Here is a 134,614-nt window from a genome sequence, read left to right as displayed (position 1 = left end):
ACTATGATAAACTGAATTTTTGGCAATGTCAATGGCTGATTTGTTGTCACATAACATCATCGTAACTTGCTTTTGCTTCTCACCAATGTCTTCAAGAATTCTCCTAAGCCAAATGACTTGAGATGTTGCCAAACTTGTTGAGACATATTCAACTTCAACGTATGATTGTGCTATACTTTGTTGCTTCTTTGATGCCCAAGAAAACACTCCTCAACCAAATGAAAAACAATAGCCTGAGGTGTTCTTCATATCATCATGACATCCACCCCAATCACTATCACAATAACCATGCAAGTTTATAGGAACTCCTTTGCTGAATTTGATGCCATAGTTGAGTGTCTCTTTGATGTATCTTAACACTCTCTTAGCTGCTCTAAGATGCATTTGACTAGGATTGTGCATAAACCTTGATAATAAGCTTGAAGCAAACATAATATTCAACCTTGTAGCTGCGAGATAAAGCAAATTTCTCACCAAACTTCTATACAAAGTAGAATCAACTTTATTTTCTACATCTTCTTTAACAAGTTTTTCACTTACAACAAGTGGTGTAGCCATAGGATTGCAATCAGCCATGCCAAACTTTACAAGAACATTTTCAGCATATTTCTTTTGACAAATAAAAACTCCATTATTATATTGATAAATCTCCATGCCAAGAAAATGATGTAACAGTCCCATGTCATCCATTTCATATATTTTCATCATGTCTTTCTTAAAATCAGCAATCAACTTCTCATAGTTACCGGTATAAAGTAAATCATCAACATATAAAGCAACAATGGGAATGTTTGAGCTACCTTGAGTCTTCACATACAAGGTTGGTTCACTCTTGCTTTTCTTGAATCCTTGCTCCATGAAGTAAGAATCAATTTGGCTATACCAAGCCCTTGGAGCTTGCTTCAACCCGTACAATGCCTTTCTTAACTTGTACACTTTGTTTTCTTCTCCTTCTTTGACAAAGCCTTGAGGTTGTTGAACATACACCTCCTCCTTTAATTCTCCATTCAAAAAATGCAGATTTGACATCAAGTTGGTAGAGATTTCAACCTTTTTGGGCTGCCATGGCAATAAGGGCTCTAATTGTGTCAAATCTTGCAACCGGTGCAAAAGTTTCATTGTAGTCAATTTTGGGCTGTTGTGAATAACCCTTAGCAACAAGTCTTGCCTTCTTCTTTTAAATCGAGCCATCAGAATTCAGCTTGACTTTATAAATCCACTTGACACCAATGATTTCCTTGTCTTGAGGCTTCTCAACTAGCTTCCAAGTCTTGTTCTTCTCAATTGCATTTATCTCCTCTTCCATTGCCTTTCTTCAATCCTTTTCTTCGTATGCTTCTTCAAAATTTTCTGGTTCAAGAATGCAAAAGTTGCATCTTGCATAGACATCACTCAAACTCCTCATTTTTTTTGGAGTTGAGCTTGAACTTGGAGATGAAGTTGGGTTGGTTGTTGGAGTTGAATGATCATCACTTCCTTCTTCATTTGCTGAATTTTCTTCTTCATCATGATGCCAAGCATCCTGCTTTTCAATTTTTTTCTCATCCCAATTCTAAGCAACATTTTCATTAAATAAAACATCTTGACTAATAATGATTTTGTTAGTCTTCAAATTAAACAATCTATAACCTTTAGACTTAGAATTATAACCAACAAAAATACATTTTTCACTTACTTCATTAAGCTTGTACCTCTTTTCTTATGGAATTTGAGCATAATAAATGCTTCTAAAAACTTTCAAGTGTTTCACCGAAGGTTTCCTTCCACTTCATGCTTCAATTGGAGTTTGATTCTACACAACCTTTGTGAGACTTTGGTTGAGCAAATATACAACTGTATAAATAGCTTTAGCCCAAAATTCTTTTGGCAAACCTTTATCATGCAACATAGATTTCGCCATCTCCATCACCGTTTGATTCTTTCTTTTGGAAACTTTGTTTTGTTGTGGTGTGTAGCCAACAATCAACTGCCTTTCCATGCCTTTATCTTCACAAAATTCTTGGAATTTGTTTGAAGTATACTCCTTGCCACGATCACTTCTTAACGTCTTAATGTAGTGGTCACTTTGCTTTTCAACAAGGCTTTTGAACTTCTTGAAAATTGAAAACACTTCAGATTTTTCTTTCATGAAATAAACCCAAGTCATTCTTAAAAAAGCATCAATGAAAATGATGAAATACTTGTTACCTCTATGAGAAGTGGTTCTCATAGGTCCACAAACATCTGTGTGCACTAGCCCCAAAATTTTCTTGGCTCTCCATGCAACTCCTTTAGAAAATGGTTGTTGGTGTTGTTTTCCAAGTGCACAACCTTCACACACTTCATGTTTCTCATCAATCCTTGGTAAGCCATACGCTATCTCATTTTGTTGAAGTATTTTGAGGCTGTGAAAATTCAAATGGTCATACCTCTTGTGCCACAACCATGAATCTTCAATGACATGTGCTTTCAATGCTTGAGTTCCACTATATTTGAAGTTGATTGGAAAACTTTGATTGGTTTGCATTTTGATTTTCATTACAAGCTGTCTACCATCCTTTTTGTCATAGATACAACATTCATAATCATCAAAGTTAAGTGCATATTTATGCTCAAAAAGTTGTCCAAGACTCAATAAATTTTGGTCCAAATCAGGAACAAATAAAACATCATGAATGAACTTTGTACCTTGCTTGGATTGGACTCCAATGGTTCCCAATCCTTGTGCTTGAGCTATGACTCCATTTCCCATCTTCACTTCTATTTTTACAGATTCATCCAAGTCCACAAAAATGGTTTTATCTCTTGTCATGTGATTGCTACAATCGCTATCAAGGTACCACACATCATTCTTAATTTCGGTGGCTATGTGACAGGCATAGAACAAGCTTTCTTCTCCTTGTTTTTCTTCTAAAAATTATGCTTGTTGGTTGGTCTTGAATCTGCAATCTTTCTCTAAATAGCCAAGTCTCTTGCAATAATAGCACTTTGGTTTGCCTTTGTGCCAAAATCTTTCTGAAGATGATTGCTCTTGCCACAATGGCTGCAATACTGCAAGTTTTCTGCATTAGAGGTTCTTTGAAAGTTGTTTCTTTCTCTTTCTCTTGAATTTCTACCTCTACCTCTTCCACGGCCATATCTTCCACCTCTTTGTGAGTCTCCTCCTCTTTGATAGCAAGTAGAGGTCTCTCTTTCATTGGTCTTGGGGTTGAAATTCAGATTTGATTGAAAAGCACTTTCAATGGATTTTTCAGCATGTCTAGCCACCCTTCTCTCTTGAACCTTTAAGAATCCCAACAACTCTTGAACACTCATTAAGGAGATATCTTTTGTCTCTTCAATTATGGATGTCATTGGATCAAATTTTGAGAGTAAACTAACAAGAATCTTCTCTATAATTCTACTTTCATTAATTTCTTCACCAAAGGTTTTCATTTCATTTACAATTTTGGTGATCTTTGTGCGGTAATCTTAAATATTTTCAACATCACTCATCTTTAAATTTTCAAGCTCTCTTCTAAGAGTTTGAAGGGTGGCATTCTTTACCTTGATGTTCCCTTGGAACTCCTTTTGTAGAATCTCCCATGCTTCCTTGGCTTTTTCGGCTCCCATGATTCTTGAGAAGATATCCGGAGTCACACCTTGCTGGATATATGAAAGAGCTTTTGCATCCTTCTTCCTATTCTCCTTAAGGGTTTTTTGCTCTTGATTGGTGAGACTTTATTTACCTTCTGGTTCATCATAGCCATTCTCTACATATTCCCACAAGTCTTGTGATCTGAAAATTGTTCTCATTTTTACAAACCAATGGTCATAGTGCTCACTAGAGAATATGGGAATTGGAGGACCATCACTAGTATGATTGGTCATCTTGTGTAGATGAAAAATTACTCAAATTTTCTGGTTTTAGGGGATGAACAAGTTTGTGTAACCGGGCTCTGATACCAAATTTGTTGGGTGTTCGGCCAAGAAATGAAAAGAATTGATTGGAGCCAAGATTAATTCTTGATTCATTCATCTCAAACTAATTTATAGTTGAGTACAACATTCTAGGTTCATTGGAATACTCAGAGATAATTCTAAACTAGTCACAACATTCTAGGTTCATTGGAATACTCAGAGATAATTCTAAACTAGTCACAACATTCTGGGTTCATTGGAATACTCAGAGATAATTTTAGACTAATCACTTGCCAACTAACTCATTAACATCACTTTCCAACTACCTAAGTTAGCACATTAGTCAACAGTTTCTCCCATGTACAGTATTCCAAACACAAAGCTGCCAAGATAATTCATTAGAAGTTTTCAACCAAGAGGATGTTCTGACTTCAATGAAGTATTCGTCATGGTGGAAGCCCCATCTTCCTTTCTCTCTCTTCCTACGTTACAAAAATACACCAAACCAAACAAAAAAATCACTAGAAGGGTAAAAAAAGCTCCATCATGACAATAATAATAATGGTATAGAGATAGAAGTAGAAGGAATCATCCCCATCCCACCAAAAGAGGAACCAAGCAATAAAAAAGAGAGAAAAGGCAGTCTCGACCAACGTTTCTTGAGAAATCAAGAACAGAAAAATGGTTCCTTGATAGAGTAGTCCTAAGTATTGCCAAAACATTAACCTAAAATAGTCACAAAGTGATAGAAAATTATAAATTTATAACTACTCTAATCATCACTAGCAAGTACAACAAAATGCTGACAAAATGTAACTAGAAATCTAGAATATGCAATGTAGCCAAGACCTGCAGATATATGATTTAAAGATGCCTCTGATATAACAAATTGCGTAGAATCTCTGTTGTCGTGATTAAAATCGGTGTGTCTTTGTTGATTGCAGAATCACCAGTAAAAAGCCCCACATTGGTTTCACCAAATGCATCACTGAAATCACGTTCCAAAGTCTTCGTTACCTTGTCATCCAAAATACATGTACTAATGAATGCATCACCTATGTCTCTATATATCATCCAAATAAGCATATCAAGAAATGAATCAAGATCTACATGCTCTCTAAAAGGAAAAAAAATCCACTTGAGCATTGAATGTCAAAAAGACAGTCCACTTCAACAGCATATCTGAAGATAAATGTCATCTAAGCAAATAAATTTAGCAATCAAGAAAGAATTATGTATTCAATAGTCCCCAATTCACATTTTTAATTATTATTTCTCAGTCAGTCCACATCAACATTGAGAAAGCACAACCTCACAATTCAGAAACTCAATCTGGGAAGGTCAAGTTAACCTCACAATTCAGAAACTCAATATGGGAAAGTCAAATTCACCACACAATTCAGAAACTCAATCATAATACACTCTTGTAGTACATGAAAGAATTAAAAAATAAGGAATATGTTTGATATTGAAGCTCTACAAATGAGAGAGATTTCATCATCCCTGAAGAAGAAGAAGAATCTCAAAAGCCATGACTCAAAGCAATCAATTGCAGAGGATGTGTGTTGCATGGGAAACTTTGAATCTCTTATTCTTAGAGTTTCAAACTAAACACTGCTATAACTGTAATGACCCAAACTGGGGCCTCTCGAGTTCAGGTTCGTGGATGTCAGTTCTTAGAAAAAAAATTACCAAAATAACCTCAAAACTATGCCAATTTTTTTATATAATAATTGAAGGTCCATACATCCATTAATAATAACTAATACCATCCAAATACAAGTGTTCAATTACATAAGCAGAATAAATAGAAATATAAAAGTGAACAATCCTTCAAATGTGATGAAGTCTGGTGGCAGCAGAGTCAAAGTCCTCGACTAGTTTCTTCTATTGACAGCAGTCCCTGAACCTACAATTACAACAAAGAGATTACAAATGGATATGACTGTTACAACTATAGTGAGCTCTAAGCTCCTAGTCTTAGTTTAGTTTGCTAACTAAGCATACATGTCATTTATTAATTTTACCTCCTTTTACCATATCTCTATCATCATATGCAAACTCATAATCTACTATAATCTGCTATTCTGGATATAGCCTCCTCAGGTGTAACAACCCATGTAAACAACTCAGAATCTACGGCATTGGTCAGACATATGAACCACTCACAATAACATAATCCAAGTTGGTCCAAACTATGGACACAAGTGTTGCAGCTACTCGCCGGTTACAAGATGAGAGTTATAAAGTGTTCATCGATAGCTAGCCTAAGAGCTCAGACGGCTATACCTACCCCCAAGGTACTCAAGAAACTCTACCTACCCCGAAGGTGTCTCAAGGAGCTATACCTGCCCTCAAGGTGTCAAAAAGCTATACCTGCTCCAAAGGTTTGTGGTTCATGCTATATCCTAGATGTGTCTAGTGGGCAATGTTTTAACCCCTAAAGGTCACCTAAATTTTTTTGAGTAAATCCCAAGGTACAAGCGAGGTACACACCTCCATAAAGCCCTAGACAATGCCTCACCTAGTAGAGTTTCTTATCATGCTCTCTGTTGTTATCCTATGCACATTATTCTTTCAACTTTTATTTCTTAAAGTTAGTGTCTTATACAATCATCAATGTATGTCCGCTAACTACTTTTAACATGTATATACATGTCGTATATTTAAAGATAACATTCCACTACAGAGTTCACTTGCTAAGTCACGACACTTATAATGCCCACCCAAGGCATAAGCGTGTCATTCTCATGACAAATCCTATCCCAAAACTCTGAAACTCTACACTAATTTCTCAAGATCATACATCGATTTTTTACATGCAATAATGTCATGATTTTCTCCACACAGGATAATTCATAATTTAAATTATGTTATAAAGCAAGAAACATGTAGCATGTATCATCTCATTTAAGCATCATACACAATATCATGATTATAGATTCCTAAGCATACTAAATAATTATTCTATTCATAATAAAATAAAACTCGCATACTTAAAACACATGAAATCATATCGCAGGATGCCTAAACTAATCAACATGTATTTCATTTAACTAAAAAGGAATTTGCAAATGTTCACTTATCTGAAATGCTTAAATTCTAATTATAAGGAATAACCTTAGCCTTCTCACAAGTTTTGATCTGAAATAGATGAATATTTTGTATCATCATTTAAAGTCTTGTTTTCTGAAAATTACAAAAATACTCCTAAGTTTTAATGCCGGACTCTGACTCTGTTTCTTCAGAGATTGTCATCGCATCCCTTGCTAATGGCTCCTACTCAGAGAGAAGAATACAAGGATCCAAAAATTACTTGAATCTGGCATTAGAATGCAAAGTTATGCTTTGTTTACTAATCAAGCATACTAAAGGCAAAATGATCTTTTTACTCTTCGACCACCCCTGGTTTCATTTTATGTCTCTGATTTGTTTTGTCTTTACACATCATTACACCATATCTAATTCGCATTAAATTTCGAATCCAGATCCACTCTGGTTTAAAAGCAAATCGCTTAGGGTTTTTAACTGCAACTTTGACTGGATCTTGGATTCGGTACTCCCAATCTAAACTTTTCGTGTGGTTTGGCACGAGTACGGCATCCATGCTGAAAAGTCTTGGATTTGGATTAAACCCAACTAAATCCAATTAGTTTTGGATCCACTTTAGGTACACGTGATCCGATTTGAGTTTGGATCCAAACCTGGATTCGGCTTGTATTGGAAAATTAGGATCTTCACCATCTTGATTTTCACTCCGCTCTATGAACCTGTCCAATTCCACTTACGCATATATATATATATATATATATATATATATATATATATATATATATATATATACGTGTGTGTGTGTTCTCGCATATATGCATATATAGATTTTTCTAAAAAATTGGTTGTATCGGTCTAGACCGAGTCAGTCTAACCCAAATCACGGACCCGACTAGGTATGAACCTAGTCAGTCTGCCTTGAATATGGATCAGGCTCGGTCTATTCAGACCAAGCCGGTTTGCCAAGAAAACAGACCCGACTCGATCTGTCTATATCGAGACTGTAAAACACAAGAATTTTTAATGAATTTTCAGTGAAATAAAAATGTGAAATATTGTGAGATAATATGACTTTGTCAAATTCAATGCAATTCCACTGAATCCGGGGTGGTTCACACGAATTCAATAAAGAAAGCTCGGATTTGGACTCAGATTCGGACTCCAGGGAGATCCTAAGATCTGACCCGATTCGCGAAGGTATCGTGAGAAACTCGAATATTTTAAGACTCTTGTGTGAGATCCGAAGTTCATTAAATGGAAGTTAATGCGAAGACAAGAAGAATCGAGAAAGCCCACGTGAAAATGAAAAAATCTGCCGAATTATGAAACATACAACAAAAGTTTATATATATTAATTATGCACTCTTTGCAACAAAATAAAATATAGTGCAGTGGTGGGGTTCGTTGCCCCTTTAGGAGTAGTCCACGGTTCGAAACCCCCTGTGCACAAGGCCTTTTTGCACAAACCACAAGCATTTTACTTTTTGAAAAAAAAAAAGTAAAAACGTGGGGGCTAAAAGAATCCCTACCTTTTAGCCCTCCCTCCACCAAAAACGTGTCACTTAAAAAAATAGGGAAAATTCCATGAATCGTGGGATGAGGGGTACCACAAAAGAAGAAGGTAGAGGAAGTTAGACAAAAATATAGTAAAGGGGAGAGGGGCGTTATAGGAAGAAGGTTGTAACTACCAAAAATTTAAGGGATTGAGGGAGACGTCCCTTGATTTTGATTTTTGAAATCTCCACCTAAGTAGGTGGAGATAAAATAGGGAAAAAGAGGTTGAGGGAAATGATGAATCACGATTGGACTTCCCTATTCTCTCTCTCTCTCTCTCTCTCTCTCTCTATCATTTTCGCTCGACCTCCATTGCTCATCATGAGGGCATACTCTTTTTCGTGGTGACGTGTTGCTCCAACAAAAGAAGAAGCATAATCAATGCCGGCTCAAAACTCCGAAAAATGTAGGGAGTATTATTTTTATATAAGTGTTTGATGCCCTGTAGCACAAATAAGCCACAACACCATCGATTTGATCTTGGATGGCACCATCTACACTAGTTGGTAGTCAGGGTCATGAGGCATACTCAGATAGGTTCTAAACCATCCATTCGCCTAAACCAAGATGCATGGAGGTTCAGCCAACAACCTCATCGTGGTTGATGCAGGGATCGTGTGTTGCTACTACAAGTATGCACGTGATCTGGTGCGAAGCTATATATATATATATATATATATATATATATATATATATATATATATATATATATATATAATTTAAACTGTGTAACCATGAGACTGTGTTTTACTAATATCAGATGTTTCTTTTTTCAAGCATATGCATCATTGCTATGTTTTGAAATGTTCAAGTATTTGATCTGAAAAAAAAATCTATATATCACCTGTATGACTAAGTTGTAGTTGAAATAACAGTTTGAAAGATTGTTCTAGACTTCATACACATTCATATGAAGAAAAATATCAATGTTATATATATCCAGTGTGTGTTTTCATAAAGGGATAGGTACTGCTTTCATGTGACATTCTGTACCAGATCATTGAATTATGTATGCATCTAAATCAACCATGATGTAGTAAGTGGGATGTAGGGTTGGAAACATATCTAGAATGGCTGTTACGTTGCTTCTTTCTTTTATTTGCACTTTTGATCATTGTCACCATCCATAACATGATTCAGTCCTCATTTTCTTATATGCTTCATTCAAACATAGACCGGTGAAAAATCTTGTTTAAACTGGTTTCAAAAGGGCATGTTCAAATCCCATTGTGAAATAAATGAAGAAATATTTTTATCACCTGATTATAAAACTGCTATACTTGTTGACCATCATTTTTTTTATTTGACAGATATTTTCAGAAGTTAGCAACATATTTGTTGTAGTTTCAATCATACTAAATAATGAATCAAAACATATCAGAGTTATATTTTCTTGACATAACAAAATGGAAAATCAAAACATATCATAGATACATGTATGAACATATCATATTTAACCTACCGTGAATCAATGTGTTTTACCATTATTTCAATTTTTGATAGATCTGAACAGTAAGTCCATATGTATGAGCACTGCATTTGTTCTGGACAGATCTATACATTGAACCATATCACATCATTAGTATGGTCTCGGAGGAAGCATTGGTAAGGTTAGCTAGAGATAGTTGGATGTTTGATTACTCTCTTCAACGTGTAGCTGATTTCAATACGTTAGTGCGTTTCATTTGAGAACTGAATAGGTAGGTCCGAATAAGCTTAATAAAGTAAGGGTGCAACAAAGAGAAGCTGCTAAGAATACTAATGGCAGGGTCGTGACCCACCTCGCAAGGCAGCACCCACTGCTCCTGTTGATGCTGTCGGCACCAACGCTAGCGTGCAAGTTGTGCACGCTGGGCCTGCACTTAGTATGGGTTGAGGCATGCTGGCCAGACCGACATCTAAATAACATTGCTGGACACCACTGGTCCGACATGAGCTACGGTCCCTGCTGGCATCGCGGGGTTGCATCTTAGAAGACACATTTTTGGGTGATAGTTCATGGGTCTACTGTGAACTGGTTGAGCCGGTAGACTCGCTCTTGACGAAAGGTAGTAGGTGCTGCCTTTGCGCAAGACTAGTTGGCTGGATTGAGAGGTTCAGTCCCTCTCTAGCCATGGGATTTAGGGATGTTGTGGTGGTGGCGCTAGCCACTATTCATGATGGTCGGTCGGTCATAGGGGTGTTGTAGTGACCTGTTGGATTAGACGGTAGCGTCACACCACTAATATGAGTGCAACAGAGAATGGGTAATCTCATTTGGGTGCTCGTTGGACCTTGCACGCCTAGGTGGAAAATGGGCTCCTCATCGAGCACAAGTAACAGTTAGTATCCATTGTTGATGGTGCCACCATGAGGCGGTGGCCACACGGGCATGCTTAGGCAGCTCAATGCGGTGTGTGAAGTTCATGTGACTTCAATCCAAGTACACATAAAGAAAGAGATGTGCATATAAAAGCTAAACAAAGCTTTCCGCGAATATGGCATTGATCATGGGTATGAAAGCGTACGCCATAGCTCAAAAAGTAAATGTTTGAATGTGGGCGCTGGGTTGAGCCGAATTCTGAGAAAAATTATACTCCTTGGTGGTGCTTATGGCACCCAAACTATAAAATGCATACAATGTGTGTGAACCCAGTGACGGGTTCGGGAATTTAGAAATCCCTCATGGTGCGATGACTCACACAAAAACATAAATGAAAAATATAAATATATGCATAAATATATGATCTTCAAGATTTTTGGTATACCTGAAAAATTATATATGTTACTGGATTCTCTGGATACACTTGAAAGACGGTGTATCAGACCCGTGATCTACCTTGGAGAGGGTAGGTGGTACAAGCTCCGTGGGACAGTTGAGTTTTTTGTGAGAGCTAGGCATCTCACCCGGTCCCCAGTCTACGGAGTTAGGGGGGCAGGACTACCAATGCGTCATTGGTGGTAGATCCAAGTCTTCTACAGAAGTGTCTATGGTGCATTCTAATTCTTATTCTAGCCACTGAGGAGTTCTCTCTCGGTCACAGACCGTCTCATTTGGATATCTGTATGGCTAGTTCTACGGGTTATTAAATAATAGACCCTCGTATGGTCGGTCCGATACAATATCGAATGCCTGTGCATACCCACAGGGTAATTGAAAGATACACATAAAAAGCTTGCATTGTTCTCGTAGTTGTTTATGAGTAAATGTTATAATCCTTGTATTGGATCTTATAAATGATAGAAATATATAGTGCCTGTAAGAATGAACACATATCTTGTACCTTTCTTGTTTTATAGCAAAGTAGAAAGCATGGTTGTTTTAGCAGAAATTTCCTTCTTAGCAAGTTATATTGCCCGAAACTTTACAATTGTAATATCTGCAAATGTTGTACATATTTATACACAGGACACTGAGCACAATATATAAATATAATGCTTCTTATGCAGATAGAGGAGTCTGACCCTTTCTGCATTAAATTTTTTTTCAGGTAGCGAATGAATGGAGTGATCACGGGTGTTGCAATGGAAGTAGCCATCAGATCTCAGTTTTCAGTATTCATGCTTAGACTCTGATTAGTAGATTTATGTTTCAGTTATGAGATGTAATTAATGATATTAATGCTTTTTAGTACTTCTCTGTTTTACCCTGTAGTTCACCCAACTATTGGACTTATCACTTTCGCTATTTCAAAAAAAAAATCTAAAATTTTCCGTCCAATTTGTTGGGGTGTTACAACTTTGGTATCAGAGCAGGACTAAAAATATGAGATCATGGCTCTTCCAGTGACCGCGATGGCTCTGTAAGTATGTAGAACTCTTAAAAGTATAATAGAGTGGAATAACAATATAATCGTGTGTTGTACTATTACGAAATAATAATTAAGATTGTAACGATCTTTCTTTTTGTCCCAAGTAGATGGCGTGGGCAAACAGGTGCAATGATATCATGGATACTCTGCACAACTTAGCAGAGGTCGTGGGTCAACAAGCGACGACAATGCAACAGATGGGCAATAACCTTCATCAAGTGGCCCACGAGAAAGCAACAAATGGTGGAGGCATGTCTTATAAGAAATTTATGGACATGAATCCTCCCGCTTTCTCTGGAAAGACAGATATGGAGGTAGCAGAGAACTGGATCCGAAAGATTGAACGTATCTTTCGGGTATTGGAGGTTCCTGAGGAGCAACGGGTGGACTTTGAGACTTATCATCTCAAGGAACACGCCGAGAAATGATGGGAGACCACCAGGGAGGTCAGGTTCCATGATGGCCCCATGTCTTGGGCGGAGTTTGTGGAGGCTTTCAATGCCACTTACTTCTCCAAGTACAAACGAACGAAGAAGATGCAGGAATTTCTGAACCTGCAGCAGGGCGAGCTGACACTGGCAGACTATATTACCAAGTTCCACAACTTGGAGTGATATTGGTTGAATGTGTACACTTCGGTTGAGGACTGGGCTATGAAGTTCGCCCGAGGCTTAAAGACGGGTTTTAGGAACTCTCTGTACACTCGAGGGCCCAAGACCCTTGACGAGGCTATCCAGGTAAAATCATTATATTCATTATGATACAAGTTTTATTTAAGTTATCGAAGTGAATACTTAATATATCGAGGAATGTTGACTTGTTATCAACTATCCTTGCTATCCAGGTTGCGACTCTCATTGATGATGACTGAAAGGAGAGGCAAAGGTCACAAAAGAATAGAACTGGGGTTCAGAAACCCGAGTTTAAGAAGAGGTTCGGTGGAAAGTACTTTAACAATCAGGCAAAGAAATAGAGGCACGATGGAGGCACCAGACCCAGGCCAGTGCAAAACCAGAGGTGCCAGAAGTGCAACCGCTTCCACTCTGATCAGTTGTGTCCCCGTGAGACATGAGGATGTCTCTACTATGGAAAGATGGGACACTACATCAAGGAGTGTCAGAAGAAGCAGGTCGATGATTCAAGGCGTGAGACTGGGGGACAACAACCACAACAACACTGAGCACCGCCACCACAGCCGCAAGCGGCTCAATAGCGAGTAGCAGGTCGAGTCTATGCTACCTTGGTTGATCAATTACAAAAAGGGAACTTGGTGCAAGGTACATTATTTATTTCTGACCAAGCTGCTCTACTATTGTTTGACTGTGGAGCTTCTCATTCCTTCATTTCTTTATATTTTGTAAAACAACTTAGAATCTCCACAGAATCATTGAATCATGAACTAGTAGTATATAACTCTATAGGATTCAATGAAATTTGTGTGAACTATATACTAGAAGTATATGTTATTTTAGGAGAACACAATTTACCAGCCAATTTAATACTACTTGATATGACCGAGTACGATGTCATATTGGGTATGGATTGACTTTATGAACACTATGCAAGAGTTCTCTGTAGAAAAGGGAAAGTCATTCTGTTTCAATCAGATATGCCAGAGGTAAAATTTTGATTGGCAAGGCCTGGAATAAAGAAAAGGGTTATTTCGACCCTCATGACCCAAAAGTATCTCCTCTGGGGAGTTATGGCTTTTCTGGTCAGTGTGATCGGAGGAGAAATGAAACCAACACCGATTGAAGATCTGAAAATCATCTGCGACTTTGCTGACGTATTTTTGGAGGAACTTTCTGGATTACCTCCACATCGGGAAGTAGAATTCAGAATTGGACTAATGCCAGGTACAAAGCCTATATTGAGAGCACCTTATCGGATGACACCAGCAGAGTTGGAGAAATTGAAGAAACAACTGCACGAGTTGATGAAACACAGTTTTGTTCATGAAGAAGAAAGATGGGGAGCACCGGTCTTGTTCGTGAAGAAGAAAGATGGGTCTATGAGGTTGTGCATAGACTGTCGAATGTTGAACTAGGCGATCATGAAAAACAAGTATCCACTATCGCGTATCGAGGACCTGTTTAACCATCTAGAAAGAGCGAAGGTCTTCTCGAAGATTGATTTAAGATCTGGATATCATTAGCTGAGGATAAAGGATAAAGATATCCCTAAGTCAGCCTTCAGAACCAGATATGGGCATTACGAGTTCGTGGTATTGTCATTCGGACTCACAAATGCCCCAGCTGCATTAATGGACCTGATGAATCGGGTATTCATGCCATATTTGGACACCTTTGTCATCATTTTCATCGATGACATTCTAATGTATTCCAAGAATACGATGGAACACCGGGAACACTTAAAGATTGTTTTGGAGACCCTTCGGACACATCAGTTGTACGCCAAATTCTCGAAATATGAATTTTGGCTTGAAGAAGTCATGTTCCTTGGACATGTGATCTCGAAGGATGGAGTCTCAGTAGATCCAGTCAATGTTGATGCTGTGATGAATTGGGCACAACCAAAGAATGCCAGTGAAATTTGAAGTTTTCTGGGATTTGTCGGGTATTACAGACGATTCATCCAAGATTTCTCTTGAATCGCTATGCCCATGACGAAACTCCTAAGGAAGGGGGTGAAATTTGAGTGGAATGAGAAGAGTGAAGAAAGTTTTCAGATCCTTAAAGCAAAACTTACCACCGCTCCGATGTTAGCCTTACCATCGAGAAGCGGAGGATTCGTGGTATACACGGATGTTTTTGGTACTAAGTTGGGTTGTGTGTTGATACAACATAGCAAAGTCATTGACTATGCATCATGACAATTGAAGACTCTTGAGAAAAACTATCTCACACATGATCTGGAGCTAACGGTCGTGGTCTTCGCCTTAAAGGTTTGGAGGCACTATCTCTATGGAGAACAGTTTGAAGTCTTCACTGATCACAAAAGTCTGAAGTACCTATTCTCTCAAAAGGAGCTCAATATGCTATAGAGGAGATGACTTGAATTCATAAAATATTATGAGTTCACGATCTCTTACCATCACGGGAAAGCAAATATGGTCGCATATGCCCTTAATCACAGGGCTGGAGGAAATCTGGCCAATTTGGTAAACATTGGATGGAAGATGATTTCTGGTTTCATAGAGTGGAAGCCCTTCTTCGACGATTGAGGTATACTCAGGATGTCAAGCCTGACGGCATGATCAGAACTGCGAGAGAGAATCATTGTTAAACAAAAGAAAGACTCGCAGTACAGAAAGATGGAGGCACTGGCACTAAAGGAGGACACAACATTTCAGTGCAAGGAGGATGAAAGCATATGGTTTAAGGATTGACTATGGGTGCCGAGCGATCCAGAATTAAGAGAGGAGTTAATGACCACGGCACACAAGAGCAAGTATACCATTCACCTGGGCAGTACCAAGATGTTCAAAGATCTACAACACGGGTACTGGTAGAATGGCATGAAGCACGATGTTGCAAGAAACGTCGCAAAATACTTAATGTGCCAATAAATCAAAATTGAACACCAGAGATCAGGAGGAACAATGTAATTGATGGAAATTCCTCAATGGAAATGGGAGCATATCACCATAGATTTCATAATGGGACTGCCGCAAACCTGCAAGAATCACGATGCTATTTGGGTAGTGGTAGATCGACTCACTAAATCGACACACTTTCTATAAATGAGGAAGGGTCAATTATTGGAAAGCTTGACCGAATTATACATTTAGAAGATAATACGACTACATGGAGTACCAATCTCAATCATTTCAGACAGAGACCCTCGATTCACCTCACGATTATGGGGGTAGTTACAGACGACTTTGGGTACCAAGTTGAAGTTTAGTACTGCCTTTCACCCTCAGACCGACGGTCAGTTAGAAAGAACCATAGAGACACTAGAAAACATGTTATGTGCTTGTATGTTAGATTGGAAAGAAGAATGGGATGCCCACGTGGTACTAACAGAATTCGCCTACTACAATAGCTACCATGCAAGCATCGGTATGGCACCTTTCGAAGCATTATATGAGTGACCTTCGAGATCACCAGTACACTGGGATAAAGTTGGCGAAAGAGCGATCGAGTCGCCAATAGTACTTCAGCATTACACGAAGTAGATACAGAGGATTTGAGACCGGCTTTGAGTTGCACAGAGCCGATAGAAAAGTTATGCGGAGCAGCGACGCAGAAAACTTAGTTTTGAAGTGGGAGATGCAGTGTTTGTCAAGGTATCGCCGACCAAGAGTGTCTTCAGGTTTGACAAAAAGAGAAAGCTAAGTCCCAGATATGTCGGACCTTTCCCAATATTGGAGCGGATCAGTGAGACAGCATACCGAGTAGTGCTACCTTCTCAACTTGCCAAGATTCACAGTGTATTTCATGTATCAATGTTGAGAAAATACATTCAGGATCCTTCACATATGATTCAGTTCAAGGATATAAGTGTGAAAGAGGACCTGATAGTAGAAGAGAGACCGATCGAGATCGTGGATCGTCAGGAGCGAGTAATGCGGAGCAAGATCGTCCCGTTAGTCAAGGTGAGATAGAGACATCATGGCTTAGAAGAATGCACATGGGAACCAGAGGCAGCAATAAAGGACAAGTACCCTCAGTTATTCGAATGATATGTATCATGAATTTTGAGGACAAAATTCTATTTTTAAGGGGAAAGGATGTAAAACCCAAGAATTTTTAATAAATTTTTAGTGAAAAAAATGCAAAATATTGTGAGATAATATGACTTTGTCAAATTCAATGCAATTCCAGTTAATCTGAGGTGGTTCACACGAATCCAATAAAGAAAGCTCGAATTTGGACTCAAATTCGGACTCGAGGGAGATCTAGAGATCCAAAGATCCGACCGGATTCATGAAGGTATCATGAGAAACTCGAATACTTCAAGACTCTGGTGTGAGATCCAAAGTTCATTAAATGGAAGTTAATGCGAAGACAAGAAGAATTAACGAAAATGATAAATCTTAATTAACGAAAATAAATACTAAGTCACTAATATTATCAGTTAGACATCAATTTAATTTGCCACACAAAAATTTTCTTTTCTATTGATTTAAAATTTAAAAATTTTGAGGATCTTAAAGAGCTTCTCTCTTATGAGCCTCCCTGCGAGCCTCTGTGAGTGTCCCTCTAGCATTCTCTCTGAGTTTCCCTCCTCTGCCCTAGGCTGCATGTACCTTGATCCAAAACTATCAACAGACAAAAAGTGTGTAATGTCTATTTTGTTCATTCATTCCGTCGGCCATCAAACAAAGCTGTCAAGCACGTGCTAAAGTTTATTTTTTTATTTTTTAGGGAATAGCATTAGCTAAAGTTTTAACCGTACTACTTGGGGTTGTGTGAGGGAGCCTTTAGCCAATGACTTGGTGTAGTTTTTTAGTTGAGTCAACCGGCTGAGTTGCAGCCATGTGTCAACTTGAGTCATACACAACAACAGGCAAGGGCTCGGAAGCAAGCCGAGACGCCGTGGTTTGGGTCATGTTCAGCTTGTAAAATGTTCGATTTAAACCCGTAAAATAAGTTCAGCAAACTGAATATGAATAATAAATACTCAGCCGAACTCAATTCATTGTAAGAAATGTATTTTACATGTATTTTTTGTAATCTTATTTCTTTCAACTCTAAACCAATAGATCTTTTCTATCAACAAGTCGGCTGAATTCGTCTCATTTAACTCAGACTGATTCTGAAATCGAACTCACTCGATCTAGCTGGTCACAAGAATGAACTAAGCTTAAACACTTCAAGCCCGATTGAATTCAGCTGGTTTACCAGCCCTAGCAACAACATGCCTTGGCAGTGGGACTGTGGTGGGGCAACTGCTCAGTCAGCAGTGCAATCTCTCTCTCTCTCTCTCAAGCTGGACCGCATAAGACTAAACCAGAGTCACCCAAAATTGGGCTCTTATCCATAGACAGATCACTTGCTTTTGTTCTTTCATATCAGGATCTGAATCTAATCCAATATAGTAAAGAAATCATTATCTAGGCGTACAAACAAAACAAATAGACATAGGACAGACTTACGTTAAGCTTAACCTGAGTTTGAATGTAAGTCTGGACGCTTGCGTGTTTAAATAGACATATGACTAAGAACCTGACCCAGGTCTCACCTGCTTTGAGATGAGGACGGATTAGGTGCAATCACATTGCACACTTTGAATATGACGCTGCACCTGACCACCGTCAATCTCTCAGGTACATCCTGTCAACTGTGAAGCTACAATAGAAAATGAATGGTGGAACAGGTGCAGCCGTAAATTAAAGTGTGTGATATGATTCCACCTTATGCTCCGTCCTTTGAGTGTGAGTGAGGTACCTTACATGAAAACTAAGACCTTGTCCCCCGGTTCACTGCCATCCCTAATGAAAACGTAAAGCTAGCTGGTCAAATAATTGTTGTCCATGAATATAAACAAATAGATACAAGAGAGACGATAGTGACAAAAGTTAAAACCGGCAAAAAATAATGGCAGCCAAAAACTCATGAGAAATTATTTTTTTTTGACATAAATTTTCTCAGATTTGTCACTATGCAGAAGAAACATTAAGAAGGCTTTCACCAAATACAAATGTTTTTTAATCGCAAAATACCATGAGTTGGCATTGTGGCGTGATTAGTTTTTTTTTTTATTATTATTTTTTTTACGCCGAGGTTGCCCGTTTGGTGAGAATCCTACATGGATAATAAACAATGCGTGGGGACCCTACTCAAGGTGGAACTTTTGGTGAGCATCCTACATGGATAATAAACCATCAGTGGGACCCTGGCCCACAAAGGATCCCCTTAGGATTCGAGAGACATCCATGAGATAAGATGATCATGCTGGCTCTAGTTACGTGGGAAATCCAAAATCTATGATTCTTCACTTTCCTAGGATATTTTTTTCTTTCGCATATATGGTATGACATTTTTGCAAATCATTTTTGTGGATGACTTCAAAATGTGTGAAACTTCTTTAACTAAACACTCATGATGTACGGAAATATGGTAAGATCTTTACATATCATTTTTTAGAATATCCTCAAGACGTACAAACCTCATTTAACCAAATACTTTCGACGTACGTTCGCACATATGGTACGACCTTCACATATCATTTTTTATGAATATCTTCAAATTTTGTAACATTTCTTTAATTAAACACTCCTAACGTACGTCTACAAATATGGTGCAACCTTTACATATCATTTTTTAGAATGTTCTCAAGGCTTGCAAACCTCCTTTAACTAAATACTCCCAACGTATGTTCGCACATATGGTATTACCTTCACATATTATTTTTGTACATGTCCCCAAAGTGTGTGAACCTCCTCTAACTAAACACTCACAATGTACGTTTGCCAATATAGTACAACTTTTGCATATCATTTTTGCAAATGTCTTCAAAATGTGTGGACCTCCTTTAAATAAATACTTCTATAAATATTGTATGACATTCACAAATCATGTTTGTGAATGTCCTCAAAATGTGCAGTCCTCCTTTAACTAAATATTTAAGTCTGAAAATACAATATGACCTTTACAAATCATTTTTTGCAAATATCAAAAAAATGTGTGAACCTCTTTTAACTAAATACTTATGTCTGCAAATATTGTACGACCTTCGCAAATCATTTTTACAAATATTCCAAAAATGTGTGAACCTCCTTTAACTAAACATGTACACTGACAAATATTACACTATCTTCATAAATCATTTTTGCGAATGTCTCCAAAATGTGTGAACCTTCGTAGGTGCATTAAATGCTTCACATCATATGTATTGACGTTTTGTTTCATATTTAAGAACTATGTCATCATAAAATATTAGGTTTTCGTGGTTCCCAAACTGTCTTCTTCAGCAATATTTTTTGATGGGTTTTTTAAATGTAAGTATTTAGTTAAAAAAAATTCACACATCTTTGAAACATTAGCAAAAATGATATGCAAATGTTGTACCATATTTGTAAACGTACCTCAAGAGTGTTAAGTTAAACAAGGTTTGCATATTTTGGAGACATTTACAAATTTGATTTGTAAAGGTCGTATCATATTTGTGGAAGGAAAAAAAATATCTTAAAAAAGTCGAGAATCGAAGATTTTGGATATGAAGAAGATTTTAATAATTTGGTAGGCATTTCACAGATCGTGCCAGTTTAGAAGGACAATTCGATCATTTTCCATTTTAAAATTCTTTGCAAACTTGACTCTATATATGTAATTTAATTATCTAATTTTGTAGACACCAACCCTTGGATTATGTTTATCCAAAGTGTATGTTAGTTTTTTTGACGGTTGAAAAATCAACAACCACAATGTATTGAACCCTCATTCTTAAAATAAAACATATTTTTACAAAAAAAAAAAATTTAAAGGTTGATTTCACATATTTTGACCGTGTTGAATATGTCCTTTAAGTCAAATTTAGTCAAAACTACTTCTCCCTATGAGTCCCAACTAAGGGATTTCTTAGAAACAATATGAGGTGCAGATTTCAAATGTGTTATTCTACCTGAGGACCCATCATCAGATATTAGGGCTCTATAGCTGATAGGCTGAATAAAAAAGATGAAAGGTGATCAGGTGGAGCGCCACATAAAAAAATGTGTTATGGCATGATCCTTACTCATGAGGGTAGCAACATATTTTCCTTGTGGTATTATAGGTCAGGCTTTATTATTAATCTTTTATTCATATGCTAGAAGGAACAAACTTGCACTGCAAAAATCTATCGATGAGGGCTGCCTCAATCCCTACACCTATCTAGCTAGTTTGAAGATCGAACATGGATTTTGTGCCAATCAAATGTTGGGTGTGGTGATAAAAAGAAAATGGTCTTACCCGACCATGAGCTTGAACATAGTGTCTCGCAACTGTTCACTGGTTGTTTCCACTTAAGGCTCTGATCGGAAACTAGCAGTCGAAGGTAGGTGGAGATGGAAGTATGAAATCCAAAAATACTGTAGATTTGATACTTCCCGCTAGCTTGTTTCGGAGCACCATCAATATTCCGGTCAGGATTTGGCAAATACATTTTGAAGTTGTTTGGAAGTTATGGATTTCATGGTTGCCTCTTCAGTTGCCAGTTTCCAAACAGATACAGGAAATGTTGTTATTGTTGTTTTTTATTGAGTTTAGGATTGCAAATGAATGGGATATCTACATTGTTGTTGGATTCAGAACCAAATTTTTTTTAGTAGTATTCATGGTAATGTTCTTACGGTGGATCTGATATCAGCTCGCAGAACTAATTATTCTTCTTTAAACCGTTTGAGATTACTTGGATGCTTGCTTTCTCGGATTTCTTCCATTTAATAAGTATCTTTCTAACAAGTTACATGTTTGTGCGACATGCCTCAACGCATACGGGAAAACTACAGCATCAAACCTATTATTTGGTTTGAGAAAACAAAGTGGCACCTGTGATCATCTCAGGCATATCCTCATCAGATCTACTCAATATATGAATTTGCAGGAGACAAATCAATTAAAATGTCAAATGAAAAGAAGGGGAAATATCAAATTGTTGTAGTTTCCATAAGCAGAGGAATTAGAAAACACCAAAGGATATCAATAAAGAAAGGAAGAGATTTGTTGCTCAATATCAATCTTGGATCTTAAACTTGTAATAGGAAACACCTGCTCAATCACTTGTACAGTAACAAAAACAGAAAATGACATTTTAAACTAAATAAAAAGAAGTATTTATAAACACCCAGACAGAATCAAGAAAATGATGCTCACAACCAAAAAGCCAACTCCATCTTCAAAAATAAGGACAGTCTACGCTGGAGAATTTGTCAGACATGTAGTAACCACCATCATAATATGACTTCAACCTCTTAAACTATAAGTAGTAAGCAGACACAAGTACGACAACCCAAAAAACAATAATCAAACAATATACCATATAATTGAAAAATGCACAAAAAACATGGAAATATGAAGTAAAAAAATAATCGGACAGATTTTTGGTTTGAACTCTTTCTCTTGAGCCTTTTAACTGTTGGTATGCAATCACCAGCAAACTAAATAGGTGCAGCGGCCAGTCACTAAAAACATCAACTCCAAAGAAAATAAATCAAAGAGACCGGATTGCTTATTGTGAAGGATACCCCTGACACAATCCGTTCTGATAAGCTCCCAAGATGTCATGATATCATCATAATATCCTTAATATATGACAATCTGTTGTTGTACTTCGAGTACTACCTACCTCAATCAGAGTCAATTTTAGCATATCTCTCTCTCACACTCTTTGTTGTGTTACTGGGATCTTGGTGTGCGCAGTGAGGGAGGAGCACCTAAGATACGAAGGAGATGAAAATGAAGATTGTGATTAACCGTCTGCTTTATTGGAGATTTTCTCAATACAGATATTGATGTTCTCCTGCAGTGGTAAGGGCTGAATATATATCAGCCTCCCTTGGGTAGTCATTTCTGAGCATAACAGTTTCCTAATGTGTTGGGAATCCAATGAGATATGGGGGCAACCACTAAGGTTGTGACTCTTGAATTCCCAACCTATGAGATATGGGGTCCTTCACAATGTTTGTGGTCCCTTAGGTTTCATACATAAGAGACCCTATAGCCACACTGAATTTGGGTCTTACACTGGATTCAGTTTTTCAATCCAACATCTCCCACTTGATCATATGGGGCGAACACTCATATTATATCACAGCTGGTGTATCCTATATCATATATAGCACTTCATGATAAAACAAATACCAAATAAACTTGCACTATATTACCCATAACATTTTAAGTAATTATTAAATCAATAAAGATTAATTTTATGTCTCAATTGTGGACTTAATTTTTATTTGAACTACATCTGAATTAGAATTGAGTATGAATGTTAATTTAAATTTAAATCGCAATGTATGTTAATTAAGATTTAATTAAAATTTAAAGAGAATTTGAATTTTATTTAGAATTAAATTTTATTTAGAATTAAATTTAATTTAGATCTAATTTAATGTGAATTTGAACTTGAATTTAATCTAAACATGAATTCAAATTTGGATTTAATTAGGGGTAAATTTGGATTTGGCCAATAAGGTCTATAAAAGATCCCATTCTCGCCCCTCCCCCTTCTATTCTTTCTTTCTTTTTCCCAAATCTTTCTGTCTTTATCCTCTTCTCTCACTTTTTTTTTATTCTTCTCCATTATCCACGCACCCCCATTGGTGGTCTGGAGTTGGTGTGGACTTATTCTGATTGCTGAGAATAAGGTGGTGCAGCCTAGAAAAGGAGGAGGATCGCCCTATAGTTTTAGTTTTCAGATTTAGGAGATAGGTACACTCTAACTATGGTTGTATATATGATGCTAAGGAGTATGTAGTGCTATGAGAAGATGTATAGATGCATTTAAATAAGTATATCAATTATGGTTCAAGCATGAACTGATATCATATTGAGGTTGGAGGTTTTAGAACTCTAAAACTGTTTTTGTCGAAATCATTTTTGAGATTATTGTATGAATCATGAGATGCTTTTATAAAAATAATTTTATGAGATTTTTTATGCATGGATTGTATTAGATTATGCAAGTACAACATGTGTTAAATTAGATTATTGGTGATCTAATATTAGATATGCATGGTTGGTTTAAAAATCCAAAGGTAAAATTCAATTTTTTTGTAAAAAACTATTCTTGGTTTGTAAAAACCTTTTTTTAGAAAATCGACTATATGAAATCTTTGATTTTTGAGTTGGATCTTATGTTGACTTTTATTATAAATGTGATCTCTAAGATTGATCTGTTCATACTCATATATGATGTGTTATATTGAATTAAAATCAATATGATGCATAATTATGTTGTTTATTTATGAAAACATGCATTTAATGATGTGTTAGTTGACAAACATATTTTATCTTGTGATTTTATTTTGACCAGTCTAAAAGAATTTACTAGTTCTCTTAAATGGTGAATCCAAAAATACTCAAATTTTAGAGAGATGTTTCAAACATATAGAGGAAGTCCTGAAAAAAAATTGGCAATTATTGTTAACATGTGTTATAAGATATGACATGCATGCATGCATAATTGAATGCTCATGAGTGAGATTATAATTCAAGAAATTGATTAGTGCTTTAAGAGCACAAATTGTTATGTTGCATATGCTGAAGTGTGTTGTGTTGTAAGACATGGAGAGACATGCATGCAAATGATAATGAATGCATTCATAGTTCATGAAACCAATGTAGTGTCATGGGTGCACATGTGTGTGTGGCATGTGGTAATGTTGTGGTGTCAGGCATGAAAATCATGCATGTATATGCAATCGCTCCAGGGTGAGCAAGGGGTTGATGAGAACTCATAGGATAATAAAAGTGTACCATGATTATAAATGAACACATGCACACACAAATTTGCTAGCTATTGCCTTCACTAGCAAGATGCTCGAATGGTTTAAAGGACATGAGCATAATGAATGAGTTATGAAATTGTTGAGCTAATGAACTGTATAACTACCAAGAGGTGCAGTATGATACGCATGCCTAAAAAGCAATGCCTAAAGTTACTCTGGAGGGGTACTTGGGCTTTTATGCATTTCAGTGCTATGTGGGCACTTGCTATGAAAAAGTATGGAACTTTATTTTAATAAAAGAATCTAATAACTCATTTAGACTTGGTTTATTTTATAGAGGGTAGGTGGTACAAAAGTGTGTTTGACCATCTTATGTTACTTGAAAGCAATGGCGTCTCACTTGATCCCCAATCCTCAAAGTTAGAGGGACGAACTACCAATGAGTCCTAGGTGGTAGGTCTATGTTTTCTGCATAAATGTTGTGGTGCATCCGAATGATGTCACCACTAGAGGGTTACTCTCTCGGTAAAGAACCTCCTCAGTGAAACTGATTCAGTTAGATACTCAAAGAATTAGAACACATAACATAATAAACAACCAGGTCATTTATCTGACTTGAGAACTTAACCTGTGCATGCTGCAGGATTGTTAAGAAAGAGAAACAAATTTCATAAACTTGATCACATTTATATTTGAGAATTTATATGAAAATATGTCCTAATAATTTAGATGCATGTTGATGATATTATGTTGTTTTGTGACATGTTGCATGAGGTTATTGGTTATGTATGTTTTAAATGGTGTTTGATTTTATGTTGTTGACTTTTCATATATGCATGCATGTTTAGTGTCTTGCTTACTCAGACCTGATGAGTCTAACACCTATTTAACAATTTTCAGGAAATGAGTAGAAAGTTGGGTAATGATATAATGTTGCGATTGATGCCATTACCATTGACAATCTTAAACTCTAAGATCTTGGGATAATAATTTTTGAAAACATTTATTGTTTAAGGACTTGTAATTAAATTGCCTATGCTTCCCATTTAAATTATTTGAATGCATGAATGTTTTTCCAAAATGGATATCAAATTTCTGAGTTAGCACTGAACTTAAGTCTAATATGAAAATTGGATCCAGATCCCTTATAGGGGCCAATTCCCTACTAATCTTTCATGGGAAAAAGGAAATTACAAAATGAACAACTAGCTAATACCTTAGTTCCAACCTTGGCACCTATTTTTTTTACCTATTATTTCTTAAACCAAGTCAACTTGTCTTAACTCCAAAGTTAATTCTATAAACATTACACCTATCATTACTAACATCAACTGCTACAATTGTTACTAAAACTAAAGCACATGCATCAACTAATTTTCAACATGAACCCGTCAATAGCTATAGTTTCTATTTACTTACTCCCATATGATCATCAACTCCTCATACCTCATCTCAACCAAAATTTATACTAATATCCTCTTCTCATCTTATAAGCACCTGTTAAAAGAATGAAATAAACAAACCAAATCTAATGATAATTGAAACCATACCAAGTCAACTCAAAACTCTTAAGGCCTTGTTTGGATGACACTCAAAACTAGGTTAAAAACCTGGTTTTAGATGACAAACCAGGTTTACTTATAAAACCTTGTTTGGTGGTTGTTTGGGTGCCACCAAACAAGGTTTTGTAAAACCTAGTTTTGAGAAAACCATCCTCACCCTATTTTTTCACTAGAAAACTTGGTTTATTGGGTGTGGGTGGTGAGAGGGGAGGACAGACCACCATCTCTCCTCAACCCTACTCCTTGTAAAACGACCACTTGTGGCCATATTCTGGCCAGCTAGTGGTTGAAAAAAATTTGGAGGATGGTACCATGCTCCTTGGACAGTACTATTCTGGCGAACCTCCTCTACCTCGTTGCACCAGATCGTGCCACTTGCCGATCTGCCTGCCTTCACCATGCCTAGCCTAGCTCAGCATAGGCTCAGTCCTCTCCTTAAAAATTGAACCGAGTCGACCCTCCTTAAAACTAGGGTCAACCCTCATTAATCGGTTCACTCTCTCACCAGCACAGTTCGGTCCCATTGCATGCACTCATCGCGCCACAGTGGTTTAACTCGATTCAACCCTTTGAGGATAGCCAAGAATTTGTATTATGGAGGAAAGTTCCCCTGAGTACATTTGGAAAATTTTCATCTCTGTGAACACACTCTACGAGGTAGGTTCCTATACCAAATGCTCGTAGTTCGATGTTAAAATTCATATTCTTTTACACTTGTACTTGCGTATGATTTATTTATGTTTAGATAACCTCACATGTATTCGATATGCAGTATAAAATAATATATATTTTTCATATACAATATATAGAAAATATATATATATATTCTATATATATATATTAGAAAAATACAAAAATATATATTTATGAGAATATATATATATATATATATATGGATTTGATTGGAAAATACCTCGTATGTTCGTATTTCCCAAGAAAATATACTATCATTCATTTTTTAAGAAATATATTGGATGTGTGCTTGCGTTCTTTCACTATACATAAAATAATAAGTTTATTTTCATGCCTTGGTTTACGTGTACACATATTATGAGCTTCTGACCTGTATTATGAGCTTTCAAATTATAGTACAGGCTTTCAACCTGTATTATGGGCTTTCAACCTATATTATGAGCTTTCAACCTATATTACGAGCTTTCAAATTGTCTTACAGGCTTTTTAACGGTATTACAGTCTTTTAACATGTATTATAAGCTTTTAATCGATATTACAAACTTTCAACTTATATTATGGGTTTTTAACTTGTATTACAGACTTTTAACTTGTATTATAAACTTTCAACCTATATTATGAGCTTTCGACCTGTATTATGAACTTTCAACTTGTATTATAAGCTTTCAAAATTATATTATAAGCTTTCAACCTGTATTATAGGCTTTCAACTTGTATTATAAGTTTTCAACAAATATTACAAACTTTTGATTTATATTATGAGCTTTCAAACTGTATTGCAAGCTCTCAACTTGTATTACGAGCTTTCAAAATGTATTATGAGTTTTTGACATGTATTACAAACTTTTACCTGTGTGTACAAGCTTTTACATATGCTCATGAACTTTCTGATAATACATATATGAATTACTCCAAATAAGTAGGAATTATGAATGCTCAAGGTTTAGATGCTTTATATTTTGGAATACGTATTCTTTGAATTATGTGATAATTCTATTTTTCTGTTAAAATGTCACATCATACAACTGATATATTCAATGAATGATTTCGCTCAATAGAGCGATGGGTCACAACACCCTACTGATTGTGTTAGCATGTTGAAGTGCCATAACATGTATGCATGAATTGGTATGGCTCATATAGGAGTTTGGGGTTCAAGGAACCTTGATGGTATCATTGGGCCCATTTGTATGTATAACATATGAATGATTGATATTGTATGGTAAGACATTGAGACATGTTGATATAATGAGTATGGGTTCGATGGGAACCCATGAGGTGCGAATATGCACTAGGCTATGAAAAACACATACACACATAATAAATGAATCGTTATTCGCCTTCACAAACAAGTTGCTCGAATGGGCTAAAGGCACTAGAGTAATACTGAATGAGTTGGGTACATATGAGTGGAATAAAATAGAGTGGTCACCCTGAACGAGCACTTGGATTCTTGAACCCTAATATTTGCTTGTTGTTTTGAGTCACATGAAATGATTATTTTCATTAAAAAGACAACCCTTACACCCATACAGAGTAGGCATACCTTGGAGATGGTAGATAGTACACGCCTCGAGTGATTTTGATATGTTTGTAGGAGCAAGGTGTCCCAATGTTCTCCATTAACTCGTAGGTTCTAGAGGTCGGGGCTATCAACGTATCATAGGTGATAGATCCACAACTACTGTAATAGTTTGAGATGCATGCATATTGAGTGGGAGTGACCTTTGGGAAATTCTCTCTCAGTTACAAATCATTCCTTTTAAGACTTTTTCAACTAGTGATTTGGGATAATTGAAAATACATGACATAATAAACCCTCTGAATGGTCTCGGATGATACGACGATCAGAGACTATGTGAGTACTCGTAGGGAGTATAAATATCGAAACAAAGACCTTTTGAATCACACATTTTGAGATAAAAATATGCCCTGATAATAAAATGGTTGAGTGAACATTTGCATTATATTAAATACATGAGTGGTCATTTGTATCATATGCTTGAGTGGACATTTGTATTATATTAAATACTTAAGTAGTCATTAAAATGCTTGAGTGGACATTCATATTATGTTGAATATATGAGTAAAAACTTAGAATAATAGTTGCATAACTCAATAGTAGAACTTAGGGTTGCAGAACCCTGCAAGCAAAGAGTTACTACCCAAAGAATAATATTATGCATAAAATGAAAATATGTTTGATAATGCAATCGGTTAAATATGTTCTTTTCTGTATTTATCAACATAATTATTATAAAGGATACACTTTTCTGTGAAATAAATCTATGCAAAATTGTTGATCAACTGTGACATCTGAGTTGCACAAATAAATATAAATTTTAGCACTTGAATATGATTTTAATATCCTAAGTTACTTGAAATTGGTATATACTTACTAGACTGTCACAAGTCTGAACCTTTTTATGGGCAAATAATTGCAGGTAAAGACTACGACGGAGAGCGGATGCAAGATATTGTTGTGCGGTTGACTGCGCCATTCATTTTTCTTTCTTGGGTACTAAATTCAGACACTTGACATCGTATTGGTTTTATAATATTTTAAATGATATACCATTCTTTTTAATAAAAATATTTTATTTGTGTCATGTTATCACCTTTTCAATTCAGTATAATTGTTTTTATGTGCAACGTAACCCACTGAGGTTTTGAACCCCTATTCTAAAATGTTTCTGGTGATGATTTAATAAAGTAGGATTTTTTTTTTACAGGTTTCTCAAGGGTTGAAAATCTTTGGGGCATTACAGATCCACCTGCATTTAAGGGAAAAATATACCCTGAAGCTGCTGAGAATTGGATTCAAGAAATCAAGCAAATCTTCTGCGTTCTTGAGGTTTTCAAGGACTGTAAGGTCAATATTGGGACTTATAGACTGAAGGACCATGCAAAAAAGTGGTGAGACATGAACTATATGTCAGGTTCTAAAATTAGTATGTATCTTGGGAAGAGTTTGTAGAGGTCTTTAATGTTGCCTACTTCTTGAGGCATGAGAGGGCTAAGAAGATGCAAAAGTTTTTGGACCTGCAGTAGGGAGGATATGCTATTGTTGAGTACATCACCAAGTTTCATGGTTTGGAATGCTACTGCCTCAACGTCTACACGACAGAGGAGAAGCGAGCTATGAAGTTCAGTCGTGGACTGGGACCAACCTTGAGGACCAAGGTGTACACCTGAGGTCTTAAGTCCCTTAATAAGACCCTGCTTGATGCTGACTCATAAGGCCCAACATTATCGATCCATACAACGGGTCGGTAACCAAGGAAGTGTGCTCATTAAGAACTTCGATGAAAAGAAGTTCACACCTCCTGCGAAGTGGCAGAAGCAAAACAAAGGAGCCATGCCATATCAAAAGCAAAATAAGGTGTGCTTGAAATGTCAACATGATCACAATGGACAATCGTGCTCTCATGATGTTGGTACCTGTTATTACTGTGAGAAGACATGTCACTACATTCAAAAGTGTCACAAGAAGGCGATAGATGAGCAGAAGCAGACAACTGAAGGAGCTCAACCTCAACAACAACCATGACAGTAGCATGCTGAGTGATCATGCATGCATTTTGCATTATTATTCATCTTATTTTATGAATGATCCAAGTTAAAATTGCTTTAAAAACCAATTTGTATCATTAGTTTCGAGAAATCACATTGAAATTGAATTTATCAAAAAATCATGTATTTCGAAGCTTTTTCTGCATTTTTAGTGTTTATTATTAGTTTAGGTTTTTTCTTAGTTATGTTTTAATTAGATTAAGTTTTAATTACTTACTTTTAATTAGTTTAGGAAGTCTGAATTTTGAGAAACACATTTTTCTAAAACAAGGCCTTTTTGGAAATTATCAAAAATTTACGGACTTGTTTTAAAAAAATGGGTTTAACCTAATTTTACTATTATAAATAGTCATGTTGAAGAAAGAGATGACACTTTTTCAGATTAGAATTCACGCCCCCTCCTTCTTGCCCCTCTCTTCTCTCTCTCCCTTTCTCTCTCTCTCTTTTGCCGTTTTCTTTCTCTCCTTGTTCTCCCCTTCTTCTTCTTCTTCCCATTTTCCTTCAAGCTTCGAACTCTTTCGTCATTGGCAACTTCTTTCTCTTCATCGGGACAACGTGGATGCAGATGGATCATCCATCTTCTCTCCTTAACCCTTCCATCAGAGGCGATCTGTGACAGGTCGTTTCTTTCTCCCTCTTTTTCACCGTAAATTTAGATTTTACATTGCATAAAGCATTGCATAGTATATAGTTTTAGTTGTCCAGTGCATCATCTAAATACTAATATAGCTTTGTTTAGGTTTATTGCATTTGAAAATAAATAAAAAGAAAAAAATATATTTTGTTTAGCCATTTTCTTGATTTAAATAGTGGAAAATCATGATTTAGGTAGATCGTTATTTTTAGTATAGGATTTAGGTTTTGTCTTCTTGAATCTTGATTAGCTTAGGATTAGATTTAGTTTAGGATAATTTGTGGCATGTATTTTTTTTCCATCATCGTTTTTAGATTATATAAAATTTTTTTTTTTATTAGTTGATTATTGTTTCTATCATTTTTTTTTAAATCTGATTTTGACGCCCAATACTTTGCTATTTGTTTCAATGTCAGGTTAGTAGTTAGTGTAAATCAGATTCTTGATTTTTAATTGAGTCAATATTGGCTGTATTAGCGTATTTAATTAGTTGTTTATTGTTTTGGTTATTTATTTCGTTGGCTTTATTATTTACATAAGTTAGCAGGTGGTAATAAATTTGCTTTTCTTGTTAGACGTTCATCTATTTCATTAGCTAGGTATTACATTGACGTTTTGTTTTAGAATTAGTTATTATTGCATTAGGTTTGATAGCATAATACATTATTTGCTTAGGCTGTTTATTTTAATAGTGTGTTAAACATTAGCCAATTTCCAGTTTTTTCTAATTTTTGGTTTGTTTAGTAGTCAACGTTATTGTTACATATTGCATGTGGTTGTATCTTAGGATAGTTGTTATTTAGTTAGTTTAAATTAGATTGAGTGCATGTTAGTTGTTTTAGCATTATTAATTGTTATTCATCATGCATGTGTAGTTGAAATTAGGATAACCGATTCTCCTTTTTATCATTGCACTTGATTTTTTTTAGCATAGTTTACATCAGTTGATTCTTAAGTTATTTCTTTTAAGCATTTAATTAAGTACCTTAGAGTTTGTTATTCAGTTAGATTCAATTCAAATATGGCAATTAGATTAGTGAGTATGTGAGTATTAACCGATTTCTGGTTCCCTTTTTAATTCATAGTATAGGTTGATTTAATCAATTAGTAGGTTAGCCTTTGTTTATTTTTAGATTCTGTTAGTTTATATTAAACTTCCGTACAACATCTTTCATGGTGTCATTTCTTAGTTAGTTAATAATAAATTGTTTTTTATCTTGCACATAGTTAATAAATAGTTTTAATTAATTCGAATTAGCTGATTAGTGTAGCTTCCTTTAGCCGATAATTTTTAGTTCTGGTTATATGCTTGATTTTTTTATTATCTTGTTAATATTAGATTAATTTCTTAGTTCATCTGATTACATTCTTGATCCACAACTTTCTTTTGTTCCTTGAATTCTTGCTTTTTTTATCATTAGTTAGTTGTTAGAAGCTAGTTCTTGAATTCTTGTTAGTTAGGTGGTTTTGCTATTTTGTCTTGTAGTGATAGTTTGTTAGTAGTTAGTTCATAGTTTAGTTAGTTAATTCAAATCTTGTTTTTGCTGAATTTGTTAGTCATTAGTTAGTTAATTTCTTGTTAGTTTTCCTCATGCTGCTGTGTTTTATTTTTTTATGTTTTGCAGAGAAGCGATGAAACATGCGATAGAGCCTTTTTATGCCCTCAAAGTACCCTCTGAGGTCCTCTCAAACCCTTAGAAGTGCCCTCAGGGAGCCCTCAAAGGGCTCTTAATCAAACCATACAAAAGTGTTCAACCTAAGTACCTAAAGGGTACACAGAAAGAAGGATAAAAGAAAGCAAATCAATCAAGAAGGGACAATAAGACTCAAAGCACTGAAGCCTTTTCTTTTTAGATAGGGTTTTATTTCTGCTATTTATTTATTAATTGGGTCTATAATAAGCCATTTAATTATTTGTTAAGCCCTTTGCAAGGGGCAACACTCTTTTGTTTATTTAGTTAATTAATATTTTCTTTTTCAAGGCAATTAAGAGTAGTTAGATTGTGTGTTTAAATACGAAGTATTTCTCGTTCCTTGAGATCAACCCGGACTCCACCACTCATGCGAGTCGGTTTTTATATTTTTGGTGTCTGACTTTCACTTGATTTTTATTAAAAATATTATTTTAAAAAAGTTTTCTAAAACTCACACAACTGAGCAAAACAGGGTGGTAGGCTGTCTATGCCACCACATCTGACCAGTTGCAGTGGGGTGATTTGGTGCAAGATATGGTGTTAGTAGCTAGTCAAGATGCTTTTGTCTTATTTGATTATGGTGCTACATTCATTTATATTTGTAGTGTTTGCTAAACAATTGGGGTTAAACATTGGGCCCCTAAACCATGCTTTAGATGTATATAATCTAGTGGGTTATAATTCTTTGTGTGTTACCTACATACTTGACGTGAACATAGTATTGGATGGGCAGAACTTGCTTACTAACCTTGTTCTATTTGATAAGACCAAGTATGACATCATATTAGGCACGAACTGATTATATGAACACTATGCTAGTGTTTTGTGTCGAGAAAGAAAAATACTGTGGTCTTGACCAGACTCCTCGGAGATAGAGTTCTGAATCTCTAGACTAATCCTAAAAGATAGAGTTATCATCACATTAAAGGCTCAGAAGTACTTGCAGAAATTTGACACTATGTTTCTAGTCAGTATAATCCTAGCAGAGCCTACCACTCAGTCGATGGAAGAGTTGGAGATAGTCTATGAGTTTCTGAACGTATTTTCAGAGGAGCTACCAAGACTCCCTCCACACAGTGAAGTGGATTTTAGTATTGACTTGTTGCCTAGAACCACACTGATTTCCAAGGTACCCTGCCATATGGCATCGACAGAGCTCGAGGAGTTAAAGAAGTAGGAGGAGCTGATGGAATAGAAATTTATTCGACTTAGTATTTCACACTAGGGAGCACTGGTGTTATTCGTGAAGAAGAAGAATGGTTTGATGATATTGTACATAGGCTATAAGATGCTTAACCAAGCAACCATAAAAAACAAATATCTCCTACCCCATATTGAGTACCTATTTGATCAATTGCAGAAGGCTAAGGTGTTCCTTAAGATCGATCTCTGATATGGGTACCATCAACCCAAAATCAAGGATAATGATATCCCGAGGATGGTGTTCAGGACGAGGTATGAGCATTATGAGTTCGTAGTGATGCCTTTCGAAATCACTAATGCACTAGTGACATTCATGGACTTGATGAATGAGGTATTTCTATCTTACTTAGACTCTTTCGTGATAGTATTTATTGATGATGTCCAGGTATATTTTGAAAGAACAAAGCAACATTAGGATCACCTGAGGACGATTTTAAATATTATTTGAGTACATCAGAAGTTCTCTAAGTATGAGTTTTGAGTCGAGAAGGTTATATTTTTGGGTCACATGATCTCGAATGATCAAGTATTTGTGGACCCTGCTAAGGTGAATAATTTTTTCAATAGACTTTCTGAGTATAACGTATTTAATTTGTAAATGCCAACCTGAGTGCATCGACTAGCAACATTTTCTCATAAAGAGAAAAAACTACACTTCCTAGACACATTTTACATTAGTCAATCCACTACTTCTTATCAAGCTAAATCAAATTTGTATTAATGTTTGTCTGATATCCACCTAGGTGAATCTCATCAACATCCATGAATAACTCAAGTGATTTGATACGCTTGTCTAACACCTCACAATGGCCCTCATAGCATAGAAGCATAAATTCATATGCATAATACATTTTCTGAAGCCTGGCAGAAATTTGTTGAAGAATCTCCAAAGCAACAAAGTACAGAGTAATCTTACCATAATAAAATTATAATCCTCTATCTTTCGAAAACCAAGAAACCTACATCTTTGCTCGAATTCGTTGGAGAGGTACTCTCCATACCACAATGCATAACTGACATCTAAGGGGCTATGCATCATGAATAACATCTTTCACACCTCTATGTTCCTCTTGTCAACACTATACAAAAGCTAATAAATATTACCCAACAGAATCATGCATAAAACACCCAATGCATAACCCACCTTACTAAAAAACTCATAAAACTTCACAAATAAAACATTCAGTTCAGTAATGAATGAATATAACACTCACACAGGTACTATGCAGAAAAACCATAACTAAATTCCTAAAAGAAACAAAAGAAAACATCCAATCTAATCACACACACCGCAAATGGACACATACACACAAAGGCACAAACATATACATAGAAATATATAGAGCATACAATAATTTGCAATGGAAAAAAATATAGAAATTATATGACTTTCTTATGGTTCTTCTCCTCTTCTCCTATTATTTTTGTTTAGCTTTGTATATGCAGACCAGACCACACACAATATCAAAGAAAATAAAAACTCTTTTCTTCTCTTCTTCTATCTGTATTCTTCAACACGTGGGCACACTCACGCACACCAAGGACTGGACTTTCGAGGAGGATCTGTGTTTGTTCGTGGGTTATGTCGTGTTTGGCTGTGAGATTTTTTGGGGTCGAGTTTGGATTTAACCCGCATCTGGCCTGCAAGTCCTTTTGCATTGGTTGGCTGTAAGACATGTGTGGTCGACAACTTGGAACATTCATGGTTGGTCATCCCAAACCAAGTTTGAACAAGTATTGATTCTTAATGCAGATCTGAACTAGATTTGATGAAGTATATATAGTTGAATGTAGATCCCAATTATATATATGGTAATGTTGTTACTGGATCTGAGAGAAAAGAAAAAAAAACAAACAAAAAGAAAAGCAGGAAAAAAGATTTTTCTTACGTATTAAAAAGCACAAACAGATCAGATCTGATTCAGATTCAATATATATTTCACAGAAATCATTGATCCAACCCGAATAAAAACTATTGTACCCGATTTTAGTGAACATTTCAAAATGAATATCATAGAGTGAGGTACGGATTCGGATTGGAGGTCCGAACCAAACCCTTTTGCACCGCTAGTAGAAATCCAGCCTAAATACGTCTTTTGATTTAGGATCCGGTTCGTCGGATCCAACCCGGCCCGGTCTAAAATCCCTAAATTTCCGGCAAAGCGAATATAGCGATGGAAGATTATTGGAGTCCAACTGCTAGTGGGTCCCATCTCCACATGCTCGCTATTGGGATGAGACAGCTCATCCACCGCGTGGTTCTTTATTTTTGGCAAAACCGGATGCCTTCAAAAGCAGTTAAACCTCAAACCATGTCCAAATTAGCCGTTGACTTTATAATACCAAAAATACCCCCCCTACGCTTGCTCAAAGCACCCCCGCCGACCAACCTAGAGTTCTTCTGTCCAAGGCTTCAAATGGGCTCAAGCGACCAGGCCAAGATGTCTCATAGTGACAAATCGAGAGAACCGGTCCAATCAAATTCACGTTTTCTGAGTTCGCCCGAGCCATATCTAACCGAACCGAGCAAGGAAGGTTAGCAGCAAGTCGAGGGACTGATGCTCAGGCCGGTTTCTGTTCAGAGTTTGATGTTGACTCTCCTGGGTTTATCTGGGTCGAAGATAATCAGGACGACTTTGACTCCGATCGGACTCAGTTCCTACAGGACTCGCTACGAGCCTGGCTGTCGAATTATACATACTTCTTCGTCATTGACTAGAATCAAAAGGTTATTTTTGTAAGCTCCGGTCTTTAGTTCCGTTCCCAGAACCAAAGCCAGGAAGGCTGGGAAGAAACGAAGGAGGGTCATCGTTTGCCGTCCCGGCGACCAACGCTGAAGTCTCAAGAAAAGAAGCCCTTTCAGTTTGTTGTCCTTCTTCGTTGGGGTTTCTCAGGGGGTCCTCGTTTTTCTTCTTCTCCGATCTCCGATGGAAGTTCCTCCGGGGAGGAGTTAGGTTTCCGGAATCCGGCGGAGACTTGCCGGAACCCGCCCGCTTGCGAGCCGCGATGGCGTCCGAGTTGAAGATGAGTGCTGAACTCGAGCAGATCGACGGCGAGCTCAGAGATCTGTTCCGTGCTATCGCGTGCGTGGACTCTCTTTTTTCTCCGAATTTTCGTCTTTCTGTTTCGGATGATCCTTTTTTTGTGATCTACAATCGGTTTTTCGTACCACGATCGCCGATGTCATATAATTGACGGAATGCAAGGTTTTGTAAGGTTTTCTGTGTTTCGGGTGTGTGTATTTGGGTATCAATTGTGAAAGAATTGCAATAGTAGTTTTTCTTCCTTGTTAAGCTCTTTGCATTGGTGTAGTTTGGGCGTTTACTTGGAGTCTGGAAGATAGTAAGTAGAGATGAAGCAGAAGGGACGTCGGGTACGATATTTGTTGAGTATCATAGATTGCATAGATCTAGTCCGGTGCTTTTGAGAGATGTGGAGAATTGGTGGTTGCATGATGAAGAGATGAATCTTTCCACTAATGTTCTCTGAATTGTGGAGTTTTGTGACATTTGTGCTATTCTTCTAAGTGAGGATTTTTGCATCCATGCCGCCCTTGACATAGTGAAAGTGGAGCATTTGTGTATGGTGTTGATGACCCTTCGGCCGCAGGATATAGTTGCATACACGTTTATTGTTACACAAGCATGCATTTGAGTTGGTAAGGACTGTTGTCTAATGTACACCCAATTTTTTCACGTCGTGATTGTTGTGCAATTAATGCTACTATTTTTTGGATTCACAATTGGGAAAGTACAAGATGTGGAATGCAGCTTGTGTATGAGCATTAATGGGGACTTTGAATGTGGAGACATAAGAGAGAAAAGCAACTTTGCAAAAGTTTAAAGCATCTCTTGAACATGGCTACCTCTATCTTCGGAGCTAATTATATCCTAGGGCTGATATTTATATCTTAAGATGTAATAAACGTGAAGGTCCTCCCTGGATATATGCTGAAACAAACTAATTGGATTTCGTTTATACTCGATAAATGTCCCCATATTCATCCTAATATAAATATGTAACAAAAGATCAAAACTATATTCATAGAAAATTCAAAGTTCGTCACTGCTTCTGGCAATATTGATGGGGTTGCACTTTGGAGCCTAAAGCATCAAAGTTTTGGAAAGAAACAAACGTAGGGTGAACTAGAAATGTCTCTAACCACCCCAACGGGAGATACAAGTGAGAAGTTATTTGTTTCAAATGAGAACTGGATCATTCTGTCTGTTTCAGGTTTATTTCACTTGCAAGTCCATTAAAATTTTTGCACTTCTTTCATTTAGCCATTTCTTTATGGAAATCATTTAGTCATGCTTGGTTGCTCTTCGGAAATCTGTTTGCTTCATCTTTAAAATCCATTGTATCATCTTAATTTTATGTCTAGAATTCCCTTTCTATTCAAAATCTTCACTAGGTGATCATTATCTCTATTGTTTGATAATATTCTGACCACTAAATATATAAACATAATCATTTGAATTGTCTTCACCTTTCATTTCGTTAATTTTTTTTTCTTTTATATTATTTTATTTGTGATTTCTCACTCTTTTTGCATTTATCATTTATTACTCAACAAAGACGTTCTACATAATTTAGATTTTTTAGATACTTCTTGGTAGGAAAATATCTTAATAACCCCAAAAGAAGTCTCATTGATCTCAATTTCCTATTTCTGCTATTATCCTGCATTTTGAGACCAAAATAGCACAATACTGGAAGTTGATATATACTTTTTTATACAAAGTGTCGAAAAGTATATCAAGTTATATACCAGTTATAGATCGAGAGATCTTTGAAATGAGTTACACATCATTAGAAGGAAGCTACAAATGTAAAGTCAACTGCATCATTTTGAACAGGCTTCAATGCTATCAAATTTTCTTTGATTGGTTTCAAATTTCAATGCTATCAATTAAGTGCACATTGAGCGACTTTTGAAGGGCTTGTATGATACCTTAAGATACAACACCTTTTCAGGCAAGCACCAACATGATACACTTGAAACTAGTTTTAACCAAGGTTGTAAGTATCATATCGTTACATGTATCGGTTGGGCCCAAAATAAGATACGTATCGTATCGTAAAATATCATAGTTTTTTTAATAAAATAAAAAAACAATCAAAAAATCAGAAAAATTAGCAAAATTTTTAAAAAAATCATAACACATGAAACAATGATGATTTGCACAAAATACAACCTTAAAATCAGATATGAAGCATTTATGTCTCTATGAGTTGTATAAGACATCATCAAATTCACAAGAACAATGCAAAATATTAAATATCTTGCAATTAAGAACATGCCACAAGACTCATACTTTCATATTACATAAACAAAAACAAAACAACCAAGTTTATGAACACTTAATTGTTAAATAACCAAGTTTTCTTAAAATATAAGTTCAATCATCATCATTATCTTCTTCTTCTTCTCCTCCTTCTTCGACATTCATATCGTCTCCAATATACGTGGGTTCTTCATCATCTATCTCCTGTGCTCCTTCAATGTTGATCCACTAAATGTCCTTTTCATCCAAAATGTTTGTCTCTTCTTTAATCCATGCATTCAAAATGCCTGCTTCTTTGTCCTCCGAGGGCTGCACATACTCTATTTCTGCCTCACTCATCTCTTTTTTTTTGTTTTTTTCTCTCAGACCAGTGAGTAATTGTTGACATTACCATTTCATGGCATTCGGTAAATTCCTTGACATACAGAAGGCAACAATGAGACGTGTTCTGGCTAAATGATGCTTCAACCAATATATACCACCCAAAAAAATATTATGACAATAGTTGCACTCGATTTTTAATCGGTTTTCACTCATTACTTAAGCGCCCCATTGTAATGCTGGATCATTTGATGTCATCTTTTCAAAAAAGCTCAATAAGAAGCAAAAAATAAAGATTTTTTACCTTAACCCACTTTCTTGAGTGAAAAAATGGTGAAAATGCACTCTTGAGCAAACCACAAAAGCCTTCTCCTTTGCGCACAGATCAACCCCCAAATCGCTCTCACGACTCCTAGGGTGCGTGGATATCCCTCTAATGACCTCTACACAAATGACAAAGTTGGCCCTCAAGAAGTCTTTAAACCCCCCCAAAAATTATGATTTAGCCCTTTTCAAAGTGCACCGTAGGTGTACGATCTAGGGTTGGATCATACAATATATACGATACACACTTGTGTCACGATACAATTGTGTATCATATCATTTTTTTCCATAGTAACGATACATATCGTACAATACCATACGATACTTACAACATTGGTTTTAAGAGTGTGTGGCATGCATATCCTACCTATCATATGGTACATATGCATATCTTATGATACATCCTGACACGAGATGTATTTTATGATACAGGTTCTATTGGAACTTAACATTTTCAGAGAGTTACTTTTTACCACTTTTAAGTGGTCCTTCCAATTTTAAGTAGACATTTTTCACTTGTAAGGCCGTTTTTCACAGGGCTGTCATTTTTCTCATCTAATATAATATTTGCAAGAAGACCATTGTTGTGGGAGTGTCTTAGCTAAAATATCATTTAAAACTTTGACTTCGTTGTATTGTATTTGAGCTTTCTTTATTTTGTTTCGATACAAAATTTTTATTTTTATTTTTAATCATAAACGACACAAATAACTTGTTATCTTAATTTTTGAGTATTCAATGTTTTATGTGTCATTATTCTTTGTTATGCAAGATTTTGGCTTTATTTTGTACTTAGCAGCCTTATTTCTTGCATTGTGAAATTATTGGAATTTTTTCTTGGTTTTTTATCTTTTTGGATTTTTAAGTATTCACACAAGGAGCACCATGAAATTGCGAAGAAGAAGCAAGAAGAAAGGAGAAGAACTTGAAGTTTCATTAGAGAGAAAAACCAAGAGATACAACCCCTATAAGGGACGATAGCCCTAGCTGCACTAAAAGACAAACTTCTTTGACTTTGCCTCTATGCTATGTTACTGAAATGCTCCTAAGAATAAATACATTTACAAGAGAAGGGGAAGCATCAATAAGTGTACAACACACATATTATACAATATGACTCTCAACATTAAGTACAATTTTGCAATTTTTAGATATGTCGCGATACTATTTATGGGCAGTTACAATAGGAGTTACAATGCACATCTTAAAACACATATATATGTATGTATATACGTAGCCGTGTCCACCATATCAAACTTTTCAAGGCCAATGTGTTGGACGTTTTGTGCCCTTGTCTAACATTGATGCTTGTATCAGGATCCAAGTAACATATGTTGTCTCAATTGTTGTTAAGCAGCTACTGAAGTTGTCATCTTTGTGTAGAAGCATTTGCTAAATGCTTCTTGAAGCAGTTAGATTTGTTTCTTTTATTGCTGGATTTTGAATGTTCTAGGTGGATTGGTTTTTTTTTTTTTGGCAGAAATGGCTTCCAGAAACTGGACAAGATTAAAGACCCTAACCGTCAGAGCAATGAATTGGAAGGGTTGACTGCAAAAATGAGGGAATGTAAGCGGTATGTCCATCACTCTCTCTCTCTATTGTCTGCATTGCATGCTTCCTCTTTTTGTCAGGGTATTTGCATTTCCTACTTCCTCTTTTTGTCAGGTTGTTGTTATTGCAATTAACAGTTCCGTGCATTATGCATTCTCTTTTTGGATTTATTCTCACTATCTTTATTTTTCATTTTTGTGTTTTATGTACACTTTGTCAGACGTTCCTCCCATACTGCGTAATAGGGTTCTTGGTTATCAAAGTATTTTCTGCATTATACTTTCTGAAAAGAAAAAAAGAAGACGTGCACTGATGTGTTAGTTTGAAGTTTGGGGGACAGTTTAAGTTATTTTTCTGTACAATTAGTAACCCTGTCTGGTTGCCTTACCGGTCCTATTTTAATCAGGGTTTTGAAACATTTAAACCAGCATAGCACTCTATTAGCGAGAAGTGGCCATCTTGTTTGTATTAATTATCATTTGAAAAAGCAACTGGGACACTGCAGTTGTTTCCTTTTCTTCTCCTCCCCCCCCTTCCTTTTTGTCCTTTTATCCTTTTGTCTTATCATAACATGTTGATTGAGAAATTATCATTCTTGCTGACTGCTTTTGGCCTTTATTCTTGCCCAGTCTGATCAAGGAATTTGATCGTGAACTCAAAGAGGAAGAGAGTGGGAATCCTCCTGAAGTGAATAAGCAACTCAATGAGAAGAAACAATCTATGGTCATCCATTCTTTTTGTGAATATTTTGGGAGTATTCACTAGCTTTTCTTGCTGAGCTTAACATAATGCACTATTTTTTGCAGATTAAAGAGCTGAATTCCTATGTGGCTTTGAGAAAAACGTACGTTCTCTTTCCTTCTGCATTGCAGATGGATCTACAATGTCGGATTTGTGATATCTGCAGTTAATTATTTTTCAGATCAAGTTTAGCTGTCAAGATGCAGAAGTCATTCTTGTTGGGATAAATTGGTCATGTTTCAATCCCATGTCACCTCTACCCTAAGCTTTTAAAATAGGTTATGTGCCTCTGCATGTTGAGGTGACAGCAATCATGTTCTAGAAACACTGGTGCATGCTGTGAGGCCTACAGCCCTTATTTAATAGGTCTACCAAATAAAGATAAGTTCACAGATGATAATCCTCTATATTTGTGATTTTAGCACCTCAATCAACTTCTCGTTTTATCAGACCTTCGTCTTTCCTTGAGGTACATTCCTCAAGCCTCTAGGATCAACTAGATTCAATGGCATTGCCTCTTATTATTTTATATATTAACTTTAAACTTACATTTTAAAACCCAAGTTTGACTACAATACTCTTGATATTTTTTTGATGCAGTTCTATGGCAAGTCTATGTTTATGAATGTCTGTCAATGTGGTGCTATGTCACAGTGACATGCTAAAATGGTCGTGTGTGACAGATGACACATTATGACACAAAATCTGATACCTTTTGGCACGCGACACATCTATGACACGCTCCAAAACATGTCAGATGCATATCAAGTCCTTTAAGGTATAAGTGACTTCGTTTGTATAGGGTCTTGCCCTGTCCATGTATAGAAAAAGAGTGGGGGAGAGGGGAGAGAGTCAGGGAATAATGACATGCTGTCAGATATGGCATGCCAAATTTTTTTCTTTTGTTTTATCACCCATCACATCCCTAAAAAGAGAAGGGCACTCAAGAGAGAGAAGGAGAGCACCTCTCATCCACTTAATGAATGTTACAAAAATACCATTGTAATTTGTTAGTGGTAATATGAAATATTTGTATTAAGTATATTACATTGATAATAAAATGTTTTCATAAATAAAATACAAATTTTTTTTTTTAACTGAACCGTTCAATATATGTTATATAATATAAAACACTTTATTTTAATTGTTTATATGTTTATATTATTATATATCTGCGTCGCCGTGTCATCCTTTTCAAAATTTTGTCGAATCAGTGTCTCGTTCATGAGTCATGTACACGTACATACTCCTATATTTGTGACATAGATGTGGTGCTACATTTCTATGGCAGTAGGTCATGTGGCATGTTCTCAACGTTTTGACATATGAGATGCATCCAAGAGTTTCTGGCTGTAGATATTTTTCATGCAATTGTGCCCATGTTGTTAGAAGTTAATGAAAAATATTTTGTTTCCATCTTGTTGGTAAAGATAAATCAAGTCAAATAAGAAAAAGATAAAGGTGAAAGAAGTTGAGGGTGCAGGTTTATGGTATGTTGGTTAGCAGCTGTCGAAGTTATCATGGATTCAATTGCAAAAAAAGGATCAGACAAAATAAATTCTTTGCCACCTTATTTCAAGGCATAGTTTAATATGTATAGCAAGCTTTTTGGATGAATAAAATGCATTGGGAGTGGAGCATCATTGATGACAGGAATGATCTTTCAAGAAGCTAACCATGTTACAAAGACACAAACATTTAAGTGTGACTCAATGCGAGCTTGAGATGCAAGTTTGTAATTCTTTTCAAAAATAGGACATGAGGACACAGATTTTTTTTCATTATTTAATTGATTAAAAATATTTTTTTATTACATATAAATATTTGTTATTGAAAATACTATTCAATTTATTAAAAAAATACTAATAATGATAAAATATTGTTCGTATGTCACTGGCCGAAAAGTAGTGTGTCCCTATGACAGAGCAAGTTAATATATGTTTTTTTGCATCAAATAAACCTATTAGTGTTGCCAAGAAACCAAATAAACCTATTATTATGCGCCAGGAATCCGTGGTTTACTTGTTACAATTTTCCTTCAGTCAAAGAAAAGAATAACTTGTATTATGTTGGTAACTTCCTGTATGTTCTATCTAGCAAGTCATAATTAAGTTATTCTCATACGGTGAAGCTAGGTAAACTTTTTGATAGAGTGTGGCGTGTTCTAGGACATTGAAAAGTGAGAAATGCTTCTTTTGCATATGTATATTATTATTATCTTTTAGTCAAGTTTCTTTTGCTTGTATTTATGATTTTGTCTGAATCTCTGATGTTTATCAGTAACAACTTTTTTGGTGGAATTTTTTTGTCTATTTATTTTTTTCTTTGTTGACCAAGTCTTAACTTTGCTTGGTCAAAGAATAGATTCAATATAAGCAGCTGCTGTTATATACATTCTTCAAATTAATTCTTTGTAACTTCATTAGCATTTGTGGTGTGCCTTTTTGCCATTGCCTATTGTCACTTGCACCATGCTCATTTTCCTGTGTTGCTTGCTTCAGATGATTTTTACTCAACTTAATGGATCTACAGGTACATGAGTAGTCTTGGCAATAAGAGAGTTGAGCTCTTTGATATGGGACCTGGAGGTAGCGATCCTACTGCTGAAAGCAATGTAAAAATGGCTTCAGGTGGGACTTGTTCTATGCCTCATGGAAAGAGAATGCTTGCATGCCCTGAGCAACATTGCAATTTGATGAATGCTATATCTTTTTCTTTCATATCACTTATTCTACTGTCATGTTTATACTTAACATCATTGTCTTGGATTCAATAAAAGATGTTGGACTTTGCTTAGTGGGGCCAAAACAAAAGTATAGCATTAGCTGTCTTTTTAGAAGTGCAGTCACTGAAGCCTTTGCTTTATTGAAAGTTTTTCTTTTAAGATATTTTCTAAGAGATCTTCTCTTCAAAAATGTCATGAAAAAAAAAACTGATTTTAACACCATTCTGTACTGTTATTCTATCAACCTTTTTCGTTTTTGGTGTTTCTTTTACCCTTTTCCATTTCTAACGTTCTTTATTTATTTTTGAGCTTCTTTTATTTGTTTACCACAAAAGACTAGCGCTTATTTTAGGTTTTTCACTCTGTTCAATTTTTATTATGATCTGTCTTGTCTTAAGATGGAATGTTTGCTTAGGACTGACTTGGATACTTGTGTGCTGCCTGTAATGAAATAAGCAGAAATATAAATATTAAGTGTAGAACACTTACAAGTCCAACAATGGACAAAAGCAAAGGAGAGTACACAAGCACTTTAAGTGCACACACAAATCCACAAAGGGATAATGCCAAAAGGCAAAAAGAATAATATTATTGAGAGAATGAGTTGCAGAACAATACATAAAGTGAAGGGGGAACACCCCTATATATACACAAACAAGGGGAGGAGGAGCCATTGGGAGCTCCCCACCCTTGGAGTCGTTGGGGAGCTCCCAACGACTCCAAGGTGGGGGCCCCAATGCTCAAAAAGTAAAAAAAGATAAGGATAAAAAAAAAGGAAAAAGAAATAAAGAAAATAAAAAAGATAAGTTGTTTCTAATAAACAACTTATTATACATTTGAAAAGACCAAAATGCCTCTATCGGACAATACAAAGAAATTGCAATATATATACAATATATATATATATATATATATATTAACACTCCCCCTCAAACTTTACGGGGAAAGAACTGAAAGATTGTTGAGAAGAAAGAGAAAACGAGGAGTAGGAAGAGCTTTGGTGAAGAAGTCGGTCAACTGATACTCTGAGGTAACATAGGGCAATGTAATAGTTCCTCTTAAATATTCATCACGAACATAATGACAATCTATCTCAATGTGTTTGGTGCACTCATGAAAAATATGATTGCTTGCAATATAGATTGCACTTTTGTTGTCATAGCACATCTTTGATGGAGTTGAGATGACAATATCCATATCACTGAGAAGAATTTTAAGCCACACAATATCCATTGTTGTTGTGGCCATGACACGATATTCAGCTTCAGTTGGGGATAAAGATACCTTTTATTGTTTCTTGCACTTTAAAGAAATTAACGAATCTCTTAAAAAAATACAAAAGCCAATAGTTGTGATTCTATCATTTGGATTACCGCCCCAATCAACATCAGTATAAGCAGTTAAATCAAAAGATGAGGAAGACGATAATAAAAACCCTTTTTAGATAGTGTTTTTAATATAGCGCACAATCCTCGTTACTGTTGTCATGTGCACGGTGGTAGGAGCATGCTGAAACTGGATTGCCCATGAACAACATGAGCAATATCAGGTCGGGTGATGAAAAGATAAGTAAGAGTTCCAATTAATTGACAATATGGAGTAGGTTCTTCAAGTAGAACACCATTTTTGAGTCTTAATTTAACATTTATAACTTCTGGGGTCTCTACCTTCTTTTTATCTGAAATTCTTGACTTAGCACAAATGTCAGCAACTAACTTCATTTGAGAGAGAATATATCCTCTAAGGGAGTAGGCCACTTCAATGCCTAAAAAATATCTCAAGAAACCCAAGTAGCAAGAGATGAATCTCAAATTAATCAATACATTACTAAATTTGTCATACCAAGCCTTTGGGGCTTGTTTAAGACCATACAAGGCCTTTTTTAATTTTAAAACTGTTTTATTTAAATTCACCCTTGGAGGAGGTTCCGTGTAAACTTCCTCCCCAAGATCTCCATTCAAAAAGGTATTTTTAACATCTAATTAAAAACTAAGCCATTTTTTAATAGATGAAATAGTAATGAGAGCTCGAATAATTGTCATTCGTGCAATTGGGGCAAAGGTTTCATCATAGTCTATGTTATATTTTTTAGCATATCCTTTGGCAACTAACCTTGTTTTATATCGTTCTAACGACCCATCACTTTTAGTTTTTACTTTAGACACCCATCTGCATCCTATAAGTTTCTTGCCTAAGGGAGGATCAACAATTTCCCATGTGTTGGCTTTCTTAGGAGCATTAAGTTCACATTTCATAGCTTCATTCCAACGAGGATATTGTTTGGCATCTTTATAATAAGATGGTTCATAGTAAGAGTGAAGAGATATTAGACATGCTCTAAAGTTTGGAGAAAATGAGTCATATGACACAAATCTACTTGGTGCATTAGAAATACGATTTAATTTTCTAGGTTGAGACTCTTCTAAAAATATATTTTGTGAGAATTTGTGCGCATGGATGATTACCTTCTCCCTGTTTAGTATACACATGTGTATTACTTGATACATGTAAAACCCACGTAAAAAAAAAAAATTTATCGGACCCGGGTCGGGTCGGGACCCGACCCAGGCCCGCCCTCGTTGGGGTTTTAAAACCCGACGCAGGGTGAGGGCAAAACCCTCCCCTGTGCGCTGCTCCTCACCCACGCCGCTCCACCCTTTCGGCAGGATAAGGAAACCCCTTGAGGGTTTCCCCAGATCTCGCCCTCCCCGAGCTCTTTAAGAGCGTTGCGAGAGGAGGATCGATGCACCACCCCCCCTTCTTGTTTCCTACGGGCAACAGCCTCGTCTGCAACCCCGACGCCCCTGCGAACCGCGATGCCACCTCCGTCTCTCGTCTCTCCCCCTCTGTATCTCTTCTCTCCCCGACTCCATCTCTCTCGTTGCTGACACCTCCTCCTCCTCTCCTCCCGACGCTGCTGCCTCTCTCCAATCGCCGCCACCAACGACCTCGCAAGGGAGCCGAGATCGACGACGGCGCCCCCCTTTCAGGTACGCCCTATATCTCCTCAGTCTTCTCCTCCTCCTCCGCCTCTCCCACCTCTTCTTCTACCTTCTCCCCTCCCGACAGTCGCAGGCAGGGGCCAAAGGCCCCTGCGTCTCTCTCTCTGCTTACCTTCCGGCAGGGGCCATCGGCCCCTGCCCCTCTTCTTTTAAAACCCAGCAGGGGCCGATGGCCCCTGCCATTTCTTTTTCCCAAGACCGACAGGGGCCTTTGCCCCCTGCCCTCCTCCTCTTTTAAAGACCAGAAGGGGCCGATGGCCTGTGCCCTTTTTCTCCCTGAACGACAGGGGCCATTGGCCCCTGCCTCCTCTTTGAAAGCCGCAGGGGGCCTTTGGCCCCTGCGCTCCCCTCTCTCTGTTGATTTTCGGCAGGGGCCATCGGCCCCTGCCATTTCTCTTTCTGGTAGGGGCCGATGGCCCCTGCCCTTCCTTTAAAGCCAGCAGGAGCCTTCGGCTCCTGCCTCCCTTTTCGGAAACCCAGCAGGGGCCGATGGCCCCTGCCCTTCTTTAAATATCCGGCAGGGGCCGATGGCCCCTGCACCTGTTTCCTTTGGCAGCATGGGTCATTGGACCCTACCCCATTTCGTTTCAGGTCAGCAGGGACCGTTGATCCCTGCCTTATTTTGCAGAAAAGCCGAGACCCCAGCCCTTCGTTGTTGTTTTCCCTATTCATTCAAATGCATACTGATAACGTACCCTTGCAGCTTACGCAATAGGCCCCGTTCGTGCTCCGCGGCCTGACCCTCGTATTATCTTCATGCGTAGGCGTACACAGCTACACAACATTCCGAGGTAGGGTAAAGTCGCACAAAGGGCAATAAATGAACCTATTTAAGTTGAAATAATTAAGATGCCCATGCTAGATATGCTTAGATTTATATTGCTTCTGTATTGCATATTTTCTTGTCTGCACATTTATGAGTCGAGGTATGATTTTACTCTTTGAGTATTAATTTGCGTATTTGCTTATGTGGTTGAAGGTGGTTTCGTACTTTTTGCAATACTTATGCCCTTAATTGCTTGCATATATACTTGCCTGTACGTTCCTATGGGTCAATGTACAATTTTATTCTTCGATCATTATTTTGCATAGTTGCTTATGAGTTGAGGTGTGGTTTCGTATTTCTTGAAATACATATGCCCTTGTTTGCTTGCATCCATTTTTGCCTGCACGTTTCATTTGAGTGAGGTACGACTTCGTGTCTCGTGTATTACTTATGACCTTATGTGTTTACCTATCTAAGTGGTCAAGGTATGGTTTTGGTACCTCGTGTGTTACTTATGTGCTTTTCGCTCGATGTGCGGCATTGCAAGTCGAGAGTTACTTGTTGTCATGTTATAATCTGCATATGCTCACACTTATGGTAAATATGTACTTACATAAATATAGTCTTGTGCCTAACCTGATTTCAATTGTTTTCAAAACACTAGAAGTTGCGCTTGTGCGCTATAGTTCTTTTAAAGAGGATTTCCTTCTGCAAATCCAGTGCTCTTCAAAATGCACAACTTTTGCTAAGTTAAGTTTTAAGTCCTGTCGGATTGCGAAGTCACATTTGGGCCCTCCCAGGTCCACACACTTGGGAGAAGTATTTTATAACCCCGATTCGAGTTGCGACCCAATTCGAATAACCCCGATCAGGGGCATGAGCCTATGAATGAATGGGGTTTTGTTAAAGGACCCATTCTTCATTTATCAATCTAGTGTCGCATGTCGATACTAAGATAAATTTTGGATGCAAGATTGATAGTGTTGTGCCTTGTGTGAATGACTTAATGTGGCATTGTGGCTTTTAAGGATGAATCGTGCCAAATGAGCACTCCTATATTCTTTGGATCGTTATGAAGTTGTGTGTTCCTTTTGAGAAGCCTACGCACCTCCCTTTTTCAGTGTTGTGTACTTTTAGACATGCACGACATGTTAAGTACTTTGTTGATCGGACGAGAGATCCGAGACGACCTTGTATCATGAAATATGCAAAATATTGTTGAAATGAATTTAAGACTTATCTTGTCAAATTGTGTTGTGTTACTTCTTATGCAGATAAGTTGGGGTTTCTTTGGTGAAACCATATCCCTTTTATCGTAGTTGTACTTTTGACAAGTACGTTTGTACTTTTTGACAAGTACGTCTTCTTACGTTGCGATGATTGGATGAGTAGGTTGTGGCAACCTTGATGAGTGCAAATAACAAAATGCTGAGATCACCTAAATAAGTGATGATTTCCGCCTTCACCGGCAAGATACTCGAGTTGGGTCGAAAGACCAGAGTATGTAGAATGGGTCTTCAGTTAACTACCTCTGATGTACTCATTCGAACCGCTGACTCCTGTCAGGAGAGAGGACGGGAAGGTACAAAAACTTCGATGGACAAGCCATTAAAGGCAATTACGAGCAAAAGACTCGGCTTCCCCAGTCATCGGAGTTAGGGGAAGGAGACTACCATAATTATCCTTGGTGGTAGCTCTCCATGTTCGGGATGCATCCATTGTCTATGTTGCTTTGGGGATTTCTCTCTTGGTCACTGACCGTCGCCTTAGGTGCGGACTGTCAGCTATCCGGGTTATCATAAAATACATAGCATAATAAACCCTCGGATTAGTCTAGGCTGTTTCTAGAGTCGTGCCTTGTGCGTACCCACTTGGCCAGTTAATATCGAAACATAATTTAAATCCGATCACACAATTTGTTGAGTTATGCACGTATGAAAGCTATAGCATGCAACAAGTTTCAATACTTATGAAATTGTGTGTGTGGTTGATGTAGCATCGTATTTTGCTTGCTTATGCAGTGCTTTGCTTATAATAATTAGCTTACTTGTGCCAGTGAAATGCTTGTAATAGTTTTAACATTTTGCTCATGATAGTTACTCCATGAATCTGTTGAAATTAAATTGCTATATAATTGCTGTTAAATTATGTATATATATATACATATACTTATATATATACATTCATATATATATATATAAGTATATATACGTATATATATATACATAATATAACTTTTTCTGTTTTGTATAAACCAAAAACCCGATAGGGGTGTTTTGGTAGATCCACCTGTACATTTTCTTTTTTACCTTTTTTCTTTTTTCTTTCTTTTTCCCCTTTTTCTTTTTACTTTTTCTTTTTTCAGTTTTTGACTTTTAGGACCATAAGGGGCCCCACCTATCTAGTCGTTGGGGCCCCAACAATCATATTTATGACCGTTGGGGCTCCCAACGACTAGAAGGGAGCCCCCCTTTATGGTCCTCCTTTATGCTCTCCTCCTCTATATAAAGATGAGACTCCCCCTTGTAAATGTATGGGTTTTTCACCCTTCTCTTTCTTTCTTCAATAATATCCAACTTATTAAGTCATTTTCACTTTTGAGAGTTTTGTGTGTGCACTTTTAGTGCTTGTGTTCTTGACTCTTGTGGTCAGTCTTTAAGAGTGCCTTTTGCTCTGTTGGTGCTTCCGCCTCTTTTCATTACATGGTATCAGAGCACGGTTGGTGATTGGGCTTCTCTTTTGCTATCTTGGAACGCGTGCCTCTCAAAGTTTTGAAGAAAGGAAGTATATTTGGTGTCGATGGAACGTGACTCTAAAGTGGAGCTTTCTTTTAAGCTAAATGGGTCCAACTATCTCATGTGGGCCTCCGTTATGGAAAATCATCTAAGAGGTAGGAAACTTTGGGGTTTTGTTATGGGAACTACTCCCGAACCCTCTCTTGTTCTCAATAAAATCGAAAATGAGATTGAAAAAGCTTTAGATGGCGATGAGCGCATCAAAGCTATCAATGACCATCAATCCAAAGTTGGGGATTGGGAAAGTAACTATGCCAAAATTTTGGCATGGTTTATGAACAATGTTGATCTTAAAAATTGTGCTAATATTGTCAAATTTAGAAGGGGCCAATGAGGCTTGTTTTTTCCTTAAGGGTATGTATACCCAAAAGGATCTTGCTCGACAATTTTTTTGTCAAGAAAAAATCCGTTCCACCAAACAAATGGATATGAGTGTCCGGGACTATTTTAGCTCTCTAACCCCTCTTTGGGATGAACTTGCCCTTCTTGAGCCTAAATGGGTAGCTCCACAAGATATTGAGTTAAGAAGGGAACAAATTGAAAATGAGCACTTTTTTCAATTTCTTCATGGACTTCGCCCAAAATTTGAACAAGTTAGGGCATCTCTTCTTCATAGAAGCAAAGCCCTACCTATTGAAGATGCCCTTGCCGAGATATGTCAAGAAGAAACTCGACTTGGCTTGAGCATTAAGAGTGATGAAGTTTTGGCCGTTACTAGGCCCGGATCGAATGTTAAAGCATATAGACCTCTCCATTTTAACAAAAATAGTAATGGGCCTAGAAAGGGAATAATATGCCATTATTGTAATGAACCTGGACACATTAGACCGGTTTGTCCAAAACTTAAAGGAAAGGTAGCCGCGGTTGGAGAAAATTCTCCAAAGAAGGAAGAAGGTACCAAAGAGGGAGATATCAAAGAAACTCTAAATCACATCTCCGAAGTTCTCCAACATCTTCTCCTTCAACATCCGGAGCCGCCATCGCCTACTCTTCATCACCTCCAGGTATGTGGATACTAGACTCCGGTGCTTCTTTTCATATGACATCTCATAAAAACTCTCTTTCAAATGTTTTTTCCGAACCCATGTCCTCCTATGTTTCAACGGCTGATGAAACATCGTTGAAAATTGAAAGTATTGGAACACTTGACTTCAAAAATTCTCAAAACTTTTTTGTTCCTAAAGTAAGAATCGTTCCAAAAATTAATTTAAATATTTTTTCGTTTCCCAAATCACCGATCATGGATGCCAAGTCTCTTTCTCACCTAAAGATTGCACCGTACAGGATCTCCAGTCAGGGAAGCTGATTGGGCAAGGCCATAGAAGGGGTGATCTCTATTTTATGGACTTTTTGACCCTTCCATCTAAGTCATCTTGCAATCTTGTAAAAGACAAAAGTATTGAAATTTGGCATGAGAGCCTTGGTCATCCAAATTTTGTAAAAATGTCTCTTTTTCCGTTTTTGAACAATACTTGTAAAGACAATCACATGACTTGTAAAGATTGCATTTTTGGGAAATCTAAAGCTACTCCATTTCCTCAAAGAAGTTACTTTACCACTCGGCCATTTGAGCTTATTCATTCCGATGTGTGGGGACCCTCCCCTATTTTGTCTAAAGGAGGTTTTTCGTATTATGTGGTCTTTATTGATGACTTCACTCGATTTACGTGGATATACTTCCTAAGTCGCAAATCCGAAGTCTTCTTATTCTTTAAAGAATTTCATGCGACAGTTAAAAATCAATTTTTGGGAAATCTATCTATTCTTAGATCCGATTCGGGAGGTGAATATATGTCTAATGATTTTCAAAGCTATTTAAAAGAAAATGGAATTTGTCATCAACGTTCTTGTCCTAACATTCCGCAACAAAATGGTCTTGCGGAAAGAAAGCATAGGCACATAATAGAAACTACAAGAACGTTATTGATTTAAAAAAATATCCCAAAATCCTTTTGGGCCGAAGCGGTTCTAACCTCAACATATCTCATCAATAGAACCCCTTCATCCTCTTTGAAAAATCTTTCTCCATTTGAAAAACTTTACAATATGTCTCCCGATTATAAAAGATTAAGAATTTTTGAATGTAAATGCTTTGTTCTAACTCGCAAAAATGATAAACTTTCTCCTAGGGCTATTGAATGTATTTTCTTAGGATATGGCGAAAAACAAAAGGATATCGATGTTTTGACATGCTTAAGAACAAACTTTATATCTCAAAAGATGTCACATTTCTCGAAGAAGAAAATGGTTTTTCGCACCAACCAAATGAAAATATTGACTATTCCTTCTTATTTGACTTGTTACCTCAAGAAAACATCATAGATGATCATGTTGATCCTAGTGAACCTCTTAATGAAGATCTTTTTGAACATCCAAATAATGATCAAAACTTAGAAGAAAATGTTTCAAGACAAATACAAGTCTACTCTAGAAGGAATGAAAGAAATCCCCCTTGTGCCCTTGAAAAATTCTCTCAAAGTGAGTCGATCGAAGAGACCTCTCAAAGAAGATCAAATCGTATTCCCAAAATACCAAATAGATTTGTTTCTTATGACTCTTTTTCTCCTAATTTTCGAGCATGCCTACTTGCTCTTCACTCCTTTCATGAACCATCTCATTACAATGATGCTAAACAATATGCTCATTGGAATGAAGCTATGGAACTTGAACTTAATGCCCTTAAAAAGGCGCAAACTTGGGAAATCATTGATCCTCTCAATGGCAAGAAACCCATTGGATGTAGATGGGTTTTTAAGGTAAAAACTAAGAGTGATGGTTCATTAGAAAGATATAAGGCTAGGTTGGTAGCCAAGGGATATGCCCAAGAGTATGGGGTAGATTATGATGAAACTTTTGCCCCAGTTGCTCGAATGACTAGTGTTCGAGCCCTTATTGCTATAGCTTCTGTTAAAAAATGACCAATCTTTCAACTTGATATCAAAAATGCCTTTTTGAATGGTAATTTAAATGAAGAAGTTTATATGAAACCGCCTCCAGGTATGAATTTAGATGGAAAAATTTTGAAATTAAAAAAGGCCTTACATGCACTTAAGCAAGCTCCTAAAGCTTGGTATGACAGGTTTAGTAATGTACTAATCAATTTAGGTTTTTCTTCTTGCTATACTGACACTGCTCTTTTTGTTAAAAGGACAGGTGACTCTATTATTATGCTTCTGCTGTATGTTGATGATATGATCATCACTGAGAATGACAAAAAGGGAGTAAATGATGTTAAGTCTGTTAAAAGATACTTTTGATATGTCTCATCTTGGTTTTTTGAGATATTTTTTAGGAATTGAAGTGGCTTATTCCGCGCGTGGATACATCTTATCTCAAATGAAATTAACTGCAGAAATTTGTACCAAATCAGGAATATCCGATGAAAAGAAAGTTGAGACTCCCGAAGTTAACAATTCGAAACTAAGACTTGAAGATGGTGTTCTCCTTGAAGATCCAACCCCCTACCGTCAATTAATCAGATCCCTCACCTATCTATCCATCACACGTCCAGACATAGTTCATGCGGTTCATGCAGCGAGCCAGTTTCAGCATGCACCTACTTCGGTTCATATGGCGGCCGTAATGAGAATTGTGCGATATATCAAACATACCATCTCCAAGGGACTCTTCTTATCCTCTTCCTCATCTCTTGAATTGACTGCTTTAACTGATGCTGACTGGGGAGGAAATCCCAATGATCGTATCTCAATTACGGGTCTTTGCATTTTTTTAGGTGAATCTATCATCTCGTGGAGGTGTAAGAAGCAGCAGAAGGTCTCATTATCATCTACTGAAGTTGAATATCGGGCTATGGCGATGACAACCATGGAAATTGTGTGGCTCAGAAGTCTCTTTGGTGACATGGGCGTTCTCATTTCCACTCCCACCAAGCTCTGTTGTGATAACAAAAGTGCGATATACATTGCCAGCAATCACACCTTTCATGAGCGGACCAAGCATATCGAAATGGATTGCCATTATGTTCGAGACGAATATCTCAAAGGAACCATCACATTGCCATATGTCACTTCAGAGTATCAACTGACTGACTTCTTCACCAAGGCGCTCCCAACTCCACGATTCATGTTTCTTCTTGGCAAACTTTCGGTCTTCTTCTCGTAAAGTTTGAGGGGGCATGTTAAATTATGTATATATAAATATATATATATATATATATATATATATACATATACTTATATATATATACATTCGTATATATATAAGTATATATACGTATATATATACATAATATAGCTTTTTCTGTTTTGTATAAACCAAAAACCCGATAGGGGTGTTTTGGTAATTCCACCTGTACATTTTCTTTTTTACCTTTTTCCTTTTTTCTTTCTTTTTCCCCTTTTTTTTTTCCTTTTTCCTTTTTCAGTTTTTGACTTTTAAGACCATAAAGGGGCCCCACCTATCTAGTCGTTGGGGCCCCAACAGTCATATTTATGACCTGGGGCTCCTAACGACTAGAAGGGAGCCCCCCTTTATGGTCCTCCTTTATGCTCTCCTCCTCTATATAAAGAGGAGGCTCCCCCTTGTAAATGTATGGGTTTTTCACCCTTCTCTTTCTTTCTTCAATAATATCCAACTTATGACTTTAAGTCATTTTCACTTTTGAGAGTTTTGTGTGTGCACTTTTAGTGCTTGTGTTCTTGACTATTGTGGTCACTCTTTAAGAGTGCCTTTTGCTCTATTGGTACTTTCGCCTCTTTTCATTACAATTGCTTGTCTACTTGACATATTAAATTATTTTGCTTAACTATGTTCTATATCGTCCTGTATGTGCGCCTACCAGTTTTTAGTGAAACTGACCCATTTTATGAGCAGGAAATGGATAGGTAATACAGTCTGCGATGACACGATGGCGTGATGAGATCAAGATAGAGCTCTTTCCCTGACGTTTCGTTTCTGAGGACGTGTTGGTAAATTTTGTATAAAGTGTATTTCAAAATTTCTCTTTTTATTAAACCTTGAGTTACTAAAACTGTTTTAGTAAACTTCTTCTTGGTTTCAACAAACAAATTCTCAATCATTGAAATTGCATTTTAAAACCATTTGATTTCAATAGTTGTGCGAAATAAGTAAAGGAAAGTTTACGCTGTAATGCGCTCAAGGTCCATTGACTTGTGGTTTTAAAAATATCATTTTCCGCTGAAGTACTATTTAGACTATGATAATTGTATGATTTCAAAGCTTTCTAAACTATTCTAAAAGTTACAAGTCCTGGATTTTTGGGGCGTTACACATGTTCATGCAATTTTTCATGTTGATTACTACCTTCATCATCAAGAGAATGGCCATTATTAGAATCATTGTCAAAAGATTCGAAAACCTCATTATACTTATCATTTCTTGGTAATAAATCAAATAGAAATGAATAATCAATGTCATCTCTTGATTATTTACTTTCAAACACATTTTCATTTTCAAGAAAAGTAATATCTTTTGAAATATAAAGTTTGTTACTTATTGGGTCAAAACACCAGTATCCTTTTTTATTTTCTTCATATCCTAAGAAAATACACTCAATGACTTTTGGAGATAGTTTATCACTTTTATGAGTAAGAACATAATACCTACAACCAAAGATTCTTAGTCTTTTAAAATCGGGAGTCATCTTAAAAAGCTTTTCAAATGGAGAAACATTGTTTAAAGAGATTGAAGGAGTTCTATTAATTAAGTTGAAGTTAGGATGGCTACAACCCATATTTTTTTGGAACATTCTTGAAAATTAAAAGAGTCTTAGTGGTTTCAATTATATGTCTATGTTTTCTTTCCGCTAACTCATTTTGTTGCGGAGTTCTAGGGCAAAACTTTTGATGACAAATTTCATTTTGTTTTAAGTAGTTTTAAAAATCATTAGACATATATTCTCCTCCCGAATTCAATCTTAGAATAGAAAGATTGCTTAAAAATTGATTTTTAATCATTAAATGAAATTCTTTAAAGAAAGAGAACACATCGGATTTATGATTTAGAAAATAAATCCATGTGTATCTAGTGAATTCATCAACAAAAATTACATAATATGAGTAACCTCCTTTTGATATGATTGGTGAGGGACCCCATACATCCGAATGTACTAATTCAAAAGGCCATGTAGACTCAAAGGTTTTTCTTTGAAAGGCTAGGGTGGCCAAGTCTCTTATACCAAACTACGAAGGAATTGAAAAAAGTGTTTTTTTTTTAATTTGTTCTCTTATCTTCGTGAGCCACCCATTTAGGCTTAGGAAGGGCTAATTCGTCCCAAAGAGGGGACAAAGTACTAAATTAATCGCGGACACACATGTCTTCTTGCTTAGTGGATTTAATTTTATCTTGACAAAAATATTGTCTAATAAGATCATTTTGGGTATCAATACCCTTAAGGGAGAACTAAGCTTCATTGGCTATTCTAAACTTAGCAATGTTTGCACATATTCTTATGTCAACATTGTTTATAAACCATGCCAAAATCTTAGCATGATTACTTTCTCAATCTTATACCTTTATTTGATGATCATGAATGACTTTAAGACGATCATCCCCAATGAGAGTTTTTTCAACACCTTCTTCAACTTTGGTGAGCTTCAAAGATGGTTCAAGGGAGGCTCCCATTACAAAGTCCCAAAGTTTCTTCCCTCTTAGATGATTATCTATGGCCGATGCCCACATTAAGTAGTTTGATCCATTAAGCTTGAAGGAAAGCTCCACTTTTGATTCATGCTCCATGACGAGATTGAGACAAAGAAGTGATAGTACCTTTGTAACGATCTTTAATCACCACAAGAAGAATGCTTTCAAGATCAAGAGAACCCAAATGACTCTTTGTCACGATCTTTAATCACCACAAGAAGAATGCTTCCAATAATAAGAGAACCCAAATGGCTCTGTTACCATGTAATGAAATAAGTGAACATACAAATATTAAGTGTAGAACACTTACAAGTCCAACAATGGACAAAAGCAAAGGAGAGTACACAATCTCTTTAAGTGTACACACATAAATCCACAAAGAGATAATGCCAAAAGGAAAAAAGAATACTATTATTGAAAGAATGAGCGGGAGAACAATGCATAAAGTGAAGGGGGAACACCCCTATATATACACAAACAAGGGGAGGAGGAGCCATTGGGAGCTCCCCACCCTTGGAGTCGTTGGGGAGCTCCCAATGGTCATAAATATGATCGTTGGGGCCCCCAACGACTCCAAGGTGGGGGCCCCAATGCTCAAAAAGTAAAAAAAGAAAAATATAAAAAAGGAAAAAAAAAGAAATAAAGAAAATAAAAAAGATAAGTTGTTTCTAATAAACAACTTATTATACATTTGAAAAGACCAAAATGGCCCTATCGGGCAATACCAAGAAATTGCAATATATATATATATATATATATATATATATATATATATATATATTATTTAAGACTGCCTTCATATGCTGCTTATGTTAGACGAATTGTTTGCAGCCATGCTTGAGTTTAGCATGACCACAATCAACCTTCAATTAATTTTTTTTTTGCAAAAATAGATGAAATGAAATCTATTGGAAGTGAAAGAAGTCTTTCTCTTTTGAACTGATGCACATGATTTGGCTACTAACCGATATTCTTGGAAAAGTTAATTCAAAATGTCATCTCTAGAAGTGATTGTGTGCATGTCACATAATTTGAATTAACAATTTGTCTGCATTTGTAAATGGAAAGATCCTGGCATTGCCTAGGAATGTGCAATAAGACATGGATAATTGGTTCATTTTTTATGCCCGGCACCTTCAACATTTATCATACAAATTTCTCATAATTATCCTCCAAATATTTCTAAAGTTTCTTGCTCATTTTCATGTTTTTCCCTTTTCTCTGTTAAATAGATCTATCATTCTTAATTCCAAAGACATTTTTCAAACTGGTTGAGATCTTGTCCATCATCATGATTCAAATTGGATTGCCATGATGCTAATGGCAGTGTTGAAGGTTCATAATTGTGTTTATCTGGCTTCCGTTGTTATCTATGAAGGTTATTGATGAATAATGGTAGTTTAGCTAACCATTTTTTGTGGTTGGTCAAGTGACTACTGTCATAAGTTTTATGGTGTTTAAGTGCTTTATGATTTTCTTCATATTGCCCAATAGTGTCTTCGATTCATGGGCATGAAGTGCTTGTGTTATTGATGCTTATCTGCAAACAGTACATCTTCGATTCATGGGCATTTAAATAGGACAACCAGTGAGACTGAGGTGTTACTCCTGCAGGGAGGAATACCAATATGCTCAGTTTTGAAATGATTAGTAGTAAATTTTCTCATGCGATCTCTATAGAATGGACATGTTTGTTATTACAAGCGAAAAAGCAGATCTAGTCAATAAGAGTGTCACCAGCAAGAAGTCACCTAGATGCTCATCTAGGCAATATCTAGCTAGCTTGATCCACTAAAAATAGAAAATAAACCCATAATAATCTCAAGAACCCAAGGGAACAAATGGACCAGACTCCATGTAGTTATAGTTCCATATGTTTTGTAGTATTCATATAGATAAGTTTTTTTTTTCAAAAATACACCCAAATTCTTCCATTGATTCATTTTCTTACCCTTGTTTTTTCATATTTCAAAAGCATACCTGTTTTCCTCTTTTATTGTCTGATTTCATAGCCACCTTATTGTATTTAATGCTAATTGTTGTCAAATATATAATTAAAAAATGCTCGTATTACCCTGTCTATCTGTGTGTCTGTGTGTGTTGTGGAGTCATTTCTCTTTCCCCTGGTGTACATCTTATCCCTATGTGTTGGTCTTTATCCATCTGTCTTTATTTGAAAGCAATGAGGATTTTTTGAGAGAGCTAACCATGTTAAGGGCACTTCATGGCACAAAGTGCAGTGCTCCCTCTTCTCATTCTCCAAGAAATTTGTACAAGGATGCTTCCTTCACATGCCCCATATGCTTCCCATTCTTTATTGCAGGATGTTGTATGTGAAGCATGCTTTCGGAATGCTTCCATTGTTTAGAAAGTGCACTTCCCAAATGCTTCATAGTTTACTTGTTAGTGCACTTTATTCACATGGTCTACTGTAACGACCCAACTCATACCCTTTGAAAATGCGAGATTTTTTTTAACCATTACAGAAATATTCCCAGAGACCTGGGGTCTTTACAGTTCCACTCCCAATTGGATAAAACAACTAACCACAGTAGATCTTACACTTATCATCCCAACCCAGCGCAACCCATTATTTATTACTCATGAAAGAAAGAGTATCTAAAAACAATTGCAAAAAACATATTAGAGTTATTTTAATGACATAAAAGTAAATAAGGAAAAAGACTGAGCTACGTTGTCCCTCTGTGAACTGTCTAGCAAGAACATGACACTCGTGACTCCTCCAGAAGCCAGTCGCTTCACTGATCACGTGCAACTGCGAAAAACCATAGAAGTAGGGTGTTAGAACCGAAATCTTGAGCATAGGTACTTTTAATGAAACAAGTGAGCATAACGAATACAAATAAGATTTTATGCAATCATTTAGAGGAAAGCAATTATGACAACTTCATAATTTCAATTAAGCATTCATGCAACAGACAATAATTTCTAAGCATGAAGAATCATTAAGCAGTAACATGAATCACAATTTAAGTAAGCAGGACATTTAACATGCATTAGAAATTAAGCCTCATGCATTCACTATCATGTAACGATTAAGGGAACAAGTAAAATATGCATGTTTTAATGCATAGCAGAATTATGCATGATTTATGTGCAATGCATGAATACTTTATTATCTTTCATTAAAGTTTTATTTTTTCCATATGTATGTCCTATTAAATACATACACTTTAAGTTCCTCTTTTTAATTAATTACCGTTGCCCGCAGATACACCAAATGAGTAAAATCCCTGAGGTCAAGTTAGGTTCCCAGGGTATCTTAACACACAAGTTGTATTTTATTACTGGGTTTCAAACTTAGCCCTCAACCGATATCAGAAATCAGCACCACCCATCGGAACATTGGAAATCAACATCCAATGTCGGAGACGCCATGAAAATCAACATCCATTGACACCACTTTCTTGATATACCAAAACAACAACTGTGTCTACACACCACCCCAAGCAAAGTGACAGACTCTTTCTAAAACCGTGGTGATGAGAAAGAACCTCAATATCGGGTTCAGGGGAAAAAGAAAAACATACAAAGTTTTTGTATCCTCGTAGTCTCCCCAAGACCGAATCTCTAAGATTTTCATTCTTTCGATGGGAGATCCCAGCATGTATATTACACTGTTCTTATTCATTATCTTTTTATTAAGAGTCAATTATTAAGTTTTGCAATTCAGCATGCAAAGCAAAGACAAAAGCTCACATCTATCCCTGTGAGAACCATCACGGGACTCCCGCTCATGGAAATAGGGATGGCAGTGGGGCGGGGCGGGGCGGGGGACAAGGTTTCCACCCCCGCCCCGCCTCAAAATTTTATCCTCCACCCCCGCCCCGCCTCCGCGGCGGGGATGGATTTTATCCTCCACCCCCGCCTTCATCCCCGTTTCATGTCCTCCACCCCCGCCCCGTCCCCGTCCCCGCCCCGTCCCCGTCCCCGCCCCGCCCCCGCCCCGTCCCCGTCCCCGTCCCCGACCCCGCGGGATGAGCGTGCTCGTCACCGGCGCCGCTGGCTTTGTCGGCACCCACGTCTCGCTCGCCCTCCGGAAGCGCGGTGACGGTGTCGTCGGCCTCGACAACTTCAACGACTACTACGACCCCTCGCTCAAGAAGGCCCGCCGTCGAATCCTCGGCGACCACGGCGTCTTCGTCATCGCCGGCGACATCAACGACGCCCGGCTCCTGGCCAAGCTCTTCGACCTCGTCGCCTTCACCCACGTGATGCACCTCGCCGCCCAGGCCGGAGTCCGGTACGCTATCGAGAACCCGGCGTCCTACGTGCACAGTAACGTCGCCCGGCTCCAGGGTTAGGAAATTAGGGAAGGGAGTTAGGGTTAGTAAACAGTTCATCTGAGTTGGGGGCGGGGATGGGGCGGGGCCGGGACGGGGATGGGCCGGGGGCGGGGCGGGGATGGGCCGGGGCGGGGCCGGGGCGGGGATGGGGCGGGGCGGGGCGGGGCGGGGGAACGTGCCAGTCCATCCCCGCCTCCACCCCCGGACGGGGATGGATTTTAACCTTCATCCCCGCCTCCATCCCCGTTTCATACCCTTCATCCCCGGTCCAAACGGGGCGAGGCGGGGCCCCGCTTTCCCCCGGTCCACTGCCATCCCTACATGGAAACACATAGAACAGTGCAATAAAAATAGATGTGATTTTTGCGATGCATTTAAAAGTAAATAAAGAAGGAGCATCCAGTGCTCGAGGCTCTTCAAGACTGCGATGATTCGCTTGGATCATCGATGCACCATATGCAAAAATCATAACAATATGCAATGATACCAACATGTTCCCAAATGCACATTCATTTATACCCATTTAACAATATGAATGAGCTACCACAATCATATGCATGTATCCACCATCCAAGTGCAAGTATTTCCATGAAATCACTTAGCACACATGCATTCATTCATGATTCATAAGTATAAGAGAACATTTATGCAGGATTGTACATGTCAAACACACATCGATTTCATGTATGCACATGCACTTGAAACCAATTCATAAATGCACGATAATTAAACATTTCCATAAATGTAGGCACATGAAACTGTTCATTCATAACATATGTTAATATCCACACACATGAATATAACCCGGATCTAGAAATTGAATTTTAGGGCAGCACACATTCATATCATGTATGCACCTGTACCAAAACAAACTTTGCCATAACGTGTTAACAGGCATGCATTTATATCCAACATGTCATATAGGAAATAAACCACATGCTTTCTAAATGCACATCCATATATGCAAACCTTTATCATGCGTATGAAACAAAAATATTCATTAGCATGTATTTACTTAATTCGTATGCAACTATATCAAGTGCAGGTTTTCATTTAATGCATTCACTCATATCGAATGCATGTTTTTAATTCACATACTCACATCACATGCAAACCTTCATTCATAAGTCTTTTTACACGTGACTAGTGTAACTATATATATGCAACATGACCCAACAATTCAGATTGGTACATATTCACAAAATACCCATGTAGTAACATTGCCTTAGAATATCGATCACGCAAAACGTGTTAATCATAAGCAGGTAAAAATCTGGAATCTACAACGGGCAACACACAATACAAATGATATATGTATTTTTTTTCTAAAGAAATTTGCACCCAACACATTTTGGAAATTAATATGCACAACCTATTATGAGCAAAGGTTTCCAATCTAAATAAGATTATAGTTAATTCATCAATTTCTTTTTTTCTGATTTTTGATGTTTTTCTACTTCTCTATATAACTAGGAAACATTAATCTTAGTCAAAACTGTACATAATCAATTATTTTGTTTAGTACTGCATCAATGCATAGGACATTATCAAGCAGTCGGGTTTCATATATATATATATTTTATTTTTTCTCTTTTTTTTTAATTGCAATACCTCGCCAGCACCTAGAGTATTACTTTATATACATGTATATGTATATCTGTATACTTTTCATTTTTTTTTATAAAACAGTACATGCCTAAGCTTAGTTTTATGAACGAAGAATGAGTGTAATACATTATCAAATCTGTACTTGCATGCATTAACAAAACCAGGCTTCAAATGCATGTGTAAACCACGATCGCTCCACATATTAGTATGCTTTTACATAGCTCAAATCAAACCCACCATTGACATATTCATATCTAGAAAAAGGGATCCCTAAAAGATCCACATATCATGAAGCATAATTCCGTTTTGAATAAAAACCCCATACACAGAAAAATTTTTATGTGTAAAGAACCGAAAATACCCATATAAAGGAGGATCTAAGGATCCACATCCATGTAGTCTAGCGTGAACACATATATTCACCCCTTTTTCCATGGATTCGCACTAAACAATGCATGGAAATCGAATCAGAATTCGATTTCTCACAAGATTCAGAAGAAAGAACCCGTACCTCTAAACTGATGCTTTGGAGGGGAAGCCCAGGGATGCCGATGGCGAGGAACAACTCAAGCAAGGGTCGTCGGGGGTGTCTGCCGAACATAGGGATGTGAAATTCTTTAGCTCAAGGTTTTTTTTTTTAAAAGGTAAGCTAGGGTTAGCGACCCCTACCAGTTATACAACTATACCATTTAGTTTTGAACCTCAAACGTTCCAACACAAAGTGATGTGCACTAGTTGGTCCTGTCAGACAAGCAAAGCCCCCTTTGGTCTCACCAAAAAAGGGAGGAATCAGGCAGGAGCATTGCCTCTGCCTGTCTGTCGGAAAAGAGGGGCGGCAGGGGCATGCCCCTGCCTGCCAGAAACCGAAAGGTGGCAGGGACATCGCTCCTGCCAGCCAAAAATAGGAGGGCAGCAGTGGCGAGCCCCTGCCTTCCGAAATCCGAGAGGCGGCAGGGGGCGAGCCCCTGCCTGCCGAAATCCGAGAGGCGGCAGGGGACGAACCCCTGCTCGCCGACAACAAAAAGGGAGGGCGCAAGGAGAAAGGGGAGGCACGACAAGGGGGCTTCGGCCTCCTGGCGAATGTAGAGAAAGAGGGGAAGAAGGGGAAAGCATGGCAGGGGGCTGCCGACCCTTCGATAACACAGAGGGAGAGGGAGAGGAAGATAGGGGTAAAGAGGGAGAGATAGCGGCTTACCTGCGAGGTCGCCGACGATGGCGACAACGATGGTGTTGATCAAAACAAGAGGGAGGAGACTACGAGCTCCCCTGAGCAGTGTCAGCGATGCAGCGGAGAGGGGGACGAGAGAGCACCATCGAGAGGGAGAGGAGGTAAGAGGCACATATGCCCTCTCTTCCCTCCACACGGCTTCTTAAAGGGCCCGGGGGAGGCATGAGTCAGGGAACCTCAACGAGGTTTCCTTTTCCAGGGAGAAAGGAGAGGAGGTGACGACGGGGGGAAAGAAAACGAAAAGGCGAGGGTTTAAAACCCTCGCGTTAACTATTTATAACCCTAACGGGTTACGGGTCCGGGTCAGATCCGACCCGGGTTTGAAAGTTTTTTTTTTTTTGAAAAAAAAACAAGGGTTTTACATCTACAACAAATTTGTTTCTCACTATCAGAACCTTAAGCATTTTTATCTTAGGGCATGTTTCAAATTGAGAAAGATGTAGGAAAAGTAATATGAAATGGAAAATCCATACAATTTTTTTGTCCCTTCCAAATGAGAGACTTTTTTTTCTCTAAAAAGTACATTTTTGATAGGAAAAATTCCTTCAATCGGGAGGTGGAGAAATGTTTCCTATCAAGAGAAAATGGCGAGGTCCACTCCCCCACCATCACCCAGCATCTCACCACCATCATCGATGATAGGCGACTTAAGCAATGTCGTCGGGCTCAGGTCAGGAGGGATTATGAGGCAGGGCGAGTGCAAGATCGTATCCGCCTCCTCCTCGACCGCAACTCTTGGTCCACCGCTATCGGGGAAGTGGTGGTAATCATTGATGGAGGCAAAGGCAGCTTCGAGGACGCGAATGGGAGGTGCCTCTTCAAAGGTTGCATGATCGGCCCAGATGGATGCCGTTGTAGGCAACCGATGTAACGCCCCAAAAATCCAGGACTTGTAACTTTTTAGAAAAGTTTAGAAAACTTTGAAATCATACAAAAATCAGAGTTTAAATAATACTTCAACGGAAAATGATATTTTTAAAACCACAAGTCAATGGACCTTGAGCACATTACTGCGTAAACTTTCCTTTTGTCAAATCCCGCACAACCATTGAAATCAAATGGTTTAGAAACGGAGTTTCAATAATTGAGATTTTTTTGTTGAAACCAAGAAGAAGCTTACTAAAACAGTTTTATTAACTCACGGTTTAATAAAAGAGAAATTTTGAAACACACTTTATACCAAATTTACCAACATGTCCACAGGAGCGAAACATCAGGGAAAAAGCTCTATCTTGACCTCATCACGCCATCGTGCCATCGCAGACTGTATTACCTATCCAAAACCTGCCCATAAAATGGGTCAGTTTCACTAAAAACTGGTAGGTGCACAGACATGGCAATATTGAACATAATTAAGCAGAATAATTTAATATGTCAAGCAAACAGACAATTCTATAGCAATTTAATTTCAACAGATTCACAGAGCAACTATCATGAGCACAATGCTAAAATTATTACAAGCATTTTACTGGCACAAGTAGGCTAACTATTACAAGCAAAGCACTGCACAAGAAAGTTAACTAGCAAAATACAATGCTTCATCAACCACACACACAATTCCATAAGTATTGAACCTGTTGTACCCTATAACTTTCATACGTGCATAACTGAACACATTATGTGATTATGTTTCGATATTAACTGGCCAAGCGGGTACGCACAAGGCACGACTCTAGAAACAGCCTAGACTGATCCGGGGGTTTATTATGCTATGTATTTTATGATAACCCGGATAGCTGACTGAGTCCGCACCTAAGGGGACGGTCGGTGACCAAGAGAGAAATCCCCAAAGCAGCATAAACAATGGATGCATCCCAAACATGGAGAGCTACCACCTAGGATAATTATGGTAGTCCCATTCTCCTAACTCCGATGATTGGGGAAGCCGAGTCTTTTGCTCGTAACTGCCATTAATGGCCTGTCCATCGAAGTTTTGTACCTTCTTGTCCTCTCTCATGACAGGAGTCAGCGATTCGAATGAGTACATCAGGGGTAGTTAACTGAAGACCCATTCTACATACTCGGGCCTTTCGACCAATTCGAGTATCTTGCCCGTGAAGGCGGAAACATCACTTATTTAGGTGATCACAATATTTTGTTATTTGCACTCATCGAGGTTGCCACAACCTACTCATCCAATCATCACAACGTAAGAAGACGTACTTGTCAAAAAGTACGGTCATACTTGTCAAAAGTACGACTACGATGAAAGGGGAAATAGTTCCACAAAAGAAACCCCAACAGATATTATCTGCAAAAGAATTAATACAACATATCCTGGCAAGATAAGTCTTGAATTCAATTCAACAACATTTTTCATATTTCATGATGCAAGGTCATCTCGGATCTCTCGTCCGATCAACAAAGTACTTAACATATTGTGCATGTCTAAAAGTATGTTATACTGAACCAAGGAGGTGTGTGGGCTTCTCAAAAGGAACACCCAACACACAACTTCATAACGATCCAAAGAATAAAAGAGTGCTCATTTGACACGATTCATCCTTAAAAGCCATAATGCCACATTAAGTCATTCACGTAAGGCACAACACTATCAATCTTACATCCAAAATTTATCTTAGTATCGACATGTGACACTAGATTGATAAATAAAGAATGGGTCCTTCAACAGAACCCCCCACTCATTCATATGCCCATACCCCTGATCGGGGTTATTCGAATTGGGTCGTAACTCGAATCGGGGTTATAAAATATTTCTCCCAAGTGTGTGGACCTGGGAGGGCCTATATGTGACTTCGAAATCCGACAAGACTTAAAACTTAACTTTGTAAAAGTTGTGCACTTTGAAGAGCCCTGGGTTTGCAGAAGGAAATCCTCGTTAAAAGAACTATAGCGCACAAGTGCAACTTCTAGTGTTTTGAAAACAAGTGATAACAGGATAGGCACAAGACTACATTTATGTAAGTACATACTTACCATGAGTGTGAGCATATGTAAGTTATAACATGTCAACAAACAACTCTCGACTTGCGATGACGCACATCGAGGGAAAAAATGCATAAGTAACACACGAGGTGCCAAACCATACCTTGATCACTTAGATAGGCAAACACATAAGGTCATAAGTAATACATGAGACACGAATTCGTACCTTACTCAGAGGAAATATGCAGGCAGAAATGTATACAAGCAAACAAGTGCCTATGTATTTCAAAAAGTACGAAACCACACCTCAAATCCATAAACAACTACGCAGAATAATAATCGAAGAATGAAATTGTATATCAAACCATAGGAACGTACAGGCAAGTATATATGCAAGCAATTAAGGGCATACGTATTGCAAAAAGTGCGAAACCACCTTCAACACATAAGCAAATACGCAAATTAATACTCGAAGAGTAAAATCGTACCTCGACTCGTAAACATGTAGACAAGAATAATAAGCCACGCAAAAGCAATATAAATCTAAGTATAACTAGCATAGACATTTTAATTATTTCAACTTAATCAGATCTCATTGCCCCTGGTGCGACTTTACCCTACCTCAGAATGTCGTGCAGATGCATACGTCTACGGGTGAGGATGATACGAAGGTCGGGCCGCGGAGCGCGAACTTGACTCGTTGCGAACTCTGCAAGGGTGTGAAACATTTAATTATGTTAATCTAATTAATGGTGCAACGGGGCAAGGGTAGGATTAGGCGGCACAGAGTGATCCCCCGACTGCCGACGACAACGGGGCGACAGAGAAAGAGCCATTGTCAAACATAGCGAGGCGGCAGGGGGCGAGCCCCCCCCCCCCCCCCCCCCCCCCGCAAACAGCACTGAAGCGGCAGGGGTCGCACCCCTGCCGACGGCACTGAAGCGGCAGGGGTCACACCCCTGCCAACAGCAACAAAGCGGCAGGGGTCGCACCCCTGCCGACGGCAGCGAAGCGGCAGGGGTCGCTCCCCTGCCGACGGCAGCGAATCGGCAGGGGGCTAGCCCCTACCGACAGTAACGAATCGGCAGGGGGCTAGCCCCTACCGATAGCAACGCATCGGCAGGGGGCTAGTCCCTACCGATAGCAACGAATCGGCAGGGGGCTAGCCCCTACCGACGGCAGCAAAGCGGCAGGGGGCTAGTGTTAAAATATGTTGTACATATATATATTTATATATATAGATCACGACACATACACATATATATATTAATTATATATGTCTATGTGTCTATCTACATATATAAATATATATATATATATTTATATCTTTTGTAAATAGACCCATATAGGGGTAAAACAGTCTTTTTACTTCTTATCGCATATTGTAATTTTTCTCCTTTTCTTTTATTTCCTTTTTTCTTTCTTTTTTATTTTTCTTTATTCTTTTCCTTTTCCACCTTGGAATGGGCCCCACCTAGGGGGACGTTGGAGCATCCAACAGTCATATTTATGACCGTTGGAAGGGCTCCAACGTCCCTCTAGGAGCCCTTCCAAGGCCTCCTCTTTTGTCTATAAATAAAGGGGTTTCTCCCCATTGTAAAGCATGCTTCTTTGAAGCCTTTTGAGTGAAATATATATTTTTCCTCTTCTTTTGGGTGCCTTACCACTTTAAGTGGTTGTGTTGTTCTTTTGCCCATTAGTGGCTATTTGTGTATGTGCGTGCTCTCTTGTTTTGCTCTTGGAGACTTCATCCGGCACTTCATTACATGGTATCAGAGCCTTGGTTGATAAAGCTTCATCGGATCTTCTTTTGACAAGTAATATCCTTCTCTTTCGTGCATTTATATTCCTCTTCTACAAATGGCCAACAAGGATGCAAAAATCGACCTCTCATTCAAATTGGATGGGACCAATTATCGCATGCGGCCGCCATGGAAAACAATCTCAAAGGTAAAAAACTTTGGGGTTATGTATGTGGAACCATTCCGGAACCACAATTGAAGTTGACTAAGTTTGAAGGTAATGAGGAAAAAGCTTTGAACAAAGAGGAAAAAGAGAAGGCTATTCTTGATTACTCTTCTAAATTAGAAGATTGGGAAAGTGAGCATGCTAAAATTTTAGCATGGTTCATGAACAATGTTGAATTAAAGATTTGTGCAAATCTCGCCAAATTCAAGAAGGCTAATGAAGCTTGGTTCTTTATGAAAGGCATGTACACTCAAAGAGACCTTGCTAGGCATTTCTTCCTACAAGAAAAGGTAAGAGCTACCAAACAAGGTGATATGAGTATTAGGGACTACTATAGTGCCCTATCTTCTTTATGGGATGAACTTGTCCTTCTCGAACCCCAATGGGAAGGTAGTGCTATTGCTATGAGGCAAGAGCAAATGGAAAAAGAAAGATTTTTCCAATTTATTCATGGGCTTCGCCCCGAATTTGAGCAACTTAGAGGATCCCTTCTCCATTGGGCCTCTACTCCTCTAAGTGATATTTTGGCCGACTTATGTCAAGAAGAGACTCGTTTGGCATTAAAACGAGATGTTGATGAAGTTCATGCCGTATCTAGACCCGACAACAATGTAAGGCCATACAAACCACCTCATTTCTTCAAAAATAATGGTGGTGGAGGAAGGAAAATCATTTGCCATAATTGTAATGAACCGGGCCATATTCGTTCGGATTGCCCAAGATTTAAAAAGAAGGTGGCCTCCGTTGGTGAAGCTCCTCCAAATGAAGACTCAAAGAAAGATGGTGACATAAAAGAGTCTCTTGCTCATCTTACCGAAACTCTTCAACAATTCATGAAGATGAGCTCCTTTCAGTTTTCTTCTACACCATCCACTTCCGGCGCCGCTATCTCCTCCTTCCCAGGTATGACCTCTTGGATTCTTGATTCGGGTGCCTCCTTTCATATGACTCCGAATGCATCACTCTTATCAAAAACAAGTATCAACAAATTTAAATCTTTTGTCTCCACTGCCGATGGAACATCCTTGGATGTTGAAGGCATTGGGAATCTTGAGAAAACTTATAATGAAAACAAAGAATTTTTTGTTCTCAAAATTCGAATTATTCCAAAACTTAATTTAAATCTATTTTCCGTTTCCCAAATTACCGATTTTGAATGTAATGTCACTTTTTCACCTACCCATTGCTATGTGCAGGATCTCCGGTCCGGGAAGCGGATTGGGCAAGGCCATAGAAGAGGGGATCTTTATTATATGGATTTTTTGTCATTGCCAACCAAATCATTTTGTAATCATGTTCAATCCAAAGATATTGAGACTTGGCATAAAAGACTTGGACATCCTAGTGTTTCTAAATTGTATCTCTTTCCTTTTTTGGAAAAAATTTGTAATACAAATACATTCACATGCAATGATTGTATCCTTGAAAAAATTCATTCGCTTCCGTATTCTCATAGTAATTTTGTGTCAAAAAGACCTTTTGAACTTGTGCATTCCGATGTATGGGGACCGGCACCCGTTCTGTCCAAGGAGGCTACTCTTACTATGTTAGTTTTGTTGATGACTTTACTAGATATACATGGGTATACATTATTAAAAATAAATCCGATGTCTTTAATAATTTTAAAGAATTTCATATTCTTATTCAAAACCAATTTCAAAAAAATATAGCTATATTTAGATCCGACTCTGGAGGAGAATACATGTCTAAAGATTTTCAAAATTATTTCAAAACAAATGGAATTTTACATCAACGATCTTGTCCTAAAACCTCACAACAAAATGGTCTTGCGGAAAGAAAACATAGACATTTAATTGAAACTACAAGAACACTTCTTGTTTCTAAAAATGTTCCTAAAAACTTTTGGGCCGAAGCTCTTCTTACCGCAACATATTTAATCAATCGTATGCCCTCTGCTTCTTTAAAAAATGTATCACCTTTTGAAAATTTATTCAAAATTACTCCAGATTTTAATAGATTAAGGATATTCGGATGTAAATGTTTTGTGCTTGTTCAAGGACAAGATAAACTATCACCTAAAGCTATTGAATGTGCATTCATTGGATATGGTGAAAATCAAAAAGGTTATAGATGCTATGACACTCGAAATAATAAACTCTATATATCAAGAAATGTAAACTTTCTTGAAGAACAAAATGGATTTGATGTTCACACATCTAGAGAAAACCTTGACTATTCCTTCCTATTTGATCTTGCTCCTAGAATTGAAACACCAGATGCAAGTACTTGCGATAATACTTGTGATGGCATCTCCCATCATAATGATATACTTCAGCATGGTAATGACTCTCAAGTTGAGAATCTTAATGAAATGAATGTATATACCCGGCGGTCAGGAATTGAACATCAACCTGCTCTTGAAAGATATTCTCAAGATCTCTCATTAGAAGAACCTATTAATGCACCTAGGAGATCTTCTCGTAATAGTAGACCTCCACAAAAATTTGTATCTTATGAATCTTTCTCACCTAATTATAGGGCTTGTCTTATGTTAATTCATTCATATCATGAGCCTACTTCCTTTAAAGAAGCTAAAGATCATCCACATTGGATTGAAGCAATGAAAGTTGAATTAGAGGCTCTTAACAAAGCTCAAACTTGGAGTATTATTCCCCAACCATTAGGAAAAAAGGCAATTGGGTGTAGATGGGTATATAAAGTTAAAACCAAGTGTGATGGATCTCTTGAGAGATACAAAGCTCGTTTGGTTGCAAAAGGCTATGCCCAAGAATATGGAATTGATTATGAGGAAACCTTTGCTCCCGTAGCTAGGATGACTAGTGTGCGAACTTTAATTGCCTTAGCCTCCATTAAACAATGGCCTATATATCAACTTGACGTTAAAAACGCTTTTTTAAATGGAAATTTATATGAAGAAGTGCTTATGGATCCTCGGCCAGGTCTTGAAATTGGTAAAGGAAATATTCTAAAGTTAAATAAAGTTCTCTATGGCCTTAAACAAGCACCTAAAGCTTGGTATGATCTTTTTAGCAAAGTAGTTCTTGATAATGGTTTCTCCTCATGTTATACTGATATTGCTTTGTTTGTTAAAAATTCTAATGATCACATTACAATTCTGTTATTATATGTTGATGACATGATTATCACCGGTAATGATAAGAGAGGTATTAACCTTATTAAGAATATTCTTAAAGAAAATTTTGATATGTCTGATCTTGGTTATCTAAGATATTTTTTAGGTATTGAAGTTGCATACTCTCCCAAAGGGTATGTCCTCTCTCAGATGAAGCTTGCCTCCGACATTATTGACAGATCTGGACTGACTGATGACAAGAAGGTGGAGACGCCAGAAATAATCAATGCCAAGATGAGAGCTAGTGATGGCACTCCTTTAGCTGATCCCACACCTTATCGTCAATTGATTGGGTCGCTCACATACTTATCCATCACTAGGCCCGATATTTCTCATGCAGTTCATAGTGCAAGTCAATTTCAGACTGCTCCCTCCACCATTCACATGGCTGCTGTCATGAGAATTATCAGATATTTGAAAGACACCATAACAAAAGGATTATTCTTACCCTCTTCTTCACCTCTTACTTTACTTGCTTATACTGACTCTGATTGGGGTGGTAACCCCGATGATCGTATTTCTACCACAGGGTATTGTGTGTTTCTTGGAGAGTCACTTATCTCTTGGAGGTGTAAGAAGCAACAGAAAGTTTCACTCTCTTCTACTGAAGCAGAGTATCGTGCGATGACCACTACCACCACGGAGATCGTATGGTTAAGAAGTTTGCTTAAAGATATGGGAGTCTCATTCTCAACTCCCTCAAAGCTGTGCTGCGACAACAAGAGTTCTATCTACATTGCCAGCAATCACACCTTTCATGAAAGAACAAAGCACATTGAGATGGATTGCCATTATGTTCGTAATGAGTTCCTACGAGGCACCATTCAATTGCCTTATGTTCCAACCGAGTACCAGTTGGCGGACTTCTTCACCAAAGCTTTGCCATCGCCTCGTTTCTTCTTTCTCCTTAGCAAACTCTCGGTGATCTCACCGTGTGTTTGAGGGGGGGTGTTAAAATATGTTGTACATATATATATTTATATATATAGATCACGACACATACACATATATATATTAATTATATATATGTCTATGTGTCTATCTACATATATAAATATATATATATATTTATATCTTTTGTAAATAGACCCATATAGGGGTAAAACAGTCTTTTTACTTCTTATCGCATATTGTAATTTTTCTCCTTTTCTTTTATTTCCTTTTTTCTTTCTTTTTTATTTTTCTTTATTCTTTTCCTTTTCCACCTTGGAATGGGCCCCACCTAGGGGGACGTTGGAGCATCCAACGGTCATATTTATGACCGTTGGAAGGGCTCCAACGTCCCTCTAGGAGCCCTTCCAAGGCCTCCTCTTTTGTCTATAAATAAAGGGGTTTCTCCCCATTGTAAAGCATGCTTCTTTGAAGCCTTTTGAGTGGAATATATATTTTTCCTCTTCTTTTGGGTGCCTTACCACTTTAAGTGGTTGTGTTGTTCTTTTGCCCATTAGTGGCTATTTGTGTATGTGCGTGCTCTCTTGTTTTGCTCTTGGAGACTTCATCCGGCACTTCATTACAGCTAGCCCCTGCCGACAGTACTGAAGCGGCAAGGGTCGCACCCCTGCCGACGGCACTGAAACGGAAGGGGTCGCACCCCTGCTGACGACAGTGAATCGGCAGGGGTCGAGCCCCTGCCGATGACAGCGAATCGGCAGGGGCCGAGCCCCTGCCGTCCGGCGAAAGGATGATGGCAGGCGGACAAACCCCTGCCGAAGAGAGAGAGAGATCGGGGCGAGGGGGTGACACAGGGCCAATGGTCCCTCTGTCATGCCTTTTGGCAAGGTGACAGAGAGAGGGGCGAAGAGGGAGGAGGAGGGGGAGGTGCAGAGGGCGTACCTGGAAGGAGAGGAGGTGAGGTGGCTGGCGGTCGGTGGCGTGCGCAGGAAAGGAGGAGGTGTCGATCGGGGTTGCCGCCTGCAGGGAACGAAAAGGGGGGCGGGGCATCGATCCCCCCCTCCCGCAATGCTCTTAAAGAGCTCGGGGAGGGGCAACAAAAAGGAAAACCCCAATGGGTTTCCCTATCGGGCCGAAGGCGCGATGGGGGGGAGTGCGGCGCACAGGAGGAAGACCTCCTGTGTCGGGTTTTTTTAAAAACCCTAACGGCGATGGGCTCGGGTCGGGTCGGGTCCGGACCCGACCCGGCCCGGGTCTGAATTATTTTTTTTTTTTTGAAAACGCGGGGTTTACAGCCGAGGCCGCGGTGCTCCACTATCAAAATCCCCCACTGCGAACCCTCTCCCTCCGCCTTTTTCAATCGGACCGCGTTCATTCAGCCGTCGAATTCCCAAGATCCCTCATCCTTGCATGAATTGATAGTTGAGGGCACCGTCGGATGCCTGGTTCGAGATCGGAGGGTAGGAAAAGGAAGCAGGAGAAGATCGATGGGAGGGAAGGAGAGGGCAGATCAAAGGGGGCTGATTGGGAGTGGGAGAGGGAGAGAAAATGGGGGGAACCTCTCGGCATGCCGGCTGGGTCATCGCGGTTGGGAGGGAGGAGTGACTCCTTGAGGGATCCACCACTACAGCAGAGTTTTTCTCATGCACACAAACAAGTGAAAATTTTTCATTTTAGAAAAATTATCATTATCAAAACTTCTCATAGGCACAATTTTCTCTTCCTATGAGAATTTTTCTCACTTCCAAACGTGCCCTTAAGCTGAAAATGTGGTGCATTTTTGAGATATCATAAAAATATGGGTATGTGGTCAGTATATTTACTAAATGGAGGTAATTCTTGTAAATAGTGATAAAAATCATGGGTTCCTTTCTTCATCCACAAGCAACAACACAGCAAGGGGAGAGAGAACGTGGCTACAACAAAAATCCTTAATCAGGGTATTCAGTTTTTCTTCTCTGATTAAATACACACATATACAATAGCTAGGGTACGAAAATACCCATTATATGATATGATAAAATTACAACATGCCATTAATGAAACATTAATGAGCATGTGTTTAAATGAAAGGAATTGGGTCTGGATCCTGAGATCTAGACCCTATACTGAATGACAGTATCTTTTCACCCTCCCTCAAAACCATGTACAACTTGCCTTTTAACATCCAAAATCTGTCCTTGATAAGTCCTTTTGTAAACAAGTCAGCAACTTGACCAGCAATCCGCATGTATTCTGGTTCAATTTCCTTCTCTTCGACCTTTTGTCTTACAAAATGTTGATCAATTTCAATATGTTTGGCACGACCATGGTAGATAGGATTGAATGACATGTTGATAGCACTTTGATTGTCACACAAGAGAATGCTTTTAGAAATCGATTCTCCTACTTCTGTCAACCGGTGTCTGATCCATGTTACTTCAGCTGTAGCAGCTGCCATTGATCTATATTTAGCTTCTGTGCTCGACCTGGCTATGGCTTTTTGTTTTCTACTGCTCCAGGAGACAAGATTTAGCCCAATGAAAACACAGTATCCTGAGACAGACTTACGTTCATCTGGATCTCCTGCCCAATCTGCATCTGTGTAAGTAAAGAGTTCATGCATGTGATGACCAGGCATACTCTTTCTGTACAGAAGACCATCTCCAATAGTACCCTTCAAATATCGAAGAATGCGTTTAACGGCTTCCATATGCCCAATATGTGGTTCATGCATGAACTAAGATACCTGATTGACAGAATAGACAATGTCAGACCGAGTGAAGGTAAGATATTGAAGCATTCCTACTATCCTGCGATATCCTATAGGATTCTCATACAAATCTCCATCTTGGCAACTGGGTTTCTGATGAAGTACACTGGGTGTGCTTAGGGGCTTGCAATCTGTCATACCTGCCTTGCTAAGAACATCAATGGTATACTTATGCTGAGTAAGCGTCATGCCTTCAGGAGTCCTGTCAACTTCTACTCAAAGAAAGTATCGTAGTTTACCAAGATCCTTCATCTTGAATCTATGGTTCAAAAGTTCTTTAACCTGTTCAGTCTGTTCATTAGAGTTACCTGTAATGATAATGTCATCAACATATATCAATAACAGGGTAACTATATTTTTGCATTTGAATATGAAAAGAGAATGGTCAAGAAGAGATCGACTAAACCCATATTTTTCTACTTCAAGAGAGAAACTGTTAAACCAAGATCGAGATGCCTGCTTCAGACCATATATAGCTCTCTTTAACCTGCACACGTATTCTTTAGAGTTCCCTTCTGCATACCCAGTGGGCTGTGTTAAAATGTAAAACTGTACATATATATAATAATATTATATTATTATATATATATAAATATATTTTTTATTTCTTTCTTTTTTGTAATTTTTTTCCTTTATTTTTATTTTTTGTCTTTATGTCATCTAGTTCAGTTTGAACTATAATGACTGTTGCTAGTCAACTCCTGTCCAGACTTGACTAGCAATAGAGCTGTTGGACTGAGACAGTCCAACAACTCTTAATAGAGCTGTTGGACTGTGTCTAACAGCTCTATTGAGTCCTCTTTAAGCTGTGTATATAAAGGGGTGCAGCCCCTCTTGTATTTTATTCCAATGCTTCTTAAGCAATTGGTTTTTCATATCAATAAATAATACATTTTTATTTTCATCCAGGATACATACTCAGGATTTCTAACATAGGTAATAGAAAGATCTCCCTCACCATTCTTTTCTTCTTGTGGTATGAATTCTGGAGGAACAGGAACAGAACCATCTAGATGTCCAGAAAGGTCCTGACTTCTTATGAATGGTATGATTTGTCGCTTCCAAGTTAAGAAATTGGAATTGTTCAGTTTCTCAGACACGAGTTGGCTGAGAAAGTTTGAGGAAAGACCAGACTGAGAATGAGGGAATGAGTCCATATTCTTTTGAAGCCAAAAACAAGAGAGAATAAGAAATAAGGAAATGGCCTTACGACAAAGACCCAACCACAATTGAATTCTAGTATAATTCAGAATAGAAATTTTAATACCAGAGAAGTCTAAAGTCTGCGGCCACCCTTTTTTTTTTTTTAACTGATGAACCCGAGGCAGAAAAACGGAACTGCGCAGTAAAGGATCTGTTCTGAATAAAATTCAATCAGTAATATGTACGTTATTTTGAAAATAACGTGTTTTCCTTTTAGAATAATGAGAAAAGAGGCAAAACAATACAAAACAGAGATGAAAATGAGTTCGAAGATGAAATTATTTTAATCAAGACAGATCTGGGCGTGCAAATCACAATTTGATCTGACGTCAATATGCAAATGAGTTTGGCGTGATCCTTTTCAACTCTTGTAATTATGCATAGATCAAAAATTGATCTTGCGTGATTATTTTAGTTATGGATGGGTAAGATCACGTGCAACAATGTGAAAGAAGTAGTAGGTATGACAGAAGAACAACAGGCAATGAAAGGAGGAGAAAATATGACAACGTGACCAAATTTAAGTTTTGGATTTTGGAAATAAGAGAAACACGTTGGCTTAAATAAAAAAGGGGAAATAAAAAACAGGTACTTGAAGGAGACAATAAGCAGATTAATAAGGTATTTCAAAAGAACAAAAAAAAAGGGGACAGTACGAAGAAGAGATTTCAGATGGACTGCAGATTTGAATGCAAAGAGAAATCGATAGGGGCAAGGAGGAAACAGGTACCGACAAATAAGTCATAGAAGGAACTGATCTTCAATATTGAACCTGTCGCTCTGATACCATGATAGAAATCATGGGTTCCTTTCTTCATCCACAAGCAACAACACAACAAGGGGAGAGAGAACGTGGCTGCAACAAAAATCCCTAATCAGGGTATTCAGGTTTTCTTCTCTGATTAAATACACACAGATACAATAGCTAGGGTACGAAAATACCCAGTATATGATATGATAAAATTACAACATGCCATTAATGAAACATTAATGAGCATGTGTATAAATGAAAGGAATTGGGTCTCGATCCTGAGATCCAGACCCTATACTGAATGACAGTATCTTTTCAAATAGTACTATAAATTGTTGACAAGTTATGACAAATTGCTAGTACAACATAAAATTGTCAACTGAATCAATTGTGGAAGAGATAGAACAAACAAATAAACTAGAATGTCTGATAGATTCAAGAACGTGCCTTACATGTGTGTGTGTGTGTGTGTGTGTGTGTGTTGTCTGGAGGGATTTATGTGTATCTTCTATTAACAAGGGTTCAAACAAAAAGGATCCAGTCCTTTGACATAGGATGGGTTCCATCCTACTTCGATCCTAGCCGTCCAGCTGAAACAAAACGTGAGAGGGTGGAGCCCGGGTCGAGTTGAGTTTCGGCGATGATGGCTAGTGGCAGTTGTGCTCAGTTGGTTGAGCCTGATTTCGGTAGCACCAAAGGAAAAAAAAACAATGAGGTGGCGTCAATGGGGTAGCGTTTCGGCCACCTTGTTTCCAAATTGAGCGGAAGAGGAAGAAGGAACCGATAGTGGTGTCGGCTGTCGTCCGACCACCCTGTGCACATGAGGGTGGTTGTGTTAAATTGTATTATATCATTTATATATATTTAGGTATATATATAGAGAGATACATGTACATATATATCTTGTACATATATGTATATGTATCTATCTAATTATATATATATATATATATATATATATATATATATATATATATATATACCTGATAAGGATAAATCAGTCTTTTCACTTCATTTTACGCATATTCTTATTTAAAGAATATGTATGTAATTTTCTTTTTTTCCTTTTTAATTATTTTCTTTTGTTTTTTTTATTTTCTTTGGCTTTAGCACATGGAGGGGCCCACACGATATGATCGTTGGGCCCTCCAACGGTCCTAATTATGACCGTTGGAGGGGCTCCAACAATCATATTGGGAGCCCCTCCATGGCCTCCCTTTGTTATATATAGGGGTTCACCCCTCTTGTATCATTCAAGTTTTTTCTAAAAGCTCTTTTGTGTTGATTCAATAATAAGAGATATTTTTTATGCCTTTGTGCATGTGTATCCGTGCCTTTGTGCACTTGTGGGTGTTCTCGTATCTTTGTGCATGCTTTCTACATCAAGCATATTGTCTTTTTTGCACATATTTTTTCTCTATAGAGTTTCTCACATGGTATCAAAGCAAGGTTCTTAAAGAAAGAAGATTGTGTGGTTCTTCACATTATCTTGTGCCTCGAAAGTTGTGCCTTCAACTCATTCTTGGTGGTTGGCGTGAAGACCTCTTTACAATACAATTTGTGAGAAGTATACCACAACAAGTAAGCTCTAAAAACTTATTGTGGTATGTATCTGTATCTCTCTCTTCTCTTCTCAAATGGGGGAAAAAAATTCTCATTTTTCTCTTGGTTTTAAACCTAATGGTTCAAACTATCATGTTTGGGCCACCAACATGAAAGCTTATATCAAAGGAAAAGGGCTTTGGGGTTATGTCCAAGGCTCAATACCGAAACCGGAGCCAAAAATCACCTTGGTGGAAAGAGGAGAAATCAAAATACTCGAGGGAGAAGAGAGAACCAAAGCTCTTGAAGAATATAGCAAAAGACATGAAGAATGAGAAATGAAAAATTTCAATATCCTATCATGGATTTTTTCATCCGTTGAAACTATAATCAACGCAAATATTATAAAATTTAAGAAGGCATCTCAAGCATGAGAATACCTTGAAAAAATGTATACTTCAAGGGACTTGTCTCATAAATACTACCTTCAAAAAAGGGCTTTGACCCTTCTACAAGGCGAAATGACTATTAGAGAGTATTTTGCTGAACTCTCTTCTATTTGGGATGAGATTGCCATGCTTGAACCAAAATGGAGTGGAGAAGCCATAGAACTTCAACACAAGCAATTAGTGGAAGATTGGTTTTTTAACTTTTTGAATGGGCTAAGACCCGAATTTGAGCAAATTAGATCTTCTCTCCTATCTTCGTTCACTTCTCCCTCTCTTGAAGATGTCATTACCAAATTGAGTGGGGGAAGAAACTCGTATGGGCATAAACAAGCACAATCCAAGTGTTCTTGCAATACCTTCCAATTAAGAAGAAAATGGAGTAAATGTCGTTTCTAGGCTGACATATAACTTGAGAACCTACAAACCTTCTCATTTTAAAAATCAAAATCAAGGAGCTAATGGTGGACAAGGCGGAAGAAAGGATTATAGCAAAATTGTATGTCATTTTTGCAAAGAACCAGGGCACATCAAACCGGTATGTCCCAAATGGAATAAGTTGTTGACCATGACCACTACATCCCAACCTTAAAAAGAAGAGAGTTCATCTTCAAATGGAGTTCTCTCTCTAAATCAAATTATGGAAGCACTTCAACCTCTTCTCAAGGGAGCCATTTCCAGAGCCGCCGTGTCTACTTTTTCTCCTCTTGGTAAGACCTCTTGGTTCTTGGAATCGGGTGCCTCATTTCACATCTCCAAATGTTTTTTCTCTTTTCGAATACTCAAAAAATGTATCACCATCTTTTGTATTAACCGCGGATGACACTTCTCTTGAAATAAAAGGCATTGGAAACTTTGAAAGACAAAATTTCTTTATCCCAAAAATTAGATTTATACCAAAATTGAATTTAATTTTACTTTCCGTCTCTCAACTCTCGGATCGTGGATGTGATATAAAATTCTCATCTGATAAATGCTTGATACAGGATCACCGGTCCTGGAAGTTGATTGGGGAAGACTCTAGGAAGAGAGATTTATACTATGTGGACTCTCTTCAAATACCAAAAAACCTTTTTTGTAATGTTGCCTAACATAAAGATATAAATGTTTGGCACAAAAGACTTAGACATCCAAACATCACCAAGTTATCCTATCTATATTTTGTAAAAAATCTTTGTAAAAGTAATTTCTCTTGTAATGATTGTATTCTTGGAAAAATGAGAAGTGTACCTTTTGAACAAAGATCCATGTTTACCACTAAATCTTTTGAAATTGTTCATTCAGATGTTTGGGGTCCGACACCCGTTATATCAAAATGAGGTTTTGCATATTATGTAATCTTTGTGGATGACTACACTAGATATTGTTGGATATATTTCCTTAAATACAAACATGAAGTATTTTCGTGTTTTAAATCATATCATATGATGATTAAGAATCAATTTAATGGCAACCTAAAAATATTTAGGACCGACTCCGGAGGTGAGTATTTCTCTAATGAATTTAAGAGTTATCTTGAAGACTACGGTATTATTCACAAAAAATCGTGTCCTAAAACCCCTCAAAAAAATGGTTTGGTCGAAAGAAAGCATAGGCATATCATTGAAACCACTAGAACCTTACTCATATCTCTAAATATTCCAAAAAGATTTTGGGCCGAGGCGGCTCTTCCCTGTGTTTATCTTATTAATCGTCTTTCATCCAAAAATCTAAACAAAATTTTTCCTTTTGAAATATTAAATCAAAAAGAACCTGACTATAACAGGTTAAGAATCTTTGGATGCAAATGTTTTGTACTTACGGACAAAAATGATAAACTCTCCTCCAAAGCCATTTCTTGCGTTTTTCTTGGATATTTCGAAACACAAAAAGGGTTTCGATGTTATGACATTAAAAATGACAAACTATATGTCTCAAGGAATGTAACCTTTTTTGGAAAATGACAGTGGTTTTGAAAAAAATGAACCTCGTGAAGAAAATATAGACTATTCATTCCTATTTGACTTATTATCTAGAAATGATGATAGTGATGAGGAATTAACATATAATGATATTAGTGATAGTGAACCGGATGAAAACAACAATGATTCCAATACATCTTCCAACCATCATCAAGAAGGAAGGGTATCTAGTGATTCTATCACTTATACACATAGAGATAGAAGCACTTTTAGAAATGCAATTGAACAATATAGTGAACCTAGTGAATCTACTTCCACATTTGATACAAAACCTAGGAGAACTAAAAGAACTAGAAAAATTTCCTCTAGATTCACATCCTTTGATTCATTGTCATCGAAATATAGCACTTGCCTTAGTGTCATTCACTCATATTTCGAACCTAAAAACTTTGAGGAAGCCAAAAAATGTGTTATGGAAAGAAGCTATAGATAATGAACTTAGAACTCTTAGGAAGGGTAACACATGGGAATTTTAAAACCTCCCTAATGGAAAGAAAACTATATGATGCAGATGGGTATTTAAAGTCAAAACCAAGAGTGATGGATCTCTTAAGAGATATAAAGCTCGCTTAGTAGCAAAATGGTATAGTCAAGAATATGGAATCGACTATGATGAGACATTTGCCCCAGTAGCACGTATGGTCACTGTTAGATGTCTTATCACCATTGCCTTAATTAAAAAATGAAATATTTTTCAAATGGACGTCAAAAATGTCTTTTTAAATGGGGATCTTAATGAAGAAGTCTATATTGATGCTCCACCAGATATGAAAATTCCTTAAGGTAAAATTCTTCGTTTACGAAAAGCTCTTTATGGTTTAAAGCAAGCTCCTAAGGCTTGGTACGATAGATTTAACAATGTAATGTTAGAAAATGGTTTTTCTTCATGTTATACTGACACTGCGTTGTTTGTCAAGAAATTTGTTGCAGGAATTGTGATATTATTATTATATGTTGATGACATGTTAATAACAGGTGATGATACCAAAGGAATCAAGAGCATTAAATCCACATTAACAACAAAATTTGAAATGTCAGACTTAGGATTTTTGACATATTTTTTGGGAATTGAGGTTGCCTTTTCTCATAGAGGCTATTTTTGTCTCAAACTAAACTTGCTTGTGAGGTTATTGATAGATCAAGAATTAGTGGAATCGAAGATGAAGATTGATGATGGGATTCCTCTAAAAGATCCCATCCCCTACAGGCAACTGGTTGGATCATTAACATATCAACATTACCAGACTTGATATCTCTCATGCAGTGCATGTTGCTAGTCAGTTTCAACATACCCCTACTACAGTACATATGAGCATTCTCCGAATTATCAGATACATAAAGGGAACCATAAATAATGAGGTATTTCTATCTTCCTCCTCTGAATTAAACTTAATTGCTTATACTGACTCTGATTGGAGAGGTGACCCAAATAACCGTCACTCCATCATTGATTTTTGTATCTTTTTAGGAGAATCTTTGGTTTCTTGGAGATGCAAGAAACAACAAAAAGTGTCTCTCATCTACCGAAGCTGAGTATCGAGCCATGACAACCACTACCATGGAAATTGTTTGGATTCAGAGATTGCTAGAAGACATGAGTGTAAACATTCAAGGGCCCACAAAATTGTGTTGTGATAATAAAAGTGCAATCTACATTACCAAAAATCATACATTTCATGAGCGCACGAAGCATATTGAGATGGACTGCTATTATATTCGTGAAGAATACTTAAGAAGAATTATAAATCTCCCTTATGTAACATCAAAATATCAACTGGCAGACTTCTTCACCAAGACACTGTGTTCTCCAAGATTTAACTTTCTTCTTGGGAAACTTTTGGTTATGTCACCCTAAGTTTGTGGGGGGAGGGGTGTTAAATTGTATTGTATCATTTATATATATTTACACACACACACACACACACACACATATATATATATATATATTTATAACCGATAAGGGTAAATCAGTCTTTTCACTTTATTTTATGCATATTCTTATTTAAAGAATATGTATGTAATTTTCCTTTTTTTATTTTTACTTCTTTTCTTTTCTTTTCTTTTTTTCTTTGCTTTTAGCACATGGAGGGGCCCACACGATATGATCGTTGGGCCCTCCAACGGTCCTAATTATGATTGTTGGAGGGGCTCCAACGATCATATTGGGGTCTCCTCCATGGCTTCCCTTTGTTATATATAGAGGTTCACCCTTCTTGTATCATTCAAGCTTTTTCTAAAAGCTCTTTTGTGTTGATTTAATAATAAGCGATATTTTTTATGCCTTTGTGCATGTGTATTTGTGCCTTTGTGCACTTGTGTGAGTGTTCTCCATGTGTCTTTGTGCACGCTTTCTACATCAAGCATATTGTGCTCTTTTGCACATATTTTTTCTCTATAGACTTTCTCACAGGTTGGCCCTGCCCGGCGAAACCAGGGAGAGGAAAGCGATGGAGTACTTGGTGATGGTGGTGGCGGCGACCTTCCTCATTTTTTGGCAGCTTCAGGGCGACGGTGGTCGTGTGTAGGGAAACTAGAGGGGGGGGGGGACGTCGGCCTCACTTGTGTTGTGGTGTCGTCGGGTGGTGTACTCGGCTGGACCGAGTTGGGTTCCGACAATGGTGTCGGCTGGAGTGGTGGTGTCGATGGTGGTGCTCCTCACCACCACCAGGAACAGTAAGGAGAGGGAGAGAGGGGGTGGTCGACACCCACCCTCTTACTGTAGAGAGAGAAAGAGAGTATGTCGCGAATGGGAATGAGAGAGAAGTGAGAAAAAGGAGGGCTATGGGATGCCTATTTATAGGCATGTTCCCTTAGGGTTTTGGAAGGGAGTAGAAGGTGTTAAAATGTATCATTCAACATTTGTAATATTATATATATTTTATATATATAAAGTATAATACATATTCATATATGGTATATATGCATATGTATTATCCTAATTATATATATAAAATATATATTTCTCTATTTATAGACATAGGGGTAGTTTAGACATTTCCAGTTTTACGCATATTCCATTTGGAATATGTTTGTAATTTTATCTTTTATTTTATTTTTTATTTTTTCCTTTTTCGTGGTTTGCGCAACCTAGGGTGGCTCCCCAAAGAGTCGTTGGGGAGCCCCCAACGGTCACAAATGTGACCGTTGGGGGCTCCCAACGACTCCTTTGGGAGCCCCCTAAGTGGCTTCTTTCTTGTGTTATAAATAAGGGTCTCCCCCTTTGTATTTTATCATCCTTGAGGGAGCTTATGCTCCATTGTAATGGGGTTTTTACCCCTTGTCCATTATTTCTTCAATGATATGCAACTTATGACTTTATGTCATATTTTTCCCTTTTTATGGGTTTTATGGGTTAGCACATTATGTGCTTGTGTTGTTTCCCTTTAATGGGTATATTTGCACTTCACGTGCATAAGTATGGGTTCATTATTGAACCCAATGTATTCCAACTCATTTTCTAACATGGTATCAGAGCCCGGTTGAGATCGAGTTGCTCTTTGGTGCATCGGGAAGCGTGGTGTTCAAGAATTTTAAAGAAAAATGGTGAAGTATTCATTTCTCTCTATTGTTTTTCTTATAGTTATTCGGTATGCATTCTATTTCTTTGATGTATTGTATGAAGAATTTAATATGTTCTTTGTTTTTTATGTGTGCTCTTTGTCATTTAAGTCCTTTTATAAAAATTTGAGTTACTTACTACTCCATTGAATCTTTTTCGTATGTTTTTCTTTGAAAATTTTTAAATGATAACTTGTTTTGCGAAAAATTAGATATATGATTGCTCAAAACTTGATTTAATCGGTCGGTAAAAAATTATGCCCTTTGGAACTTTGAATCTACTTTTTAAACCTAACCTTGTTTATGAGAATACCTTTATATGAATGTTTAGTCTTTAAAGAAAGGTATGTTAAGATTAAAATGTTTGTTAAATGTAGCTTTTTTGAAAATTGTTTGTCATATATGAAAAATTCCATATTATGTTCTCTTACCCAATGTGTCCGTTTTATATGAGCAACATTTAATTAAGAAAGTTTTTTTTATATATAATACCGGTTGAATTAAGTTTTAAAATGGTCTTATGGAATATGGTGATTTTCTTTTCATCTTTACACTCTTAAGGATGTTTTCAACATTTAGAGAGCTCTCTCTCTTTTCAATAAGAGATATTTATATTTTTATGTTGTATTGTCTCTTGTGGGTTTGGGTGTTTGCCCTTTTGTTTGTTCATTAGTGAATGTTGTAAGTGCTTAATGCACTCCTTGCTTTTCGGCATATTTTCATTATAAAAGTTATGGTCTTCCCTAATGTTTATTGCGTACTTATTTCATTAGGAGTAGGTAAGAATCTATTAAGTCATGTTTTTTGATAAAACTAAGAGTTTTTTAATTTTTCCCTCAATAAATGCTTAATTTTTATCTATGCCATAATACAATCTTATTTTATCATAAGGTTTTGTTAATGAATCTATTTTGTTGGGATTTCTTCCACTTTAATGGAGTTTTCCCCTTCGTTGGGAGTTTTATTTGTGTTTAAGCTCTCCTTAAGGAGCCTTTCGGTCCTTATAATCTTCTTGTGAGTATATACTCTTTTATGTAGATCTCATGATTGTTTATAAGCATCATTTTTAAGTTGCAATAGTAGATTTCATAAGTTTTTTGAACTTCACCAACTTCATCGCTTAATTGCACCTTATATCTTTCATAGTTAAGGCTTGTTTGTTCCAAATCGGTTCGTACACATGATGTTGCTTAATATTTCATGTTATGTTTGTTGCATAATAAGCCTTTTTGGTGTACAAGACTTCTTTTGAAGATTAAGCATAATTTGTGGTTATGCAAAATTGTTTTGATGGATTATATTGGACCTTTGATTCAATTTGTTTATCGGTCCTCTTTGTAAAAAAAATTTTATTTGGAAAATGATTCCTTATGTGTTTATTGCCCTTCTTGTGGCATTTATGTTTGTCCATCACATGTTATTTAATGCATCATTGTTTTGACCTTATTATTGTTTTATTAGAGATGTTTGTTGAGGTGAGTTATGGGCACCTCGTGTTATATCATTTTAGATTGTCCAAATTGCCATATTATAGATGGTGGTTGAGGTGAGTTATGGGCACCTTAGGACTCTAGAATGATTTGGTATATGATCTCTAATTATGAGTGTGACACTGGTTGTTATGTCTTTTTAGATTGTCCACTTACCATATTATAGATGGTGGTTGAGGTGAGTTATGGGCACCTTGGGACTCTAGAATGATTTGATATATGAGTGTGTCACTAGTTTGTTCTTGTGCCATTGATATTATTGATGCTTCTAAGTAAATGTGATGGACATATGGTATTTGAAACCTTAAATGTTTTAAGGTACTTTTAAAATCAAGATGTTTTGGGATTATAGCCCAACCTTTTATTTGTTTATGAATCTTATGAGTGCATTTGCACATTTGTGATTCCGTATGTGGTGCTCGTTGTGCACATGTGTTCTTGTGATTTTGCACAAGTATTCTAAGTGTTCTTGGTGTGTGTATGTTCACACATTTGGTCTCAAGAATTTTATTTTATCGATTATAGTATCTTGTTGAAGATATTTTTTACATGCATGTTATTGTTATGAGAATTCATTTTAAAAGGAGTATTGTTTTATTCGAGGTATTATTTTCATTACAAGTCTATTGCCTCAAAAGTCTTCTCCTTTTATGCCCCTTATCTAAGTGTCATCATATGTAGACAAGAATTTTATTACACCTTCGTGTGTTGGTAGCCCTTTATTGGCTTTTTGCTCTCTTGGTCTAGTAGCTGAACACACTTGTCTTGAGTGTTATTTTATGTAGACAAGGCACGTTGATTCACACCATGGTGTGTGATTTTAGTCCATGTTGACGTTTGTGTCCTTGTTCTAGTCGCTGAGATGTATGCCCATGATTGGCTTATTTCACTCATTTCAAGTGCCATCTTATGTAGACAAGAGATGTATTGTGTTTTAGCCCATGGTTGGCTTGTTACTCTTGTTCTAGTAGCTGAACATACTTGGTCTTGAGTGTATTTTTACGTAGACAAGAGATGCTTTTGGTCCATGTTGGCGTGTATTCTCTTGTTCTTGTCGTAGATGCACTCATTTCAAGTATTATTATATGTAGACAAGAGGTTCTCTTGCACACCTTTGTGTGTGTCTTTGGCCTTTAATGGCATTATATTTATATTCTTGATCTAGTAGCTTATACACTTGATTTATGGGTTTTGGAGGACTAATGAGGTAGTGGTTTGTAATGGATGAACTATTGTTGAAATTTGCAAAATTTCATTCATGACTTGTGTTTTAAGATATTCAAGTGAATCATATTTTTGATATGCATATTTTAAAATCAAGTTGATTTTTTGGCATTTAATCTATATATTAAGTGCTTATGGTTCTTTGACCACTTTTGTATGCAAAATGTGTTTTTGTCAATTGAGTGAGATTTTCCTAAATGGGTAAGATTCTCTACTCAAATAACACTCTTCGTTTTTCCTCGTAAATGAATTTAAAACTTTGTGAACTCTTGTGATTATTTTGTCTAAAGTATGCTTGGAGACTTTGTTTCTCTTGCTTGTCACTTGATTACATATTTGAAGCATGTTCATTAATGAGTTCTTTGAGTATTAATTCATTTCATGATAAATATATGCTCTTTATGGCCTTTTTGGGCCCTCATTCAATAAAGCATATGTATTTTATGCCTCTTCGTAGGCTTCTTGTGGTATCCCTTCGTGGATCTTTTTGTTATTCCTCATTATGGGGTTATATTTGTCCAATGTTGGACCTTATGAATGCATTATGCATTCTTGCAATTTATTTTTGCATAATGTGCTTCCGCTCATTTTTTTTTGTTTTAACATAATGTATGATTTAGAAACTTTGGTTTTCTAAATTTTTCGTTTCATGCTAAAGTAATTATCATATTATACATAAATTTTGCACCTTGTTAGGAATGTTCCTTTTTAAGTAAAGTGCAAAGGTATTTTTTACTTGTTCTTTGTTGGTTTCTTTTCTCAGGATCTTGAAGATAAGAGAAAAGAAAGTCCCTTGGATAGAAGGTGCTCATCGATAAAGACATTGGAGGAAGATATTTACAATGGCATTCGTTCCGAAGGCTCTTGAAGCTTTGAGATTCTTCTTCTTGCCGTCTTCAACCTTTTCGTTCCCCCACGCAAAGCTTGAGGGGGGGTGTTAAAATGTATCATTCAATATTTGTAATATTATATATATTTTATATATATAAAGTATAATACATATTCATATATGGTATATATGCATATGTATTATCCTAATTATATATATAAAATATATATTTCTCTATTTATAGACATAGGGGTAGTTTAGACATTTCCAGTTTTACGCATATTCCATTTGGAATATGTTTGTAATTTTATCTTTTATTTTATTTTTTATTTTTTCCTTTTTCGTGGTTTGCGCAACCTAGGGTGGCTCCCCAAAGAGTCGTTGGGGAGCCCCCAACGGTCACAAATGTGACCGTTGGGGGCTCCCAACGACTCCTTTGGGAGCCCCCTAAGTGGCTTCTTTCTTGTGTTATAAATAAGGGTCTCCCCCTTTGTATTTTATCATCCTTGAGGGAGCTTATGCTCCATTGTAATGGGGTTTTTACCCCTTGTCCATTATTTCTTCAATGATATGCAACTTATGACTTTATGTCATATTTTTCCCTTTTTATGGGTTTTATGGGTTAGCACATTATGTGCTTGTGTTGTTTCCCTTTAATGGGTATATTTGCACTTCACGTGCATAAGTATGGGTTCATTATTGAACCCAATGTATTCCAACTCATTTTCTAACATAAGGGTATGCGTAAGAGGGGGTGGTGGCTAGGGTTTTGGGGAATGGAGAAAAAGATGGGTGCCCTAATGGGGTGGGCCTCACACTCCCAACATGACTCCAAAAAGGAGGGAGCCATGCGTGAAACACTAGGTGTCTCCTACTTGTGGGTCAAACCCAACCCATTTCCGAGTGGGTTAGTCCATTGAGTCAAACTTTCAAAAAGATCCAAGTGGGGTTCTTTCCAAAGTGGATCCACTTGAACCGGGTCCAAAACCCAAAATCATGTGGGTTGACCATCGTAGGTCCCCCCACCAAGGTCCAAACCCAAAACCTCATAGATCCAATTAAATTTTAATTTCATTTGAATACTTATTTAGATTTATTATTCAATTAATTCAAAAGAATAGTTTTAGTGCTAATTAACCATAATTTGCCAATTAATTACTAAATAAATATAAATAGCAATTAATTGCTAAATAACTGAAATTCACAAATATGGATCAATTTAAAATAGGTAAACTCCACCGTATTTCATTTTTCTTTATTTAAATATTCTCTAAAATTTGCGAATATTACAAAAAGATTGAAAGACTTGGTATTTAACAGATAGAAAAGAAGAAACACTCACCGAAACAATGATCAAGTGGTAACTAGTAACAGTCAATCTCAGCCTTCTACATAAAGCACATATTTTATCAACTTCGAGCTATGAAGATGCATTGTGATTCATGAATATTATTCTCCCCATGAGATGAGTGCTCTGTTGTCATATGAGGATCTTTTGCCTATGGAATAGTGAAAAACAAAGAATTTTCTTAGCACCATGTTTTGAATCTAAGAAAAGCTATTTCCTAAATTCAATAGTGTAAAGCTAACCTATAATTTAGGGAGAAAAAAGGTTTCTGCCGAATTTATCTTTTTCAATATAAAGTCATATAAGTACTCTCTTGGAACCTTTTTCTGAGTTTCATTGATTAAAGCATATTAGATCTCGTGCAGTTATACTCAGGAGAAAACGTTTGATACCCCATCATTCACAAGCAGGCTTACCCAAACATCATTGGTACTTGACCCTATCCCATTACCACTTCCTCTGTTATGGAGCCTTCATTTTGGCTCTTTCTTGTTTTGGCCATTTCTTCTGTTGCCTAAGTATTTTCTGTTTTGGTTATCTTCTCACACCCATAAGTACCTTTCATCACACATTGGTACTGGAAGGAAAATGTATTATGGGTTAAACCTGACTTTGACCAAACACAGCCTGTACTATGGACCCAAAATTTTGGGTGTGATATTTTTATAGTCAGAGATCAGGCCTCGGTCCTAATTAATTCCACTGGATTATGAATTGAGTCTGGGTCAGCATTTTTTAATTTGATCTGAGTTAGACTATTCCTGATCTGAATTATTCCCTGTTTTCTGTTTGAAACTTTGATTTGAGCTAGATTATTTTTTTCTGATTCCATTGTCATACAGTCAGGATCAAGCTTGAATCTTAGACCAATATTCTTATATCCATTCCCTCTTTGAATTATGGTCCAAACGAATGTCTACCTACACAATCTTGGAAAAAGTAGTGATCAATATGACAATTTTTTATCGAAGTGGTATAGTAACATCTGAATATAGCCTACGGAAAACCAACAATCTGCAAATGGCACCAGAAAAATATCTTCAGATAACATTTAACATGGTTTTTATATATGAACCTAGATTTATCTCCATGTAATATCCAAAATAAGTATAAAACTTGGTGGGATTTTTGCTTTGCATATTTAGCATCTACATTAGTTTAGAGGAGGCGTTTCTGGTAAGCTGTGGGAACAATCACTTACTGGAAGGTTCTGCCATTTGTCAAAAAGCTTAAAGCATCCCATGAACCATTGTGTAGTATAGAGAATAATAACACAGCTAATAAAAGTCGCTTGTTACATATTGTTTTATTTTTGATATATGCAGATTAATTGGAGTTAATATCAGTTACCAAAAATACGGTGATATTTTTAAAAGATGCCTATCTTGATCTATCTAGTCATAAAGAAATCATATTTAGTTCATTGACAGCCAACTGGTATGACTACTTGATGCCTATGACCCAACTTAAATAATGGTTGCTGCCTAAACTTGAGCAAAGCATCTTTACTTTTTAATATAGAAGTGATCAGTCTAGATTTTCTACCAAAAATGGCTGGATTAATGCTTAAACAACCACAAGTTAAAATTGTTAGAAATCTGTCATCTATACAAATTAATGGCGATTGGCAATAGGTTCTCTATGATGACTTGGCACTCGTGATGACCAACTGTTGCTAGTCTAGGCCATGTACTGTCCATGGCAATTAGTCAGTACACTGAGGCAGATTGATGAAAGGTAACCAGGAAGAATTTACCATACTTTGTTCGTCTCTTTCCTTTGCACAGGGATTTATACGTTTTCTCCTTCCAAGAGTGAAGGTTTCTTTCTTGCTGCCTAATTAAATCTGTGGTTCAAAGTATCATCTATACTCAGTATTGAGTTCATTCTTCGTAAGCTAATTGTTCATAGTGTCAATGGTTCTTCCTTGTCTGCTTGTTTGCATGGTCTTGTGTATTCTATGCATGCTTGTGATTAACCTGAAAACAATTTGTTTCACCTGCTCCCTTGCATAGATTTCTGAGTTACATGCTCATGCTGTTGTCATTTTTGAAAAGCAGAGATGTCAAACCAGGAGCTTATTACTGCTGGCAATAAAGCAATTGATGAAACTGATCAAACCATTGAACGCTCAAAAAAGGTGCCTCCTTTATCAATACTTCTAAGATCTTGCTGTTTTGTTGGTTTTTTACTTGGGTATGCGTTCTTTGTTAGGTTGTCCAAGATACGATTGAAGTAGGAGCTCAAACAGCAGTTACACTAAAGGGCCAAGTAAGGGTTTGTTTTGTTACAAGGATCACATGGTTATGGAGTTTCTATTTACTAATCTAGTGCTTCTCAGACTGAACAAATGGGTCGCATTGTGAACGAGCTGGACACAATTCATTTTTCAATCAAGAAGGCCTCTCAGCTTGTAAAGGAGATTGGTAGGCAGGTGAGACATGCACATCAGTCCACTAAAGTTTGCGTTGACTTCATGGATGACTTGTGCTAACATTTCTGTCTTGATTCACAGGTGGCTACAGATAAATGTATAATGCTGTTTTTATTGCTCATAGTTATCGGTGTTATAGCTATCATTGTGGTCAAGGTTCTCTCTCTCTCTCTCAAAGTTTGTGTGTGCCAGATCATGACTAGGTCTGTGTTTGTCCAATAATTATCTTTTACCAAGGCTGAAAATCAGCAGTTATTCTACGAATCCAGCTAAGAGAAGATCTCCTATCCTAGTGCCTCATCCAATTCTAACTGTGTTTCATTGACCATTCAATGACTTTAATCATATATAGAACCATTGCATGTCTATATCCTTATCCATTCAATATTTTTATATTTCCATCTTTCGTTACCCAAAAAAAGTGAAAACTAGTTTGTGTTGCTGATGTATTAGTTAGATATGTTGATATATTAATTTATAGATGCAATTGGTGAAATGCTTTGAGCTACTTTGTATCAGAACTTCTTGTCAATGGTACCTATTAATCTCCACATGTTTAGTACATGTTACTGGTTTTGGTCCTTAGCTAACAGGTTCTTTAGTTTAAACAGCAATTTGCAATTCACAAACCAGAAGAATTCTACGTACACCAGATTCCTTTTTGTTCCAAATAATCTGCCTCAATGTATTAGGGCTTTGAGCTTCGGTGACCGTCTGACTTACAATCATTGATCTTAATGGCTATGATTTACCTCTTCCTACCCTGCCCTGGATTTCATGATGAACTTAATGCGCTGAACTTTTCTTCCAATGCCATCCAAACGGCAGTGTATGGGTTGTCATTAATCTTGTGTTCGTTTCCCTTCTCAGAAGAAAAAAGAGAAAACTATGCTTAGATTTAGACTCTCTATGTATCACCCTACACTGCTCTATGCATAATCGTGCCTGCACTATATTAAGGAGTATTGGTTTAAAATGTTTGACTTTATCAGCATTGAAAGCATTTACCATTACACCAAGAAATGGCCCACTAATCTTGTGTTCGTTTCCCTTCTTAGAAGAAAAAAGAGAAAAATATGCTTAGATTTAGACTCTTTATGTGTCGCCCTACACTGCTCTATGTATAATCGTGCCTGCACTATATTAAGGAATATTGGTTTAAAATGTTCGACTTTATCAACATTGAAAGCATTTACCATTACACCAAGAAATGGCCCACTATATATATATATATATATATATATGTTAGGGAGTATCAGTGGATGGAGGGTTGGACGAGCGTGTCTCATTGATCGTGCGTGCAATCAACAACACACTTTTTTTTTGCACAAAAGGGGCCTTTAGGCGGACTTTTCTGCAGCTAAAGGCCCTGCAGTTATATTGTAACATAACTGCAAGGCTTATATATATATATATATATATATATATATATATATATATATATATATATATATATATATATATATATATATATATATATATATATATATATATATATATAATCTTTCATGTAGATGCGTGCAGTACAAAATCAGTATCAATGAGTAATGTCACTGTTCATGCATTTTTAGGTAAATCTGACCATGTAGATTGATTTGTTGTGGTTCATTGACTATTAAAGAATACCTTGAATTAGTAAATTTAAATGTATGTTGAAATAAAAATAAAAGTGAAAGGTCGAGGTTGCACCAAAATATAAACATAAAAGGGCAGCTGTCCACGTCTAAATTGTTAGTTTAAAAATATGATTTGCACTAAATCAACAATGTAAAGCCCATCTGTATGGTCTGATCTAGTTGAAAGTGCTTGAAGAGATGAGATTGAACTCATTCATGCCGCATGTGCACGTATGCGCCAACATAAATATTTCATACCTTATATCGTACCTTGCATGCACCCGTACCTATGTGTTATAAGACTGATCAGGTTCTTCATTGATTACTGTTTCATGAGAAAGGAATTTTGTTATGACATTATCCTGTGTTTATTTTGTTTTTTGCTTTTTAATGAAGATTTCTCTTTTGCACTTCTCATGGTCGATTTGTCTTTTCAGATTGTTAATCCACAAAACAAGAGCATAAGGGACATCCCAGGATTAGCACCACCAGCGCCAACAAGGAGATTGTTATCTGTACGATATGATACTGGCTATTAATTTCCATAAGTCAGCATCCATGAGAACACTTTGAAGATGCTGCTCATACCTTTTCATGCATGTAATTTTACTTATTTTGTTTTGCTGGTTGTTAGTAGTTCTTTTTTTTTTGCTTTTTTCCATTTTGTAAGTTCTTTTTTTTTCCCCTGTAAAGCATAGGGGATTGTATTTTTACGCTGCAATCTCTCTCTCTCTCATATATTTAGGGTGGTTGTAGGCTTTTCTAGCCAGTACAAGTGTCAGGAGTTTGGTTTGCGTTCTTTTTCCATTTTGTCTTCTTATATGGCTCCGATTAATGCAATAATTGTATGTTGGCTTGGGCCACCCAGGTAAGCAGCTGAACTAACCGAATAGGGCATGCTCGGGCTCGGTTAGTTTACCAGTGGATTGAGCTCGTGACTTGGCTCATGATCTTATTTAGCCGAGCCGAGCTTGAACTCAAGCCGAACACGAACTGGCTTGTGTAAAAGCATTCCATGTTATTTATACATAATATATATATTATGCTTATTTTTTATATATTACACTTGATAATTTATATTTTATGTATATATTATTACATAAAACATGTATACGAGCTCTCCTGAGCCGAACACCTTGTCTTCGGGCTGGACTAATTTAAGCTAAACGAGTTGCTCGTGGCTCAGCTTGCCAACTATACTCGAGCCTATTCATGAGCTGCTGGGTTTGTTTGCCACCCTTATACCAAGGTCAGTTCCTGTTGGTCCCAAGGCCGTCTAACCGAAGAAAGATCAGAGCTGTAATATGTCTAGTCTGACTCAGCTCTAGACTAGAAAGTGGAAAATTATGAGCGAGGTGCTCAAGCTGGTTATATTTTTACTTAATTGCTAGTTATATCCTGTTACAGGGATACGCCATTTTGGTGGTACGACACAAGCGGACATGGTCGGACACTGACACACGTATGGTCTATATTATAATATTATTTTAATTATTTTTAATATTTTAAGGTTTTATTTCAATAAAAATGTATTTTAACATTAAAGTATCAAAAAATATTTATTGATTAAACAAATTAAATTATTTTGCTTCAGCGTGGGTAGGTTTGACATGTTTTTTAGAGGGTAGGTTTTCATTCCTCCAAATGGGGAATAAAAACCTACCCAATAGAAAACCTCCCAAACCTACCCACTAAAAAACATTTATCTGATTTGCATTATTTTTTTTGAAATCCTGACCTTTATAGATGTGTTCATCTTGATTGATTTACTATAATCGACACTTGGATCATGTATTTTGGATGAAAAAAATGACATTTAGAGTCTAAAAAATTTATGTAATTGTTGGTGATTTTTAAACCTTATAAAAACATATCCATGCATTTGAATCAAATGCTTCAAGAACTGATGCCTATAAAAACAAGCACATAGATCACTTCTGTAAGGGTAGAATTTCGAAATAACACTGAAAATCAGATAAATGTTTCTTAGTTGGTAGGTTTGAAATGTTTTCTATTAGGTAGGTTTTCATTTTTGAAATACGTAAACTAGAAAAATATGTAAACTAGTATGAACCGAGATTTTTATAGTTTTTTTTTTGTAAATCTAACCTTGCAGATGCATTTGTCGTGGTCCTTTTGCTTAGAATTGACTATTGGATAATCGTAATCGGATCAAGAAATGTGATTTTGTATGCAATTATTGATGTAAATTATAATTGTAATATTGGAATAAGAACATTTTTTCTGTTTAGCTTAAGATACATTTGCATATAGTTTGATTTTGATAAATATCTGCTATGTTTGATCATTCATATGCATATTTCAAATTCACAATGGTTAACACGAATGGCATGTGCATCTGCTTCTAAGGAGTTGATAAACTTAATGAAGTTCGTATTTATGGCAATAGTCAGAATACGAATAAAACTTAGATTTATCATATTCTTTTAAGTTATAAACGACCTACACTCTTAGGTTATCTTAAAAAAATTATTGCATATTTTCAAAAGCTTTTTAAAACCCTTTGTTTGTTACATCCATAGGCATGGTGTGGTCAATTTTTTTTTATTGACAAGCCCTCCAAATTTTTAAGAAAATATCGAAATTGTGAACAAAGAGAAGCGAAAAGGCCAGTTGCACTTCACACGTGGGGATGTATCAAGGGGCTTTTTGAAGAGGGAACAAGGTGGCAAGCTCACTACCAAATCAGCTTTTCAAATCATACATGGTTGGAACATTATGTTCCTATAGTCTACTCTCTTACCAATACAATACCATTTGAAAGGGGTGCAACAATCATATGTAGTTATTACACTTATCTTTCCTTATAACTTATGAATACCTGCTCTTATCTTATAGTGTTAGGGAATCCTTCATGGGCTTGGGTATATAGGACTATCTTCATCTTCCTAATGCATAAATGAATAAGAGGGGCAACGGCTGACCATTTTTTCACACAATGCCCTGGAGACTAGGTATCACTCTACTGTTTGGGAGCAGTTACGCACCTCAGAGCCGATCTTATGATGGCCTTAGAAAGTGGAATTGTCAAAAGTTCAGGCCTCGTTTGTTTCATTCCCATGTTAAGGAGAAAGACTTTACAAGAGAATGAGCATTCATTTGTAAAAAGTACCATCAGCTAAGCTGAGAAAGAGGCATGAATGAATTTACGTATAAAAAGTGGTAGCTGGTAAGAAAAACTGAGGCCTTTCGACATGTTTGCTTCATTCATGATAGAAAAAGATTATATCAGGGTTACCAGCTCAGCACTTTTCCATGTAAGTTGTATGATGAAACAAACCAGGTATAAGAAATATCTCTCAGTTGGATGATTACTTTTCATAGGTGTTGCCTGTTGTATCGAAATTACGATGCCACACACCGTGGGGAATACCGAATACCTACCTTTTTCTAAGTTTTCAAGACGATGGCTTTGAAGGGAACATTCTTGCAATATTTATCAAGGGTAGAATCTAGTGGGGTTTCATATTTGTCAAGAGTCGCCTTGGAGGTTAAGGCCTCTGTGGGTTAGTCAACTTGGCCTCCATTTTGGATCTGGACTTGGAGTTGGCCTTGGTTTCATTTCAATATTACCTCGACCCAGCTCAGTTAAGCTTGTTTTGGTCCTAGTACAATTTAGTTTGGTCTATCTTGACTTTGGCCATTGGCTGTCTTTTGTTTTACTATTTTAGACAGTTTAAAGTGTTTTAACTGAGTTCAATAGCCTAACCACTAGGAGATTGATTTAACTCAACCAAGGTCATTCTTGACCAATTTTGATTGTGGTAAATGGCCAAATAGATAGCCCATTTAAGTCTAAATATCCATATGAACACTAAGCGACCTATTTGAGTCTAGCTTGGGTGCTATGACCATTGGACTAGCTGTTCTGGACCGTTTGATCAGGGTCCATATAAAACTCACTCGACTCTGGTCATAATACTCAATTTTGCCTGCAACTTTTTTATTAATTTTATTTTGTTTTAGCACCCTTCAGTTTTTGGGAATGCTGGACCAACGGCTAGTAGACTAAGGTAAAAGTATATGCTTGGAAAACATAGTAGAATTCTGATGTATCAGGCTAGCAAAGGGAATTGGGTCTGTGTTGCACCCAAATGTAACTGGATTGGGGGACTGCGTACCCGGGTCAAGGAACCTGTTTTGTAACAGGATGGATCGGGTCAAGTATATATTTGGATCTAAGGTTTTGGAAAGCCGATCCAACTTAAGGTGGAGGGCGGTTAAGGGACGTCGATCGTGGGGGAATACCAGCGGATGCCTTGGTTGGTTGTTGTGCAGAGTCTTCAAAAGCTAAAATGGTCAAAATTCTTCCTTTTGTTTCTCCAACCAGCTATTATGGAAGGCTTCATGTCTTCACCTGAAATATGGGGTCCACAATTAGCAGTGTTTTTTAAGGTCTACTGCCCAAATGGTAGGTTATCGCAGGCAGCCAGGGAAGTATGGTTTAGGGTGGACTGACCCACAGGAAACATGGGCAGTGCCCGACCCAAAGAACGGGTTGGAGGGCGATGGCTCGCCCCAGCCCTCCCCCCCCCCCCCCCCCCCCCCTCAACACAAATCTCTCTCTCTCTCTGGCCCTCCGCCCACCCCAACTCCCATGACCTTGCTTGTGGTGGTATGCCCCCCTCTCTGCGGCTCAACCAATGCCACAACCCCACAACCAACTCTCTCTCTCTCAATTCCTTTCTGGCTCCACCTTCCTCGTGGCCCCACAATCGCCCCCCCATACACACACACTCTTTCTATTTCTCTCTCGATTCTGCGGCTCTGCCCTCCTCGCGACCCCACTTGTGTCACCCTCTCCATGGCTCCACCCTTATCGCGACCCCACAGTCGGCCCCCACTCTTTTCTCTCTTGATTCCCTCCTGGCCTCCGTAGCTCCACCCTCCCTGCAAACCCACAACTCTCTCTCTCTCTGTAGCTTCGCCACTACCCGTGACCCCATAGGCCACAACAGCAAGCTGGCTCTCTCTCAACTTTATGTGTGCCCCTCTCTCCGACCTCACAGCCACATACCCATCACCTTAGCATTTAGGTTTAGGTTTTTTTGTGTTTTTTCTTAATTAGTATTTATATTTTTAATTAAATAGATATTATTTAGTTATTTTTTTATTTTTAATCAATATTGTAAATGATTCACATCATTTTAGATAGAAATTTGGAGGATTTGTTATTTTTTGTTTCAATTAGTTTATGTATAAAAACCATGAACGATGTTTGTTAAGATTGAGATTTTCATTTAGTTTTTTATTAAATAGCATGAATATTTACTTAGGTTTTAGAATTTTTGTGTATTTTTTAAATAATATTTAGATTTTATTTTATTTTTAAATAAAATGAATATTTAATTTAGGTATTTTTGTGCTTTTTAATCAATATTAAACATGATTCTACTTGCTTGAATATCATAAATGCATAATTGTTGATGTAAGAATTAGGATTTCATTTAGCATTTAGGTTTAGGGCTTTTTGTATTTTTTACCTAATTAGCATTTAAGTTTTTAATGAGATGAATATTAATTAGTTATTTTTGTATTTTTTAATCAATATTATACATGACCCACATGCTTGATTTTAGTTAAAATTTTAAGGATTTTGTTATTTTTTGTTTCAATTAGTTTATATATGAGAACTATTAATGATGTTTGTTGGGATTGAGGTTTTTATTTAGTTTTTTTTTAAATAACATGAATATTTAATTAGGTTTTAGAGTTTTATTTTTTTTAAATAAGATGAATATTTAATTTAGGTATTTTATATTTTTTAATTAACATTAAACATGATTCTACGTGCAAGAAGTTCATAAATGCATAATTGATGATGTAAGAATTAAGGTTTTGTTTAGCATTTAGGTTTATGATTTTTTTTATTTTTTTACCCGATTAACATTTTAGTTTTTAATGAGATGAATATTAATTAGTTATTTTTATATTTTTTAATCAACATTATACATGATCCACATGCTTGATTTGAGTTAAAAAAATTGAGGTTTTGTTATTTTTTGTTTCAATTAGTTTATGCATAAGAACTATGAACGATGTTTGCTCAGATTGAGGTTTTTATTTAATTTTTTTAATAACATAAATATTTAATTATGTTTAAAGTTTTTATATTTTTTTAAAATATTTATTAAGTATTTTTTTTGTTTTTAATTAACATTAAACATGATTCTACATGCTTGAATAACAAAAGTTCATAATTGATGCTGTAAGAATTAGGATTTCGATTAGTATTTAGGTTTTGGGTTTTTTATGTTTTTTACCTAATTAACATTTAGGTTTTTAATGAGATGAATATTAATTAGTTATTTTTATATATTTTAATCAACATTATATATGATTGATTTTAGTTAAAAATTTAGGGGTTTAGTTATTTTTTATTATAATTAATTCATGTATGAAAACTATGAATAATATTTGCTAGAATTGAGGTTTTGATTTAGTTTCTTTTAATAGCATGAATATTATCAAAACTCGATTGCGTACTCAAATGAGAGATGAATTGGGAAATGATGTTGTGGTCACCTACATCGAGAATGACATATTTGATACCATTAGCAATGAATCAATTATGATTGATTTTCAAAATATGAATAAATCGATGAGGTTAATTGTAAAATGTATTTGTTATTGTAACTATTTGATATTCCTATTTGTTTTGAGTGACTTGTACTTTGTCTAATTATTTATAAAACATTAATGATATCTTTTGTAGATTTTTTTGAAAAATTAACTAATTAATTGACTATTTATTTGTAGGATGTTAATATTCCTTTGTCACATCTTGCTTAATGTATTTCAAGATCGAAACTTGAGTTTAGTCATACTGCATTATTTATGAAAGATACTTTCTTTGGTCTTTATATCAAACAAAGCTAAATTTTAAAGTATACAAGCATGCTACTACGATACTATGCAGTTTTAATTATTGAAAACATATTTAGTTCCAACCAAGGTTCCTAATTATGAATATGTAGTTGCCTATTGTCATAGAAATCATTTTTCCTTTTTACTATATATTTGTGCTCACACTAGCTTAAATTTTTAGTACTGCCCATGATTGTGAGGAATAACCATGAACAATAATTTAGTTTGGTTTGTTTTTTGACTTTCCTGCTCTCAAATAGAGAGGCTTGGTCCAACTAAGAAAGACATATGAGAATTTTAGTGAAGGCTCGAGAGTAGACAATGAGCATTTACCATCAGTGTGAACTTTGCTTTTTGGTTGGGAAGTATCTATGTCATTTTCACTTATTATTTTTTTTTTGTTCTTTTTTTCTAACATTTCTAGTACCAACTAATTCATTCAGGCGAGACATCATAAGTGTCATGATGTGTCCTCGGAAACCCACTTTTTAAGGATCCGTCACAATCGGAAGAAAAGAGTGAGGCTGACTTCATCCAAGTTAATGGAGAGGGTGTTGTGTGTTCTCCCTAGAACACAAATTTGTGTGTTCCGGTGTGTACGGAGGAATATCTTGAGACCCGCAATAATTCATATGCCAATGTTACCCACGATGACTTTATAATAAAATAACATATAAAAAAGGTAGATATGCTTTTGACGGAAATGTCTTCCCGTAAGATAAATATGCGTTGGATGAAAATGTCCTCCCACTCCCCGTATATAGATTTGCATGTTCCGCCTTTGTTTTTAGCTTATGCTACAACACATGGCCGCCTTCTCGGTCCTGCCTTGTGTTAGATATAAAACTTTTCCTGGTTCGTTCCTACCTCATGGAGATAACTGTGAATCGAACGACTGGTTCGATCATTGGTGGGCGTCAAAGGGGGATTTGTCGGCCATCTCTTTTTACAGTCTTCTCTTCTTCTTCGTTTTCGTTAGGCAGTATGAAAAAAAGCAATGATGCACAAACATTCCAACAAGTGCCATTAAAGCGTCATGAGTACCTTTTCATGTCATCATGTTATTGTTGAAAAACGTATGTCATCGTGAGTGTCATTAAGGCGTTGTTTTGTTATTGCAGGTAGATTATATCATTTCAACGCTTGGAAACTTGAAGATATTTGTAAGACGGTAGGATCTCCTAACAAGAATGCTTGGTTATAGATGCGAGCAAGGGTCTCTACCCCATTCAGTATCGTTCATTCACTCAGTATATGCAATGTAACCAAATTGTGGTTATAGTAACATGTATATCGATTTGTGAGATATTGTTTTGTTTATTAATATCGATTTGTAATATATTATGCTAAATTGTCGTATATCGATTTGTAAGATATTATGTGTTTTCTAGTATCGATTTGTGAGATATTGTTTTGTTTGTTGATATCGATTTGTAATATATTGTGTTGAATTGCCGTATATCAATTTGTAAGATATTATGTGTTTTCTATTGTCGATTTGTGAGACATTGTTTTGTTTGTTAATATCGATTTGTAATATATTATGTTGAATTACTGTATATCGATTTGTAAGATATTTTATGTTTTCTATTGTCGATTTGTGAGATATTATTTTGTTTGTTACTATCGATTTGTAATATATTTTACTGAATTTCTGTATATCGATTTGTAAGATATTATGATGAATTTTCATATATCAATTTGTAATATATTATGTTGAATTGTCGTATATCGATTTGTAAGATATTATGTGTTTTCTTGTGTCAATTTGTGAGATATGATTTTGTGTGTTAATATCGATTTGTAAGCTATTATGCTTAACTAATCGGTAGCCGTTGTTATATGCATGTTGAATAAATTGTAGTAAACATATGCGCTGGCTTATACAAATTGATATTTTGCTCATGACAGTGTTGAGCATATCAACTAGTTGCAGTGAAGATGATGTATCTCAATCATTGGGAAGTCATGGAGCAACAAACATTTGTACTATCGACACACCTGAAGAATTGAATATGTGCACTAATGCTATACATGATAAGAAGGGTGCGGGCATTGGATTCACTCTTGACTTGAATATTCCAGCAGACGAAATGCAATTCGATAATGAGGTAGACGATCATTACAGTGCACTTAACAAAGGTGCAAGCACCTCAAGTCTACATGATAGTACACTTGACTCTATTCTCGTAGAAGGACTACAGTTTAATAATGAGGAAGCTGCATACAAATTTTATAATGATTATGCTTTAAAACTTGGCTTCAGTATTAGAAGGTATTCTTGGAAAAAAAATGCACAGGGTGTCATGGTGAGAAAGGCATATGTTTGTTCTAAACAAGGTTGAAAGAAGTTAAGTGGAAATCCAACAAGGAGCAAACCAGACTCAAGATGCGGTTGTCCAGCGAGAATGGTGTTAAGAAGACTTCCGAATGGGAAGTATATAGTTCATACTTTAATCAATGATCATAACAATGAATTAGCTGCTTCATTTATGACTCCTATGTTAAGGTTACATCGTAAAGTAACAGAAGCGCATGCTGCAATTGCTGAAATAGTTGATAGCGTTGGCATTGCACCAAGGAAGATATACAATTTCTGCATGCACGTAGATGGTGGTTGCGAGAATGTACCATTCACAGCTATGGATCTAAGAAACCACTTGAGAAGAAAGATGTCAGAAAACATGAAGAATGAAGAAATATGTTCTTTGGTTGATTACCTACAGAAAAAATCAAACATTGACCCTGGTTTCTTTAGTGCAATGCAACTGGATGAAGATGGGTATGTTGTAAATATGTTTTGGGCAGATTCAAAGTCAAGAGTGGATTATGAATGCTTCAATGATGTGCTTGTGACAGTGAAGATTAATACATAATAGTGGTCATTTGCGCAGTTTGTTGGAGTGAACAATCACTCACAGAGTTGCATATTAGGCAGTGCTTTTTGTATGACCAGACCAAGGAAACCTTTGAGTGGTTGTTTAGAGTATTTACACAGGCAATGAATGGAAAGCACCCTGGAGTTGTACTTACATATGATGATCATGCAATTGCAGCTGCAATGTCTCATGTATGGCCATATGCACATCATTGCCTATATTTATGGCATATCTTTCAAAATGCAGCAAAGAACATATGACACATTTTTAATCAGAAGACAGGGTTTGATAAAAAGTTTAGACAGTATGTACTTGAGAGCATAGACGAGGTCACATTTATGTATGATTGAGAGCAAATGATTCAGATGTACGACCTTGAAGACTGTGTGTATTTATAACATTTATATGCAGACAAAGAGAAGTGGACATTGGCATATGGAAGACAATACTTTTGTGCAGGTATGATAAACACACAAAGAGATGAATCTATGCATGCCACATTAAAAAAAACCTTGTATTCATGTTTAACAATATTTTGTTTCATAGAACAATATGAATTATTTGTAGACGGTATTAGACAGAATGGGCTTGAACAAGATGTGAAATGCTTCAACACCCGCCCTGTAACTTTGGGCATGAAAATATTAACGCGACCTGCAGATCTGTATACACTAACTGTATTTGAATGGATTAAGAAGGAGGTTATACATGTCATGAATTGCAACATAGAAAGATGTATGCAATATGGGAATATGCACAAATACCATGTTGTATGAGAGAGAGAAGAACATCCAAAAAGGCAAGAAACACATGTTACGTACAATGTTGACAACAAAACAGTTGAATGTATGTGCAAAATGTTTGAATTCAAAGGTATTTTATGTTGTCATGCATTAAAGACACTTAATCAAGAGAAAATAAAAGAAATACCTGAGTCATATATAATGCGAAGATGGACGAGACAAACAAAGATTGAACTGCTAGATGCAAATAATGTCAATCCATCTAGTGTTGATGAGAAGTGCCAGATAGCCTCCCGTTACCAACAACTATGTAGGTCACTTATGTATGTTGTAGATTTAGCATCGAAAAGCAAAGAAGACTATGTATATATGAGAAAAGTGCCAAGGGAATTACTTAAAAAAGTGCAGTTAATTTACCATGAGTCTGTTGCAGCTCGTGAAGACCAATCTAAGAAAATTGGATCGAACAACGTAGGTAAAAATCATGCTTCCCCTGACCCTTGTGAGAAATTGCGCCAAAGCGTAAGCATCATCTTTGACAAGTCAGGAGTAAACGTTGTAGATTATGATGAAAATATTCACCTATCGAAGGGTATTAAAAGGAAGCCTGCCTCTGATCGCAGTCGTCGGAGGACAAATGATGCATTGGAATTGGTTGGCAAGAAAATGTCTAAGAAACAATCAACCCCTAAGCAACCAAGCCCTTCGCATGAACATGTATGTAATACAATATATTGCTTTCCATGTAAATTGTATTACGTGCGACCTATCAATATCTAACTTGTGTAATTTCCAACATGCAGCAATACCATACAGACGTGCACTACAATGTTGAAACCTGCAATCCACCTGACCTGTTTGAGTGGAACGATGACATGAGTTTGACAAGTCTTTTGGTATGTAACAATTTTGGGAGGATGTTTGCATTTCTTGTTGAACTTAATGTAGTGTCTGATATTGTTCTATTTCATGACAGACTCTGTTCAATTCAAAAGTGAGCATCACAGCACAGGAATCGTGTGTGGATTCTTCAGCTATAAAATAGTTGTAGCATTTAACTTTCATATCTTACAAATCATTGTAATGTTTAGCATTCTATAATTCTTTGTTGTAGTTCTATAATTTTTTATTATAAATCGATAATTCTTTGTTGTAATTCCATAATTCTTTGTTGTAAATCAATAATTCTGTGTTGTAATGTTATAATTCTTTGTTGTAATTCTATAATAGAAATTATACTACAAATATCATAAAAATTGATACTAGAATACACATAATATCTTATAAATCAATTTACAATAATTGAGCATAATATATTACAAATTGATAAATGGAAATTCAACACAATAACTTACAAATTGATACTAACAAATAAAATAATATCTCACAAATCGATACTTGAAAACACATAATATCTTACAAATCGATATACGACAATTCAACATAATATATTACAAATCGGTATACAACAATTTAGTATAATATCCTACAAATCGATATACGGCAATTCAGCAAAATATATTACAAATCGATAGTAACAAACAAAACAATATCTCACAAATCTATAATAGAAAACACATAATATCTTACAAATCGATATACGACAATTCAACAAAATATATTACAAATCGATAGTAACAAACAAAATAATATCTCACAAATCGACAGTAAAAAACATAAAATATCTTACAAATCGATATACAACAATTCAACATAATATATTACAAATCAGTATATGGCAATTCAACATAATATCTTACAAATCGATATACGGAAATTCAGCATATTATCCTATAAATCAATATACGACAATTTAATAAAATATATTATAAATCGATAGTAACAAACAAAACAATATCTCACAAATCGATAATAGAAAATACATAATATCTCACAAATTGATATACGAAAATTCAACATAATATATTACAAATTGATATACGATAATTCAACATAATATATTACAAATCGGTATTCGACAATTCAACATAATATCTTACAAATCGATGTACGACAATTCAGCAAAATATATTACAAATCGATAGTAACAAACAAAAAAATATCTCCCAAATCGACAATAGAAAATACATAATATCTTACAAATCGATATACGACAATTCAACATAATAGCTTATAAATCGATATTAACAAACAAAACCATATCACACAAATCGATACTAGAAAACACATTATCTTATAAATTTATATGCGACAATTCAACATAATATATTACAAATCGATATTAAGCAATTCAACATAATATCTTACAAATCGATATAAGGCAATTCTGTATAATATATTACAAATTGATATACGACAATTCAGCATAATATATTATAAATCGATATTAACAACCAAAACAATATCTCACAAATCGATACTAGAAAACACATAATATCTTACAAATCGATATACGTCAATTCAGCATAATATATTACAAATCGATATTAACAAACAAAACAATATCTCACAAAAATTGATATAATATCCTATAAATTATAAGATGTGTCGATTTGCAAGATATTTATATTATGATTTTGAAATGTGTGCCTACAAAATTTATATTGTTGCGATTTGGGCACTTGAGGTGGCGATTTGCGTATTCAACACACGTGTGCCATGTTCATAATTTTGCTTTATGGATCAATGTGAATTTTGTACACAGTCTTACAAAATTTGTTACAAATGTCTATACACCAAAAATTTGGAAATTGAAAGTTGAACCAAAAATTGCTATCTCTCTCTCTTAGCAGTAGAACGTAAACCTCTTAACGTTATCCTTGAGAACAAGTAGATGTTTAAAATGACTTTCTCTTACTCCTAGGGGCCTCCCGTCCTTCATAGCTTTCTAGGTAATCTTGCACTTTGGGTTTTTGTATCTTCCTCAACTAGAAAAATCTTCAATTTTTTACATCCTAAAAAAAACCGAAAGTCTGACCAATATAAAAATATAGTCACCAATAATATAGGATAATAAAACATGTTTAAGTGTACAACATACAACGGTGAATTCTGGTGCTCATTCATAGTATATTGCTTCAATATACTTCATTACAAAGACACCACAATCAATGCCATTATTTTGTAAAGGAGCATCCTCTGCGACGTGAGGCCTCCATGGGCCAATGTTGACACCCAACATGTCTTTGAAAAATTTGACCTATGGTTTATGCAAAAGCAAGTAAATTCTAGGCCATGATACAAGATACAGTAATCTTAAAGATAGAAACTTAGCAAATGCACAATGTCACGATTTACACCAATGTCATAGTCCAAGGAGTTGTATAGCTATATTTTTTATTCTCGTACATCCAACACGTATAAGACCCAATGCATTTTCGATTGCCATAATGTAAGAATCAATATCTGCGAATCGATTATAAAATATCTTAAAAAATGGATATGGAAATGCGTATTGATACCATAAAAATCAATGTTAAGAATCAGAACAAGATCCTATTGAAGCACACTCACCGATCTTGGGAAAACCATAAACCGTAGGACCATATTGATGACGCAAGGCGATAATATGCTCCTACATCTAGGCCTACAAAAACAATATATTAGTAAGACTACAACCTTCAACAAGCTTAGTCTACAAGCACTAAATATGTAATAAACAAATGGCCAAAACCCCCCGACGGTTTTCGTACCCCTACTCGCACGATAAAGTTGAGTGTATAAGTGTGCGAGCATAGCAGCACTCCATGCCCAGTTGTCGACTTTATCTAAGTCTTCCAAGAACTGCAGCCACAAGTAACTTATTCTCGAACCAGAACAATAAAAAAATAAAGTAAGTCCAAAAAAATAAAGAAGAAAGTCACGCAACTCTTAGTCAGCTGCTTCAGATGCACATGCAGCGGACCGACCTTCCTATTTATTACAAAAAAAATGAACTTTCATCATTGATGAATTGCCTCTACCAGAAATACACTCACGCCATTCCTCCATCGGCATTCGTAGAAGGGTCGTGCAATTTTCCCTTGGGCTATAGTTTGAATCCCATGTTAGGACAACACTTCTATGACACTTAAGACCCGTAATCTGTGCCACATCTTATAGGGTCATGGTGATCTCAAAACCCCCAAACTGGAACATGTTCGTCTTATGGTTCCACTTATTGACCAGGTGGGTCATGGTGTTCCAGCAATTTTCAAAATAATGTTGGTCACGAAAGCCGTCGAAGTGCATCTTTCGTAATCGGTCCTTCTGATATTCACTCAGCTTTCTAAACCACGACAGAACTACAGGCTACTGACACCGCCCTCTTAGCTTTTCACCTACTGCTCTGCTTCTCTTCTGAGCTGCCTGTAACACAAAATATCAAATCACTGTTAATTGCTATACATAGTAATCACTATCGCAATAATCGCTATACAGGGTTGCTATACATAATAATCTCTATTCATAGTAATTGCTATACATAATAATACCTACAACAATACACCATGACATACAGTAGCGATTAACGTACCTTGGTCACACTTTTCTCCTCTTTATCCCCTCTCTTCCTCTGCTTTTGTACTTCTTCCTTCTTTTCGTCCTTCGCATCCATCGTATTCATTTTTCTTTTTGTTTTCTTGTCTTCCTCGTTCTCTTTCTTCCTTTCTCTTTCCTTCCCTTTCTCGTCCTCCTTCTCCTTCCTTTGTCTTTTCTTCTCTTCCTCGTCCTCCTTCTCCTTCCTTTGGCTTTCCTTCTCTTCCTCGTCGCCTTTCCTTCTCTTCCTTGTTCGCCTTTTCCTTCCTTTGCTTTTCTTTCTCTTCCTCATCCTGATGCATCTTCCTTTGCCTTTCCTCTTCCATCTTCATCATTTGGCTTTCCTTCTCCTCCTCCTCCATCTTCTTCTTCAGTTGCCTTTCCTTCTCTTCCTCCTCCTTCTTCTTCTTCAATTGCTTTTCCCTCTCCTCCTCCTCCTCCACCTCCTGCTTCTTCCTTTGTCTTTCCTTGTCTTCTTCGTCCTCCTTCCATTGCTTTTCCCTCTCCTCCTCCTCCTCCTCCTTTTGCCTTCGCTTCTCCTCCTTCTCCTTATTCTTCCTTTGCTTTTCCCTCTCCTCCTCCTCCTCCTTTTGCCTTCGCTTCTCTTCCTCCTTCTCCTTATTATTCCTTTGCTTTCCCCTATCCTCCACCTCCTCCTTCCTTTGCCTTGATTTCCTTTGCTTTTTTTCATTATCCTCCTCCTTCCTTTCATTTTGTTTCTCTTCGTCATCCTTCTTCTTTTTCATCTATACTTCTTCATCATCATTCTTTGTTGGATTATCATCTTCAATATCTAACGGATTAGGCTCCGCTCCATACTTTACCAGCAATTGCTCCATTTCTTTATCATTCTCAATCTTCATTATTCTGTAGTACACTTCTAATTGCTTATATAAAGCATACTGTTGGACGATTTCGTCAAGAGTTTTTCCTACTGATGATGCAGAATTTCTTCTCTTAGAAATGTAAGCCATTGGTAACCTGCACAACACAAAAACTTATCGAGACAGCAAAGGGTGCTCCAACGAAAGAAGATGAAGCGTTAAAATTTTTGCGAACAACTCCTTTTATAGCCGAGGAGTTTAATGCTTATGGGACCATCCAAAGATTTTTTGTCAGTTCACGTTTTTGGCGGTTCATGTCTTATAATAAAAGATTTTATAATGACGTCGTTGTCGGCCACAAAAATTTGCCTTTGTTACGAAAATATTGTCATAGTATAACGCAATTCGATGATCAAATATCATACAAATTGATATGGAAATTACTGTTGATAGCTTATAAATCGATATACAGAATCAGGATAGAAATCAATATTTAGAATCTAGTCAATATCTTAAATTGATATTAAGAATCAAAGCAACATCTTAAATCGATATGAAAATTCCTATTGATATCTTAAAAATCGATATTTAGAATCAAAACAATGTCTTAAATCGATATTAGAAATCAAAACAATATCTTAAATCGATATTAAGAATCAACATATAAATCAATATTAAGATTCAGAACAATATTTTAAATCAATTTGGAAATTCGTATTGATATCTTAAAGATCAATATTTAGAATCAAAACAATATCTTAAATCGATATTAAGAATCAAAACAACATCTTAAATCGATATGAAAATTTCTATTGATATATTAAAAATTGATATTTAGAATAAAAACAATATCTTAAATCGATATTAAGAATCAAAATAATATCTTAAATCGATATTAAGAATCAGCATAGAAATTGATATTAAGATTCAGAACAATATCTTAAATCGATTTGAAAATTTGTATTGATGTCTTAAAAATCGATATTTAGAATCAAAACAATATCTTAAATCGATATTAAGAATCAACTTAAATTGATATGAAAATTCCTATTGATATCTTAAAAATTGATATTTAGAATCAAAACAATATCTTAAATCGATATTAAGAATCAAAACAATATCTTAAATCGATATTAAGAATCAACATAAAAATCGATATTAAGATTCAAAACAATATCTTAAATCGATTTGGAAATTTATATTGATATCTTTAAAATCGATATTTAGAATCAGAACAATATATTAAATCGATATTAAGAATCAAAACATCTTAAATCGATATGGAAATTTATATTGATATCTTAACAATTGATATTTAGAATCAAAACAATATCTTAAATCGTATTAAGAATAAAAAAAATATCTTGAATCCATATTAAGAATAAGCATAGAAATAAATATTAAGATTCAGAACAATATCTTAAATCGATTTAAAAATTTGTATTGATATCTTAAAAATTGATATTTAGAATCAAAACAATATTTTAAATCGATATTAATAATCAAAACAATATCTTAAATCGATATACAGAATCACGATAGAAATTGATATTACGAATCAAAACAATATCTTAAATCGATATTAAGAATATTATGCTGAATTGTCATATCGATGATTAATATATTATGCGATATGTATATCGATGTGTAAGATATTAGGTATTTTCTAATATCGATTTGTAAGATGTTATATCATGTATTGTCCTATCGCGATCTACACAATGACATCTATGTCGGCCACAACTGGATGAAAATCGCAATTGGCATGAGTACAAATCGCGATACAATTGCACGAACAAATCGTTGTCTCATCTAGCCTTCAAATTTACATGTCGTTATACACATCATTTAGGGTTTAGGTATAATGTTTAAGATTTAGGTTTAGGGTTTAGGGTTTAGTGTTAGGGTTTAGTATGATATGACACAATTTATAATATATTTTGCCATATGTACATCAATTTATAAGATTTTATGTATTTTGTAGTGTCAATTTGTAAGCTATTAAGCTGAACTTTCGTATCGATTTTGTTCACAAAGAAAGAGTTTTGGGATGAATCCATTTTCATGAATCGTGAGCCACAAAAATAGAATTGTTAATATTTTTTTGCATCACCATTCATGAAAATGGCTTCATCCAAAAAGCACGTGAATTCTGTTTAATAATGTATCTTTCACATGTACAAATCGTTATAACAAGTATCATTCACATGTATAAATCATTGTCTCATCTAGCCTACATAGCTACAATTTTGAAAGTCTTGTTGATAGCATCATACAAATCGATATAGAAAGTCCTGTTGATAGCGTATAAATCAATATACAGAATCAACACATAATTCAATATTTAGAATCGTAACATATAAATTGATATTAAGAATCAAAACAATAACTTAAATTGATATCAAGAATCAACACAAAAATCGATATTAAGATTCAGAACAATATCTTAAATTGATTTGGAACACTAGTATAGATATATATAAAACCCTACCCGACCCGACATGACCTGACCCATTGTCGAGGTGTAAAACCCTAGTCTATTTAACCTCTCTTCCTCTTTTCTGCGGCAACACAACTTCTTATTCTTCTTTTTTCTCCTCCACCTTTGTCTTCTTCTTCTTCTCCTTCTTTGACATTTTCATCAAACACATATCTATCTTTTAGAGACTCCCATTTTTACAAAAGAGATCACTAAAACATCCATAGTGTTCATCATCAAGTTCATTTCTTGTTGCAAAGCGATTCTATGTGCAGTTGCAGATACATCCTCTTTAAGAAAACAAGCTCGTTAGTAATGGCAACCCACTGCATCATTTTCCTCGGGCTGAGGCTGATAGAGACTTCAGCAGTGGTGCACTCTTAAGAATATGCTTCACAAACTTCAGCTCAGGCACTGAGCCCTTAAAGGAGTCGATGGGCTACATCATAAGTCGCTTTTATGTATTTGTCTTTGATATATTTTATGACAAATATATAAAAGAGATTTATGATGTAGCCCATCGACTTTTCAAGGGGACAGTGCCTGAGCTGAAGTTTGTGAAGCATATTCTCAAGGTGCACCATTGCTCGAGTCTCTATCAGCCTCAGCCCAAGGGAAATGGTGCAGTGGCATGCCATTACTAATGAGCTTGTTTTCTTGGAGATGATGTATCCGCAACTACAAATAGAATCGCTTTGCAACAGAAAATGAACTCGACGATGAACGATACAGATGTTTTGGTGATCACTTCTGTAAAAATGGGAGTCTCATAAAGCTAGATATGCGTTTGACAAAAATGTCCTCCCATAAATAGCTTTCCACATTCCTACATCTGGATAGCATTAGAAGCTCATCACTAATTTGGACGTGGGTTTCATACTTGTGATGATATATGTTTTCTTTCTTGATGATGGTCATGTTTCATATCTATCCAAAACATTGGTCATGATGTATTGTATCTAAATTTTAATATTTTTTGTATATGAATGTGGTTTTAAATAATGTAGATTTGTAGTTACGAAATTGTGGCGATAGCGATATGTGTTTATAAAAGCAAATCGCGATAGCACGTGGCCTTCATGCATCATTGTGTAAATCACGATGGTACATGTTATTCACTTAGACAAAGTTCATTGTCTAAAAGACAGGTGCCATTGTGTAAATCGCGATGGTATAACGATTTACACAATGACGTCTATGTCGACCACATCTGGATAAAAATCGTGGTGCATGAGTACAGAGCATATTTGTACAAATCATTTCAGTCGTTTATCAAAATTTATGCAAAGTGATTCATTACTAGTAGATTGCTTTTACATTTCATAATTCACCGTTTCAAATGTTTATTAACTCAACTGTGCAAATCACGATAGGAACAACTCGTAAAAGCAAATCAGTGGCATTTCACTATACACAACTGTGATCATCGCAAAATTTTTCCTCTCGTAATATTCTCTCTCTCTTCCTTCTCTCTTCCTTTTCTAACCTCTATTTTCCTCCTTTTTGAAGGGAGAAAAATAAAAGAGAGAAAAGGAGAGAGAAGAGAAAAGAAAGGAGAGAAAAGAGAAGAGGAATTCTTTTGCGGGTCTCACTTGACCTTGATTTTGAAAATATTTTGAAATAACTCGCCTCCGTTTTTGAAATATTTGCGGAAAAACTGGGAGACGGGATCCGGTCGTCGGTACGAGGTTCGACCGTTCCTGACGCCTTTACCAGGGGTAATCGAACCAAGGGTCGAATCAATGCCTTTTGCTTTGTTAAGAAATTATTTAAGTATTTATCTTAAGTCTAGATGCACAAAGAATCATGCTTGTGTAAATGCAAAGATGTATGCTCTTTTTGAAAGTGTTTTTGAAGAATTCTTAAGTATTTCTGAGATGAATCTGATAAAGTGAAGAAATGATTTCTAACTTAGAACTTAAGATTAAAGTTCTAAGTCTTTAGAATAATCATGAGCTTGGAAAAAATAAATCTGGATTTTGGAAAATGATTTTGAAGTTTTGAGATAAAAGAAGAAGAAAAGAAATTTCAATAGTCATAAATGGACTTTGAGTCAGAATAGAAATGAAATGGAGTTGAATTCTAACTTTGGAGTTTTGAAATCACAATGAAATGTGGGAAATAGAATTGAAAAATAGGATTGATTTAAAAGTTGGAATTTCAAGATGGAATTTGAATACAAAGTCTGGATTCTAAATAGAGTCCAAAGTTGAATTTTGGATTTAGGATCCGAAATGGGAATTTGATTTGAAATCTGGAAATGGAATGGGATTGGTTTTAAGGATTGGATTTAAAGTGGAATTCGGATCTGGAATTTTGAACGCAATTGGATTCAAGGTTTGGAATCTAAGATGGTTTTTGGATCTGAAATCTGAGATCCAAGATAGAGTTGGACTCTGGACCCTAAAATGGGATTGAATCTGAAGTCTGAGACCCAATGTAGGATTGAATCTTAGAATGGATTTGGATCTGAAGTCTGAGATCCAAAGTAGAATTGGGTTTTTAGATCCTAAATGGAATTTGGATCTGTAATCTGAGATCAAAAATAGAATTGGATCTTGAATCCTAAATGGAATTTGGATCTGTAATTTGAGATAAAAAATAGAATTGGATCTTGAATCCTAAATGGAATTTGGATCTGTAATTTGAGATCCAGAGGTAGATTTGGATTCTGGGTCCTAAGAATTGGAATTTGGATCTGAATCTGAGATCCAATATGGAATTGGATTTTGGAACCTAGAATGTATTTGGATCCGAAGTCTAAGATCCAATGTAGAATGGGGATCTAGATCCTAAGTGGAATTGGATCTGAAGTCTGAGATCTGATATGAATATTGAATCCTGGATCCTAAGATGGATTTGGATCTAAGGTCTGGAATTCATGATGCAATTTGGATCTGAAGTCTAAGATCCAAAAGTAGAATTATATTTAGAAAACTGGATCCAAGTTGATCTAACTTTGGATTCAGGTTTTGAAAGTCCAAATGGGACTTTTGAAGATGGATCTAGGTTTTAAAAACCCAGATTGAATTTAAAATTTAAGAAGGGTCAAGATTCAAAATCAATCTTAAACTTGTGATTTTTGAATTTTGAAGATAAGAAAACTTGATTTTTGAATTTGAAGATGAATCAGAAACTTCAAAGTTAAATTGAACTTTGAATTTAAATTTTGATTTGAGTTGGAAGTTTGAAGTTTGAATATAAAATGATTTTGGGATTTCAAAGTCGAATTGGACTTTGAAATTGAATTTTTGAATCTTGAAATGAGATAGAATAAGATTTGATCTGAGAAATGAAGAAGAAGAATCACTTGGAATTTTTTTGAAAAGGAAATTTTGAAAATATGATGCAATTCTATTCTATATGATGAATGAATTTGAATAAGTTTGAAATTGGATTTGAAAATCATATTTCATTCTTCAAATGAATTTAAATAAGATTAATGATATAATACACTCCTGACTATGGTCATTGAATGTATTATATAATAGTCATATCTAAATTCAAATGAAGGATAAAATACCTTTTTGGTGCTTTTATAGAATTTAAAAATGAAATTAACCCTCAATATACCCTGACTATGGTCATTGGTATATATATTGAGTTAATTTTAAGTTAAATTCTGATAAAAGAAGAAAATATTTAAGGAAAATATGATGAATTTTTGAAAATGGATCCAGTGTGGATCCAGTATTATTTTATAAAAGATAAAAACACTAAGTCTTGTTTACATCCCGACTATGGCCGTTGATGTAAATCATCAACTTAGGATTAATTTACCTCTTACGAAATGGTGCACGTGCCATTCATGTTGCCATTTGTGAGAATTTGAGAAATAAAGGCCAAAAATGCATGAGAACAATCAATTCATAATATTTACAATGCTCATTCATTCTATCTGAAACAGAAATGTAAAATTTTTCCTCAATATCTAAATTGTTACAATCCAGGAATTTGAAGTAATAACATCTCTATTCTAAGAAAGTAATACAAGTTTTCCATGACTTCCCTGCAAAGAAATGAGTTAGCATATTTATAGAAGAAAATATTTTCTTGAAAGCTAGATTGCATGTGATTGTATTAATCCCAAGGCAAGATGCTATGCTCATACGGAATGAGAAAGTTATATACAATGGGTGAAGCCAAGAGCCAGGATGGTCCAAGATGAATCAACCTGAAATCTGATAGTTCCTGATGGCCCATCATAGGAAAGAAGGGACACGGTGGTTTATTATGAACCACTGTGAGATATAGCAACTATGGTAGTTCTTGATGAACAACCATAGAAGAAAGGGGACACAGTGGTTCAATGTGAACCACTGTGAAATAGTTATGGTAATTCATTATTGAACTACCCTAAAGGAAAAGAAGGCATAGTGGTTCGTTATGAACCACTGTGAAAACACAGCCACTGTGGTAGTCCATTATTGAACTACCATAGTGAAAAAAGAAAAAAAAAAGTCACAGTGATTCATTATGAACCACTGTGAAAACACAGCAAGGTGTTGAGCATGGGCACTGCTTGTGATTTTCATAGGTTGTCACATATGCACATACCAGTATAGGAGAGATATGCTGGAAATAGTAGAGGGCTGGAGTGTGAGTGATGGAATGCTTATACAAAAAATGATAATGGAAATGTATGCATACTAATAAAATGGAATTATTGTTAAAGAATGTTATACAAGTGCTATATAACTGAATCATTATTCCTGGAAATTTAAAGCAACAGTATGCATGAACTTTAGACATATCAACTAGGTGTCAATCAATGAATTGAGGCAGTGACCCAAATGTATATGCATATCTTGCAGAGAATGTTCAAATGCATAAGTGAGAAAAATAGAAGCTTTTACAAAAATACACATTGAAGCATACAGGGATGAACTGGGATATGAATCCTTGACAGGATACCGCATGTTATAGGGGAAGACTCATGTGCATGGAAATTGAGATATCTGACGCAGGGGATAGTGTGTGATTCAGTGCATAATGAAAGCCAAAGATGAAAAAGATAAGTATTTCATTAAGCTAAAGAGACTTACCTGTCCTGTTGAATTTTGAACTTTTATCATCTAAGATTTTATTATATGAAGTTCTTGGAAAACTGAGATAACCAAAGAATTACCTCATTCGATATTAACAACCAAGCCTCCAGTATTCACAAGAAACCCCTTTGACATTTGAGCTATTTTTCTTAGAACTGAAACATGGACCTCCTTTGGAACATATTTAGATTCTCTCAGTAATCATACACCCAATTACGTGACTGAATTCCCACAAGACCATACCATCATCAGGAGCTTTTTGAACTAGAGCAGACTTTCAAGACATTACCAGCCAGTTGCTATAATGTCCGTGCTAATGGTTTTTGCTGCTCTCAAAAACATCAGTGTAAGAGTATCTGCACAACTCAAAAGATAAACCCAACTTATTAGTAAAAACAAAACATCAGTGTAAGAGTATGAAACCAGGCTCGCAATTATGGGGCCAAAAGAACAGGAAAGAAGAAAAAAAATTTTTTCTAAAGCTCTTCTCATCATAGTATCCTGAACCACTGATAATACATGAGCGGCTGGGCTGTGGTAGACTGTATATGTGATGTCCATCTCATATATGAGGAAGAAAAGAAGGTGATGGCTTGCAAAAGGGCTCGACAATTTGTAGATTTACAATAGAAGTAATGACAAAGTCTGTTGACATATCGGATCCATATTACCATACACCTGCCCTAATACTGCTGCATACCACCTGCATTCTTTAGTTACCAGCACTACACTCACTTCACTCCCCTGTTACTCCTTCACCATTTCTAGCTCCACTTCCTACTCCCCTTGATGCATGAGTCGCATCATTTGTGGCGTATGAGTTGAGGCCAATGAAAACAACCAGCTTTCCTCATATTGCCAATTTAATAGCTGGTAGAGTTGATGGAGTATATATATTACTAAGTTGCATGTGCGGGTGATTGGATAATGTTTCATTGACTTTCTAATACTTCACTAGAGAATCTAACTGACTAATACATAATCATGAATAAGCCTAGTATAATCAACAACTAAGGCATTTGTTTATGCAGGTGTCACAGAGAAATAACAGTACATCAACGCTCTTATGCTCAGAATATACATCTTCTATACAGAAATTGGAGCAAATTACACTTAGGAAATAACAAAAAAATGGCATTGTGATAATTGAATTAACATATTTTACAGGAAAAAGGATGCTGGACACGATATCAATAATGCACAGAAGCGAGTAGCCAACGATACCTAGATGCAGATAGTGCTGGAGCGACTTGCTATGAATCAGGTGGGCTTTGCTTGGTTAATGATGAAGCTTGCTGAAATTGACCACCAGGAGATGAGAAGAGCCCCAACTTATATCCAAGCTCTGCTTTGCTGTATTATGCGATGTGAAAGTGAAGAAGATGGTAGTTGTGCATAGGCAGCGAGCCGTTGGTAGTGTGATACGCGGTGAACTAAGCTCAAGTTCTTCCCACTTGCATCAATAACAAGAAATTTATTGGATCTGCTGCCCCATATAGAGCCAGCTTGCCTTGTCACAATGGCAGACACATTCGACTAGTGGAAATCCCAATAATAGGAGAGAGCATGTGATGAAATTGATACAGGGAGGAACTGGGGTATAAGGTTCAAAATTTAACTCTTCCCATGAGAGACCAATTCAGAGGGGAGAGAGAGACCTAAGCAATCCATAGAAAGTAGGCCAACTTGAGCATAATACTGAAAACTAACCAGTCAATACAAGATTATGGGAAACACCATGGAGTTTCACTAACGAAACAAGCTCAAATGGAAGAGGAGCATTGCATATCACAAATGTTAACTGCTACAAGAAGTTTTGATGACATTCATTCCATTAATAAACCAAAATTATAAAGGAAAGGAAGAACAAGACATGAAGAAGCCAGAGAACCTTCATAAGTAATCTAGGTGCTTCATCTCAAATCAACCACAGCTTGACACCAAAGTGTCTTTTTACAAATAAGGAAACTTACACAAAGGAGAAAATAGATCTATGGAGTGCAATTTATTTTCTCCTCTCCAAATGATTCTGGTATAAAGGGCGCATGATGCTTTTCAATGAAACAAGTTGCATCTTTAGAGATATCATGTACAATCACAAATCAATTTACACCACTGATAACACAGAAAAGGTGCATGTAACCATCTCTGATAAGCATTCACCTAAAAGACCTTCAACCTTACTGATGAACAAGGATAAAGGCATAAGATAAGCCGTCTTAACCCAAGGGATAGTACCAACTCGATCTCACTTTCAAGATCGGTAACAGCGGAAGTAAACCAATCAAATGTTCCGATTTTTTTTTTAGCATTTTCTCCTTAACATATCTTAATCGAGCTACACATGCTGAAACAAAACCATGTATTGAAGTAATATCCAGAAGGTAAAGCATATATGTTGTAACGAATCTGAGAAAATGAAGCATATGGGTTACAATCATCAATGTTTTCACCCAAGAAAACATGAGGGTGGCAACATTATAAACCAATTATTCTCAATTGCAGTAGTAATGAACATAAGCACAGGGACGATAGTTGGTAATACTGTATTACCTTCAGGGCATGGAAATGTACGTACATTGAGATTGTATTGAAGAGAGAGAGAAAAAGAAGGGAAGGCTTAGCATTAACCTCTGTTTCGCCCAGATGCCGATGACCAGTATAGCATGATGTTAGTGCAACCAGTAGAAATGGCCACTTATGCTGCCACGAATTCCAGATTTTCCAGATTTTTGGTAAATGCAGAGAAAATCATGAGTAAACATCTAAAAAAAATGGTGGGCCTCCTTATGAATGTCAGTGAACCCAAAATTTCTTCAGCGATTCTTGATTGATCGTATAATAACAAATGTATAGCCAAAACAGAAATTCATAAAGAATTAAATCAGACACAAATGCTTGAAAAATATAGAAGGGAGGGATTCACTTGAAGAAAACACAAAATATACAGATGAAACTAAAAACTGAGACTAGATCATAGTGGAGTACTAAAGAAAGCAATCTTATATAGTTTTTAACAAATGATCAAATTCAATCAAAATTCCTTAAGATGGATTGGATGGACGATATCTGATTAACATGGGGATGAAAATATAGAAATACAAAAGAAACTCATAGGATCACATCGATCAACACAAACCTAGGGATCGAAAGGAAATCAACAACTGTAAAAGAAACAAAGGAACGAAAAAGAAGGAAAGAAGTGAGAGTAAAAAAAAAAGAAAAGAAAATATATCGGAATGAAACATCCCATTTGATGTAGCATTACATAGATCGACTATCTGCTAATCGATTCTACGCATTATGCTTTAAAATAAATAATAAAAAAAAATGAAATCTCAAGGAAGAAATGAAATCGAGAAGATAAAAAAAGAAAGAGAGAGCAGTCACTTGCCTGTAGTGAACCGTAAGACCAATCGATTCTCTTCAGGGAAAAGAATAGATGCTTTAGCTTTCTTGCAGAGGAAGCGTCTTCAAGGAAGGATTGTTCTTCGAAGGGAAAATCTGATAGATGTTAGAGGAAAATTGCTGAGTGAAGATCGATCATGAAGGAGAAGAAGGTGGAGGGGTAGAAGACGACCATGCATGAAGAAGAGAAGGGTGCAGGGGTGAGAGGCGGTCCATAAGAGGGTCTCCTGAGTCCCTTCTTAAGGAGGAAGAGGAAGCTTCAGGAGGGGGTTTGTTAGAGATGGATGGAGGAGGAAGAGTGGAGGAGTGCGATCGACCGTGGAGGAGAGAAAAAGAGAGAGGGGGCGATGAAGAGGGTCGGCCGCCACTTTTTCCCCAAGGTCTCCTCCAAGAGAAACCCTAAGAAGGGTTTATTTGTAAAAATTTAGGATTTTTCCAAAAAGAGGCTCCCCTAACAAAAAAATTTCATAAAAATGATTTAAATGATTTTTTTAGCAAAATCGACTTTAAATAGTTTAAACTCATTCATTTTTCCTGAAATTTTCCATTTTTTTGGTTTTTGTTTTATTTTTCAATTTTTTGTATTTTTAGAATAAAATCCTAAAGTTTGTGAGAAAACAAAGGTTAAAACTAATTTTTTGTGTTTTTGCAAAAATATTTACAAAAGGGAATTTTTCTGAGAATTTAAAAGCTATTTTGAGAAAATTTCTTCAGAAAATACATTTCGATCCGGATTTTGAAGAAATATGGACTTAAAGCACTAGATTCGGATCCGGAATTGATTTTGAATATATCTATGTAGAATTTAATCCAGAGAATCTGAAGAATAATGGAAATTTAGCTTTGAAATCACTTTGATCTTCTTAGAAAATAGAGTCGGGGGCAAAAGGGTCATTTTTACAAAACTTTGAAAAATTTGGGGTGTTCACAACAATGCTAAACGATTGTTTGATTTTTATTTATGAACGCCGATCATTATAACGATTTCTTCAGTGAAAACAGTTTAGTCCATTTGCCTTTGTTACAAAAATATTGCCATAGCATCATACAAATCGATATGAAAATTCTTGTTGATAGCTTATAAATTGATATACATAATCAACATATAACTCGATATTTAGAATCATAACAATAACATATAAATCAATATTAAGAATCAAAACAATAACTTAAATCGATATCAAGAATTATCACAAAAATCGATATTAAGATTCAGAACAATATCTTAAATCGATTTGGAAATTCGTTTTGATATCTTAAAAATCGATATTTAGAATCAAAACAATATCTTAAATTGATATTAAGAATCAAAACATTTTCTTAAATCGATATGGAAAATCCTATTGATATCATAAAAATCATTGTAATGTTTAGTCAATTTGCCTTTGTTACGAAAATATTGTCATAGTATAACACAAATCGATGATCAAATATCATACAAATCGATATGGAAATTCCTATTTATAGCTTATAAATCTATATAACGAATAATCTTCATAATTGAGGGTTTAGGTATAGGGTTTAGTTTATAGGTTTTAGGGTTAAGGTTTAGGGTTTAAGGTTTAGGGTTTAGTAAGATATTAAGGGTTTAAGGTTAGGGTTTAGGGTTAGGGTTTAGTAAGATATTAAGGGTTTAGGGTTAGGGTTTAGTAAGATATTAAGGGTTTAGGGTTTAGGGTTAGGGTTTTAGAGTTAGAGTTTAGTAAGATATTAAGGGTTTAGGGTTTAGTAAGATATTAAAGGTTTAGGGTTAGGGTTTAGGGTTTAGGGTTTAAGGTTTAATAATATATTAAGGGTTTATGGTTTAGCATTACAGTTTAGTAAGATATTAAGGGTTTAGGTTTAGGGTTTAGGGTTTAGTAAGATATTAAGGGTTTAGGGTTTAAGGTTTAGTAATATATTAAGGGTTTATGGTTTAGCATTACAGTTTAGTAGGATATTAAGGGTTTAGGGTTTAGTAAAATATTAAGGGTTTAGGGTTTAGTAAGATATTAAGGGTTTAGGGTTTAGGTTATGGGTTTAGGGTTTAGGGTTAGGGTTTAGGAAGATATTAAGGGTTTAGGGTTTAGGTTTTAGGTTTTAGGTTTTAGGTTTTAGGGTTCCTGCTTTAAATGTACAAATCAGTGCTTCAAACATACAAATCAATGTAGAAATTGAACCCTTCATAAGTACATATAGTTGTAACGTTTGGACTTCAACATTAAACATCGTTGTACGATTTAGCAAACTTGATTACAAATCTTGGTAACTTTATAAATCATAAATTTCTACTGCATTAAATGTATAAATCGTTGCTGCTTTAAATGTGTAAATCATGAATCATGAATCATGAATCATGAATCATAAATCATAAATCATAAATCATAAATCGCCACAACGATTTTCCTTCGTTACGAAAATATGTGTCATTCATTTGTAAAAGAAACGTCGTTTCACATCCCGCTCGTTGTCAAAAATCGATATGCCTTGTGAGACCTGGATTCCAGTTGTGATGTTTGTGATTTAAGCAATGATGTCTATGTAAGCAACAATGATTTGCCTTTGTATAGAAAATATTGAAATAGTATAACGCAAATCGCGGTTGTAGTAACATACTATCGATTTGTGAGATATTGTTTTGTTTGTTAATATCGATTTGTAAGCTATTATGCTGAATTTTCGTATCGATTTGTAATATATTATGCGATATGTATATCGATTTGTAACATATGTGTTTGCTAGTATCGATTTGTATGATATTTGTATTATGATATTGAAATATGTGTGTGTGACATTTACATTGTTGCACGATTATGGTGGCGATGTGCATATTCAAATTGCTGTCCATTTAGCGATTAAAATTGAAATCGCTTCGCAACGTCATAGATGTTATTAAATTGTTGTCTCTTGAATCGCTATTGTCAACACACATATACGATAAGTCGTTTCTTTTATTGGCACGGTAAATAACAACTCGATGCATAGTATAGTGCGATGCAACTAACGATCATGACAGATAACATGAAGAATGATGTGCATATAAATTTAATTTTGCATGGTCAGCAGGAAGAAATCCTTTTGCCTCATAAGTGCGCGTAGTTTTCATTCTCCTCCTTCTTCCTTTGTTTTTTCTTCTCTTTGTCATCCTTTTCTTCTTCTTCATCTTTAGTTCTTCATCATCTTTCTTCATTTGCTTTTCATCTTCAATATCTGATAGATCAGGCTCTGCATAATAAATATCCAACAATTTGTTTTTGTCTTTTTCATTCTTAATATTCTTTACATAACCCTCATATATATCAGATTGGCGGATGATTTCTCCAAGAGTCATCCCCTCAAACGACAAAGGCTTTCTTGTCTTACAAATTGTAGTCATTGCTAACCTACACAACACATAAATTTAACTGCATCATTGTATGTTATAACTGCTTTTCCAAGTATATATTATTATAAATTATCACATTCATTACACAATCACCAACATTATAAGCCATGATAATATTCGACTTTATAAATAAACATCATAGTACGATTTAGCAAAATTAAGTACAAATCAAGGTAACTTTATATCTACACATCGCTACTACATCAAACGTATAAATCAATGTTGCTTCAAACATATAAATCATTGTACAAATCGCACCCTTCATAAGTACATATCGTTGTAACTTTTTTACTTAAGTAAACATTGTAGTACGATTTAGCAAACTTAAGTACAAATCGTGGTAACTTTATAAATCATAAATATACATGACTATTGCTTCAAATGTATAAATCATTGGTGTATCGAACGTACAAAGCACTCCTTCAAACATACAAATCGTTGTAGAAATCGAACCCTTCATAAGTATATATCGTTGTAAATCATAAATCGCTACTGCATTAAATGTATAAATCGTTGCTGCTTTAAATGTATAAATCATAAATCATAAATCATAAAATATAAATCATAAATCATAAATCATAAATCATAAATCATAAATCATAAATCATAAATCGCTACTGATTCAAACGTATAAATCGTTGCCGCATCGAACAAATCGCTACTGTATTAAATGTGCAACTCTTTGTTAATTTCAAACTTACAAATCATTGTAGAAATTTAGCCTTCATAAGTACATATCGTTGCCTTTCACGACTCTTGTTTGAGTATGAAAATAGGTGTTATTTAGCATGTATAGTACAACCATTTGTAAGATTTAGCATTCAGATTTACAAATCGATTTGTTTACATAACAAAAACTTATACAAAAATCACTTTTTAGGACACAAGTTTTGCTAATCCGATAGTGAAGGAGAAACACCTAGGAGGTAGATGTAGCCGATGGTGGCAACGATGCTTCGACTACGCTCCGGCGACAACAGACGATGGCAAAGAGTGCTCCGACGGCAGCAGACGACGGTAAAGGGTGCTCCGACAGCAGCAGACGACGACAAAGGTTGTGTCGTCAAAGGGAGCTCCTGTTACAGTATATGGTGTGTCGTCAAAGGGTGATCCATAACATTTAGGGTGACATATTGCGAGGAGCTCCTGTTAAAGCAGAGGATTTACTCCTTAGTGCGAAAACGATGATGATTTTAACCCTTTATGGCAGGAGGACATTTTTGTCCTTTAATCAAAACATCGTTTTATGGTGCTAATGGCGGGAAAGGGTATTTCAGTATTTGCAAACTTTGGCGGGAGGACATTTTTGTCCTTTACTCGAAACATCGTTTCCTGGCGCTAATGGCGGGAAAGGGTACTTAAGTCTTTGCAAACACACCAGACTTCGATGCTAAGTGATGCAGACACACAAGGGGAAACAAGCCCCACGTGCTTACATACGTGGTGCTCATTCAGACCCGAGAACACGCACCTACGTGTTCCGTGAGGGAATATATAACCTACTTCGAAGTTAATGAGCCTCAGACTGAGGCTGACTTCATTATAACTAATTATTTCTATCAAACTCTATTACTTTTTTTATAAGGGGGGGGGGGGGGGGGGCTAGGCTAACTCCTCGAGTGACGAACAATTGCTTTTGCTTTCTTGTTTAAACATTTCAGTGAGCTTTTAGTGTCACGAACAGAGATGAGTAGAGTTGTGTCAGTGACAAAAAACACATCCTGCTTTCCCTTATGGCTATCGATCTGACTATCTTGTATGCCTGAGTCTGAGTCGGCTCGATTCGACTTATCACAAACTCGATCATGATCGGTTTGTATAGCTGACGAGTCAAACCATGATCAGCTCATTTAGCTTAAACGAGTTGAGTTCGAACATAGGCTGTTTCCGCTCGGATTGGTTTGGGAGAGTTCGTATAGATAAAAATATATATTTGTATGTGTAAGATATATTTAAGTGTAAGATATATTTATATATATATATATTAAGAGTAATATATAAAAAGTATATATATATTCCATGTATAAATAACATGAAATGTTTTTACATGAGAGAGAGAGAGAGAACTATGGCTGAGGCCTAAGGCTGGGATTGCATGGTAAAGATTAGGGCTGAAAAACAAAATGTGCTGCTCATGACTAGTTAAAAGCTTATTTAAACTTGTGAAATAGGCTCCATAAGCTGAACATGAACAACGAGCTTTTGGCTTGGCTTGGCTTTTCATAGGCTTGTTAATTAATAAAAAACATATTTTACATACATTTTATATGATAGAGTGTAGATGGTTGATGTGTGGCATGAAAACCAATCAGTTTAAGCCTATTGCTTGATGATTTAAAGCAAAGTATTTACTTTGTAAATGGGTCAGTTTGAGCTTCGCTCACCAGGTTTAAAGTCAAAATTTTACTAATTTTAACTTTAAAAATATATTTATTTTTTCATAAACAAACCAGCTTGAGCTCATCTCATTTAACTCGAGCTTATCATGAGCTTGAGCTCAGCTCAGCACATCACAAGAAGGACCCGAGCTTGAACATTCTCCGTTTGATTGGTTCAGCTCGTTTACCAGAATTATAATGAAGACAATTTTTTTTTTGATAGGCAAGCTGGGGTTAGGCAGACTCCTACCAGTTATACAACCATGCTATTGGGATTCGAACTTACAACGTCCCAACACAAGGTGATGTGCACTCGCTGCTCCTAGCCGACAACCGAAGCCCCGGTTGGTAGACATAATGAAGACAAATGATGCCCAAAAAACCGACCCAGAGCACCGAACAGAAGATGGCATCTCCTCACATTATTTAAAATGACACGAAATGAAATCACTCGTGTATTTTCAAATCACAATTCCACCTTGTGATTTGAAATCACATGAGATTTACTCCAAATGTGATTTCATCTCATTTTCATTTTCTCATGTTTGGTTAGTCGTGTAAATGAGATTCAATTTCTCATTTAGATGAGATTCTGAATCTGTCTTCAGCAGGAGTGAGAGCATTTCTAGTTGCGTGTCCTCTTCAATTTCAATTAGATTGTGTGAGGGAGAGAGAGAGAGTCTTGACTTGAATTATAAAGGTTAGTTTACAAAACAGCACTTAACAAATGGTGATTTTATGCTTAGCTGCCTTAAGTTTCAAATTTTCAAAGAAAATACCTCACTTTTTGAAAAATTGCTTGCTTTGCGGCTGGAATTATTTTACCTTCTTGAAAATATTTGTTAGACCTTATCTATAACTGAAAAAAAAAAAAAAGGAGAGAGAGCTAGGTCGGGATGACAGTAGACCGGTGAAAATTGGGTATCTGTCCTAATCTGCCCCATTTAGGGTGGAGATGAAGGGCGTGAAATAAAAAATGGATTGGGGATGGAGGTGAAAGTCAAGACCCATGCTGGGATGGACTTACGCTTCCCCCTCATCACTCCTGATCCTTGTTAATAAAATGATTAAAATACTCTTATTTAATTTATAAAATTACACAGACAAACATACTCACAAGCACACACACACACACACATATATATATATATATATATATATGTTTGAAATTTTCAATGTTCACCTTGCTTAATATATAAAATACCCAATCCTTTATATATAGATGTGTGTTTTGAATTAAGTTTGAAATTTTAATGTTACGAATTTCATTGTTTATTAAACTACCCAAGGCATGGATGGAAACAGGAGGAGGGTGGAGGTCCAAAGTATTCCCTGTCACTGAGATGGACGCAAATGAAGGGCAATATTTTAAGATGGGACAGGGATGGAGACCTTACCCCGCACCCGCCCCGGTCCACTGCCATCCCTACAGCTAGGAAGATAACATTCAATACTTTAGGGACGCCACAAGTTCAAAACCTATAGAGGGTTTCCTTTGCCACTAAGTCTAAGCTGAGTGTACTCTTCAGTGTGTAGCTCAAAGGTTTTACCAACCAGAGGCCAAGCGGTCGGGGTGGGATGGTGTTTCCCTTGGCCTAACCAAAGGCTAAAAGAGTTTGCTAGAGTTTGACGAATGAAAAGTAACTCGAGCGGCCATGTGAACAATTTCATAAAAAAATTTACTAGTTAACGTAAATACTTTAAATTTAATGCACATAATAAACATAAATTTTTCATACGTTAGGCACCCATATTAAGCTACTCAATATAATAAAAAAACAAAGCAGCTTTTTTATTGCCTTGGGTCTTATCATAGCCAAGGCAATGTCCAATGTTCTTTAACGTTAGTCACTCATCTCCAATGTCACGTTAATTACATTTAGAAAAAAAAAACAAATAAAAAAGCCCTAAACCTAAATACTAATCGAAACTCTAAATATAACATGCAAGCTTAAAATGGTGAAAACAGATTAAAAAATAACTAATTAATATTTATTTCATTAAAAATATAAATGCTAATTAAAAAAAAAACACAAAAACCCTAAACTTAAATGGTAACCCAAACCCTAAATATAACGTGCCAAGCTTAAAATGGGTCCGATTAGGCACCCATCTCTTGTGTCATATATAGCCAGCAAATGCAACTTGGCACGCTTAAAAGGGTGGAAACTAAAGTATGATGCAGCAGCTATCTTGGCTCTCTCTACTATGAGAAGGCCCACGTTTTCACTTATTGTCGTGTTGTTAATACGTTAAGTTGATGGGAAGTCACAAGTTCGAAACTCCCAATGCCTCAAGGTCCAAGCTGGGTGTAATGTGTAACGTGTAGGGCGATATTCTCAAGGGTTGCAGAGTGCACCAGCTGGAGGTCAGTCGGTGATGAGTAATTTTTTTTTTTTATTATCCAAAAACAGATAAATTACAATCTGTTGACTCATGCTTATCCCCTTAATTATTCATCGAGGAGCATGCCACTTTGGACCTTATGGCAAAGGACAAAACTTGTGACATCTCTTCAATTTTGGTAACATTGTGAGCCACTTCCTAGATGGAATCATGGTTTATAAGCTCTCCATATCAACTTATTTATCTATTTTCACCTAAACATTTAAATCTATTCAAACTGACAATCAACCGCCAACACACACATACATACAGAATCACATTCGAAACCCATAATAATTTGCCACATTTTGTATTGATCACTTCAAAAATATTCAAAAAAGAGTTCTTGGAAAGATGAAGACAGAAGAAATCAAGCATGTTGAGATTAGAGGTGTCAACGGGTCAGGTTTACCCGGACCAAACCCTATAGGATACGGGTATGGTGACAAATAAGAAGACCCTAAGGTTCGATTAATTAATACATGAACCCGGGTATAGTTTCTGAAATTTTATACCAGACCCAGACCTAACCTGAAAGGTTCGATTAATACATGAACCCGGGTATAGTTTGTGAAATTTTATACAAGACCCAGACCTAACCCGAGTTTCGATTAAGACCTGCAGTTTTTCAAAGTAAAAATGATAAAAAATATTATTTTACCATATATGGTCCGGGTCTGGTTCATGTAGTTCTTATCGGATTTGGGTATGTTTTTTCTTACAATAGACCCGATTAGACCTAGGTTTAGACCCGGTACCATACCCAAAAATTTGGTCCAAATCTGGTTTCACCTGGATCTGAACCAAACCTGACCCAAACATCCACTATATATCTCAACATACACTTGATGTTTGACTTGGCTTTGTAAATTGAGCTACATTATGCATCAAATTGATTGCCATCCCCTAGCTACTTCCTTGTTGAATGTAGTAGCATATATCAGCGCTCTGACTAAATGATATATGTCCAATTAGGTAAGTTGTAACACATGAGATGTTTTCATAATTTTTTAGAAAAATAAAGATAAAATTCATGGTATAAAATATGGTTTGAATTTTAATTTGGATATGGATGATTACAATTCTAATATTGGATTTGAATTTGGATAATTTAAATTTCAGTATCTGGATCTAAGAATGGACCCTGGATATGGATTTAAGACCCTTGGGGTGAGACGCCTCTTTGAATATTGATCCTCTGGGAATGAGAGTCCAAGATATGGCCTCAATCAAGGTCCAAATAAGGTAGGATGTCCCCACCTAATTTTCTATTCCTCCCTACTTAGCTAGGTTAACTTTTAGTTAATTACAAACCTTAATTATTTCTTTATTTTATTAAGAGACCTAATTAGCTAAATTACCTAATTGCTTTCATAATTGATTAGGAATCCTAATTAGCTAGGATTCATAGGTGGTTCCTTAATTTAATAGGAATCTCAATTAGCTAAGACTTAGGGTTTCTTATTAATTAAAGGACCCCATGAGAAAATTTATTTAAAAAGAGACCTTTATCTTCCTCTCACATGTTTTTTGCTCTCCTCTTATTTTTCTCTCTTTCTTATTTTCTTCTTTCTATCTCTCTTTTTTCTTCTTCTTCCTTCACGCCCCTCTCTAAGAAGAATGAGATGGTATAGGGTAAAATTGTGGTGGAAGAAGTCATTCGGTAAAGACGTTTGATGAAGAGTATTCATAGATTTACCAATTTTGTGATACGTACACCATAACTTTGTACGTGTGTATAATATTAGGATACATGAGCATAATGTGTGATGATTCTTAGATGCATATCAGCACATATATCAACCTATATTCACGTAAAAACTGATATTATGTCATACATGAATGTTTTAAAACCTAAAATCCTTTTTTGAAAGCCGATTTTGATTTCAATAGAGAAAACATGTTCTCTTTTGAAAAACGTATGATTTTGGATATTAGATTCATGTATGTAATGTATTTTTATATTTACAACATAAACACATAGTTGTATGTATGAATCTAATGTGTGTTGATGGATTGGGTATAAATGCATGAAATTGTTCCAAAAGTTAACCAGATGAATATGACATGGTTTTAGAAGTAAATTAGATAGACATGTATTGTTCTGATGCACAATATGTGGGCCTACTGAGGCCGTGTGGTTATGTGATCTTTGGTAAATATTTTTTGAATGCTAAGCCTTAAATTTTATTATGATGTTATAATGTGCATCATGATATTATGATATGTGGTATGTGATAGTGTGCAATAAGTCATGAAAATCATTTATGTACACTTGAATGCTCATAAGAACACAAATGAGCAAGTGGTTAAAAGAACCAATGTGATATCATAAGTGCACAAATATATTTTGTGGCATGTTGTTGAGCAACGTGTGGGCATATTGAGGTTGTGTGCTACTGCAATCTTTTATGAAAATTATATTGAATGCAAAGTTTAAATTATGTTGTGATGCATTTGATGAGTAACACATAATTTGTATATATTGACACATATTAGCACATGATTGCTATAATATTGTGTTCAAGTAAGAAAATAGCTCAATCAAATGATGCATGAGATAATATGCATGTTTGAGCTAGATATGGAGCTCATGTGGCATAAGTGCATGTTATAGATATTGTAGATCCAAAATCGTTCTATGTAAAAAAGATACTAAAAAATGTGTTAATAATTTTTTCCCTTTGGTGTTATCTAAGAATATGGGATCCTTGAATAACTGTAGTGGGGAACAATGTGATACTGAATTTCTCATTGTAGTTTTCCCAAAATCACAATATTGGAGCTTGTGTCCTCAACCAGGGTAGTCGAGGACTTTTTCATCATTGAGACTCAGAAATGATGTGGTTATGCTTTAGTTGTTAATCATTATTAGTATACCAATAATTGACTAAGGTGATGATGTCTGGTGATGCCAAGTAGTGGCCGCTTAGGGTGATGATGCCCTTGGTTGATTAAGGTGATGATGCTCGATGTCGCCTTGAGAAACATGTATAAATTAGGTTAATAAAATACAATTATGTGTGAGAATAAAATATACCCTGGGTTTGCCTTGAACTTTGGTTTTTGCCTGTGATAGTATTCAGAAAGGGGTTAAGAGAAAACTTAAATTGATTGCAAATAATATGTTCATGCATTCAAAAGTGGATGTCTGAAAGGAAGATAAAAGCAATATCATGCATTATACCTTTTTTTATGCATCTTGTGTGATTGCACGTATATCTGAATTAGTTTACGTACATTAACATTATCTAAGGATGATGTTTGTTTGATATATAAAAATAATTCAAATGCTTAATCATGGATTTGTGTTTGTTATGTAACATGTTACATGAATTTAATTATTATAGTTGTCTATCTGATTGCATGATGATTGTGATTTGTGTTATATATGTTTTGAAAATATATATGATTTCATAAATGCTTAGTTTTGTATATACATGCATTGTTATTGTGTTCCTACTAAGACTTGATGAGTTCAACTCTTATATCATAAGCATTCAAGTAATAAGTAAATGAGTTGTAGTGATGGCAGGATGCTATGGGTGGTGTCAAGAACCAAATATTTTATATTTGAGATTTGTTTTAAAAATTAGCCTATTAAGACTTGTTAAATTGTTATAAAAAATATTGCAGGCCTATGAGTCCAATGTTTCCAAATAGTTCATTTAATTGATGAATGTTTTAAATTGGTTCATGAATAATATTGTCTCTTTTATATCTTGGATTCAGATTTCTAAGTGGAATCGATTCATGATTTGGATATGGACCCAAGTCCTATACAAGGAATGGTTTCAGTCTCATGTTGATTTTGAAAACCTGTAACCCACCCAAAATTTTAATCTTAACCAAAATGAATGTTTTCACTTTATTTAAAGAAAAATCATATGAAGAATTCTTGTCATTGGTTGTCTCATTCATGAATTTAGTTCTAATGGGCTGATATATGATTGCGCTTGCACTCAAGCAGAGCCCCTAGTGCTTAGTCTGGCTCGAGCGTTGCCATCAATAAAGCTTTACGTCATTCACTGTATTAAAAAAAATTAAGTAAGATTTTTAAGTATATTTTTGGTTTAAATTTTTTGGGCGTTACAGATATGGTATTAGAGCATAGGATAAAATTCTTGGTTCTCTTGGTTCATGTCTCGTCCAGCAATCCGACATTGCCAAGTAAGTATGTTTCAGCATAATTGTTTGATCTTAATGTGTATAATAATTTATTTTTTATCCTTAAAATTAAGTGATTATTGATACAATATACGTAATCTATGCAATCTAGATTATTGAATCAAGCCTAAGGGGGTAGTATTGACCTAAAGAATTATCGTAACAAACTATTTTGGGTTAATTTGTAAATGTTGCTTCATGCAAATAAGTGGCAGGAACAGAGGGGCTTCGTAATGAATGCCCTCAATAACCTAACCCAAACCATGAATACTCATCTCCAAAACTAGAATAGTCAGCATGAACCAATAGA

General features: G+C 36.2%; 1 protein-coding gene across 3 annotated transcripts; it reads left to right on the top strand.

Moving 5' to 3' along the window:
• The first annotated feature begins 36,766 nt into the window (after positions 1 to 36,766).
• On the top strand, positions 36,767 to 106,656 carry LOC149820951 (putative plant SNARE 13). Of its 3 annotated transcripts, XR_016426594.1 has the most exons (11): positions 36,767 to 37,057; positions 41,388 to 41,480; positions 42,088 to 42,181; positions 42,265 to 42,302; positions 44,732 to 44,829; positions 93,276 to 93,355; positions 93,430 to 93,486; positions 93,557 to 93,649; positions 93,731 to 93,805; positions 95,703 to 95,865; positions 106,579 to 106,656. XR_016426594.1 is itself a non-coding variant. In XM_089983036.1 (10 exons), exons 1-10 carry the CDS (start codon positions 36,981 to 36,983, stop codon positions 95,802 to 95,804), a joined length of 807 nt encoding a protein of 268 aa, XP_089839162.1. In that variant the 5' UTR covers positions 36,770 to 36,980; the 3' UTR covers positions 95,805 to 96,034. The 3 variants fall into 3 exon arrangements, 2 of the variants coding, with proteins under 2 accessions (XP_089839161.1, XP_089839162.1); XM_089983036.1 differs by lacking the exon at positions 106,579 to 106,656 and having other exon boundaries at positions 36,770 to 37,057; positions 95,703 to 96,034; XM_089983035.1 differs by lacking the exons at positions 93,731 to 93,805; positions 106,579 to 106,656 and having other exon boundaries at positions 95,703 to 96,034.
• The last annotated feature ends 27,958 nt before the right edge of the window (positions 106,657 to 134,614 follow it).

Source organism: Nuphar pumila, chromosome 12 (assembly GCF_984573655.1).
Source record: "Nuphar pumila chromosome 12, dmNupPumi1.hap1.1, whole genome shotgun sequence".
Taxonomy (NCBI): Eukaryota; Viridiplantae; Streptophyta; class Magnoliopsida; order Nymphaeales; family Nymphaeaceae; genus Nuphar; species Nuphar pumila.
The sequence above is the reverse complement of the archived record's forward strand: the minus strand, read 5'-3'. Positions and strand labels throughout refer to the sequence as shown.

What these genes read in the sequence shown, in the direction of transcription:
- LOC149820951 (XM_089983036.1), top strand. Translation starts at nt 36,981, where the DNA reads ATGGCGTCCGAGTTGAAGATGAGTGCTGAACTCGAGCAGATCGACGGC. An exon ending in CAATGTAAAAATGGCTTCAG is followed by an intron (nt 44,830 to 93,275) that starts GTGGGACTTGTT and finishes TTTGAAAAGCAG; the next exon opens with AGATGTCAAACCAGGAGCTT. An exon ending in CAGTTACACTAAAGGGCCAA is followed by an intron (nt 93,487 to 93,556) that starts GTAAGGGTTTGT and finishes AGTGCTTCTCAG; the next exon opens with ACTGAACAAATGGGTCGCAT.